General features: G+C 39.3%; 1 protein-coding gene across 1 annotated transcript; it reads left to right on the plus strand.

The window, feature by feature from the left end:
• The first annotated feature begins 52,017 nt into the window (after positions 1–52,017).
• On the plus strand, positions 52,018–110,692 carry LPAR1 (lysophosphatidic acid receptor 1). The gene is made up of 2 exons (XM_040963449.1): positions 52,018–52,759; positions 108,016–110,692. Exons 1-2 carry the CDS (start codon positions 52,021–52,023, stop codon positions 108,315–108,317), a joined length of 1,041 nt encoding a protein of 346 aa, XP_040819383.1. The 5' UTR covers positions 52,018–52,020; the 3' UTR covers positions 108,318–110,692.
• The last annotated feature ends 15,847 nt before the right edge of the window (positions 110,693–126,539 follow it).

A 126,539-nucleotide genomic window follows, 5' to 3' on the forward strand; every position in this document is an offset into this window, starting at 1 on the left:
ACAAAAATGTCACGCTTTTAGTCACTGCTCTGCCCTTTCTTTTTGGAGTAACAACAATAGAGCAGTCTGGAACATAGCCAGTTAACAACCCTGAGTTTTTCTTTTTTAATTGTTTTTCTTGTAATTGTAAATGTTTGACAGAATATAGCCTCTTTAAATGCCTTTGGAGACGCCCTAATGCGTGATTGATAATGTTCACATAGGCAAAAGTGGTACCTAGAGTGGAAAATGCTTTTTGCAGCATAGTGTTTCCATCACAGAGCTGGTTCTGAGGTCTCCACCGGGCAATTAGGGCAGGAAACAGAGGAGTTACTCAAGTGCTTTTTAAGGTAACATTAATGGGATTCATCTTTTACCACATGGCAAGGGTCATGGTTATTACATTCACCATTTTGGGTTTGGTGTTTAACCTCTTTATTGTGGCTTGGTTGGTGTTGGGCATTTTCAGATTCAGTTTTGTGGTAGGATGTTTTGTCTGCAGTTTGCATCTGTTTTTGGAACTGGAATAAAGTGCAGTTTTTAAAACTAGGGCCCCGAAGTGGCCGAAATAGTGGCTGAAGGACATTTTGGGTTCCATGTTAGTGTGTTTTCTTGCTCTATGGGGCAATAAATCTGATGTTCTAATCAGAAATAAAAGAAAATGACGCTTGCTGAAATTATTTTTATTGTGTTTCTCGCAACAAATGTGTGTCAATTTTTTTGAGTTTGCTTGTTGAGAGGAAATGTTCTAAATTATATAAAGCTTACTACTAGCACATGAAAATTTGAAAACTATGCTTGGAAGAATGAAATTCTAAAACATTGACAAAGTTTTTGCCTGAAACCAATTGGTTCTCAGTACAGTCTTTTTTTTTTTTTTTCCTCAGTACATTCTTAATACACTCAGTACAGTCATGGAAATTTCCCTCTGTTTCTGGAGATCTGTTTTCATCTTCTTCTTCGCTGCTTTGCTGTCCTTCCTGTCCTAAACTGTCCTGTGTCTTGGGAGATCTTCCAGGTTGAACTCTTCCTTCCTTCCTTTCTCTCTTTTTTCTTCCTTCTTTTCTCTCTCCCTCTCTCCCTCCCTCCTTTCTTGTCTTTTCTTTCCACCTATCTAAAAGGGACAAGTATGAGGGAATAATTGCCCTAGACTATTTCTTTCCCCTAATTTGGCCTTGTCTAGTACTCTGCCTCTCATATCATCCTCCTACCATGTCCTACGTAGTGTTCTGTTCTTTGGATAAGTGTGGACTGGAACTCAAAGGTCTGATGAACAGAGCCCTGTTCTAATCTCACTTTTACCATGAATTGTAACTAATCAAGATTGTCCTGCACTTGCATTTCTGTTGCTGTGGGCTGTCTGAATATTGAATCTTGGCACACGTATTTATTGAAAGCAGTGACAATTTGGTGAGCATGTTGCCACCTGTTTCTGTGCATCAGAATCACCAGAGATGTGTATTTAAAATGCAGGTTTTTGCTCACTCTTGGTTTCTGATTCATGCAGTCTGGGAAGGATCCAGGATTCTACATTTTAAAAAAAAAAAAAATATATATATATATATTTATTTATTTATTTTTATTGAAAAGGTAGATCAGATTTATGGAGAGAAAGAGAGACAGTGAGAAAGATTTTTCATCTGCTGGTTCACTCCCAAACTGGCCTCAATGGCTAGAGCTGAGCCAATCCGAAGCCAGGAGCCTGGAGCCTCCTCCAGGTCTCCCACATGAGTGCAGGGTCCCAAGGCTTTGGCCCATCCTCTATTGCCTTTCCAGGCCATAAGCAGGGAGCTCGATGGGAAGTGGAGCAGCTGGGTCACGAACTGGCACGCAAATGGCATCTCGGTGCTTGCAAGGTGAGGATTTAGGCATTGAGCCATTACACTGGGTCCATGGAATCTACATTTTTAATAAACTATTGGTGGGCCTTGGTTTTTTTTTTTTTTTGTTAAAGGTGGATTCTGACTTTAATTTTTATTGTTTTCTTTGGCATGGTAGCAATATTTTTCAATGTTGTGTATATTTTAAAAGGTTGTTACGTTAGTTTGTATATAAATAATGTATTTTTTAAAAACAATACCTTGCATCTGAAATTTAAAATGAGATCAAATGAGGCGGAGGGCTGTTGGTCTGAGGGTTAGGTTGCTCAGATCCAACATCAGATTTGGTACCTGGATCCAATATCCCACTGTTAAAGACCCTGGGTGGCAGCAGGTAATGGCTTGAGTTGAGTTTCTAATACAGTCCTGGCTGGTCCTGCTTTGGGCTCTAAGGGCATTTGGAGAATGAGCCAGTGGATGGAAACTCCAAATGTGTTTTTCTTTCTGTCTCTCCATTAACTTACAAACTAACTAGCTAACTAAGTGAAAGTTGGAGCAAGTGAAAACATTGGCTTCTCAATCTGGGCTGTATGGAACTACCCAGTAAGAGTAACTTATTGAGTATTAGGTGCCGTCCTTTAAGGAGAGAATGAATAAGTTGAATGTAATGTGTTCAAAAGACGAGTTTAAAAGGATCTGAGAAATAGAAGTTATAAGAAAGAGGAAGAATGAAAAGGCGATCTGATCCCTATGTCCATTGGTCTGATGAGCCTGAAAGTGTTGGAAAGATTCATTTTTGTTGCAGGAGAACAGGTGCTACCTCTTGGTGGGGTTTTCCGTGAGGAAACAACATTTAAGAGAATTTGTAGGGGGTGACCTGTCCCAGGATTTCCTGGTTGGCCTTGAGAGGTAGTGAGTTGTGTGTTAGTGGAAGTGTCCTAGTGAGGACTTCAGAACATAGCTTTTGAGGGATTAAAATATTGCATCAGGGATAGAACCAGATGACCTCAGAGGTTTTCTTCCAATCATGTGAATACCCATAAACTTTATGAACAGCACACTTAAAAAATGGTTTGAGAGCACTACAAGAATCCAGGGCTGAGAGAAGATGAGTTACAGTTGGTTGGTTGATTATTAAAACCAAACACAGACATACGTCCCCACCCCCCATGCACACGAACTTGCACACAAATGATAAATGCCAGGATAGGTTTGGATTGCTTTTGAAGTTTATTGTTTGCAGGTGTAGCAGCTCTTATGTTTTATTTTGTAATGTTTCTAGAAGCAAAGCACTCTCTTGAACTGTCTTTTGATGACTTGATGTTTATACGTTGTGTCTGCTATGAATTTGGAAAGTAGTGCAGAATCACTGTTAAAGATGAGAGCAACACCGAATAGAATAAATCGAGTTTTCTCTTGATATTTGGTATTCTTGTTCTTCAGCATCTGTTTCTGCAAGGAGAGGCCAAATCATGATGGGTTGGGCAAGCTCATCTAGGCAACATGAAACTTTCCTATCATTAGCAAATAATTTCCTGTCATTAGGTGATATGTGGAAGTATGTTGCCTGTGGCCTACATTTTTATTTCTGAACACATCGAAGTTTAAAAATCTGTGGTTTCTAGTTTAAAGATAATGTGAACCCCCCTCCCCCAAATTGTAAATCTGATGTCGTTAAGAAGGGACATGGCCCCGGCCAGGCATTGTCACCTTTGCCCCCGCCTCTTCAGGCAATTGGGTTCTTTTCCCTTGTCTTGAAAGAACATGGTAAATGTCACTTTCCCTTCTAATTGTCAGTGACTATAAATCTTCATGTGCTTTCATTTGGATGGTTTTAGCTTTTGCCTGCTTTTCCTGGTCCTCTTATTTCCACCACTCTGGTTCCCAACAGAATTGAGGCCAGATGTGTGTCAACATCAAGAAACCCTGACTGATCCTCTTGCTCTTTCTCTTTCCTTGGATATTAATGCAAGAAGGAAAGTGGGGCACCAGGGACAATCGCTGGTAACATTCTGTGATTTTGCTTGCTGTTCCCATGCAGGCTCTATATCAGACCTCTCTCTCTCTCTCTCTCTCTGTCTGTTTCAGTCTTGAAAATTTTAACATTTAAGGCAAAATGCCTTTGCATACCGTTACAAATATCTGAAACCTTGTGTGCTGCTTGTTTGTTTCCAACTTTAATTATTACAAAATGAGGTTTTCTTGCACAATTTTTATTTGGACTGTTTAGTCCCACTGGCTTACTTATCTATCTATCTATCTATCTATCTATCTATCTATCTATCTATCTATCTATCTATCTATCCGTATTTCCTAGTTTTGAAATGACAAGTGAAAAATATAAAATGGAAATCATATACACATTAAAATAATAAATGAAAATTTATGAAATACAAAGTTAAAAATAGTATGAGAGCTTATCATCTGTAATAAATCTACTTTTTATAAAGGTTTTATTTATTTTTATTGGAAAGGCAGAGCTGCAGAGAGAAAAGGAGAAAGAAAGAGAGATAGATCTTCCATCTGCTGGTTCATTCCCAAATTTCTGCAGTGGCTGGAGCTGGGCCAGTCCAAAGCCAGGTGCCAAGATCCTCCTCTGGGTCTCCCCACTTCAGTGTAGTGGCACAAGGTCTTGGGCCAGTCTCTGTTACTTTTCCAGGCATAGTGATGGGGAGCTGGATTGGAAGAAAAACAGCCAGGACTCAAACTGGCACCATATGGGGTGCTGGGACCGCAGGTAATGATTAGCCCCCTCTAATAATAATTTTAAGTACTAATTAGTTTTTCATGTTGCTTCAGAAAGTTCATGCAAAATATGACAAGTTTAATAAAAAAATCCATTAAAATGTTTCCACTTATATATATATTTTAAAAAATGTATATGTAACAACACAATTTTTGAAGATATCTTGTATGATTTACTAGGTAAATGAGAAATAGGTAAAAATCATCCAAATTTTCAAAACTATAAATTTTAGCTATTAACATTTTTGATGTCTATCCCATCATATGTATATATATGTTTCTGACTCTTTCTTCCCAAATTTTTTTTCTGTGCCTCAGCCCTGCTTTTTGTGATTTTTTTCAAATTCTTTCAACTGCTGAATTTAATGAGCTGACCCATTCTTTAAGAATCTAATTTGCAATACTGTGTTTCTCATTGCTAGAAAGTCTAATTGAATCTTTTTCAAATTTACGTGTTATTTTTAATATATCTTTTAACTGTATCCTCTTGTTTTGAAATATGTTAGACAGTTCTACTTATTTTTGGTAATTCCAGTGTCTATAGATCGCACTGTTTATTGTTCTCGATGACAGTGTAAACGATGGCTTGCTCCTGCATTTGTTTTGGGTTGCACATACCAGCTTTCCATAAAAGTGAGCTCATTTTTCCTAGAGAACTTACAGTGAATGCCTCCTGAAAGAAATTGTATTTGCTTCTGCTTGGTGCCATAAAGGCACTATCAGCTCATGTTCATATCAGTTTAAATATCCAACATGATTTTTTTTTCTGGAGGCGGCTACATAAATAGTATGAATTCAGACCATTAATTTAATAAGGGCAAGTGTCTGGGAATAAATTCTCAGGGGAGAATCTTTCCTACACTGATCGAAGCCTGAGCAGGTAAATCAGGTCTTGTAACTCTCTCCCTTATGACATGGGTTAATATTTTCCCCTCCAGTTCACCTGCTGGAGGATTGAATGTCCCAGAATTCTGCTGAGGTCTTTGATCTAATTTCCCTCATCTCTTGATTTATGTCTGCAAAAGCCACATCTCAAAGTTGTCTGAAATTGGGATAATACCAACTGCTGGGTTCAGTGCTATTTTACCACAGTTGATTTCTGAGCATACATTTGCTTCTTGAGATTCATTACTTCTGTGAACTTGGCTGAGCATTTGCTAAATAGGAATATGTGTTGGTGTAGCCATATGCACACCTGGCAGTTTTAGATGCTGTTGTGCTGGGAGGTTTTCCAGGACATTTTGCCCTGAGTATTCCTGGAAAAGGAGTCTTGAGTGTGACTTTTTAAATGGTGGAAATATTTCATTCTTTGAATGCATTTTATTTATTTAAATAGCCCCCTTCTCTAGGACTGCATGGTTGCTTTCAGTTTTATAGCTATAGAGCATTTTGCAATATTGCCCTCATTTAGATAGCATGAATTGCTAGTAACTTCCTCATGATAAATATCATGAAGTGTAATTGCAAGGTCAAGAGGGATGCTTGTCTGGTTTTTCATAGAAATGAACATAGTGAAACATCCACTGTTACTGTTAGAAAGTAAAGGGACTTTATTTATACTGAATATTATGAGATTTTAAAAACTATCAAGTTGTTGAGAGGAGTGGCATTTAAAAAATTTAGATTTCCTTGGTCATTTGAAGACTTTTCAGCATTTTTCTAAAGCTCACTACCATGTTTTTGTATTTTTCACATAAAATTTTCTATTTATGCTTATAATCATGTTTCAGTTGGGATATTCATTTTTGTCTAAATATATATCTAATATGTAACATTCTTACTTTAAAAACTTTTGCAGAATCAAGATGGCAGAATAGGGTAAGGACACATTTAAACAGAGAAAAATTAGCCAGTGTGAAGCAGAGAGGGCACATTCCAGGAAATAGGAGAGGACAGAATGACAGCAGAAGGGCACCTGGAGACTGACAGGCACAGGAAAGCAGCAGACACAACAGTATGGTGTGTCAGTGACTGATACCCCAGTGACATTCAGCAAGTGGCGATCTGAGTTGTACCAGCACCCAGAACTCCATCCGCAACAAGATGGGAAGGGATGTTCACTGGGAACTCAGGAGGTAAACTCAGACAAAGTACTGCTCGTCCTGCTGGTCTGTTGGATTTGACCAGGAGCAGAGACAGAGCAGTAGATTACAGATGGGCAGTATGAGAACACGGATTTCATAGCCCAGTCAGTCCCCTAGAGCTGAATTGGGTGCCATTTTGTTTAAGGAGGCAAAGGCAATGTATAGCGCATGCACTGAGCTGGGAGTGAACTCATTTCTGGCTCACTGAACTGCAACAATGTGGCATCCTACAGGTTCCACCTAAATAGAACTGGGTAGCCCTCAGACCTGATGGTCAGCAGATCAAGAACTCTAGTAGTGGCACATCAGGTCTATTTTGTATAGTGTGGCAAAGGTTTTAGACTGCGGAGACCACAGTGAGCTGTGCGTGCTCTGAGCTGGAAGAGACCTCACTGAGCTCAGGGCATTGCACTGGTCCCACAGGAAAAATAATAGCAACTTTAGCATTGTGCAAGTCAAAATAGTTCTGTGTGACCCTCAGACCTAATGGCCAATAGGTTCTGGAAAGATCAGCACCAACAATCTAGCTATATAGGACACCTAGTGTCTTCCTAATCTTGGGAACTGTTCTAACAGGAAGTGGGAAAAAGGTTGTACAGACAATGGTGTAGCTTCAGCATGATTTCACAGGAGGTGGAGAGTGGTGAGCCAGGAGCTGGGGCTACAGAGACCATGGTGGAAATCAAACATAAGAACCCTGCCTGGGACTCGCTGGAGGGAGTGGCACAAGTGACTGCAAACAAAGAGCCGTGTACAAACTGCAATAAGTAAAATAGAACTGTAGACCTGTGGGTGACAGAGCTTAGAAACCTGCCACAAGGAGGCAAAGAGCAAAAGAAGAGACACAGGTGCAATGAATATTACTGAAGACTCCCCTGCAAAGGATCAAAACCCTTTGCCAACCTCACAGTTAATTGAGGAAGACATTGAGAAAATGGGACACACAGAATTCAAAACACTTGTTATATAGTTTCTTATCAACAACAAGAAGAACGTAAAGCAGGCACTCAATGAATTTAAGGAATATGTCACACTGGAAATGAATCAAATGAAAGCTGATATATCAGAAGTCAAGAATACAGTGGAGCAAATTAATAGTATAGTGGAGAGTCTCCAAAATAGAATGAAGGAGGCAGAAGAAATCTCAAAATTGGAAGATATTTCCAGTCAGTAGGGAGAAACAAAGAAAATGCTGGAAGCAGATCTGGGCGAAGCTAATTAAAGTATTTAAAAATTGAAAGACTCTATTAAAAGGGCAAATGTAAGAGTTATGGGAGTCCCAGAAGGTGCAGAAAGAGGGAAAATTTCCCTAATCTGGAGAAAGAATTGGGAAACAACATCCAGGAGGGGCACAGAACTCCCAACAGGCTTAATCAAAAGCAATCTTCACCATGACACATGATCACCAAGTTCTCTTCAATCAAACATAAGGAAAAGATCCATAAATGTGCACATGAAAAAAAAAAAGACCATCAATTGACAGATAAAGGAATGCCTGCCGATTAAACTCACAGGAGATCTCTCACAGGAAACTCTACAGGCCAGAAGAGAATGGAGCAACATATTCCAGATTCTAAAAGCAAAATTTGTCAGCCCAGGATAACTTACCCAACGAAGTTCTGCTTTGTCTTTGAAAATGAAATTAAACTCTTTCACAATAAAGAAAAGTTAAAAGAATATGCCTCTTCCAAATCTGCCCTACAAATGATACTTAAAGATGTTCTCTTGACAGAGAAGAGGAATAGCACCCACCAAAAACAGGCAAATGTGAAGAACACCCCAGTAAAATAACAACAGAAGACCAAATTGTCATCCATTCATATTAACCCTGAATGTAAATGGCTTAAACTCATCAATCAAATGTCATAGATAAGTAGATTGCATTATAAAAGCCCATCTATCTGTTGCCTATAGGAGACACATTTCACCATCAAAGATCAGTGGAAAGTGTATCTCATGGATTTTGATTTTTTTTTTAGTTTTATCTTTTCAAAACTCTCACTGAATTCTTCACTGACTCCTAGATCATACATTAGCATCATTTTCTTCAAGAAGGTTCTTGATTTTGCTTTTTGTTTCTTCAGTAACACATCAGTCATTCGGTAGCATGTTATTCAACTTCATGTTTTTAATTTCTTTTTTCTTCCTGTTGATTTTGTTTGTGGCTTTTCATTTAAGGCAATGTATAGTAACTGTAATGGACGCTGCCATATCCAGATGTTAGAATACAGTACCGTATCCATCTTCTACTTCCACATCAAAGATGGACTCCTAATGAAACTGTTAACTATATATTGTCGATGGGATGCTCAACTCTCTGCCATTGTCCGTGCCCTCAATGATGGACATATGACTATTTATGAAGAACTATACTATAGTAATAATATAGAGAAGCTCAGTGGTGGGACAAGTGACTTGGGAAGAGGGTAAGGGAAATCCCAGGGCCTATGAAAATATATCATAAAGTAACAATAATAACAAAAGTAAAGTTAAAACCTTTTAAGATAAGGCATTATGTAATATGGAGCATTTTTTTCAGGTTGTACATTTCCTTTTCTTTGAAATTTAAAGAAGCATTAAGTGCTTATGTAGCTACCGTTATCAGTTGTTCTTGCTGTTTGCTTTGGCCTTCAAATATAATATAATCCTCACATTAGAATCATGTAAATACTATATTGAATGTTTTATATTTCTTAAGGCTTTATTTTTTACATTTTTTTCTCATATGTGGGAGATTTCTTTAAGTAATATAGAGACTCATCCCATTCTCATACCACCATGAATTTATTTGAGTTGGCTTTTGTGCTTTAAGGTTCATTTTATTTTTATTTGAAAGGCAGATTTACAAAAACAGAAGGGGATACAGAGAGAGGTCAACTGTCCGCTGATCGCTCCTCAGATGGCTGCAAATGCTATTACTAGGCAAACTGAAGCCAAGATCCAGGAGCTTCTTTGGGTTTCCCACCTGAGTGCAGGGACTCAAGGATTTGAGACATTTTCTCTTGCTTTCCCAGGCCATGAACTAGGAGCTGGATGGGAATAGGAGCAGCTGGAACACAAACTGGAGCTCACGTGGTATGCTGGTGCATGTAGATATAGTATTAGCCCATTATGTCTCCATGCTGACTTCTAAATTTATAAAGCCAGTTTATTTGATATGTTTTGTATATTGAGGCTATACTTTCCTGAAAATGAAGTTTCTTTAGCATAAATCGGTAATATAGATGATTGTACAGTTAATAGTGATCCCCACATTCATGCTGGTAATGCAGATGAGTATGTTAAGGAAGACAGAAAGAATTAAGGCTTGGTAAGCCATAATATTTAGCCATATAGAATGATCTTTCTACAAGGTTTGTTCATTCATTCCTATTTTGTCTCTTTCTCTTCTTAGTGGCTATTGGGGATGGAAAATATGAGATTGACTAGAAACAATCTTACATTGTCACACTTTGCGATGCCCTGAAGGATCTGGGAAGATTCTATTACCAGTGTGTTATGTTTTGTGTGCACTTTTTGCAAGCATGCATAAGTGAAGGGATGTCACTGGTTGTGTTCACATACTTGTGCTTTTAGGTAAACCAATTCTGTAGTTCTTATCTGCTGGCCATAGGTATTTGTTCATTCCTCCTTCTGTTACTCATGAAGATTTTATTGAGCACTGTCCACCTGCCAAGCATGCTATGCAAGAGCATACACAGATAATTTGATATTTACTTTATCTTCAGGAAATTCGAAGCTCAGTATTGATTCATAGATGAATAGAATTTAGTGTACCACATGTGCAGAGATGATAGCATATGGGATGGCACAACCAGCTCACTGCTGATGTGATGTGATGTGATGTGATGTGTGTGTGTGTATGTGTGACACTACCTAAGAAGGTGACTTCTGAGACATCACCTGAACCAGGAAACATTGACAGATAAGGAGGAGTTTATCATATGAATAGGCAGAGGAAAAGAGCATTTCAGTTAGGGAAAATCAAGCATGAGAAGACACAAGATAGCTGATACTGTCTGGGAACTCAATGTATTTGTCTTAAAAAATGTGTATTTATGGGACTGGCATGGTGGTGAAGTATACCAATCTCTACCTGTTGCGCCAACATCCCATTTGGCCGCTGGATCATATCTTGGCTGCTCCACCTCCCACCCTGCTCCCTGCTTATGCACCTGGGAAAACAGTGGAGGATGGCTCAGATCCTTGGGCCCCTGCCCCCATTTGGGAGATCCAGAACAAATTCCTAGCTTCTGGTTTCGGATCGGCTCAGCCCCAGTTGTTGTCATTAGGGGATTGAACTAACAGGTGAAAGCCCTCACTCTCTGTCTCTCCTTCTCTCTGTAAAATCTGCTTTTCAAATAAATAAACAACCAAATGAATAAAAAATAAGTAATTTTTAAAACTGTGCATTCTCTCCTAGACAATACCAAGGGGCTCCATCATTAATACTATTTCTGTTTCTCTCCAACTTAACCTCTCATTATGATCTAAGAGAACTGTAGAAATCCTTCCAAGTATTACGAATTGAGTGAGAAGGTGGCCCAGCGGTGTGGCCTAGCGGCTAAAGTCCTCACCTTGAACGCGCCTGGATCCCATATGGGCGCCGGTTCTAATCTCGGCAATTCCACTTCCCATCCAGCTCCCTGCTTGTGGCCTGGGAAAGCAGTCCAGGACGGCCCAAAGCCATGGGACCCTGCACCCGTGTGGGAGACCTGGAGGAAGTTCCTGGCTCCTGGCTTTGGATTGGTGCAGCACCGGCCATTGTTCTCACTTGGGGACTGAATCTTCGGACAGAAGATCTTTCTATCTATCTCTCCTCCTCTCTGTATATCTGACTTTGTAATAAAAAAAAATAAATCTTAAAAAGAGTGAGAAGGCAAAAATTATGAGCCTCTAAGGTTTAAATACTTTTCTATTGACTCTAGACTACCAAGGGGTTCCATTCCAGATAGATATTCCTGATGATCTGGTTGGATTCCTGAAGTCCCTCATCTGGATATGCAAATTCCAGATATGCAAATTCTGCAACGAAACACACACACATGATTTATTTGAAAGGCAGAGAATGAGATCCATATTCTGTCTGCTGATTCTCCATCAATTGGTTGCAACAGCTGGGGCTAGGCCAGGCAGAAGTCAGGAGCAGGAATTTTTGCATGTTATGTCTGCCATGTGGGTTCCAGGGACTGAAGCAGTTGAGCCATCAGCTGCTGCTTCCCAACTGCATCAGCAAAATGCTGTGCTAGAACCCGAATAGCCAGCTTTCCAGCCAACACTGGAATAGGAGAATTCGAGCATCCCAAACAGCAGTTTAGTCTGTTACAACCCAATACCTGTTCCAACACTTTAGAGAAATCACACCCCATTGTGCTTTAGACTTTGGATGGGCACAGCTTTCTAGAGCCTGACTCTTATAGGCTGTTTTCATTAATAGTTTTGTTACCTTGTTCTGTTAGCTTTAGCAAGGAAAAAATCCTATCACCATTTATGATTTTCGGTTCTCTGATACATTCTAACTTCAAAGAATACCCACCTATATATTATTTTTTCTTTAAAGATTTATTTATTTTTATTGCAAAGTCATCTATACATACAGCAAGATCTTTCAACCACTGATTAATTCTCCAAGTGGCTGCAACCACCAGAACTGTGCCAATCTGAAGCCAGGAGCCAGGAGCTTCTTCTGGGTCACCCATGTGGGTATAGGGTCCCAAGACTTTGGGACATCTTCAGCTGCTTTCCCAGGCCACAAGCAGGGAGCAGAATGGGAAGTGGGGCAGCCAGGATTAGAACCTGCGCCCATGTGGGAGCCTGGTGTGTGCAAGGTGAGGACTTTAGCCATTAGGCTACCACACTGGGACCCCATCTATCTACTTTTGAATTGCAATGGCTATTGAATTTATGTCCACTTTCACTGTTTCCTGTTGTTGGGTTTTGAGGTGTTTCTGCGTTGTTAAAAATCAGTGCTTTCAGAAATATGTATGCACACTGGGTCACATTTCTGATTTGTGGGATTCATTTTGAGAACCTCATAAATGTTGTCTGGTAAGGTGAAATGCTTAATTTATCTCCAGATGGCACTACACATGCATAATATTGTGATGTAGTATTAGAGTACACGTTATGGTGGTTTAGAAGTAAGTTTGAAAGCTGATATCAAAAGAATTTTGTGATGAATGTGTAATAGATGTGTTGTAATTAGAACCTTAAGCCTCTAAAAATGTGAATGGTTTTATTCTAATGCTTTTTATTTATGACCATGTTAACATTATCTCTGAAATGGAGTGTCTCTGAGGCAGTAGTTGTTGATCAACTGAAATAACTTGGTGTGTACATCCGAGGCACCATGTAGGATAAAGAAAGGCCAAAGTCAGAACATCAGAAACCACTATGATTCACAGGTAAATATTTGATTTCCACAACATTTAGCGTGTATTGAGAACTGCACGTTGCTGTGCAGTTGATGATGACCTTGGTAGGTCATTTTTCTGTGAAAGTCTTATCTGGGGTATTCATTAATTATCTGCTTGTATACTCTTTGAGGATCTATGTTATCTTATTTTTAAAACAGAGAAGTCTCAATGGACTTTTTATCTCTCTGGGAAATCAGACACTTTACGTGACTTTCTTTGGAGCCTAAGGAAGTGAGTGGTTAGTTTTAGGTATGAACGAAATCTTCAAGTATGACCAACTTTTTAACTTCCTCTTTGTCCTATAAAGAAATACATGTAGCTTTCCTTATGTGAGATGAACATAAAATGATAGTTGAGGCGTTAAGAAAAGAAGTTAAAAGGGTGTAAGATGCATTATACTTACATGGAGATTTCCTGGGCCAGACAAGTCGCGTCTAGGTTATAATTTGTATAGATGTTATTTTCATGTATGTTGTGAAGTTGATTCTGACAGTGTACATTTCTCTTTTTGCTTTAGGAATGTTTTAATCCAGTGCCTTTATGTCCCCACTCTAATGTCATATCTGTAAGTGTCTGTTCTCCCATATGTCTAGCCTTAGAAACATATTACCTTTATTACAAGGTTTTATTTATCTTCCTATCCAGTGGGTGAATCCTCCTCATCTATTAATTTGTCTTGGCTCATTTGGTCCTTAGCATTTCTGTTTGAAATTTAGTTTCAGATTTTTCATAGTCACCCAGGATTTTACATGCAGGAAATCATTTTGATTGTAAATAAGGACAATTTTAACTGTCTCCACTCCCTACATGTTGCTAGTTGTGGTCTTGAGGTAGTTAGACTTTCCAAGAACTTGGTGAACAGTGGGAATAATAGTGGAATTCTTGTTATTCTTGACATTAAAGAAAATGTTTCTACTGATAATCTTATCCTCTACAATTTTAAAATTTAATTTGTGTTCATTTGAAAGGCAAAGAGACACACAGAGGGAAAGCAAGCGGAGGAGAGAGAGAGATTTCTCATCCACTAGTTCACTCTTTAAATACCTACAGCAGATGGGCCTACCTGTAGTGAAGTGGAGAGCTAGAAAACCAACCCAGGCTTCCCATGTGGATGATAGGGATCCAGCGACTTGAACCTGCTGCCTCCCAGGCTCTGAGTGGAAGAAGCATCTACACTTGTCTTACTTCCGTTTAAGAAATATTATTTTGAACAGCTTAGCCTTTGCGCATGATTTTTAGTACATTAAAAAATAGAAAGGAACTAGTATTGTAAAGGAACTAGTGGGTAAAGCCAGTTTGTGTTTTGCCTGTTGCATTTCTAATCCAGCTCTCTGCTAATGGCCTAGGAAAAGCAGTGAGGGATGATCCAAGTGTTTGGAGCCCTACAAGACATGTGGGAAACCCAGAGGAAGCTCCTGGCTTTAGTCTGACCCAGCCTGGCCATTGTGGCCATGTGGGCTGTGAGCCAGCAGAAGGGAAATTTCTTTTTCTGTCTCTGCTTCTCTCTCTGACTCTTTTATGTAAATAAAAAGAAAACACAATGAACAAAAAAGATTAAATATGAGGTTGTTGTTATACATATGTTTAGTTAAAGTTTGACTTCAAAAGGACACAACTCAGGAGGTTCTATTTTATGGGGAAGAATAGTAAAACCTGTATTTTCACTGAAAAGTAACAAACCTTTTGATATAACTGTTCTGGGCAGTATTTCAGAGCTGCCAATTAAAAATTCTTGTAATGATACAAGTTTCTGTTTTTGAGCTGTCTCTCTAGACGGGTGAATTTTATGCCGGACAGTGCAGGCCTGGACTTTGGAATTACAACTGTTCTACGTTTACCAACTGTATGGATCCCAGCTGATTTCAGAGGCGTATTTGTTTGGGCAAGAACAGCCATACACTTGGGCACACTAACTGTGGAGGGGTACAGTACTTGCTGTCTTACAAGCCTGGCTCTACTGCTTTGCCTTTGTACAGTGAGGTGGTGAGCACTCAGCACCATTAAAAAGATGATTACCTATGACCACCTCTGCAGGCCCTGCACACTGACTGCCAGCATGCCCCATTCGCCTAAGAAGTCATCCAATCAAAGTGGACCTAGGCTATTGCTTTTAAAGTTACAAGACAGTGCTAAGAGATTTGGCTAGTGACAGGAGAAATTTTTACATTAGAATCTTATGAACAAAATCTTTGCAAGTGGATTCTTTAACATTCAGAAACCCATGGGTTATTTACGGTGGTTAATGACTTATGAAAAAATTCAGTTGTAAAGGGCTTCTAAAAGTCAATGGGAGAATAGTGGTGTTATAAACTGAATATTTTTACTCCCTTCCCAAGTCCTCCTCCCATTCATATGGAAGTACAAGGTGATGACATTGGGAGGTGTGGCTTTTGGGAAATCATTACCTCATGAGTCTGGAGCCCTTGCAAAGATGGTTTAGTGTTTTTATAAAAGATAGTCTGGGGATCTCACTGGTCTCTCTACTGGGGATATAAAGAGAAAGGCACCATCCAGCTGCATTCCAGGGCAGGGCCCTGTCAGAACCCACCTGTGCTGGCACCCTGATTTGACACTTGCACTCTTTAGGTCTGTGACAAAGAACTGTTTAAGCTACCAGTATTTTCCAGAATTTTGTCAGAGTAGCTTGAATTGGCTAAAGCAAGTCATGAGCCATACAATGTTGGCTACTTCCTGATGCCATTCTTGGTCCCATTTTCTACATACTGAGGTGAAGTAGAGGTGTAATGTGTAGCTGTTCTTTTTCAGCAATAAAACCATTCATTAGAAACTGATTGCTTTTAATTCAGCTCCATCTACACTGCACTCAGCTAATATTTCTGCCAGGTTCTTACAAATGGCTGGCTGCTATTCTTGGTTTTAGAACTGTTTTGCTTTTTTTTGTTTGTTTGTTTGTTTCTGTTTTTGAAGATTCATCTTATTTTTATTTGAAGATATATTTACAGGAAGAAGGAGAAATACAAGAGAGAAATATCTTCCATCTGTGGGTTCAAGTCCCAAATGGCTGTAATGGCCAGAACTGGGCTGATCTGAAGTCAGGAGCCAGGAGCTTCACCCATGTGGGTGCAGGGTCCTAAGGGACTCTGCTGATTTCCTAGGCCACAAGCTGAGAGCTTGATAAGAGGTAGAACAGCCAGGGCATGAATGGGTGCCCATATGGAATGCTGGCCCTCATAGATGGACGATTAACCTGTTGAGTTTTTGTTTGTCTTTATGTGTATTTTAACTGGAAATTGGGTGGAGACAGATCAGGAAATGTGGGCTGAAGTCATGTTTATTCAGAAGTCAGTTTTTGTGACTATTTGCAAGACTTAATGATTTTACCAGTTTTTGGGCCTGATGACATATCTCTGTTGAACTAATTTCAGAGATTTTAAAAGTCACTATTTCTTGCAAAGATTGGTATAGGAACTCAGAGAATAGTATATAGGAATTATCTTTTGACAGATGAAACTCCGTTTCCAAATGATATAAAACTCACTTGTGTCCACATCTCTCTACTTTCCTTTAGTTTTACAATTTACTGACTCAAAGCTATGCATGAGTTAGTTATTACTTTTCCAATTAAGCTATGCTGTAATCTTATCCTATGAACAGGAAATTAAGAAGACTTAGAACTGTTGGCTATCCCGTTTTTTAAAACAGCCGAGTATTGACTTTGTCAAATCTAAAGTTGGGTTTGGTGACATCCTCCACTATTCAGATCAACAGTATTAAGTAGTTTCTAAGACAGTATTTAGTTTACCGACTAAGTTGTCTGCATCCCATGGCATGTCTGGGATGGATTTCTGTCTCTGGCTCCTAACTTCTCATTCCTGTGAATGTAAACTTTGGGAGGCAGCAGTAATGGTTGAAGTGTTGAGTTCCTGCAAGCTGTGTGGGAGACTAGGATTGAGTTCCCAGTTTTTCTCCCTAGTCCAGTCTTGATTGATCATTGTAGGCATTTGAGAAGTAAATCTCAAATGATAAACCTGTCTGTCCTACTGCTTCTCAATTAAAAACATTAAAAAATTTTTTTGCTAAAACTTCCCTCCATAGATTGAGTCATATAATGATGTGCTGAGTACATTTTGCAGCTCTCATTCTCGTAGACATTTGCTGGGATGAGGTCCTGCTCAAAAACAACATGTCCTTAGAAGCTTCATTAAGTGTGTGCTTTTAATGTCCAAGATTGCTAAATGGTAATGTCTGACCTCAGATCTTTTGTTCCCTGGCTCATGGAATTTCAACAGGAGTCTCTATTGACTAATTCAAAAGCACTCTCCTAAGAAAGCTGCAGTCCTCATAATTGAAAAGGTGAAATGGATTCAGGTTTAATTTATTTTTTAATGCAAAATTTTCCTTTATGCCCAATATCAGAAGCACCTGAAATTGTTTTAAAGCAAAACCACTGATCACTTCAGACACTTCTCAGAGATTTCAGTCTGGAACGGTCTGCTTTTTGATTTAATCAAAGACTTTTTGAGACACTTGTTGCATGAAACAGACAGTGATTCTGTAAGTCTGACCCCAGGTCCAGAAGCATCAGCATCACTTGGGAGCTTGTGAGTAAAAGCAAGTACGTGTCCCTCCACCACCAGACCTACCAAATCAGAAACCCCACAGGGTGAAACCTGGCCCTGTGTGTTTGAACAAAACCTTCCAGTGAATTCTGGTTGCTAATGCATGCTGCATTTTGAGAATGACTGCTCCTGGTTTGTAGTTATTTATCTGGCTTTCAGCCTAAACTCATGGAGGATACTTGTTAAAAAAAAATACAGATTCTTGATTCTTCCCTATACAGAGTTTGATTTGATAGCATGGGCTTGGCCCAAGAATCCATACATATTCTTTGGTAAAGCTTGCTCTGCTATTACTTTGTGATTTGTATTAGGTCATTCAGTAGCTCTAAATGTAGAATGTACTACGTTTGCTTCCAGGCAAGTGCTTTTCCTGACAAGAACCCTGAATTAGAAAATGGCATTTACTCATAGGATTGCTTTGGAATTGCAGAGACTGTAAAAATACAAGTGTCTAAAAAGCTGTGCTTTTTTTTTCCTATTTTAGTTTCATGGGTGATATAGCATCTGAGATTTTTTCCTCTGTAGTATGTATCGAGGGTTCATAGAAGAAGAGATTGCTATGTCAGTAAAAATTTAATCATTTATTTAAGGAGATACAAAGAGAGCTTGATCTTCATCTGTTGGGTCATGCCTCAGATATGCGTACTGGCCAAGGCTGGGCTAAAGCTAGGAGCCAGAAGCTTCATCTAGATCTTCCACGTGAGTGTCAGGGGCCCAAGCAGTTGTGCCCTCGTCAGCAGCTTTCTCAGCAACAGTAGCAGGGAGGTGGATCAGAAGTGGAGCAGCTTGGGCTCGAACCAGCACTCATATGAAATGTTGGTGCAGCTCCAACTTTATATATTCTGTGTCACATGAAAACCATGACTGCAACTTATGTAGATGAAAATAGTGCCCCTCTCTCATTAAGTAAAATACAACTCTTATTTTTCTTTTTTGATTTAGTTACCAGAGAGATCAAAATAAAACTTTGGAATCAATTTGGAAATACCTGTTGCCCTTGTGCACTTTCCTGCGTGACTCTAGTTCCTTTATCACCTTCTATAACTGGTGTGAAACTTGTTTGGAGACAAGAGAGAGTCCGAAAACTACATAACCAATAAAATATCTGTGCTTTGCTTTGGGCTTCTTGTCTGGCAAACTCACCTGTTTCTGGCTTAGTGTCTCTCCATCCACACGTACTACAGTCTTTGGTAGCTTGCATGGGAAATAGTTAATGTTTCCCAGTACCAGGCACTGACATAGGCAATAGGGGAAATCTGGTTCATTTTGTTTCAAAACACACCATACCTCAATTAAGTACAAACAGCTGTGATGTGGGCATGGGGCCAAGGAAATCAGCCTGGCGCTGTGAACTCCAGCTGAGAGCAGTTCATGGAACAAGGAAGGGCCTGAGAGCAGGCTCTACAAGGAAGCCATCAGGCCCCAGGCGGAGCAGGGTCCTTGTAGGTTGCCCTTGTCACCTCCACAACACAGAGAAGCTGAGGTGATCTGTAGAGAGGTGAGAGGTGGTGGCTGTTTTTTTTTTCTTTGAGTCACTTTTTTTGTGGTGGCTTCATCACACCACTTTTTAATCTCTTGCAGCCCAGAACGATAATACTGTAAAATGGGGGAAACCTGGGAACACACAGCCTTTGTACATCTACTCCCTGCTTATTTTATCGACGGAACCTGGCTTAACACAGCAACCACATTGACCCTGTACTTACAGCATTCTGCTTCCTTCTCAAGCCCCAGGATATGCTTGGTCAGGTAAAAACCACAGCTACTGGTTCCATTTGGTTGTTTCTTCTCTTACCAGATACTCCAGTTACTATCAGTTTAGCAGTAAACTTGTTTTTTTCATAGCAGATTTCTCTTGAGCCACAGTTTCTAAAGTTATGTACAAGGCTTTGTCTCCTCGTGGGAGTGGCTGTGACAACCCTTTCCACACTAGCTGACTGGGTGATACTCTTCATCCACAACATATTGAAGTATCCGTTCTGTGTTTTTCTGGATGTGCAAGGCAGCATCTTTCAGGCTAAGGATTAACGGGCTTGAAATCTTGAAAGCAAGGGCATCACAGCTGGTATTAGGTCTCTGGTTGTTTTTTGTAGGTCACGTGTCGCGCAGATAGGGACCGTGTGGCTATTTTGTGGTTTTGCTATCTCTTCACAGAACTTTGTAAAGAAAGCCCCTTTTTTTCTTTCATGTTCTGTTGCTTGCTGGACAAACAGCTTCAGCAGTTTTTGCCAAAGGCTTTTCCTGTGACACTCAAGCCCCTTTCCTAGCAGGAAAACAGAAAACAGGAGTCAGAAGACCATTCATGTAAGTTGGGAAGGGGCTTCCCGGTTTGTTGGTTTTTCTTGGTTAGTAACTACCATTGTCAATAGAGGAAATTCATTTCCTTTTTCTTTTGTCTTTTCTTTCCTCATCTCTTCAACATAGTGGAAATAGGTAGGCTATTACTTACGGAAATGTTATATGAAAGAATTGAGCTCAGCCTGGTGTTCCCGAACCCTCAACTTGGTCATATTTTGCACAGTTGTGAGTTGGAGGAAACTGAAATATTTACCTATCTTCTGGCCAGCTGGGAGTAATTCATCCGCTAGTTTTCTTTAGATTCTTCTCCATACTTACTGTTTTGAAGAGATATTCACTGAGGAACAACTCTGGGTACTGGGAGTAAGATAGGAAATGAAATGCCTCATTTTCCCAGGCTGAAGCCTATATTAGGACTGAATTCAACAAGTGTATATTATTTTTTCCCTCTCAGAATTCTGGGTAGGATGCATAAAATCTAGACTTAAGGTTGTATACTGATTTTTTTTTTTTTCTAAAACAACTATCATCTCCCATTTAATTAGAGGCCAGAGAAGGAAACCAAGTTTCTTATTTGGCTCTTGGACTTTGAAAATAAACAAACCGTTCAGATTTTTGAATAGCACATTGTGAGCCAAAGAGCGTCTGGAAGAGATTCTTGTCACTGGTAGGCAGGAGAAATGTCGTAAGTCACTGCCTTCAAAGAACACAGCGCCTTGTGGCAGTTCGCTGCTGGGCACAGAAGGGCTTGGCATGGTTGGAGCAGAGCTTTCTGCGCTTCGGGCTGAGTGTAAATGCATCGCCGTGGCTCAAGCACTGCAGAAACTGGACTCGTGTGATGCCGCCTGCGTTGTTTACTGTGTTCCAGACTTCTCCTTTTGCAAAAGACCTCTCTGACTTCTGGCACCCTGCCCCTTCGACTTTGCGATTTGTCTGAGACGTCTTTTCCTGTCTAAAAAACCTGTCTCTGAAAGCAGACGCATGTGTGTCTGGGATCATCATCTAATTTAAAACAGCGACTTCCAGCCAGCTTTGAAAAATCTTTTAAAATTAAATTGATTCTTGGCTTGTCTGTGTTAACAGTAAGTAGTGGCACCTGAGAACTTTCTTCCATTTTAAAAAGCATTTTGTTTTAGGTGATCATGTTCTTTGCCCCTGTTCCTTCCCGCTCGTGTTCCCCCACTGCGCCTCTTCTCTGAACTTGGCAGAAAAATTACCAAGACAGTACACAAATGTAAAGACCTCTTATCATCGAGTCAGTTCAGATGCTCTGACCAGCTCAAATACTTCCTCACCTGCTTCTTAAAATATTCTCACATAGCTGTGAAACAACCTCTGAAACCAGTCAATTAATATTACCTTATTATCTGATTTTCAGATTCCACTCAAGTTGGCTCTAATTGCCACACCAGTCTCTTTGCTAGTAAATGATCTTGCAGTGAGCTTAGTTGCCCTGCTTCTTCCTAATCTTTTTTTTTCAGTTGTTTTCCTTTTGTTAGTGCTTGTATGACATTGGCCTTTAAATGAAAAAGAAATGATTAACGAGACAGAGCTATCATCTTCTGCTCACTCCCCAAGTGTCTGCAACAATTACAGTGAGGCCAGACTTGAAGCCAGGGGCTGAGAATTCATCTCGAGTCTCCTGTGTAGGTGGCATGGACCCAACTATTCCAGTCCTTACCGACGCCTGCCGGGGTGCACCTTACCAGGAAGATGGATCAGGAGTGGACCCACAGCACTCTGATATGGATATGGGTGTCTCGAAGCAGTGTCTTAACCCCGATGCCAAATGTTCACCCCTGCCATAAAATGTTGAAGACCATGGCCCAGCTGTTACTATTTTTTTTCTAGAATGTTCTTTACTTTGGGCTTGTTTCACTTTTCTTGATTAAATTTAGATTTTTAAACCTTTGGTAGAAATACCAACAGAAATCCTATTCTCATTGCATCCTCTCAGATGGCGTAAACATTCGGTTTGTTCCCTTACTGGTAATGTTTGATCACTTAATTAAGGTCATATCTCCCAGGCTTCTCTATTATAAAGTTGATTGTTTTCCTCTTAGCATTAAATAACTGTTTTGTAGAGAAGTATTTGAGTCTATGTGAATATTCGATTTTTGTCAAATTTTGTTTATATTTGACCACGATGCACGCTTGCATTTTCTGTGCTCTTATGTAATGGTGTACAAGTAGTGCTGTGTTTTGCATGACTTCATTTATTTGGCTTGATCACTTTGTGGTTGATAACATGCTATTGTGTGAGTCAATGGTTCATTTCTTTATATTGCACAGTAGTATCTCATTGCTTGAGTATGCAGCACTTCATGAAGTGACATCTGAACTATTTCTAGTTTTTGGCCGTTATGGCGAAAAACGACTGTAAGCATCTATGTGAAAGTCTTTGCATAGACTTTTCCTTGGTAAATGTCTAGAATGAAATGTCTGACTTTGAAGATTTTTTTAAAGAATGCGTTTAGTTGTTTGTAAGATAGAGTGACAGAGAGAGACAGATCTGCTATTTCACTCCCTGCAAATGCCAGCAATAGCTTGGGATTGGCCACCAAGAAACTAGGAGCCAGGAACTCCAGATGGGTCTCCCACATGTGTGCAAGGGGCCCAAGCACTTTGGCTGTCATCCTCTTCATTTTTTCTGTTACATTAGCAAAACACAGTATTTGAAACAGAGCAGCTGAGACTGGGACTAGTATGCTGATATGGGATGTATGTAGTCCAAGTGTTGGCTTAACCCACAGCGTCAAGATGACCATTTATTTCATTTGGTGTTATCCTGGTGTATATACATAGAACACTCCGATTTCATGTTTGTGTACCAGTATGTGTTCTGCAATGCTTGTTTTTAAGTTTGTTGTCTTGCTATTTATTTGTCCCATCTGTTTACATTTTGGCACTTGATATATTTTGTCTTGTTGAATATTGGCTGAATTATTCATTGTGCTGTTAGTGGTTGATTCAGTGTCTATAGTAAGATTTAGTTTCTTTTAGCCTATTTTTTTAAAGATTTATTTTTATTATTTTCTTATTGGAAAGGCGGATATACAGAGAGGAGAGACAGAGAGGAAGATCTTCCGTTCGGTGATTCACTCCCCAAGTGAGCGCAATGGCCGATACTATGCCAATCCAAAGCCAGGAGCCTCTTTCGGGTCTCCCACGCGGGTGCAGGGTCCCAAAGTTTTGGGCCGTCCTTGACTGCTTTCCCAGGCCACAGGCAGGGAGCTGGAAGGGAAGCAGGGCTGCCGGGACAGAACCGGTGCCCATATGGGCTCCAGGGCGTGCAAGGCAAGGACCTTAACCACTTGCGCCACCACGCCGGGCCCATCTTTTAGCCTATTTTTAAGTCATGCCGTTAAACGTGTTTAACCTTACAGCTGTGTACCCTAATTTATTCTCTCCTAATAATTTTTACCTATATCTTTGCATTATACCCCATTGTTAATTACTATTCTTTGTGGATTAATTTTTTGTTAAACACCTTTATCAAGCTTTTATCTATGTGTCGTATAATTAAACTGTTTTTTGTGGTTTAGCTCAGACCCCACTTGGGATACTCCACATCTGATGCTGGAGTGCCTGGTGGAAGTTGCGGCTCTCCTTCTAGTCCAGCTTCCTGCTAATGCGCATGCTGGGAGGCAGCAGGTCATGTTAGAGGTACTGGGCCTCTGCCACTCTTTTATTATTATTATTATTTTTTAAGTGGAAGTCAGATATACAGAGAGGAGGAGAGACCGAGAGGAAGGTCTTCTGATGATTCACTCCCCAAATGACCATAATTGCCGGAGCTCAGCCAATCTGAAGCCAGGAGCCTGGAGCTTCTTCAGGTCTCCCACATGAGTGCAGGGTCCCAAGGCTTTGGGCCATCCTGCACTATTTTCCCAGGCTGCAGGCAGGAAGGTAGATGGGAAATGGGGCCCCCAGGACATGCCTGTTTGGGATCCTGACACATGCAAGGTGTCTTATTGGGCACCATTCCTCTAGCTTCAGCCTGGACAACCTTGTCTGTAATAGGCATTTGGGAAGAAAAATCAGTGGATGGAAGAAGACTTCTATTTTCATTGCTTTCTCTTTCTCTATCACTGCCTTTCAAGTGAAGAATAAAAATAAATGAAAGAAAAAAATTAAATGTGCATCTTCTTTTAAAGTTTAAACTTTTGATATATTAAAAGTTGTGCAACTTTCATCAAAATTTAGTTTTGTAAATTTGTGTCATTCTAAAAGAAATTACTTTCTACTTAGAGATGTGCCTATTCTGGATGTGCCAAATAAGCGACTGTTACAACCTGTGGCCTTTTGTGATTGGCTTGTTTCACTTAATGTTTTCAAGATTCATGCATGCTGTCGCATCCCTCATTTCTTCATTTTTGTTGCCCAATAGTGTTCTATTGTGAAATGTCACCTTTAGAAATTCACTCGACATTTAATGGACATTTGAATTATTTCTGTGTTTTTGACATTCTGAATAATACTTCTATGGACTTTCTTGAGCAAATTTTTGTGTACACATATAGTTTCAGTTCTCTTGGGAACAGAGATATGATCAGAATTTCTGGGTGGTGTTATGAAACCTTAATAGCCACTATTTTGAGGAATTGTTAGAAAATTTTTAATAGTAGCCTTATTTTATCTTCCAACCAGCAATGTATGAGGGTTTTAATTTCTGTACATTCTTACCAACACATGATTTTCCTCTGTCTGATAGAGTTTTTAAGATTTCTTGTAGTCCAAGATCTGCTTATAATGAATCTTTTTTGGTTTTTAATGTTTGAAATATTTTTTTGTTTCAGTTTGAACAGTAATTTCCCTGAGTATGGAACTCCAGATTGGTAGTTTTCCTCATGACTGTAACAGTGTTGGTCCTTAGAATAGATACCTGTTCAGAATTGGAAACTTGCTGCCAGGCTTATGCATCTGGTGGCTTCTGAGGCTCGTGTCACAGTAGTATAATAAATTTGTGCTATTTCTTTGGGCATTTGTCTTTCCTTCTCGTGTTTGTGATTCATTGTGTTTATTGAATATGGGTTTATAATTTTCATCATGATTTTACTTCTTAGCGTTTACTTTTAGAATTTTTTTCTGTTCTCTTTGATTTGGGCCGTTGAGTTATATGTATTAATCCACTCACAATGTTCCTCAGCTCTTTTAAATTTAATGTTCTTTTACATTTAATGATTTTTTTCTCACAATGTTTATTTTGGATAGTTGTATTTCTCACTTCACTAATCTTTAGTGTATTTTCTCTTCTATTCAGGGTATTTTTCATTTTATAGACTTTTGTATGTAGATGCTTGATTTGTATCTTTTAAATATCTTTTATGCCTTACTTTTGGGGCCTTGGAATATAGCAGTAGTAACTTTAAGATACTTGTCCATTTTAATAGCTTTGTCAGTTTTGGCTGTTTCAGTTGAATGGTTTTCTCATTATTGTGGGACATATTTTTCTTCTTTGTGTGGCTGGTAATCATTGATTGGATACTAGGCTATGTAATTTTTACCTGGTTGCATACTGATTTTCTTGTGTTTCTATAATATCCTCAAACTTTGTTCTTAGAGTTAATTACTTCAAAACCATTTACTTTTTTTCATGTTTTGCTCATAAGATTTGCTCGACATAATTAGTGTTTATACTGGGGAGAATTATTCCCTTCTACTAAGGCAAGATGCTTCTGAGTATTCTGCCCAAATGTCCTTGAATTTATGAGGTTTTCTGGTCTTGATCATTCCCAGCACTTGATCTCGGATACCATTCCTGTAAAGCTTTCAGGTGGCCTCTAGCACTTTCATTTTTGGATCTGTTTCCACTACTCATTGGAGGACAATTTGTAAATTTCTGAAGTTTTCTGTCCCTCCTTTCTGGTAGAATGTTCTGTGTTTTAGTTGCCTTACATTTCTTGGGCCTGTCTTCAGACCTGTCTTTTGAACTCAATCCATTCTGTGGGTTGCACCCAACTTTCTGCTTACATGGCTGTAACAGCCAGGACTGGGCCTAGCCAAGGCCAAGATCCAGATGTGTAAACCAGGTCTACCACATGGATGAAGGAACTGAAGCAATCATCTGTTGTTTTCTCAGGTATATCTTCAGGGAATTAGATGGAAGATGCTTCAACCAATAGACCTCTTGGCTATTAAAACTCTTCTGGCCTGAATGACTTTTCTTATCGTAGCTACAGTTTTTTACCTTTGCACCAGCAATTCTTGGTAATTTTCTCTTACCTATATTTGATCTCCTTGACTTCTCTTTCCCTTCTCGTTTCTACTGATTGAGTTTAGGAAGGGTTTTCAGAAATTCATAGAAAATATATACTGTGAAAACTGCAAGGCCATCAGTGTTGTGTACCTGTAATTTGTCTTTTTAATTCCAATTGTTCTATGAACTTTTTAAAAGGCAGAGTTTCAGAGAGGAGGAGAAACAGAGATTGAGAGGCCTTCCATCTACTGATTTTCTCCCCAAATGGTCACAATGGCCAGAGGATGAACCAAGCCAAAACCACAAGACTGGAATTCAATCTGAGTTTCCCACTTGGACCATATGGGTACAAGCACCTGAGCCGTCTTCTGCTGAGCTGGGTTGGAAGTGCAGCAGCTGGGATTTGAACTGAAATTCAGATATAGGATGCCTGTGTCACTGGTGGTGGCCTAACCCTCTGGGCCACGATGTCATCCATTCCTGGATATTTTGAAACATTTAAGGGTGGATATTTCTCAACTTCAGGAATACATCTAAAATAAAACTACCTATGTGTTCGGTCTTTGAATTCGAGGTGATGATTTCATGTGATTTTGATATCCAGGTGGAAAGTGGTTCTGCCATGGGCTACCCTTTGTGTCTGTCTTACTTGTCATCATGATCTTCTTTCACATTCATGCCAGGAATTCCTTTGGCTTTTCTTCTGTGTTGGACTCCTGCTTCCTGTTACATGTGCCTTCGTTTCTCCATGTTCCTCCCTATGTCACAGAGTGCCCTTCAACAGAATTCAAGATTGTAAGATGGCTCCATTGTCCTCTAGCCTTCAGGGTTACAAATGAGAAGTCCAAAGACTTTCTGATTCCTAATCCTTTGCCTATGAGTCCCCCTACCTCCCTTCTGATATCTTACAACATTTAAAAAAAAATCTCCATTACCAAAAAAAAAATTGGGATATGCATGATGTGTGTGATATGAACATGTAGATAATCAGACACTTCGTGGACCCTTACTCTCCACATTTATAGCCTACCACGTGAGGAAATATTTTGAGTTATTTATTTGATCCCTCTCCCTTTCGCCTACTTTTTTTGTTTTGGAGCTGCCTTGGTTTTCTTATTTTCCTGCTGGCTTCCTCATTTTTCCTGTTCCATTTCAACTTCCCTCTACATTTTATTCTACATTTTGGGCACGTCTCTTACATTTGTATTTCAGTCTTTCCCCGGGATTTTGCATCATCAATTTTATGCATCTTGTTTTTATTTCAATAAGTTCAGTAATATCTTCTCTATGCTGCAATTGTTAAACCTCTTAATTTGTTTACCATCCAGAGAGGAGAAGAAAAAAAAGTCTAATTTCAAGCCTTAGATTTCGAAGATCAGCTTCAGATGCTGTTTAGCTTAGGTAGAAGGAACAGATACTAAGAAAAACAAGAAGATACAGCTCTTGTCTTCCTCTCTCATCTTTTTCCTCCAAGTTTGGGGTCCAGAGTATTTTCTGATTGGTTTCTGCAGGATTATAGGGCTCTCTGCAGAATGGACGACAGATTTCAAGTCTGAAAAGTTTCACAGTATCATCTGAAACGCTGTGTGCCTGTGTCATGATTTGGACTTTATGTTTTTCTATGTTCAGCATCAAAGATTTCTTTCCTCCTGTGATGCTTCTTATTCATCTATCCTGTTTTGGAATTGGAGGCTTTAGAGTCTTTCCTATGCAGTTTTTTTTTTTCTCCTCTCCTTTCCCATTTCTTATTAGAAGTTTGGATTTGTCTGCTGCATCACTGATTTTTTTTCTGCTTTATTTATGTTTTCTTTCCTAATTCCTAATTCAGATATCCTTTTATTTCCTTTTTGTCCTGAATGCAAAGTCTTTACGTTTTCAACTTTATACTTTATTTCCAGAGACTGTAGTTTTAATTTGCATTATGGTCAAATGTTTAATGGCACTACTAAATAAACAGTTCAACAAATAAAAAGTAGAGAAAGACTACAGTGCAGCAGAAAATAGACAGGGGCTGCAGACAATCACGTGAAGATGTTTAACTTCACTCCTGTAATTTTTCCTGATATCAGGCTTCTTTCTGTGACTGTTCAAAGAAGCTGCTGTGTCCTCGGGAATTTTTTAAGAACATGGACTAGGAATTTTCTCTTTCATGTAGTACGCCTATTTCTTAATTAAATATTTACCTGGCTTCTAGAGTCTTCTCTTATTTTGAAGTATAGTGGGTTTCATTGACTTGGTCGGTTTGACCTTTTCTCTGTTGCTTGTCCTTAGAGCGAAAGCTTGTATATATACAGGGTTGAGTATTGCCCTGTGTTTTTTCAAGAGACTTAAATGAGTCACTGCTTGATTCAAGTCCAGATGAAAGAAAAAGGTTAGATTTGTAGTAAATTAATTTACCAATTAGAAATTCATCTTCCTGGGAGGCCTGGGGAGGGAGCCAGCATCAGCTCTGAGACTAATCAAAGGAAAGTTTGCCTCAAACCTGAAACTTTCTCTTAAGTATTTGATGTGACACTCTAATTAGCTAGGTCATTGTCATGTGGCGTAGGAGCCCTTGTCAGAAGCCAGCTGGGAATGTTTTTTTCTCTCATGTTTTCTGGGCCAGTCATCTTGGCCACATGAAAATCGGCAGTCTTAAATATGGCCAGTGATGGTTTGCTTGCTTGGTCTCTGGAGCGAGCATGCCTTTCTAAGGAGTTCGTGTGTTTTAAATGTATCCAACTCTCTCCTGGCTTAGTTACTTCCAGTCTTCATCTCTTAGTAAGGACATTATGACAAATCTTGGGGTTTTCATTTGTTTATCTTCTCTGCATGCAAATGTAGTTTCACAGACAGGACATTCTGGGCTTTGGTCCTTTGTATGCTTCCCTTGTGGAAGCATACAGCAATAGCTGAGCTCTTCAGGATTCTTTCCTATTCTTAAAATCAGATGTTCATTTCTTAGGTAATGTGGCACATAGGAATTAAGCTATGTAGTTTTCTTCTGTGGAAGTTTCATTTTAAGTATGTAGTTTAAACTGTGTTAACTTACACCCAATAGTCATAGGGGGATGTCTGAGTGTTCCATTCAATAATAGATGAAAAAGCTCATCTTTAAAAAAATTTTTTTTATTGGAAAGTCAGATATACAGAGAGGAGGAGAGACAGAGAGGAAAACATTCTGTTGATTCATTCCCCAAGTGGCCAAGGCAGTCGGAGCTCAGCCGATTTGAACCCAGGAGCTCGGAACCTCTTCCAGGTCTCACACATGGGTGCAGGGTCCCAAAGATTTGGGCCATCTTTGACTGCTTTCCCAGGCTGCAAGCAGGGAACTGGATGGGAAGTGGGGGCTGCTGGGATTAGAACCGGTGTCCATATGGGTTCATGGCGCATTTAAGGTGAGGACTTTAGCCACTAGCCTCCCACGCTGTGCCCAAAAGCTCATCTTTTGCAAGTCATGAGCATTAGAAGTAGTTCTGTAGTTTTCAGAAGAGATGAGAAGAGATAACAAGCAGAATGGGAAATGGAGACAACCTGAAGAGGGTGTTTCGACACAGAAATGGAGGTTTGAAGAACTACAAGATGGGCCAAGTGCTTGGAAGGGTTCAAACAGCGGTCTCTTCCTCTAGAAGTTCTTTTGCAACGCCAAAGCTGGTTCTATGGTAGGGCACAGATGATACTGGCAACTATTGTGTCAGCATCAAGTAGCTTTTTCAACTAGAGACTGAATCACATTATTACTTAGAATATTTTTGTCATTTTGTCAATTCCTCCATGATTTATGCAATTCTGTAACTAAGGAAGTAAGTGGGTCTATAGGTGTAAATTTAGGACATCACTCTCATGAGAGCTAATTTATACTTAAAAAAATTTTAGTGTGAGAGAGAGTATGTGAGCACTCACTCTTTTACTGGTTCACTTTCCAAAAGCCTGTAGTGGCAGCTGGGCTGGGCTGGGGCTGAAACTGGGAACCAGGAATGCAATCTAGGTCTCCTACCGAAGTGGCAAGGACTCTGTTCCTTGGGCCATCATTGTTGCCTCCCAGTGTCAGTGTTGGCAGGAAGCTGGAGTTAGGAGTCAGATGTTGAGTCCAGATAGTCTGATGTGTGGCACAGAGTCTTACCTCCCACTCCTATACTTCTAAAATCATATTGTTTAACCTTTTTTACATGGCAGAGTTAAATACTCATTTTGTAAAGGGTTCATATGATAAACAATAAGATTTAGCAAATGATTCTAAACTAGATTCATCTTCAGTGCTTCTTCCGGAAGACTTATCTATCTTACATGTTGGGCATCTCAAGGATGTGAGACATAAATCAAAAGGAGAGCCACATCATTAAAGCTTCCTATAGGAGAGCAACTCGGGGTTCTCTGTGGTATGGCTACTGTGCAGGCTTTGTGATTCTCATGCTGTTTTCTTCAGGAATGCTGAAATCTTTGCCTAAAAGGACTGCATGCATGTTCTACATTTTCTTTTTGAAGAAAGATTTGCTTAGAGAAGAAGAGATTGAGATCTACCATCTGTTGATTCATTTCCCCAAATGGCTGCAGTGACTGGATTGGGTCAGGCTGAAACCAGTAGGCAAGGTCTTTGTGGAGACCAGGGCTGGTCCAGATCTTCCACACAGGTGGCAGGGGCCAAAATACTGGCTCATCTTCTAATGCTTTCTCAGGCACATTGGCAGGGAGTTGGATTAAAACTGGGGCCGCTGGGAGTTGAACCTGCAGCCGTATGGGATGTTTGCATCACATGGGGTAGCTTTACCTGCTAGGTCTCAATGTTGGTCCCTTCATATCCTTTTCATTTGTTCACCAGAATGCTGGTCCATTTAAGGGCATGGGCCCAGAAGTTGATTCTGCTGTAGTAGTATTAGCTTTCTTTTCCTTGCTGTATGATTGTAAGCAATGATGCGTAGCTTTTCAAACACTCAAGTGTCTCCTTTAAGAGGTGAATTAGCCATATCTGCCCCAACCTTATGCAAAATGACTGCTCCAGAACTAGGTGTGCAGAGGCATTCATTAAAGACAAGACTTCCCCTCTCCCCTGTCAACAGTAATACTATGTGGCATATTGGTTTTGTTCACCCAATCAATTTTTAGATTTTTTTTTTAAGATTTAGTTATTTTTTATTGGAAAGTCAGATTTACAAAGAGAAAGAGAGACAGATCTTCTGTCTGCTGGTTCACTTCCAAAGTGGCTGCAGTGGCTGGAGATGAGCCTGTTTGAAGCCAACAGCCTGGAGCCTGGAGCTTCTTACGGGTCTGCTATGCAGTTGCAGGGTCCAAAGTTTTTGGGTCATCCTTGACTTCTTTCCCAGGCCACAAGCAGGGAGCTAGATGGGAAGTGGAGCAGTTGGGATACAAACCGGTGTCCATATGGGATCCTGGTGCATGGAAGGTGAAGATTTAGCCACTAAGCTTTTGTACCGGGCCCTTTAGATTTGTTTCTTTGCTACAGGCCCATGACTACTTGTTAAGCAACTGCATTTTGAATACTGAAAATCTTTTAGGGCCATCTTGCTTAATGACTTGATGAAAATGAATAGATCTCTAGCATATAGTTTGCATCTTTAAGAATGGAATTTTGCTTGCCTGTTTTATTGTGCTTTGGTTCTCATGCTATCTATTCAATGTCCTCATCATAGGTGAGAGCAAGAAAATGTGAACTGTAAATTTAAAAAGGAGAAGCAAAGACAGGAATGGGTACAAAATAATGCCAAGAATAAATTCAGGAAGAAAAGTGCAGTGAGGAATCCTATGCTTTTCCTAGCACTCTACTAATGATTATAAAAAGGGAAAGACATTCTTATGCACATGTACCTATCTTCTGAGATGTTGATTTTAACCCACAGTGTGGTGCTGGGGTCCATGCAGTGGGTGTGGAGGACATGAAGGTATGAAGAGAATTGTTCCATTCCAGGCAAGGCTGCAAGGAATTTCCCGCTGCATGGCAAGGCTGGGTGGATGTCTCTGCATCCACCTGAAGGCATTTCCACCTCTGTTTGCATTCTCAGACCACTGAGAATTCTATACCCTGTTTAGCCATTGTCTGCCACTGCGGAGTTGGTCTTTACAATCAGGGTGAGCTTGGAAGTTGATGTTGCTGATAACATCTTGCAAAAGGACCTTTTACAATTCATGCTGCCTCTGTGTCTGCCGCCCCCATTTGGCCATCCTTGATCTTTAGTTCCCCCCTTTTTTGTGACTCATTTCTTCCCTTAAGTGATTCAAGATTAAGTTGTACAATGAAGATTGTAGTAGAAATATGTTACTGATTGATATGCATCGTCTATTGAGAACTTCTATTGAGAGCTTTAAGGTGAAACAAGCGTCAGAATTATCCTCGGAAACACCCACCTGACCATGACGTAAAATGTCTGTGCCAGAGCTTGTGACTGCTTCTGTATCAACAAAGGGGACTGTTTTCTTGCATTGTCTATTACGATCCTGAAATTGTAGTGGTCTGTTTCTTTTCTCTATGCCTATTCCGCATATCCTTCTCAAGTTCTGAACTCAGCTGGAGCTGGCCTCCAGCAGTGTGGTAAAGAGCAGTTCTTTTTATCCAGTGAAAACTGAGTCTAAGGAGATTATCAGGAGGGTCTCAGGGAAGCTATGTGATTCTTGAGACTTACCACTTGGATGATAATAAACATAATCACTCTGATAGTAGGGAAGAACATGGGAGAGTTCCACGGTTCTACACAATTAAAACAGTGATTGAAATCCTCATTTGAAAGATAATACAGTGTAGAATTTAAAATTTAAAGTTCTTACAAAAGTTGATGCCAAATCTAGATCTTTTCCTTAAAAATCATGCAAAATACAAAATCAATAGATACACATAGGCAAACGTGTTGCAGGCATTCATCTGGAGGAACTGTATAATGGAGACTCTCAGATCAAGAAGTGAATACACTGAAATAGCAGAAGGATGGGCTTGTGACTGCTGTTGAATTACAGTATTTTATAATAAAGAGGAAATCAGTGGTAAGGGAAGGAGCATGGGAAGGGTTAGAGGGGGAAATCCCTGAGCTTATGGAACTGTATAATAAAAAATTAAAAATGAAAAATCAGCACCCTTCTGAGCTGGTGTCTTGCTCAGCATCACTGACCTAATATAGAGCAATGCCAAAGTATTTTGTGTGAAAGAACTCGGATTGAATTATCAACTCTGCTCTCCATACCACGGAAGACTTGGATCTTGTGATCTCTGGCTCATTACTCTTGCCATAATGGAAAGCCTGATTTTCCAAAAGTTTATAAGTACAAGGTGTCATCTTGCATGTTGGTGAAACTAGCAAGTATGTTACAGACCAATGCATCCTAAGCACAGAGTGACTCAGTTTTCTTCCTTATGCCCCTGGTTCCCTATCCAGGAGTAGGGACCCTTATGTCTTCCAGGGGCCATTTGAATATTTGACATTTGAATAACATCATTCATGGGTTACATGAAATGATCAACATAAAAATTAGCCTGCTGTAGAGTTACTGAATTTCCAATCCCCGCACTCAGTTGCTATGGCATGGAAAGAACCAATGATTTTGTAGGCGTTATTTAGTCCGTGGTCCACGAGTTTACCACCCTGCTATAGATACTCAGCACATGTCAGCAAATGTCTTTAGAATTAAAAATAACACTGAAAACTACCTAAAATGAAAGTTTTTCTTGAAAGACATTTTTTAATTTTTCAAAGTAAAAATATTCTGCCTTCTGGATTAAATTGCAGTAAGGGAATGATCACATCCGACTTCTGACAAAAGTGGCCATGCTGTGATGCTGGAGCAGAGCATCTTTATGAGGCTCACTTGCTTCATTTGTCAAATTTGTTTATTTGAAAATCAGAGTTATCTAAAGAAGGAGAGAGAGGGGGGAAGATTTTTTCATTGCTCAGATACCTGCAATGGCTAGGAGTAGACAAATTGAAGCCAGGTGCCAAGAGCTTGTGGTCTCCCACATGGGTAGCAGGTGCCCAAACACCTGAGCCATTTTCTGTTGCTTTTTCCTCAGACATCAGGAAAAGTCAGATTGGAAATGGAGCAATCAGAACATAAACTAGCACCCAAATTGGAGATCAGGACTTAGGGGTGGTTTTATGTGCTATGCCACAGCGCTCGACTCTTGAGTTTTTTAATGGGCATTTTAATAAGAAAAGATTTGGTTATATTTTGTGCTCATTTAGCATCTTGAGAACTTCAAAGTACAGTCAAAATGTATTTCTCATTACACCTGCTAAGGTCAGATTTCCAAAGCTCCCCTTCCACCTGCTGCCTGAGTACTGATTCATTCTTGGAACTGAGTTTGATCACATGGGGATGTCTTGCCTTACTTTAATCTTGAAATTGGTAGTTAAGTTCCTTGAGCAAACATTAACCTGCCTTGAATTCATTTATGGTTTCATGCTGAGCTAGGAATCAGGGCTATTGTTCTAGTCCAGATTCTACCATTAACTAATGTGTGATTCTGGTCCTTTCTTGCATCCTACTCTCAGTTTTCCTTTTTGAAAATGGTTAGACTTGAACAGGATTTTCTCTTGGCGCTTGATGATGATCTTCTGTCTACCCGTGGCATGTAAAATGTTAATTCTCAAAAGTTAGGTCAATCAGCTCCTTTGCTGCTGACTGAAGGCACTTAGAGCTGTACGCAAACTTGTAAAACCACATCCACATAAAACATTAGGTCATGGCATTTAAATGTTACATCTTCCCTTCTGGGTTCCTGTTTTCATTAAACTAGTATTTGGCTCTTAGTAGAAGAGATTTTGCTTTCTCTAGCCTTTGATTCTTTACTCACATGTACTAACCAGCTGTGCTAAACATGGGCTTTCCTATTCTTTCCAGGTACACAGTCCTTCGTAGCATGAGTGCAGTGTGATAAGAAAGCACGAGGATTTGACATCTGCATCTGGTACTGGAGTGTTGGGGCCGCTTCTTGCCCACTACGGAGCTGTCATGGCTGCCGCTTCTACTTCCACCCCTGTATTTTCACAGCCCCAGGTAAGGATTCAAACATAGGTCTGGGCTAATTATACTTCTGCCAGGTATTTAAGTTGAGTTTCAGAAAGCAAGTGTGTTTGACCCTAGGAATCATGTGTAACTTTCTCATTATCTTCTGGGTGGGTATTTACATAATAGTGCTTTTGTGAGTGAGGTGCCATTTAGTTCAGAAAGCAGCTGGAACAATGAACAATAGATTTTAGTGAGCTGGCCTCTGTTCGCTGGCAGCATGGGTTTTCAGACCTTAGGATTCTTGGCTGTGACCATAGGCATCCAGCTCCAAGTCAAGATAAATCACAAGTAAATCCTGTTGTTTTCCCTCTTTACTTTTTTGGATTTAATGAAATGCTCAAAATGAATATAATCTTCTAGAAATTTTTCTGAACTTGTCCTCTTTCTGTAATCATTATTTTGCTTTGACCTGTTCTAGAAACTTGGACAACAAATGTGATTCCAGAAACTTCTGAATAGTAGTTCTATGAGATAAATCTTCTATTTAGGGAAGAGCAGTAATGTGGCAGGAACATTGTCTGTGTTCAGTTTCTTTTACAACCTGACGCATTTGAGTATTCCCTGGACTCTTGTGATTTTGGCAAGGTAGATTGGTCTAGTGGGTCAGCAGACTTCAACGTCATAAAACTGCAGTTCACACCCATGCTGCTCTGAGGATTGGATAAAGAGCCTACTCAACACCAGTAACCTCTGTCGGTGTCAGTTTCCTGTGAGCCCACCTCACATGGTAGTCCATAGAGGAACTGGTGGAATATGAAGAAAGCATACAGTGGGACTTCAACAAGAATAACCTCCATTTGTTCTTCCTTTATGTTCACTCTATCTCGAAAGTGACCTGTCAACCATGACAACCATTTTTAGGCCAGTGTTAACGAAACAAGTAATAAGGTACTCAAAAAAGCCTGTGAAAAAATGAAATCAAAAGAGAAGCTCACTGGAGCCATCGTTGTGTTGCAGTGAATTTACCCGACACCTGCAGTGCAGTCCTTCCAAATCCAAGCACTAGGTCAAGTTCTGTCTCTGTGTCTGATCCAGATCCCCACTCATGTACCTGGTAAAACAGTAGGAGACGGCTCGAATATTCTGCCATTCATGTGGGAGACCCAGAAGGAATTCCAGACTCCTGGCTTTGATGTGGCCTGAGCCTGAATGTTGTGGCCATTTGGGGAATGGACTAGCAGGTAGAAGATCTTTCTCCATCTCTGCCTCTCTTGCTATCAGTCTGTTTTTCAAAGAAATAAGAGAGAGAGACTTACTTTGGTACCCCCCCCCCAAAAAAAAAACAACTTGCATATTGAAAAAATAGAATATGCATTTTACTTACTTTTTTTGAAGTCCTATACCTTTGAGAAAGTGTAGTAATCACTAATGATAGAGTCTTAATGGTATAGGACAGTGAACCACATTTTGTTTAGTTTTCTAGGTAATAAAAATTTAGTATATGTTTCAGATATTGTTTGTGAGAGAAGCAGGGAAGAAAGAGGGACAAAGAGATATTTAAAATTTATATTTATTTTCATCCACTTGAGAGAGCGGGAAAGAGGTCTTCTATCTATTGATTCACTCCCCAATATTTGCAACAGTCAGGAATGGGCCAGGCCAAACCTAGGGGCCCAGGTCTCCATCTGGGTATCTTACATAGGTGACAGGGACCCAGACTCTTGAGCTAATCCTCCTGGATGCAAATCTGGAAGTGGGTCAAAAGTGGAAGAGTTGGAACTTGAACCAGCACTCAGATTTCAGAGGCTGCACACTTGTTACAGCACAATACCTGCTCCACAAAGGAGTATTTTTGCTCCCTTTGCTGTACGTGAGTACTTTTTCCTGTAGAAAGACAAGGGTGTTCTATCATACAGATAACATTCTTGTGGTTCATTAATTTTCCTGGTCTTCTTTGCCAACATGTTTGGTATTATCTCTATCCTGTCTGTTTCTCTTTTAGCAAAGGAATCATTCCCTTTTTGACACCTCATTACTTTGGTTGTTTAGTTCCCTCAGTCTCAATATTTTTTATTGCTGTTGTTCTTGGCTTTTGCTTCTTCTTTTTTAAATTTGTGTTCCAGAGAAACAAAAACAAAGAGATTTCATGTCTAATACCTGAGGTCACCACTTGAAAGTCGCTATAACTATTTCCATATACTGACTGAGTTAAAGTACCAACTATCTAAATTCCTCAATGAAGTGAGTTAGGCCCCAGGGCAGATTTTGTGTGCATGGCATTTTAGCATCTCAGCGTCACTGCTGCCGCTTACCCTCACGTCCAATAGTATCATCTTATCTTGTAAGCTTCTTTATTATACACATTACTTTCAGCTGGTGAGTAATGGGAATACTTTCGCATGATTCATTACATTAAAATGTTTAACACCACCCAAAGTAGTAAGAGGTCATGCTGACTAGAAACATTGGGAGAAATGTGTACTCCTGTGAGTCTTTTAGGGGTGCTTTGGTAATATTCATGACAATTATGTACCTTCCTACCTTCTCTGCTTCTGTCTTGGTATCTGCTTTAGAAAATCACTCAAACAATTGCCCTAAAGGGGATGTGTAAATATATTTACACAAAACTTTTTGAATATTCAACAATGGAAAACATGTACATTCAGGCATGTGGATTTAATTGAAATACCCGGCAGTAGTTAAACAGTGAGGGTATCAACACAACTCTAATGCTCCGAAGTATCCTATGGATACACAGCAAAGCAGAATGGGGAATAATACTTACAGGAAGATAGTGTTAACTGCAAAGAAAGACCATGTGTTTTTAGAGACAGACATACGGTACATTAATGAAAATGCCTAGTGAACAATCTATAGTACACAGGCTTAATGGAATAATAGTACCTGCAAGAGGGCCAGAGTTGGATATAGGAAAATGAAAAAAAATCCCTCCAAAGCTTAACCATATCAAAAAAAAAATCTTTTGATATATCATTCTTTTCATTAGGGTGAATTTAAATTTAATTAAAAATTTTCTCCTTGAAAAGCATATGGGAAAAAAGTCAAACATTAGTGCAAGATGCATGTGCATGGGCCATGTAGTCACACTGCCTGACTTGAAATCTTGGCTGCAACATTTACTAAGTGGGCTAATGGGGAGGTATTCACTTCTCAGGGCTTCTGGGTCCTCATCTGCAAAATGAGCAGTGGAATATTGAAAGCAACCTCCTAGTCTTGTTTTAAAGATAAAATGAGATGACACATGTAAAACTTTACATTAGTTTACGTTAGCATTGTGGTATAGTGGATCAGACTGCTTCCTGCTAGGCTTATAGCTAATATGAGTGTTAGTTTGATTCCAGGCTGCTCCATGTCTGATCCAATTCCCTGTTAGCGATCATTCAAAAAACAAAAAGATGGCTCAGGTAGCTGGGCTTCTATTACTGATTCCTACTTTGGGTCTGTCCTAAGCCATTATGGCTATCTGGGGAGTACATCAGCAAAATGAAAGATTCACTGTTTCTCATACTCTACTTGTCTCTATAACTTTGACTTTTGAAGGAATAAATCTTAAAGAAAAAAAAAAAAGGAAAACTTAGGTTAGTGGCTGCCCATCCATATTCAGCAAGTACTCTAGCCAGCCCCAGGAAACCAGAATAAATAAGACAGCTAAGGCTTTTTCCTTGGCAGAATTGAGAAGTGGATGGGAGATAGAAAAGGAAGCGTGCAGTTGTAATGCTGTGTCGCAGATCCTGTGATGTAGGATAGATGGGTGTTGTAGCAGGAAAGCTGGAACGCCCAGAAAAAACCTGGAGCATCAGGAAAGGTTCCTGAAGGAACAGCACGAGGCTGGGAGCTGACGAATGAATGCGAGTTACTTAGGGAACAACAAGGGAAGAGCTTTAGTGAATGACAGGTGTCACAAAGGGAGAGAGAACGCAGTGTTGAGGATTGAGTTCATGGTGGTTGCGGTGTGGCAAGGATTGTAGACAGTGATGTCTGCAGAGCTAACTTTGGTTCACAAGGACTAAAGTTTCAGGCATTTTGTGAGTCATCTGACTTTCAAGCTGTTAGCTTGAAATTGGTCACATAGAATATTTATGCTAAAGAATTTGGCAAATGCAAAAACTATTGCAGGACAATCATAAGAGAAGCTCAAGAGGGCCTCATGACCTATGTTATTGAACCTTGGTCAAAGAGAAGCCTGTGTAGTAAACTTAGAGATTACTCACGCTTGGGAGTCTTGAGTTTTGACAGTTATGTTGAGCAAGTTTGTGCACTGTTGTCAGTTGCAGTAGTTGAGTTCCATTAATATCTCTATGTGAGAATGAAGGTGACTTCTGGTAGTTGGGGAACTAATAGCCCAAATACAGAGTGAGCTGAAAGCTGGCACGCTAGAACAAAGGGAGAGGAAATTTATGCTTCTAGAGAGAGTTGATCATCGGATCACTCCCAGGTTCCAGAGGAACCTCCTGATGTTACACCAGCTTGTCACATGTGATTTATTCAGTCAGATTGTAGTCCAAGGCTAACTTGCCCTTGCTGCAAAGCAGGGCTAGTATCTTCTCTACTATTACTAACTTTTCACAGGTTCAGAGACGCAGAAATTATTTAAGTCCAGCATCTCCTTAGGCAAAGTCTAATAAGCTATTCATTCAATCAGCTCAGCGTGGTGCTGTCTGGCAGGAGAATTTACCTTCTTCTGAGTGAATCCAGGGATCTCTGTAAAGATAAACTCACATTTAAGTGTGAAAGCCTGACGATCTTTTTCTAAAACAAACAAAAAACACACAATTTTTTAAGCTGTTGGTTTTGTTTGTTCCTCTATTCACTTGGTAACAAAGACCATATTTTGCCTAATCAAGGCTGCCTAATACTAGATATAAAGTAATTAATATGAAGAAATAGCCAGTGATTGTTTCAAACAGGAATAGGGAAGAAAGCATTCATTGTCACTCCTGCTGGGATCACTGTTTAGTTAGTGAAAGATACGCCTTGTGGTTTGAAGTGGGACAAGTTGGTATGCTCTGCCTTGCTCTTGCCTGCGCTGCAACAGGCACTTTTGTTCTCTCAAGCTGGGAGGACACCTCCTTCTCTCTAAGCTAGGTGAACTCCCAGGCGAAACTGGACCAGCAGCTGCAAGAAAACTCTGTGTTTGGAACCGATTTGCAGCTATGCTAGTCTGGACACTGATAAACAGCTTCCTTGGGATAAGGAAGCTCCAAGGATTTATTCAGAGACAGGAATCTGCTCCTCAGTTAAGGTCATGTGCTTATATTCTGCACAACCTGGAGAGAAGTGAATGGGAGAGGCAAGCAAAAAAACAAAAACAAAAAAACCCACCCAAAACAACAACAACAACAGCCTCAACCTGGCACTCTCAATGGCCACTTTTCTTTTTCTAGAACTGTTCAACTTTAATTATGACTGCTCAGGTTGCTGTGAGCGGAATTTGGAATAAAAGGTTTGCTGTGTTTATTGGAAGGATAAATGACTTGATTACTTTAATGGGTGATGGGGTTTCTCTCAAACCCAGCTGAGAAGGACTAGATACCAGAGTAGGTGCTTGATACTTCTCTGTGATCCCAAATAGAACGGCTCTTCCATCAGAGTTTTACAAGGTGTCTCATTTGCTCTGTCATTTACTAAGTGTTCATTTTAGTTTTAACCCAAGGACATAGATATTTTGATACTTCCAAGTGATTTTCTGCAGCGTCTAATTAAAGGTGAGAATTTGGGTAGATCTTCAATGTGTTAATTAACTATTCCTCTGATTCTTATCCCTAGTAGTCTAATAAAAGGTGGTTGGCCTCTACATGTCTATTGTAAGGCAGATTTTTGGAACATTGTTTCCTATAGATTCTTTCAAAAACTTTGTCATTTTTCCAAAATCTTTGTTTTAGAAAGTTATTTTCTGCTATTAGAGAATAGTTATTTTGGATCAAAGATACTGTTCCTATTTTTGGAGAAAGGAGTATTTTAAATTAAATCCCTAATATCTTGTCATCTCATCTTAACCTTCATAAACAATATTTATCTCTAAATAATCATTTGCTTATGTAATCACGATACCATTATCACATTTAGCAAAATGAAAACATTTAATAATATTTTATGTTCAATTTGGGCATTTCTCCAGTGGCTTTTCTGCAACATGTTTTTGTAGTTAATTTTGTTTCTGCGTTGTCATTTTAAAAAAACCTGTTGATCAGATCAGTGTACTCTTCGGTATAGGTTATTAGAAGCAACCCTGTTCCTCTGCCTTTATACATTATATAAGGAAGTAGGTTGAAATCATAGCCAGACTATTTCACCACTGAAGAACACACACAAAAAAGGGTGTTAAGTGAAGGTTCTGATGTAAAGGAATTAATATTGCAGCTGGGGTTGCAGTAGCAAATGAGTCTTTAAAGATAGGGGTTGTGTATATATAAATATATATATTTGATAGTGCTTTCCAGCTGACATGCGGACAGACATATATTTCCATACAATGAATAATATGTGGTCTGGCTTTCACTAGCATGGAGCTGAGAAAAGAGAATGCACAGTTTAAATCCATGTCCACTGTGGTTCACATTTAGGCTATTGTATACCAAAGCTAGGAGATCTTTCAGTGCAGCATCTGTTGCAGTTCTGTTCTTTAATCTGTAGGATCCAAATCATATGCACTGAGCTCACAAGTTTAAATGGCAAAACACGCGCTAAGTGCTGCGTACAGTATCAACCCTCTAATAGATACCAGGCATACATACATTCCTTCTGCTTACCCTATGCTTACCCTAGGAGTTCTTTATAGGGGAAAGTGCTTATTGCTCCATATGGTCTGTGTATATGATATGCATGTGGTATGCCAGGAGGCCCATCAGAGGAAAGTCAACTTAGATAAACACTTTGTAGAAAACTCCAGTGTCTTGCCAGGAATAAATGCATGTGCAGATAAACACTGAAATGTCTGACTGACTCCATCCTGAACCATGTTTCTATTAGAAATAAGATTTGTTCTCATATTGCAATTTAAATTCATCTATGCTCCTTTTGTGTTTATAAACTCAGACAAAGTTTGAGAGAATATCCTGGTTTGGAATCTGAGAGCACACTTTGAATTTTCTTTTCATAACACAAAATTGTACAGGGGCATCTAGGGTAAGCCACAAATGATACCTTTATGTTTATTTTTTCTTTTTAATGCAGCCTTTTAAATTGGTTTACTCTTTCATGATTAATGGAACTAGTTTTTTTTTTTCTTACCCTTCAGAGTGTGGCCTTCGTCTTACTGCCAGCTCTGGTGCTGCTTCCCCTTTTAACGCTCCTAGTTTCTTCAGCTACTTCCTTTTGAACTTTTGTTCCATCTTTTCTGTGAGAAAGCACCAAGGTGGGACAACGACCAGATTTTTTTTTTTTTAAACATAACCATAGAGGCTATGTGAGTTCTGCCTTTTGAGACCTGTGCCTTGCTATAGTAAGACTGTCATACACACACACACACACACACACACACACACACACACACACACACACACACACACATATGCAAGCCAAACCAATCAAACAAACAATAAGCTGCTTTTGCTGGGGCTTGGTAGTGATACTGCCTTTGGGTGATTGCGTAGCTTCGTTTGCCTTTCAGTTAAACTTGCCCTGTTTCACAAGGGATTGTCTTGAGCAGGCTGGGACTAGGAGAGAAGTGAAAGTGCAGATACCCCCACGGAGAGGAGGGCTATGGAGCAGAGCAGTTTCTGAAAGCTTGAGTTGCCAGTAAAATAACTTTTGAGGATGCAGATGATTGTTAGAAGAAACCGAGTCCTGCAGGAAGGATAGTAGGTAGAGCTGTTGAAGAATTAGGTGACTGCTTCATCCCGAAGTCACAATGCCCAGCAGGTTAGCACTTACAGGAGCTTGCACCAGCCATCAGAGGGAAGTGTTGGAATTTTAATTCCGGCCTGGAAGGAAGAGCTATTCATTTGAAGTAAAGTGTGCATCACAATTACATATTCTCCAACTTGGTTTAATTCCAACTTAACTTCAACTTAATTTAATTCTGTTGCAGTTGATAAGGTTACTGTAGAAAGTGGCAGAAACAGTGAGGGCAGGATGACTCGAGTAGAGAAGAACTTGGGATTCAACAGTCATGTTCAGGTAGATTCCACTTCTGTGAAATATGGCAGGGTGGAGAGACTTAGCTGCTGATTATCTGATTGTCCCAGGCAATGTTGAATCATGTATGTGGCTGTCAACTCTAGGTTAGTGGAGGGGGAGAAGTGAGATGGCAAATGATAGGGAAATCACTGGGTCTGAAGATCACAATTATCAGTCATAACATAACATTTCCCTCTTTCAAATGATTTTACTTAAAATTCTTACAGGTGCTTTCTGCATAAATTATTTCCTAAAATTATTCAAATTGCTCTTGAGGTTAGTAATACTAAATTCTGGTTTTCTTTTTTTTTGTTTTATATTTATTGCTCTCACCAAGCCAGTTACCACAAGCAAAAGTAGGCAATGACTGTAAAAACAAAAAGAAACAGGAATCAGTGGTGTTGCAGTATGATGAGCTGGGCTGCTGCAAGGGCTGCCTCAGTCTCCCAAGAAACGATAATTCAAATCCTGGCTTTTGCTTGTGACCTAGCATCCTGCTAATGCGTCCAAGGAGCCAACAGATCGTGGTTCAAGATTTTGGGCTCCTGCCATCCATATGGAAGAGCTGGTAACGTACAGAGCTCCTGGATTTTGCTTGGCCTTGGTCACTGGGGCACTTTGGGCAAGTGGATTAGTTTCCAGCAGATGAAAAAGAAAATAACTATTCTTCCAAAATGAAGAAAAACAACAAATAAAAAGGGGACACACAATGCTGGCTTGTTATATTTCCAAAGTTATACTAACCTATGCACAGAATGGGCCAGTGCTAAGGAGTTTATTTGTCCGCCCAAGTGAGGCTGCATTTTAGAGATGGAGTTTGCCTCTGAAGGTTGAAGTTCTCTGGGTTGTTGACTGCAGTTTCAGGAGAAAAGACATCAGAACAATAATAGGCTCAATCTTTACAAAAAGGGAGTGTTTTTCTCTCTGCTTTTCAGATGAGGAAACTAACATTTTCCTTCTTTCAAGTTGAATTAGCTTTGTTTTTTTATTTTAGTGAAATATGAGTCTTTCAATCATAATAGTGTGTAGAGGGAATTACAGTTTAGTGTCTGAAATTTTAAGATTTTGATATATTTTTCTCAAATTTTTGCGCTTAATTTGATAATTAATCGCAGATATTATTGAAGCCCAATGTACTTCTTCGTATTTGCGTCTTCCTTTTCTAGACCGTATATTGATAATTATTTTCTTTATTAATGTATTTGGGGACATATATTTAGAAAAATGATAAACAATATACAGTAGATTTTACACATGATAGCATTCATGAGAATGGCATAAAGCATATATACCTGTGCCAATTGCCTTAATTACCAACATCTAAAATTGTAGTTTGTTCATCTCAACTGCTTTTTTTATGCCTTTCTGAGCATATTGTAAGATAGCCACTGTCCAGTTGGTGAATATTTGTTTCTTCTAACATCTTAGGATTATGGAACAGTGGCAATGAAACTGCTTGAGGACCTCCTTTGGCACATGTGGGTTTTTTTTGATTCAGTTAGGATCTTTTAATCTGTTATCTAACTATAGTGGTTTATGCCAAACTTTTTCAAAAATAATAATATTGGAATCATTCAAATATTACTGAACAATCAAAGCATATTATTTACTTTATGACAGTTTCAAGAATAAGTTTAAATATGCTGAAACCAAAACTGTCAAATTGAATAATTAGCTCTCTACAATTAGATGATTACTTTTGCTGTTACTCAGAGTGACAAACAGGAAGAAGGGATAAACATGTATAGAATGACTGTTTTATTTCTCGAGATTGGAATGACTGCTTTGTCAACTATGGATGCAGTAATATTTGTTAATTTTGCCTAAATTACCTCGTGCTGCAGTTTGTACTATCTTTGATTGATTGTAAGGTGTTTGTTTTTCCCCAAGTTGTCCTTTACACTTTTCTTTTCTATGAATTGCTTGAACACAGAGTTTTCACAAAGTTCATGGAAAATTCAATTCAAAGATAAAATTTATTTTTGTATAGAAAGAAGTCTTGACATTCATGTAGTCGTTTTCAAAACACTCCCTTTCCATGAACATATGAATCAATTTCAAACTCTTTTTGCACCAGTAAATTTTTTAGTTAATTATTGCAAAGACTTTTAGAAGGATCCCCGTAATATCCTGCCTTTTCTTCTCTTCTTGCATCTCTGAGACTGGGTGGAGGGGCGGTATCTTACCTCTTTGGCATTTTAAATTTCTTGACTTTTTGTACTTCATTGTATTCCTACTTTTAATTCACAAGTTCTTTTTTTAATTTTTCCTAAGAAACACCATGAGGACTTTTGAATAATTCCAGTATTTAGTCCTTAGGAACTGTGAATCTGCCAGCTTCTAGGGCAGAAGGCGGTCTTCAGATGAGGGTAAGGATTTTGAAATGGAGAAATTATCCTAGCTTGTTCCAGTGGGCTGGATTTCCCAAGGGCACTTTGGAGGTGGATGGGCAAGGACCAGTGTCAGAGTGGTGCAGAAGGAGGAGACTTCACTGCCATAACTGGTTTTTGAATTTGGAAGGAGACCACGAGCCATGAAGTGTGGGCAACCTCTAGACATTAGTGTAAAGAGACTGGCTTTTCCCTGGAGCCTCTGGTAAGGAGCCCAGCTATGTTTGTACCTTGATTGTTCCCAGTGATACGTATTTTTGGATTTGTGACATCCAGGACTGTGAGATAGGATGTTTATGCATTTAAACCACTAAGGTCAGTAACAACTTGTCATAATAGATTTGGTGAAATAATGCAGTTTTCATGTAGCTTTTACATAATGGCTTTTTATCTTTTCCGTGGTTAATACTTTCCCACAGCACACAGGGGACAGAAATTAGAAAATATCTTATCGTTTAATATTTTCCTTTCTTCTTTTGTTTCTCCTCTATTCTCTTCCCAAAATCTGTTCTGGGATGAGATGTCTTTTGCTCTTCAGGGTGGTCCTCTCCTGCATCGCTTCTTCTGGTTGCCTCCTCTTGACAGCCATGGCTATCTTACCGCCTATAATTCAGTTGTGCAGAGAGAGAATCAAATTTAGCTACGTGTTGTGGATTTTGTGCCAGAGCCCCTGGAGTCCTGAGTGAATAAGAAAGATGTTCCTGCTGCCCTTCTGATAACTGCTTCAGTCTTGCCAATTCTGCTCCACTTTGCCTGACCTACTGCTGTTTGCAAATGATACAAGAGATTGGACCCTTTGCTTACTCCTCTTCCACTAAATCTAGCTGAAATCTGCCTTGCTTTTTTCATGTATATTATAACCAACTATTTTAAATCCTAGTGCATTTCCATTCTTTTAACATTTAGCTAGTAGTGTACATAAAGTATAAAATTCCTATCTAGAATGCTCATAATTTTTTTAAAGATTTATTTTATGTTTTTATTGAATAGTCAGATATATAAAGAGGAGGAGGGACAGAGAGGAAGATCTCCTGTTCATTGATTGACTCCCTAATCGGCCGCAAGGTTTGCAGCTGTGCCAATTCGAAGCCAGGAGTCAGGAGCTTCTTCTGGGTCTTCCATGTGGATGCAGGGTCCCAAGGCTTTGGGCCATCCTTGACTGCTTTCCCAGGCCACAAGCAGGGAGCTGGATGGGAAGCGGTAGTTCCAGGATTAGAACCTGCCACCCATATGGGATCCTGGTGCATTCAAGGCGAGGACTTTAGCTGCTAGGCTACCATACCAGCCCCCCTCATAAAATTTTAAATTTGAGATAGATTGTATATAGACAGAGATTCCATAATCTGAAAAATCTGAAATTCTCCAGAAATCTGATTTTTTTGAGTCTGAACTTGATGACACAATGGAAGATTCCACATGATAAAATTTTGTTTCATGCACAAAAGTTCCAGAAACATAGTAAAAGATTACCTTCAGCTAGGTGTGTTAGTTTTTTGTGAGAGATAAGTGGGTTTGCTGTTTAGATTTGGTTTTATCCCAAAAACATCACATTATATTTTTGCAAATGGATGAGATTCAGCCTGCAGCTGCAGTTAGTTCAGTTGTATCATTATACAGATGAGGAAGCTGAAGTTCAAAAAGCCAGTTTGTTATATCATTAAAGAGGATGGTTTTAGAATGTACCAACTTTTTTTGAGTGAAAAGTAATGGCATATTTATTTGACACATATGATGGCATTAGAGAAAAATCTGTCAGCTTTATTCTTCTAAACACTGAAAGAATTTATTTTTTTTTTTTAATTTTGCCACCCTTAATTTGGTGGTTTTTCTGTCTGGGGAGGGCTAAGAAGTTGCAGATATCTAGGCTTAAATTTGCTGATAATTAGGATTCAGAAGTTGAAATATTATGAAACCAGAAAGTTTTACACTTGTATTTATACTGTCTTACAAAAAAGAAACTTGAAAAGTTGAGAATTATCTGTAATATTATAGCCAATATATTTAATAGCTAATCTGTCTTAAAATTGATGTTATACAGCAATGAACAAGAAAGCTAGAATATTGGAGATGTGCAATTTATTTAGCAATCATTATTTAATATATAATATGTGAAGTGTTATTGTAGGAAAACTGTAGGAAACTATGGGAGGAATCATGTTAGCAACATTTGGAGGAATGACTAGAAAGAATAATCCTTCATGTGAAAAATGGAGCTGCTCCTAGAAGCTGAAATTATTGATTCTGGATAAGTCAGAAAACTTACTTGGAGTCCAACCAAATGTACCAAAACAGAAATGATTGGGGCGCAGTCAGCAATCTGTTTTACAAACCCTGAAGGTGATACTGATGCAGGAAATGACTGATTCTCTCCGATACTGGGAAGAGAGGTCAGAGGGAATGTAGCATAGTCCACAGAGCTAAGTCAGAGTTGGGAGTCAGTAGCAGCTTGAGTTGAGGCTAAAGGCATGGGTTAGGGACAGCTAAGATGGTTGAAGTGTTTAGATTTTTATCTCAAACACACTTTAAAAAGTCATTGCAACATTTTCCAATAAGAAAACACTTTAATCAACTTGATCTTATGGAAAACCCACAGAGAAGAGATTGGAGCTGGGTAGAAAGAACACTGAGAAAGCCAATATAGTAATGATGGTTGTGGCCATGAAGGTGCAAAGTAGAGTAGCAGAATAGATGTTTGGAAGGAGAATTTTCACGATTCATTTATTGAGTTAAGTGCTGGGAGTGAGGGGAAAAGGAGAAATTTCTAGAATATTGCTTGGGCAATGGAATATATAGTGGGTTTCTAGCTTAAAGAACATAAAAGGAGCAAGTTGAGAATGTGAAAAGGGTTATAATTTGAGAATGGTCTAGAACTCTGATTGAAGTACTTATGAGATAGTACATGGTGATATCAGCAGGCAATTCACCGGGGCTGAAAAATATATATAGATATATTTATATATATATATATATATATATATAAATTTAAGTAGATAATGCAATGATATTGTTGAATTAATGAGAACATAAATAATACAGAAACATCCATTTTGGACAGAAGGGGAGCCCTCAAAAATGACTGAGAAGGATCAGCCATGAAGAGCAATCAAAACCCAAAAGTGTGTAATGTAATGAAAACTAAGGAAAGAGAATTTGCCATCAAGACTCTCCCAGTTACCTGTCTGTGGTCTCAGGGGAAGTAAAAAGTGGGGAGATGCAGTTTCTATTAGAATAGCTACACAAAGATCAGGACGATCGTGAGAAGTTATGTGAGCTCAAGCATGTGACTGAGCGGGTTCAATGGATAGCTGGGGCCGGAGGCACTCTCTGGGAAGTCAGCACGGTGGGCCACAGACACTTAGGAGGATGCAGCTATGGAGGAGGGAAGAATCGGGGTTGGGAGAGAGTGTAATCCTAGGGGAACACTGCTGTTTCTGCTTTTGAGACAGTGAACTCATGGTAGTGGAGGGATTGGAAGGGAGTGGGGGAAAGAGAAGAGTGACAGAGAGAGAGACGGAATAGAAACAGGGAAAGAAATGATCTCCAAAGGGAAGAGCAGTGAAGCAATTGATAGAATAAGGTTCTCGAATAGTAGGGAGGGATGGGATTAAAAAAGGGCAGGCATGTCTGCTGTAACAGGAGGAAAGAATGGTACTGAAGAAATGATACTGAAAAAGTGAGAGAGTTCCAATTTGAAGACTTCTGTTTTTCTTTGGCAACTGCTGATGGCAGAGAGGGAAGACAGGACTCAAAACTTGGACTGGTGCACAAGTTTAAAATAATAGCTACAGGGCCTGACATGATAGCATAGCAGTTAAGGTCCTTACCTTGAACGCGCTGGGATCCCGTGTGAGCACCAGTTCTAATCCCGGCAGCTCCACTTCCTATCCAGCTCCCTGCTTGTGGCCTGGGAAAGCAGTTGAGGATGGACCAAGGCTTTGGGACCCTGCACCCTCGCAGAAGACCCTGAAGAAGCTCCTGGCTCCTGGCTTCAGATCTTCCTCTTTGTCTCCTCTGTATTTCTGCCTTTCCAATAAAAATAAATCTTTAAAAAAAAAACACTAGCTGCGTAGACTATGTAGGGTAATAAAGAGGGGCAAAAGAGATGTTTAAGTGCTATTTTGAGATAGACGTTAAATTATCGCGATCACCTGCAGATATGTTGACTTTGCTTACATGTATCAGAAGGATTAGTGTGCATGTTGAAGTACCAGTAAATAGGATTTATCCATAATTATTATTATTTACATTGTTTTGGAAATAAAGAGGGGAAAACAAGTGAAAAAAAGAGAAAGGATTCACATCTTTTATCTACGCTTCAAAATTCAAGAAACTAAAAATCGAAGGTTTTTCTTTACTCATTTGGTGGCAAAATTGAATTTTTGTGAGATTGTAGTCTCCACTTATCAAATTTATTCTCTATGCCTGTGTGTTTTGCTTTACAAATTAATATGTGTGATTAGACAGCATTGTCCCATAGTCTGCTGGGGAGTGAGTGACATTTGGAATATGCAGTGTGTAACTGTTCTTAAAACAGAAAGGTTTAAAAGAACATCTGAACCCAGATGTCCTGAATAAGTGTGTTCCTTCAGCTAGCAACTAACAGGCTGGAATGATACACTATGGAGTTTAAGGTGGATGGGGGGAGGGAAGATGGGACGGATAATCTGTTGCAGAAAAGTGTCAAGGACATTGATACACAAACAAACCCTGAAGTTTGGTGTGGGGGAGTCAAATGAGAAAAATTTGCTCAGTGGCATGTTTTAATGAGTCGTTATAATGTCTCATTCCCAAACATAGATGGTTCTGGGTGGTTACAATGTCCAAAATGTGACCACTGGGTGTGGGTAAATGAGTTGTAATGGAATAAAAGGTCATTAGAGATGATGTCAAGAAAATGAAGGGCAAGAAAATTCGGTGAATTACTCACAGTGATGGCGAGATTGGGGTTGGAACAGAGCACTGTGAGTCAAGTTTTCTGATCACTGTGAATAAAAAGCATTCAGAAAGATGCATAAAATGCCAGCATTTCTAAGACCAGATCCTCACTCTGTCTCTACAGCACGATAGAGACATATACAACCTATTAGATGTCATTTTAGAACTCTGCTGTAGAATCTGTTGGAATCTAGAGGAAAGGAAAGAGACTTTAGTGATTGGCCAGGTCAGAAGGCTAAATCACTTATGTGTTTTATTCTGCTCTTAGGATTTTCAGTGATTTTTAAACATTTATGTAAATCTATATTAGGCAGAATATCACATCAAAAATGGCGTCAAAGCTGTCATATTTGCCAGGCAGTCTATCAGAAACAAGCAAAACAAAAAGAAAAAAAAATGTGATCTGTCCTTAAAAAGAATTTAGTTCTAGAAATCTCAGACAAACCTGAGGATTCAGTTTGAAGAATTTCTTCTATGTGATATTTAATTTTCTACTTTCTCCCATGTAACATTTTATTTTCTAATTTTGTTTTAGTTGTTCTGTTTACTACTTATAGCATTATATGTTAAACTGCCTCTAGCCTAAAAGGCTCAAAGAAAAGTGTAAGTAATAGGCAAATATTTTCTAATTGATGATGTTGCAAAATAAATACTTTTACTTATCATATTACTTATACAGTAAGTATATTTTATTTCTTATATAGCAATATCAAAGAATCAAGTGCTCTTTGGACATTATCTTATGTTCTCCCAAAAAAAGCAAAGTCCTGAAATGTGATAGATTGATTGATGAATGCTGCTCTGGGGATAGGGAGTCATGGGGTTAGGCTGTGCTGACCACAGGAATGTAGAGGAGCAGATGCTGGCTCTGGCCAACGGCTCTTCAATGACCTCTTTGAAATGCTGTTGCATTTTGTGGGAACCTGTATTATAAAATGACTGTCACAGATAGAACTTACTGTGTGAGAATGGAAGTATAAAATAATAGGGTGATGATACCCTATCTATAAGCCAACTGTGTTTACACATTCCCTAAATAATAGGACAAAGTGGATTTCACTATGGTGGATATTTCAATTGCAGTGTTCTGCACAATTCTTGTCTGTCTTGTGTATTTTAAGCAAGATTTTTGGGTCATGTGGCTTTTCTAGTAGACGTCAATGACATGCAACCACCGAGAAGGGACCTTGTCATTTGTTTAACTCCAACTGTCTTTAATCTTAAGGACAGTAATAGTGTGAGAAACCCTGGAGTTTGAAAATACAGAGCATTCTACAAGGTCGATTTTCAAATTCTTTTGTGTTTCTGCTGCATATTACCATTAATGTCATATATATACATATAATAATGTCATATATAATGTGTATATAATGTATGTATAATGTCATGTATGATATATGACATATATATGACACACATATGTGTGTGTGTGTTTGAGTTTGGGTACAATGGTACAATGTTTTCTTTTTTCTATCTTTTTATGTGTCTTCCCTTTTAGTTCACAGCCATGAATGAGCCACAGTGCTTCTACAATGAGTCCATCGCCTTCTTTTATAACCGGAGTGGAAAGTATCTTGCCACAGAATGGAATACAGTCAGCAAACTAGTGATGGGACTTGGGATTACGGTCTGTATCTTCATCATGTTGGCCAACCTGCTGGTCATGGTAGCAATCTATGTCAACCGCCGCTTCCATTTTCCTATTTATTACCTAATGGCTAATCTGGCTGCTGCAGACTTCTTTGCTGGGTTGGCCTACTTCTACTTAATGTTCAACACAGGACCCAATACCCGGAGACTGACTGTTAGCACGTGGCTCCTCCGCCAAGGCCTCATTGACACTAGCCTGACAGCATCTGTGGCCAACTTACTGGCTATCGCCATCGAGAGGCACATCACAGTTTTTCGCATGCAGCTCCACACACGGATGAGCAACCGGCGAGTGGTTGTAGTAATTGTGGTGATCTGGACTATGGCCATTGTTATGGGTGCTATACCTAGTGTGGGCTGGAACTGTATCTGTGATATTGAGAATTGCTCCAACATGGCACCCCTATACAGTGACTCTTACTTGGTCTTCTGGGCCATTTTCAACTTGGTGACCTTTGTGGTAATGGTGGTTCTCTATGCTCACATCTTCGGCTATGTTCGTCAGAGGACTATGAGGATGTCCCGACATAGTTCTGGACCCCGGAGAAATCGGGACACCATGATGAGTCTGCTGAAGACGGTGGTCATTGTACTTGGTAAGTTCTGTTGTGACTCCTACTTTATGGGTTCCCGGTATCAATGTGTTTGTTGGTGGTAGTTGTAAACAGCAGTATGAATATTCACCGGAGGGGAGGTGCTTTTTCGTGAAATCCCTGCAACAAAGTCATCCTATCAGTTTTTCTCTGGTTACAGGATTAGCTTTAGGGAACAATGGGCCTCTGTGGTTGGTACAGTATAAATGATGATGACAAGGAAGATGTTCTTGAAAAGTTCAGCTGTCAGGTATTGAATATCTGAAAAACCAATCCAATTCATTCAGTCTTTGAAAGGTTTCCTTATAGTCTGTTACGTGGAATGAGCAGATTCTCAGTGGTTTTATGCAATAAGAATGTTTTCATGTAGTTATTTTTTTTTTTTTTTATTTTTTTTAAAGATTTATTTTTATTATTTTTTCATTGGAAAGGCTGATATACAGAGAGGAGAGACAGAGAGGAAGATCTTCCATCCGATGATTCACTCCCCAAGTGAGCGCAACGGGCCGATACTATGCCGATCCGAAGCCAGGAGCCTCTTCAGGGTCTCCCACGTGGGTGCAGGGTCCCAAAGCTTTGGGCCGTCCTCGACTGCTTTCCCAGGCCACAGGCAGGGAGCTGGAAGGGAAGCAGGGCTGCCGGGATTAGAACCGGCGCCCATATGGGATCCCGGGCGTGCGAGGCGAGGACCTTAACCACTTGCGCCACCGCGCCGGGCCCCATGTAGTTATTTTTAAAAGAGTTATTTATTTGAAAACCAGAGTTAAAGAGGATGGGTGGTGGGAGATGAGGAGGTGAGGAAGAGACAGAATCTTACATTTGGCCAGATGTCCCATCTTTTCACAATACCACGATGGATAGAAATAGGTATGGCTAAAGCTAGGATCCAGGAGCTTCATCTGGGTCTCACATGTGGGTTCTGGGGCCCAAATACTTGGATCATCTTACACTGCTTTCCCAGTATTAATAGGAAGCCGGATTGAAAGTCAAGTGGCCAAGGCATGAATTAGCCCCCATAATGGTGTCTAAGTGGTGACTTTACCTGTTGTGCCACAATGCTGGCCTCCACATGTAGATATTTTTGTTAACTTACTTCTAAGTAAGTAATTTTTCTCATTGTGTATTTGTGATTATGTTATAGGCAAGTATATCAAAAGCTTATGTAGATTTATGGAACTAAACAGATTAGAATGAATGATGATAATCATGAAAAGTTTTTTCATTATTTTCTCTCTGTAGTTATGGTTATTGACTTATATTTTAAAGTGGAGAGCCGATTTGAGTCTTTTCATTGATTCATTACTTTTGCCTTTAAGTAAGTATTTTTCCCAGCTTGGAAAAATTTATGGTGCGGATACAAAGGAATATGTTTGTTTCAACTGTGCGCTTGGAAGATGGTTATGGAGCATCTGTTAAATTCTAGTCCCTGTGGTGGCCTCTGAAAATACATAAATACAGAACATTTCCTATAGAGATGAGAGTATCTGTGTAAAGGTTTAATGAATGAAAATTTGCCTAGACAATTACTCAGTTGAAATATCTAATCTCCATAGACTATATTCAGTTTAGCATTTGATCACATTTTTTTAAATCTTAAAAAAATTCTTTCATCTGTCCCACAGAAATTCACTGGAAAGTTCCTACAATTCTCTTTGTAATACTTTGCTAAGGCAATATTGGGTGAATGTAACCTGGGATTGTGGTGGCTCCTTTGAAACTAAGAAGTGACGTTAATTTAAGTCACTGGTAGGAAACAGAGCTTTAATTATCATTAAATAAATTGCATTCAAATTGGGGCACCAGTCTTGTATATTTTAGAATAGATTCAATGTGTCACAGAATATATTTAATGTGTTGCAGAGATCATTTGAGGATATATTAATTGCAGCCTTCTCCTAGACTTGTAAGAAGGAGAAGTAGGTCCTGGATTTGCTGGCATAACTATATCCCTGCTTAACTACAACACTTGCACAAGATTCTCACTGGTTTCACTATTGCCTCAGATATGAAATTGTGTTATTTCATTCATCGTAATTTAGTAGAGGTAAAGAGATGACTTTCTGATATGCCTAAGTATCAACAAAGACCTTAAGCATGCCTGTTTCCTAAGGACAATTCTACATGATGAGAATGGAATACATCTTTTGCTATGGGTGCCATTTTTGTAAGAAATGAAAAATGAGACATTTTACAATTCTTTGCATTGACCCAAATATTTATTTGCTGGTATCTGTTGGTTAATATTTTTCACATGTATCTACTTTTTTCTATTAAGATATCTGGTGTGATGCACAGGTCATGGAGCCACCGGTAGTAATAGACTACTGTGCGCTATGAACCTGCCACGCTCTTGCCTTGATTTTGACCTTTGTATAATATTTACTACACTCCAGTGCAAAATATACCGAATGATTCAAGTAACATAATTTTTTTTCTTCATTTTCTTATTGTACAGGTTGAAATAATTATTTGAAGGGCTTATAGTGCTATGCTATGTGTTTCTGCCTTGAATGTGCCTTCTGCAATCCCATTTCCATAAACCTGTAATTGGAAAATGCCAGAAAAAAATGTGGCTTTCTGAGGTTTGCACTGGTAGGCTCTACTCATGCAATAAATTGCATTATTTCTGTAAATGAGATGGAGGAAATTTCAGAACATGGGAAAGTACAGTCAGAGAAATAGTAAAGGTGTTTGGTAAGGCAAGGTTGGTGTGTAGTTATTTTAAGTAGGAAGCAGGAATTCATGAAATGGATTGTATCCTTTTAGACAAATGCAACAACAATGAGCAGAATGTGTGTAGGGATATAGAAAGCTTACACAAGTGTATTTAAAAAAATTATTTGAAAGAGATAAAGATAAATAGGAAGACAGGGAGAGAGATCCTCCATTTACTGGTTCACTCCCTAAAAAGGCACAACAGGTAGAGCCTGAAACAATCTGAAGCCAGGAATCAGGAATCTTCTCCAGGTCTCTCACATGGGTGCAAGGAGGGACCCTAGGACTTAAGCCATTTTTTGTTGCCTTCCCACACCATGAGCAGGGAGCTAGATTGGAAGTGGAACAGCTGGGACACAAACTGATGCCCAATGAAGATGCAGGGGAAGCTTAGCCTGGTACACTGTGGTACCTACCCTAGAATTTGCAATCTTATGCAGCCAGTTGTTTGTCAAGGCAAGACCTAATGCCTTTCATGTAACTCATTCCCCCTAGTGCCCATCCATATGTAATCATGAGAGAGATGGGTTAGTTTTGTAGGAATGGTAATTTTGATCTATTCAAATCTCTTCTTGTGTCAAATCAATCTGTTGAGCACATTTTTGTATCCATTCCATTTGATTTTTGCTAGCATATTTCTTTGCCAGATGGTCAGCTTTGTGGAGATAGACACTGCCTTTTTGTTATGTTTCCTCTGCATTGTCTATTGGTGTTCTTGGGCACAAAGTAGAAGCAGTAAAAGCTGTTGAATGAGTGGATGTGATGACAGAACCATGTTTCTGGGTCTTCAAAGAGAATCATGATTTATTGTAATGGTTTTCTGTTTTTTAGCTACATGGGAGCCAAACCTAGCTACACCTCCATCACACTTGTACCTTCTCATTAAGGTACAATAGCTTGGAAAATAAACATATGCAACTTATGCGACAGATAAAATGTTTTGTCTGTCTTTCTGGGAATGATTATAGCTTGATTAACTTTAGAACATTTTTAGTTTCATTTTTCACTTAGTCAGAAATAACCTGGAATAAAAATGTGCATATATATGCATATGTATGCATTATATACATATATTTATACATACATACATATATACATATGTGTGTGTGTGTGTTTAAGAAGGAAGCATATGGAAAAAGATGGCGGGAAGGAAAGATGGACAGAAAGAGCGAGAGAGAGATTGGCAGAGTGGTATCCATTTGTTGGTTCAGTCTCCAAATGCCTGTATTAACCAGGCCTGGGACAAATTGAAGTTAGCAGCTAGGAACTCAGCCCAGGTCTCCCACGTAAGTAAGAAGACATATGGGAGATCTAGAAGAAGCTCATGGCTCTGTTTCTGACCAGCTCAGTTCTGATGATAGTGGCCATTTGGAGAGTGAACCAGTAGGTGGAAGAACTCTGTCTCTGTAATTCTGACTTTTAAGGACGATACATAATCTTTAAGAAAAAAGGCAAAAACTCTGAGATTTATGATGCCTGTGTCGGGTTGTATGGAAGCTGTTTTTGAGTATTACGTCTTATGTAGCATTAATCATGTGCCCTTAGAAGTCACTATTTGCAGATAACAACCTTATGGAGTATGGGTACAGTTACTGATTTCCTATCCTAATTTTCTTTGTGATACCTATAGGGGTTCTGAAATGTTAAAAAGCTTGCCCAAGACCACACAGCTCCTAAGTAAAGGAACTGGGATTCAAACTCAGCCTTTCAAGTTTCAGAGCTCAAATCATTTTCACATCCATGGTATCTTGTTTCTTTGTAATCAAAACAGCTAATAGTGGATGTTGTATTTTGCCTCCGTTTTGATAGCAGGATATTGTTAAACTGAAACTTGGTTTTTGTTGATATTACCTTGAAGCTGCCTGTGCTTTGTTTTTGTGCGCAGTGAAGCTGTAATGAAGAACAATTCCTTTCTTCCTTTTGTTTTGGATGATGACCATGACCCTCATTTCTTCTGTCTTTTCCCAATGTTTGGTGTTGCAGCATCAGGAACTGATGGCCTATGATTGAGGGAGTGTTTTGTACAAGGTGTTGTTCACTTGAGTGTTCATTGTCCCTGGATGAAGTCATGCAGTGTCTCCCCAGGCTTGAGTTCTCTCTGCTTGACATCTTACCAAGAATTCCTTTTGAGTCTGTTCCATGGTTGAATCAGAGTGGCGGTCAAAATGTGCTTCCTTATTTGACCACAATCTGTCTTGAGCTATGAGTCTTTCCCTTTCTGCTTCTGTTCTTCATGATGACACTTCTTTGGGGGTTCACTAGAAGAGAGGGATATCGAAACTTGGAAAGTGAAAATTATAGCACAGAGGTGGAGCTTTTTGTTTTTGGGGTGTGTGTGTGTTTTTAGTGGAGACCTGAAAGGAACATAAAGCAAAATAAATCCAGGTGGGGCGTATGTCTTTGGAGAAGAGGTGAGACATACTGCTTTTCTGGTTTAATCTGTCTGGGTTAGCAAATATCACCACCAAATCTAAGTTAACCCTCTTTGCTTATGTACACTGTGCTGAGGTCACCACTAGACTCTGTTCCTCAATAATTTTTTGTAATCTTTAACAATGAAAATTGCATTTTCCTGTTTTGCATGGAGGGAGGCAAGTTAAAAATGGTTGAGTACCTTGTCTAAGGACATTCCCTCTGTTAATGGAAGAGCTGGGGCACTTGTAGATGGCAGAATAGCAGCTTTCCACATCCCTTTTAAGAGATTATTAATAGTCATGTTGATGGTTGTAGGAGCCAGAGAAATTCAAGGTTGTTGTTTTCTGATTCATGCTGATGAAAGATAATTTGACCAGTGTCCTGCTAGCAGATCTTTATGTATTTCTCCTTTCAGTTTCAGTCCACAAACATATCGCTGAGTGAAAAGATAAGTGAAGAGAATTCTTTAGAGTTTGTGGGATGGGAGAGGAGACTAAGTTGGAGCTGCAAGGCAGTACAAGCCCTGTGCTAGAACAGATATGGCAGTGACCTCGAGTTCAGAGATAGAAGGGACTGTCAACAAAGAACTATGGAGCTAAGCCTCGCTGGATGTGGAGGAGTTTGTCATAGTGTTCTGTGGGATTGGAGAAGGGGAGGAAGAATATGAGCTGTCACTGTTGAGGAACTGCAGGTTTGTGTGATTAGTATGTAGTGGGCATCCCATATAGAGTCTGATTAGAGAGGCAACACCTTAATAAAATATTAAGGAGTTTGGATTTCTGCCTGTAGGTGATGGGAGATGCTACAGGATTCCTCAAGGTAAAGTTAATATCAACTTTTTACAGATAGCATAATTTAGCAATACAGCTGGGATAAAAGATTCCCATGCACATAGCTGGTGTATTGTCCTCTTTGATAATTAACTCTTAGAACCACTGTACCGGAGCCTCTTGTTGTGGCTCAGTGAACTAATAGGCCTCTTGGCCATTTCAATATTTCATATCAAAGCCCCAATTCCTGTTCTACTTGCTCCACTTCTAATCTAGCTCCCTGATAACTCACCTGGGAAAGTGGCAGAGGTTGACACAAATGCTAGAGTACCAACTACTACCCATGTGGAAAACCTGGCAGGAGTTCCTGGCCCTGGCTTCGATCTGGCCTACCCCTGCCTTTTTTTTGTGACCATTTAGGGAATAAACTAGTAGTTGAAGGATATTTCTCTTCTTTTTTTCTCCTTGACTTCAAACAGATCTTAAGTTTTGCTTTGTTTCTGTTTGTTTGTTTGTTTATTTTGAAGGAGAAGCACTATCTTTCTAATAAGGGAATGATGAGTTTAGAAGGGATTCTATCAAAGAAATTAATTTTAGAGCTTTTTATTCCTGTGGAGAGGAAGGAAGGAAAGCCATCCAGTCAGCCCTGTTGCTAGGGGAAGGAAGTAGACACAGATCTGTTATTCCCTGCCACAGATGACCAACTGCATACTCTGTTGCTCCAAAAAAAGGAATTAAAGTTACCTCAGGTCTCCTCAGGTCCAGTAGTGTTTCTGTGAAGGGCTCTTTGAGGAAGAACCTGAGAGAGTGTTCATGAGAGCCTTGATTGTTTGGCCAGCCTCTAGACTGGCTTGGCATCCAATGTGGTGGCCGGAAGAGACACCCTGAAGAAGTCCTGCAGGATTTCCCAGACTCCAAACCCAAGCTCAGGTCAAAAGCAAAGCAACTTCTCAACACCGGCTCTTTGTACCTCTTTGTTGCCCATCTCCATTCAAATATTTTTACTTTGAAGCAACTTTTAAACAGAAACAAAAACCAAAAATACCACATGAAGCTAACAGAGTTCCTTCAGAGGTGTGGGCAGAGACATCAGGACATGAAGGCCTGTCTTATTTTAGGACCGAGTCGGACCTCCTCCTGTGGACACTCCTGTCAGTCTAAATAAGGTTGCAAAGGTGTTTGTCCATGTTGGGAAAGGTAATGAATGAAGACAAGAGTCCTCAGATGAATAGTGGTGACCACTGGGCATCCCTGTGGCCTAGGGGCTGAGAACTTAAATTTAGGGTGAGATAGGCTAGTGTTGTAAGTCTGAATTCTGGCTCCTGTGTAACAAGCTCTAAAACCCAGAATAAATGACTACTTGACTTCTCTGAGCCCTAGTTTTAGAATTAATAAATTAAGTATAGTACGATCTTTCTTGCCAACTTGTTGCAAACAGTAGGTAAATGGATTTGTGTAAACCACTTAGTTCAGTGTCTGGCTTTCAGAAAACAATACATGGTGGCAAGGACTGTCAGAACTGTTAGGTCCTTTTCACGCGAGTATCTTTCTTCCCTCTTCGTTTCTCTTTTTCTGTCATTCATATCCACACTCCTCCCCAACCCCCACACCAAATCACAATAGCGGACTTGCTGTTTGAGATGGTGCTTCATTTCTTTGCCATAGTATAAAAGTATCACAGTGTTTAACAGCTGTTGGTTCTAAGAATAGACTGTACACTTTATCTGTAAGACTTTTGCTTTTCCAAAGATACATCTGTATGGTAGTGTGGCCTGTGTTCCATCTCTACATATGAAAAGTTTTGTTAGGATCAAATGGAAAATTTTCACCTATTGAATCCCCGAAGGGGAATAAGTGGTGTTGACTAATAATTTTGGAATGGAAGAGGCTTCTCTATCTATGAATAGTCATTGGCTCCTTCAAATATATCTGCAACACCTAATCCAGATATCATTTAAAGCACCGTTCTCTGACATTCTGATAAACATGGGAAAAGGAGAAAGGAAGGCTGGGTAGGTCCCACCTCCACAGTGTAACAACAATCTGTGAATCCTACAGTCAACCTCAGCTTTATTCACCCATAAAGGAAAGGTTGTTTGACTCCTTTGAATCTTTCATATGAGCTCCTGTGTCTCTTTGGAAGACCGTTATGCCAGTCTGATAGTTTTGTCTTACTTTCCAGTACCTTGAACAAGTCCCAGCACTTAACAAGCTCTAGATATTTGTTGAGTGACTAAATGAAGTAGTTTGGATTAGAAATGTGGCGGGTTTCCTAAGCTACAGTAGAAATACACTTGTGCTGCCTGAAATTCAGCTTGATTTAATCATGAATTCCATTCTACTTTGTCATACAATTGCTATAGGAAAGTAATTATAACTCACCAGGACCTTTGTAAGTCTTAGTTTCAGTATGACTTGATAATTAATGGCAAATTTTTTCAGCAAATATTTATTGTATTTTGGAACCCTCATCTTAGTAGATAATGAGTGGTAGTTTAAATAAATGCAATCTAACAGTGTAAGTAAACACAACATATTGATCTGATAAAACATATAGGGGGTTATGGGAGTGTTACTTTCTGGTAATGTGTCTGAAAAGTCTTCAATATGAAAGTGATACTGGAATTAATCTAAGTTGATGCTGCTAAATGATCTCGGGTAAAGGGATTATTTTCATTGGATATTATTTATACTCTGAATTGACAGACTATTTAGTTCCTTTCCTGATATTGCACTTATTATGCCACTTAGATGTCACAGTAACCCTTATTAGGCGTGCAGATCTCCAGTAAATTCCCAGAGGTGGCATGGGAAGCTTCTAGAATTGTCTGTTGCATTTGCTTATAAATGCTTCACTGCATCATGTAATGGTATAATACATGCATTATTAAATTGGCTGAAGGAGGCAGATCAATATCATTACACTGGTTATAAAGTACATTTTTTTTGAATGACTGTTTGCATCATAAACTGGCATTCTGTGGAAAGGAACTAGGATTGTATAGTGACATAAATGTGTTCAGGACCTCAAAGTTGATGGCTAGGAAAAGTTGACACCCACACCTATAGCATGCTGGGTTGTATAACTTTCTACAGCGTCCCACAGTCTGCTGGATAGGAAGATTTGAGAATGCCTGCAGTTGATATTTGTTGTTGTTCCAGCAGTAGAATTCAAAGACAGCTGCTACGTTTACAAATGTACAGTGCTATTTTCAGGGTTTGCATTCTTTGAGACTCTGTGCATCGTTTCTGATGCCCTGATACACATGGATTAAGTAAGAATTTACATGGAAAACATTCATGGGCAAACTGCCAGACTTACCAAATAAAAAATAATCATGTAGGACATATTTGTCCTCAACAACGGAATTTTTTGTTTATCTGAAATTCAAGTTTAACTTGAAGTCCTGTGTTTTATCTGGCATCTCTAATAGACACATTTGTACATTGCATTAGCTGGAAAATAAAGCAGTTGAGATGGCAATCAACAGTCTGTTGTGTAGATTTTCTTTATTGTTTCCCTCATTAGGAATTAATTTATAGCATGATTTTATTTAATGTTGAATTTTTGTTTTGCATTCTCTGGAAATAAGGGGTTACATCCAATATATCGATGTTATATTTGATTCTGAACAATTATGTTTGTTTCTAGGCAGGTCATGTTGTTTACTTCCATGTCAAAACTGCAGTATTCTCTTCTTTTTTTTTTAAAAAAAAGTTTATTTATTTTTATTGGAAAGGCAGATATACAGATAGGAGGAGAGATGGGGAGGAAGAATTTTCATCCGTTGATTCACTACCCAAGCGGCTGCAATGGTCGGAGCTGAGCCAATCTGAAGCCAGGAGCCAAGGGCTTCTTCCAGGACTCCCACATGGGTGCAGGATCCCAAGGCTTTGGGCCCTCCTCAACTGCTTTCCCAAGTAGGAAGGTAGTTGGGAAGCTGGGCTACTGGGATTAGAACTGGCACCCATATGGGATCCTGGTGCATTCAAGGAGAGGACTTTATCCACTAGGCCACCACACCAGGCCCCTAAAGTATTCTCTTCTTTTACACATTCTTGATTATACTCTTCAAAAAATATCATTTTGATTTTTTTTTCATGCAAAGGACTTTTTCCTCTGCATGTTTATATTGTTGCTATTTTACTTTGAGGTTTAAACTAAAGACTTGTGCCTCTAAGAAGCTACATTTTATTAATATATTTGAAATGATAGTGTCTAGACTCAACGTTGTCATGGCTTGATTTAAACCCTGGCAGGTCTCCTCCTGCAATAGAGGAGTTATTATAAAGATCCAAAGCAAATATGAAGTTCTTGTAGGGTGACACACCAGTAACAGGGTCTTTTTGAAAAAGTGGGATTGAATTTGGCATTGGGAGACTGGAAAGTCATGGCTGCTTCTATTTATCCTGCCCAAGTAGACTTTTGTTGACACACAGAATACCACATTTTAAGTTGGGTTTTCCATGAGTTCATTCTGCATGAGTATTTCTGCACTTCAGAAAGCTTCTCTTTATGTGGTAGGCATGGATTCATTGGCTTGCGTTCTTTTCCTTTCTCGTGGGAGAGAGAAGGTAGCCACTTAGGAACATAGCCTTAAAGGACCTACTGACGAGGCTAATGAAAAGTGGAGAAACTTTTGCTGTAGTCTGTTCGTGTGTCACCATTTTCTGCTGCTAACCTTTGCTTGCTAACCTCGCTAAGCACTTGGTGCACGGGAATGTTCCTTTGTGTATTGGCCCAATTCCAAAGGAAAAGCCAGCTATAAATCAAGGAGTTGGAATCAGTTTCTGAGCTAAACCGAGAGATTGTACTTAAACATCCTTAAGTTGTGTGTGTGTGTGGTGATTAAATGGTCAAATAAACAAAAAGTTGTAGAGCTTAGAGCACCAGCTTTATTTAAGTTGGCAATTTCTAATATTTTAGGAGAGAAGTGAGATTTTAACTAAAAACTCAATTGCTGTGGCACTCTGCATGTATTCTAAAGTGTGTTTACAACCAACAACACACAAAAATAATTTATCCAGAGTATAAGAAAATGCTGTAGAAAGCAAATTTATTTAGCAAGTCTTCCCTGTAATATTACATCATAGAAGTGAGATAATTCTATAATGGATCTTTCTAATATTTTAGTTCAACATGAATTACTTTTACCACTTTTGAAGCAAGATCTCTGTTCTTTAAATAACACATTGATGTATTTTAAAAAATCAAAATTAGAAATAGGAAGAGACAATATATTCATTTATATATTGATCTCTATCATATCACATATTAAATCATTTGCTGTGGTTCTATTTATATTTAGTGTATTATCCCCCATCAGTTATTGATTTATAATTGTAATATGTTGTGTGTAGCTTTGTTTCTAAGGAGTTCTTTGAGATCATGAGACATTTTGAGCCTGTGTTTTGATTAGATTCTAAACAAGTTGACAGTTAAATTAGAACTATGTTAGTTAGCATCATCAATTTTTGTTGAAGATATTTCCTAGAGCATTGCTATTAATTTATCTTAAGCTCTTCAACAATTTAATGTATTCTATAGTTCAAATATTTCCAGCCTATTAAAATTTTTAGTTGAAATTTTCTTGAAAATCAAATCCTTTTGTATGAATTATAAAATAAAGACCTTACTATTGGTTAATTTGCTGAACATGAATAGCAGGTACACAGATATTATTGTAAATTTTCATTTTTCTTTCATATACTTATGCTTGACCTTATTTTATAGCTACGCTTCATTCAGAAGATTTGGTTCTTCTTTAAATTTTAGTATGAAATAATCATTGTTTTGTGTAATTTGTTTCTATCAACTTTTAATTAACATTTTCTAGGTCAGTATTTTTAGAATTGAGCTTCTTTAAGAAATAATGATAATTATTAATACCACTGAGAGTATATTAATATTCAAGACTGACTAAATTCTACCTTGTTCCAAATTTGTTATGGTTTTGAGCAAGAATCATAATCTCTCTTATCTATCTCTTCATCGGCCAAATACAGAAAATATATTTTTGCAAAGATCATGTTTGATGATGCGTGTGGAAACTCGTGCTTTCAGAGGTGTCACTCAAAGGTAGGCTATAAATGTGTTTGCAGCTGCCAAGTGCAGAGCAGTGATGGAAATTAGAAAGGAGGGCATGTGATGTAGTGTGGTTGCAAAGGCATTCCCTGTATGCTAACTTGAGATTTGCCACTTAGCAGTCGATGTGACTTTGGGCAATCTACTTAAATTTAACAGAAGTTTCCTCGTCTGTACCCAGAATACGTCAGAATCACACTTCTCTAAGTGTGGTCCAATGACCACCTGCATCTGAATCACCTGGGATGCAGTGTTTGGGTCCCAGCCCAGATTTTCTCAAGTTAGAATCTTCGTGTTGGCTCAGGACTTCACACGTACCTCCCAGAGAGCAGTGCTGGAGTTTCTGGTTTAAATTACCTGTCCTGCCTCAATTTTAAACTGTTTACTTTTTTTTCACCTTTACTGGTGAAAATGACTCATTTGTGGTACCATTTAAGCAATAAGTACCTGTGACTGTCCTATGCATATAGATTTATATACCTGCTTTGTAGGGGAAATGATGAGAGTTAAGGAAGAAGCACTAAATCCCTAACATTGGATCTTTGGCTCTTAAAGAGTATACTACCAAAGGAAGCCTCGATTTTTTATACTACTAAAGGGTGTTTCCTGTCAAAATATTTGAAATACTCATGCTAGTTATATGGAACCCTAGGAAAATGTCATCTTTTACATTGAAATTTAATCTCAACTACATTGGAAATATAATTGTAACTTCAGTTAGATTGAGAATATAATAAACATTTTAAAATGTATTATCTATCAAGAAATTATAGCTTTTCAAAGAATGCTTGAGCAGACGTGTAATTTTATGTTATTTTTCAGGATTTGGCACCTAGGATGCTTGCATCCCTGGTCACAGTGCCTGGATTTGGTTTAGGCTGTGACTCTAGCTTCAGGTTATTGCATATGCTAAGAGGTAGCAGGTTGTAACTCCTGTATCTGGATACCTGCCAAACACATCAGAGACCAGGATTGGGTTGCAGGTTCACATGTTTGAAAAGCAAAGGGGAAGACACAGAAACAGAGACCCAGAGAAAAGAAGCTCTTGGATTCATTATTTCATTATTTCACTCCACAAAGACACATAATAACCGATGCTGAACCAGACCCAGGATATCATTAGGAGCTTGGAACTCATTCCAGGCCTCCCGTGTGGTTGGCTGAGACCCGGATATGTGAGGCATCACTTGTGCATTATCAGCTAGGTAGAATTGGGAGAGGAACTGGAATTTGGTACTGGGATGAGACAATTAGATCCTGGCATTTATGAAACCTTCTATAGCCAGGCTTGAATGGTGTGAACAGTGGCGGTGACATGGGTTGTCATTGTTCAAAACTTTTGCGTATCAAGGACAAAAGTATCTCTCCAGAGAACAGATTATTTTTAGATGTCACCTTGTGGATCTAGTTTTTACTCTTGGTGGCAACAAGAAAACTGCAATTATGTGTAAACTAATTGAGTTTAAGTGACATTCTTATATATATTGCCTATTGTGTGTTTGTAAAACAAATGCCATAATGTATAATCCCTGACCAGTTACAAATATGATGGAAACTATATGCAATGGGAGTAAGTCTATAGTACATATAAGTATAAAGTAAATATGGCAGTCTCATCCCAGTATCCGTAGGCTGTGAGAAAGATTCTATATGCATATAGGTCATTCTTAGGAAAGGCAAGAAATGAGTAGTCCAGTAGTAGAATCAAGAAAACTTTATATACATGTGATTTTGACTTGGGTGTTGAAGTATAGATGATATATAGGTTTGAAGATGAAGTATTTAAAAAATGAAGTGTTATGTTAGACTAAATTTACTCTTTACTAAATAATATTTTTTGACTACCAGGAAATGTATCACCTTTGAGAAATAAGGGGAAAAAAGTTAGAGGCTTGACATAGTAATTTGGGTTTCTTCCTGCGATCTAGTCATATCCTATCAGGCCACCAGATCTAGTGCTGGCTACTCTATTTCCAGTCTGACATCCTGTTAATGTACCTAGGAATTTAAATTCTCTTGTGTTCTGTCTCTACCACAAACAACATTGACATAAATATTATCTAATACAAAATTATACTCTCCTCACTGAAACTAAGAATTGTTGTCATTTATTGCTTAATGTCCTTCAGAAATTTTGTACCAGTGGCTGTTGTTGCAACAAGTACATGAGAGCATTTTGTCACATACGTGGAAATATATAGGATGACTTTTTTTCTTCATGTGCTTCATCATAGCCATTGAAATTATTTTTATTCATGAGCGTAAACATTATCAAGTCTAAGAAAGTGGTCCTTCAATACGTTGTGGGAAAGGGTTGCCTAAGAAGAGTTAAAACCCATGTCACTTCTGGGACTCAGTGGTACAAGTCCCACTTGGATTGGACAGTGCTGCCATGTCAAAGGGTTCTGGAAGATTGAAAGCAGACAGGCTGACTTACTCCTTGAGCAGCTTACTCATGTCCTCCGTTCTGTGGCTTCCCTAAAAATTGTGATTCCTAGTCAACGCTCCTTTAATTGCTCAGTTCACTCTTACTGCCGTCTGAGTAATTTTTTTCATAGTACCTCTAGGCCAAAAGAGATACTCAATGATTCTATTTATTTAAGCAGATAAATTCATTTAATGAGTATGTCATTCCCATGGATTGGCAGCCATTTTGCAAGACAAAGCAAAATAACTGCATAAAGTAAAATGAAGATTGGTTTTTATCCAGTCTGTGAATGACTAAGATGTGTGTCTTCTCAGAGCTTGACCTTGGGTAGGACGCTGCCATACTCATTCCCTGTTGCATGCCAAGTTTGTTGCAATACCGTGTTTTCATTCCCATAGATATCATAGTGTAAAGGAATGATGTGATACGAGGAAATGCAATGCCATCTAATGCTGAATCTGTAAAGTGCCTTAAGATTAAAGAGTATCTGACAGATGTCATATGTCACTGTTTCCCTCAAATTGAAGTCCCCTGTAGCACCCCAAGGTGCCTGTGATCACAATTTGGGAACCAGGACCGTACTAGGTATTCCTGGTTCCTGGCTTTACATGGATTTCATTCTCTTTTGACTTGCTGACTCCTCCTAGTTCCTATTTTGCCTTTTTGAAAGTTATACCTGTATGTGTTAGTTTGCACAAGGCTGTTTGGTCACTATCAAACAATTTCAGTAACAATTTCTGCCTCTCTACCTCCTACAATCTTTCCTTCTTTCCTTCCCTTCCATCCTTCCTTCCTCCCTTCCTTTCCTCCCACTCTTCCTCCCTCCCTCCCTCTCTCCTTTTCTTCCTTCCTTCCTCTTTCCCTTCGCGCCTCTCTTCCTCCCTTCCTTCCTTTCTTAAAGATTTATTTGAAGATCAGAGTTCCAGAGAAAGAGAGAGAAAGAGAGAGAGAAAAATCTTTTTTCCACTGCTTAACTCCTCAAATGACAGGGTCTGGAGCATGTTGAAGCCAGGGACTAGGAACTCTGGCCAAATATCCCATGTGCATACCCAGGCTGCTTGGACAACCCTCCACTGTCTGCCACGGGTCATTAGGCAGTAGCAGTTTCTGAAGTTACTCTGTACCCTTACAGTCCCACAGGCAGCCCTGCCACCCTGGTGGTATGGCTTGATAGTTGGCTGGAGGTCAGCGGATAGGTCTTCAATCCTATAGGATCTGTTGAGTTCACAGCTCCAGGGAGTATGGATCCCGTGAGAGGCTGTCTCAGCGACATGTCTGCGATGTGGCTTGCCTTCAGCTCTCCAACTGTGGTGGGCTGTCTGTGATGTGGGTGGGCATGCCCTCCACACTAGGCCTCCTGGCTCGCCAGGGTCACTGTTTGCCAAGGTCACATCTCACATGTTCTTGGAGTGTCAGCTCAAATAATGTGCTTGAAAACAGCTGAGCAGTTGATGGTGCTCTGGATTAGATTGCCTGATTTCTCTCCTGGCTTTTCTGTTTCTTCATTTCCTGAAACCTCCCATTTCTCATCTGGGTAATGGTGAGAATAACTGGCTTTCCTTCATGTGAGTGCCAAGTGCAATAGCAGGAATGGTGTCACTGAGCCCTGTGCCCGCCCAGGAGTAAGCACTTAGTAAATATTAAATGTTACTGTTACTTTATCCCGACAGTAACTTTGAAATTTACTTCTTAAATAGTCTTACTGGAAATAAAATTACCAACTATTCTCTTAAAAAATTCAGTATTTATCTTTGCTAGTTTATGAGAGAAACCATTAACTTTAAAATGAAGACATATCACATTTGGCTGGTACTAAAAAATCCTCGTGGATTTAAATAATCCCATGACTCTCATGTCAATGTAGATGTTATAGAGCAGATATTATTTTGTGCATTTTTTCAGATCATAAAACAGGCTCAGAGAGACCATGAATTGCTGACAGTAATTCACTATTTGCAGGACCCACATCTTAACACAGTATCTGTAACTTTAGCGGTAAATACCACGACTTACTTACTTGCTCTGTGGTTGCTTTCCACATTTCAAAAGTTTAAAAAAAAAAAGATGAAAAAAGGAAGGCAAAGAAAAATGATTCCTCTCTTCTTTGATTTTTCTGAGAGGAAAAAATGGTTGTTTCTGCTCTCTCCTGCGCATGTCAGTGTTGCAGTGGTTTTAACTAGTACGTAAGAATCACACCAATTGAATGAAAATTGCCAGTGATTTGTTGTTAGACATAATTTCAAAAGAAAAAAAATTGTTGGCCTTAGTTCAACTACATATCTCATGCACTGCATTCATTGCTCAAACAAGTGTAATTAAAGAACTTGTGAGTTCCAATTCATAGGAAAATATTTCAGAAAAAAATGTGTTTCCCTTCCCTCTTCTCTTTCTCCCCCATGTTCACAAGCCTAACTCTTTTCATCCATGCTAGAACAGCTGCCCCCTAACCCTCTCTGGTCACAGTGGTGTGGAAATACATCATCAGGGTATAATTTTATGCAGAGCAGAGAGAACATGCTATTATGGAATGGAGCCTCCACTGACGAGTGTGGCTAACATCTGTGTTTGGATCTCAAAGTTGAAATGGAAATAAGACTTGGTCTCTTCCTCAGAGGATTAGGGTGTTTGCTGCTTCTGGGCTTGTTTGGTGTTTTTCATGCCCAGATAATAGGTGAGGGGAGAACAGTCACGTAGCTTTGGGGTAGAATGTCCTGTCAAGAGTCACTGTAACAATGATTTGAGTTTGTCCCAGTGCTGAGTCACTGGAACATTCTAAAAGTGGTGTTTGACTTTCTGGTGACTGACTAGGAAATTGTGAAAGGCACAGGCTGGCCAGGTTAAACATTCCCTGGCCTATTCAAGGCAGGTTTCCTTGAGCAATCCAGTACCAAATCCCCAGGGATGACACTACGTGCCAAGTGTTCAGCATCATGCTCAAGGTGGTAGCAGCTTTAATCTAATGGGGGAGAGCTTGACCAAGTGTGATGCAGGAAGTTAAGAAAGGGGTCTGAAGTTTCCATTACATTGTTTTTCCGTTTGGTTGATATTGTAAGTCAGTTCTCATATAAATTGGTTTCTCTCTTCAGATGATGCGTGGGTTTTCTGTTTTATGTCCGAATTGTCAAAAGTTTAGTGATTCTAAAAACATCCATTTGTTTTCTCATGGCTTTTGAGAGCTAGAAGTCCAGTCATTTGGGGCAGGCATTTGGCCAGGTGGTTAAGCTATTGCATCCCTGACTGAAGTTTCCGAATCATTCAGACTCTGGGAATCAGGGGAGATGGTAAGGAATTGAGTTTCCACCATCTACAAGGGAGACCTGGACTGAGTTCCTTGCTTTCAAAACAGCTGGACCTGTGCCATTATGGGTATCTGGGTTGTGATTCAGCTGATGGGAGCTCTTTTCTCACTTTCTTTCCTCTCCCAACTGAAATAGATCAGGTAGAATTCCTACCGTGTCTTAGGTGAGTTGATTGGAGCAATTAAAAAATGAACCAAAGAGATGGGGGAAGGAGGAAGGAAGGGAAGAAAAAGAGGAAAGAGGAGAGAGAGGAGGAGAGAACCAGAGAGAGTGAGTGAGCGAGTCCAGGCACACCTTAGTTCAGTGCTCAATGTCTTACAGCTTGAAATGAATGTGTTGTCTGGGCTGCACTCTCTGTAGCCATGACCGGGAAGGATCTGCTTCCAAGTGCATAGAGGTTGTTGGCAGAATTCATTTCCTTTTTGCTATAGAATTTATAGTAGGTTGCTTCTTCAAAGTCAACAATAGAAATCAAAGAAAGAGGGGTGGTAAGAAGCATAGAAAAGAAACGATGGGAGGAGATTGATACTTCACTATTGGAAACAAGCTACAAGTTCTGCTGGCAAATGGCACAGGGTACGACTCCTTGTGGGGTCACCTTAGTTATGTCCACCACAAATGGCCTGTGTGTTTTGAGTACAGGTGAAGGAAACAGTTGCTTTTTAGAGGAATTAATGCTGTTAGGTTGAAGATTAAAAGATGGAATGGTATGTATTTAAATCTGTTTTTAAAAGATATATTAGCACCAGAAATATTTGTCTTCATTTTTTTTTAAAAAAATATGTGTCCTATAACTCATCCTCCTTGAATGTTTGTATTTTGTTGGCTGGGGAAGATATTGCTGTTTTTTGATCCTCTTATCTCTTGACCCTTTGCCTCATTTCACTTCGCTGATCCCCTGTGGTTTTTCACATACCACATTTAGCCTCATGGTTCTTTTTGTCCACTCCCCTCCAGGATGGCTGCAAGTCTTATTCCAGACCACAGAGGCCTGGACACATGTAATCCTGCTGTAATTGTGACCCCGCAGATAAGTGTCTGAGTGTCTGTAGAATGGCTTGTGGGGTGATAGATCTTAAGACTGTTTGTATGTCCCTGTTGAAACAGAGATGAAACTTTGTTTTCTTCTTTTTGGTCTATAGGAGACATGCTGTTCTGATTCATGTGGGGTGATTTTTATGTCCAAACAGTGTCACATAAATAGTCTTACAGACATGAGCAGGATACATGCCTGTGTTTATTTATCCCTAACCTTGTGTAATACACAGATTTAAGGCAGCTTAAAAAGATGCATAGAGTTCAGAGGACAAAGTTGAATGAAAAGTAAGGAAAAAAGAAGGGAAAGGGAAAAAAATAGCTGCAAAAAAATGTAATATAGAATAAGGAAAAGGGATCTTTTTTTTTTGTAGAAATTACTGCACAACTGAGTTCATGTTTTAGTGGCTATAAGGTAAGTTGAGGAGAAAGAGCCCTCCTAAGTACTGAGGCCAAAAGATATTTTTTTGGTGGGTCTTCATCTGTGTTAGACGCATTGGCCATCATATGATATACCGGAGAGGTCAACATTCTTTACAGTATGAGCATCCCAGTAACCCCAATAGCCATTTCTTATTCCTCAGTGAAAGCTGACAACTATGATCATACACTTTAGAAAGAGCATTTTTGTGGGGTTTAAAAAATGAAAGTCCACTCACTTACTTGTCTACTAGAATACTTGAAAAACTTGACATCTGTTCTTAAAAGAATTTATATTTACATTTATTATGGTCTGATTGAATAATGCCTTTGGTGCCAGGCACCTTCAACATCTTGGTTGCATGAATGTAGATAGATACATGGATAGATATCAGTGGAAATAGATTGTATATAAAGTGTAATCGGTGGCAGATATACAAATGTGTTGCATGGATTGGATAAAAAAGAGGATGGACATGGATATTTAGATTGGACATGTAAATGGATACATAGATATATAAATAGATGACACCTGTTTTTAACCGAATTTCTCGATCCAGGAATATACTGGGAGACCAGTGTGAACAAACCTGGATTTTAATGATAGCTTGGCAAGTCAATTGATTTCGACTCTAGTTTCTTGGTCTGGGAAAAAAAGCACAGAGGAACCTACTTTGTAAGCTATGCAGAAGAGAAAATGCCAAGCATCTGCCTTGGTGTTCTCACTCAGTGCCTCTTAGCTTCCTTGCCTTGTTCCTCTGCCAGGGCTTCCTGAGGCTGCATCTCTGACCTTCCTCAGCTTGACCTGTTGCTGGGTCCAGCTGGAGTCAGAGCTTCTGCTCACTGAGACAGTTCCTGCAGAGGCAAGATGAGTATCCTGTGAAGCGAAAGGGGTTCTTTTCACCTGTTGGGTGCAGAAGGAAGAGCAGAGTGGCTGGGGATGTTCAGAATGGTCCCTCTCTCTAGCCTGGCTTCCTGGACACTTTGAGTAAAATGACTCCACTGACGTTGAGATGCTAATCTTCAGCAAGAGACTTCAGGGTGCATTTTAACACTTGATTTGAATTTAGATCATAGCAGCTTCTGTTGTTGCTAAAAGTATAAAAATCCAAACCTGGGTTCCCTTAATAAACTTACAAAACTATAAACAACTTTTTTTCTGAAGATGAGTTTTACTATGAAAGGAGAAACCTATTTAATTTTTCCTCATATCTGTCTTTGCTTCTAGAGGTAAGAACAGTTCGATGAGAACTCTGTCCAGCAAAAAGCTCTTTGCCCCCCAATTCCTCCTGTATGTCTCTCCAAACCTCCAAGCTGCCATTCAGGGGCAAGAGATTTCCTTTGCAGTTTTCGTCATCTCTGGGTCAGAACTGCTTTTGCTGGCTGGAGATTCCTGGCAGTGTTCAAGTTTCCAAGTTACAGGCTTCTGTGGTGTGAAATCATCAGTCACCTTTGTTGGGGAAGGGTCACGGCCCAAATACCTGGCTTTAGGGGTGCTCAAAAATAGGGATGTTGGAAAGAAGCTGTGTTTTTTTGTTGTTGTTGTTCTGCTGTGAGGTACCCAGAGTTGTGCTGTATCCCTCTGCTGCCACCCGGCTCCTGTGCCTTCCTGGCTCTCTTCCCTAGTCTTCTGTGACCTGCTTCACTGCTTTCCACTCCTCTGTCTGCATAGAAGACAGTGGAAGACAGTGGGCCAGTAGACAACAGTACCGTCTTCTAGCCCCTCTACTACCTGAATCCTGAAAACAAGTATCCGACTCTGTGTGTGTATGTTGTACTTGTTTAATCCAGATCTCAACTGAAAAGCACAAGCTGATGGCAATATGGGAATAATTTGGGAAGGAATCCAAGTTATACAAAGTTTACTTGTGCTGATGGAAGCAGTTTTCTTGTCCTTTCTGAAACGCAGACTGGAGATTCCTTGAACTTTTCTGAGTGGGTGAATACACCAACTCTGAAAAGATGGGGTCACACCTGTCCCCTCTTTCAACACGATGCTTCCCAATACTCCTGGGGGGAGCTGTCACTTTGGATTTATAAGGATTTGGGGAAATTGTGTTCATGTCAGGGAGCTTTTGATCCACAGCAGAAAAAGCACATTTAACCCCATTGCCTAATGAACCTGTCTCTGGGAGAGTAATGATTCATTCAATGTGGTTATCAAAATGTGTTTAGTCTTTGACATGACTATTCTACTTTGCATTTCCCTTTGCGCTTATTTCAAAGTTGTGATAAGGCACTAATTTTAATAGTATTTATATTTTAATATAGCAATCCAGACAATAATTTATTATATTTGATTAAGCATTAAAAATATTTTAAAGTCCTTTAAGTGTCTTAAAATTCTTAAAAAGCACAAATGACTTAAAATACATTAAGAAGTATTTCTAAATGTTTAGGTATTTAAAGTGAAGGCAAATTTATTCTTTTCTTTAAAGGGTAATTATCCCTAAAATATGCTTAAGGAAGAAAAAGAAGAAAACAAGAAAAATGCACTGCTTAGGTATTTCTCAAGAATAAAGAAACAATTGATAAGGAACTGATCTATTTGGAATAGAAAGGTTCCTTAGCCTCTATTTTCTGTAGTATTTTTTTAAAAATATATATATGTGTGTATATGTATATATGTGTGAATATATATATATGTGTGTGTGTATGTGTGAATACATATATATATAGCTTATGTGAATAGCAGACTGGCAGAGAAAGAGAGCTAGAAAAACATCTGGAGATCTTCCATCCACTGATTCACTCCCCAAGCAGCTACAGTAGTAGAATTGGGATGGCTTAAAAGCAGGAGCCAGAACCTCCATCTGAGTCTCACAGGTGGCTGGAGGCACACATGTGACTGGACCATCCTCCCCTTCCTTCCCAGCTGGGTTAGCAGGGAGCTGGCAGGGAAGCTCAGCAGCAGGAATTCAAACTTGCTGTTATAGGAGATGCTTGCCTTGTAGGTGGCAGCTTAAATCATTGTGCCACAACACCAGCCACTATTCTCAATTCTGGCCTTCTGAAAATTACAAAGGTAAAACAGTCTGAATTCATTCTTCATCAGTGAAGGAATTCTTGTGTCATGATTTTTAAGCTTTTTTTTTTTTTGGAGGGGGTACTATGTTGCCCCTTAAGTTACCTGTAATATTACCACAGAAATATCACATAAAATATACACTTTGTATGCAATACAGGATATGTTTCTCATGTTTTGTTTTGCTGAATATGTTTTCACACTTCATGTTACAGAGCATTTTAACTTAAAATTTTTTCTCATAAAGGAGACCTAGAAAAAAAACTAGGTGTTTTTAAAGTACTTTGATTACTAGTTATCAACTTTAATAGTTGCGTTGCTGAGAGACATTTTATTTTCCTGGCTTAAAGGGTCAAACTCAATTTAAATATGAAAAAAATGCAACATGGAACGATTGGAATGTGTACTTTCATTAGATTAGTTTTTAGATGACCATTCTGGCCTATGTTGGGTTGATACTAATAAGCCAAAAAAGATAAGGTTGTATTTCTAGCACAAGTTAAAATAGTAGAGATGGTATTCTTAATGAATACATATCTTCGCTCATAAATTTTCTACTAATGAAAAAAAAATTGGCTTAAATGAGGTTTTTTTTTTTTAAGGAAATCATTAGAGTTTTAGTATACAGAGCAGAAAGATTTTATTGTTTCATAGAATACATAGTGTGTGGACAAGGTTAACACTCTCCTAGCAAAGAAGACAGAAAGTAGAACATTCATTGAAACATTAGTTGATCATGTGCTAGATTGCCATGTCCCAATTCTAAACACAAAATTGTTCCACAGGTAGCATTTCTCATGTCTATCAAATTTTTCTTCCATAACCTCGCTTATCTGATTTCTTGAAATGCTTCATTTTGTTTCACAAACTATTGCTATTTGTGATAACAAAGTTTATGACAAAAAACAAGCAAGCCCTTGGATTATAATAGCCAATATGGTGCTTTTGCATGTCAAGCAATGATGTATTAATTTCCTTTGGTCATTACAAGTAATTTTACAAAGTAGTTATTACCATATCACTTTTACAAATAAGGAAACTGAGGCCCAACTTACTGTGCCAGGACACTCAGCCAGTAGGTTACAGGAACTGAAACTTGATAGAGCCCAGGTATGTCTGACACCAATGCTCATGCTTTTAACTGCTCCTTTCCACATGATGCTGTATGCTTTCATCCAGGAAAAATAATTATTTTCTTGCTATGAAACACAGGTTGTTGAAGGAAACAAAATATTCTCAACCCCTGTGTTGAATCTGATAAAAAAAATTGAGACCATTTAATAATGTTTGTGGTAAAATGAAGACGTTCATATTTATTTATAAAACATAATGCATCTGTACATTCCGTAGGGAAATTATCATTGGACCACTTATGCAGACTTGGAGTAGGGTATCATGGTAAGCTCATGAGCAGCCCACTTTCATATAGCTTCTTTAGTCCCAGAAATCTGGTGTAGATTGATCTAAGGTAAGGCTAAATGAGTAGTAGTAAGTAGTTGATGCTATCTTGCTTACTTAATCAGGCTTTGAAAGTGCTTCCAATTTGTGCGTTTATATTTTGTGCCATATTGGAAAATATCAAACTATAGTTTTTCCTAATACTATTTCAAATCCACTCTTTTTTTCTCTTCTAAACTCCAGAGATATGAACGTTGGATATTTTGTTCTTGTGTCACAAGTACCTGAGGCTTTGTTTTTTGTTGTAACCTGTCTACTTTTTGTTGGGCTGTCTGAGTAAATGCTGTAATGCTGTTGATCCATCCTTAGGTTCACCAATTCTCTGTCATCTTCACCTCAGGTTTGAACTTACCAAACATTATTATTTTTTTTTTACTTTATTAATTTCTATTTTTTTGTTTCATAATATCTAGCTCTTTGAGATTTTCTGGTTCTTCTTGACTGTTTCTGAAGATTTTTTAATGACTTTGCACTATCAACTTAAAAATCCTTGTCAATAATTCTATCATTAGTATGTGAGTATCATTTGGTTATCATTTCTTAATCAAGTTGTGATTTTTCCTGGGTCTTTTGATATAATGGATGGTTTTTTGTTTTATTCTGAGTACTTAACTAATATGTTAGCAGAATCAGAATCCTATTTAGTCTTTTTCATTTTAGTAGGCAGATATTCCAGTTGAGTTTATGAGTAAGGTCCTAGCGTTATTTGAGGGTTGTGTTTCTGATGACAAGTGTATTCTCAGAGACTGTGGTACTCTTGAGCTGCTTGGCTTTTTGGGGGCCCTTCTGGGATCCTGCTGGTGTTGCCTGGGAGTCTGAGTCTCTGGGTAGCACATCCGGATGCCCTTGTGGAGGCAGCCACGAGAACCCCTTTCAGGTGGAGCCTTGAGGTGGCAAGACCCTTGGGTTGGGGTGGCCTACTGGCCTCATGCTATCTCTCATTGGAAGAAGGGAATCTTAGGCCTGGTAAATAAGGAGTGTACTTTCCAGAGTCACTGATTTACAGCCGCTTCTTAGCCAGGCTCAGAAGGCAGACACCCTTGCTAGCACTGCTGACAGCCTGGTTGTGTTGATGGGACTTCTGTGAGACCTAAGGGAAATGAGCCCACCTGGGCTACCTTAGATGCCAGACCAGAGATCTGGAAACACAGGGCCTTCATAGCCTTCATCTGTGGCTGTGATCAGCGGCTGAAAGGCACCCTGTCACTGGGATGTTCCTGTGGTTCTGTTGTCTCTAACCAGCTCATCTTCCTCTTTTTGCCATCCAGTGTCCTCTGAATCCTCTTGGGTGTGTCTACACCTCACCCACAAGGATTTGTGTTTAGACTTTGCTGCGAGGAGCAGGAAAGTAGTATCTACACATCTTGTCTGGACCTGCAGGGGCATTTTGGAAAGCATGGGAACCCTTAAGACTACCACAATAGAAGACATCAATTTGATTCATGGTAGTTTTTCTTCAGAAACCACTGTTTCCTTACATGGCTACCTGCACAGTTTCTGTGCATGTAACCGAAGCCAATCTCCCCTTAGGCTCTCTCTTCCCTGCTCCTCCCTCCTGCTCTGTAATCATGCTGTCCGGCTTCCACAAGGGGAAGCCTTTGTATCTTAAGAAAATGAATTAAAGCTTCCATTTTGGTTTGCAGTTCTTGCTGCAGTGGGCAAGTGAGTCAGCAGCTGCTCTGTCCTTAGGCCCCCACTTCTTCTTCCTCCTGGTTGCCTCCTGCCAACCTCACCAAGCCTAAGGCTCCAAGGCTAGGAAAGAGGGCTTATACAGACAGGTGGGTCTTAAATATCAGATTCAAACAGAGAGAAAAAAAAAAAAACCCAAGATTCAGTGCCACCAGGGGTTGCTTGCTCATTTTCTTTCATAACTTTTAGAAACACTGGAGCAGATACAGGCTTTTACTCTAAAGAGCAGTTTATGGGAACAGATTAAAGAAAGAACTTGCTTTCAACATTTGAGGACTATAATTAGATTCAATTAACTTTGTCACCAAGTATACTGTAACTTAAGATATCCCAGCCTTTGGCACATTGTAAAATAAAGTCTAAAAACTATATGATAGGTACTGATGAAGGTTTTAAATTAAATATCTCATTTGGCTTTAAAGAGAAATGACAGAAAATGTGCAGGAAAACATTTAAAACAGTAAATAGAATGATATAAAAACAAAATTCTTAAGTTCTGGTAAATATCCAAAGATTCAGAAATGAGTGGTTTTTCCTGGTTTTTTTTTTTCTGGTATTAAAATGTAGTTTTTGAGGGCATATCAAAAAGTTCATGGAAAATGTAATTTAAAGAGGAGTATTATGAAGCAAAAAGCCTTTAAAATGTGCATGGTATATATTTATTTATTTATTTTATACTGTGCATTTTCCATGAACATGTGGTGGATTCCTAGTGATCTCTGCAGGATTGGAGAAGCAGGACCGGGCCTAACAATTTAACAGTCCAAATATCAACGTAGTCTAAAGTGTTTTCAGGTAGGCAAGTACTTGCTGCATAGAAGAAAATTGAAGTTTTCTAGCACTTTGGAGATTTTTTTTTATAAAAATTATTTCAATTATGAAACTGTTCACTACCCTGAAATTTTTTTTCACACACACACAGGAGAGAGAGAGAAGGAAAGAAGGAAGAAAGGAGAGAAATTGATAAAACTGGTATTCCAACTGGTGGTTTACCACCCAAATAACCACAATAGCCAGGGCCAGTTCAGGCTGAAGTCTAAATCCAGGAACTGTGTTCAGGCCTCTATGTAGGTTACAGGAAGTTAAGTACTTGAGCAATTGCTCCTGACCCTTCTTGTACATTAGCAAGAATTGGGAATAGAGCTGAGACCTGAGCCTAGCACAGTGATACAGGATGTGGATGTAGCACTCTTCATACTGGCTTCCATTGTGGTTGTATTAACCTGCCCTCCCACCAACAGTGAGGGAGGGTACCATTCTCCCCACATCCAGGCCAGCCGGTGTTGTTATAGAGTTCTGAATGTACCCAAATCTCACTGCAGTTAGATGGAACCTCAGTATGGAGGAATCAGAATGCCAGACCTGAAGACACACTACAGAGCAGTGGTCAACAAAAGTCTAGTACTGATACAGAAACAGAGAACACCAATGGAATAGAATAGAAACTCCAGAAGGGAGTCTGTACGTGTACAGCCAACTGCTCTTTGACAAGAGATCTGAAAATAATCAAGGGATACGTTTGGTCTCTTCAGCAAATGTTTTTGAGATAATTGGATAGCAGCCTGCAAAAGTAAGAAGCAAGACCCCTACCTGTCACCTTATACAAAAATCAACTCTAAATGTATTAAGGGCCCAAACCTGCACCCAGGCACCACCAACCTATTAGAGGAAGACATAGGAAGCACTCTCCAAGATATGGGCATTAAGGAAAGATTTCTTAGAAAAGTCACCAAAACCATAGGCAGACAAAGCCAAAATAAAGAAATGATGATACATCAAACTACAAAGTTACTGTATAGCAAAGAAAGTAATCAACAAAGTGAAGATGTAACCAACAGAATTGGAGAAAATCTTCCCACACTACACACCAATAGAGGACTAATATCCAGGATTTATAAAGAGCTTCAGAAACTCAGCAACAGAAAAAACAACCTACCCTGTGAAGAAATGGGTGAAAGAAATGAACAGGCATTTTTCAAAAGAACAAATTCAAATCACTAATAAACATGAAAAAATGTTCAGGCTCCCTAGCTGTCAGGGAAATACAAATGAAACCACATTGAGGTTCCACATAATCTCATATTTTTAAAGCAGCTGGGCAAAGTCAAACATTTTTCTAAAATGTCTCTGAAATTACATCTGCCACTGGAGAAAATAATTTGGCCCAGAAATAGAATTATAAGGAAAATATTGTTTCATGACTCCTACCTCCACTCAGAGTAGCGCCTTGGTTTTTGGTGGACTCTTAGCAGGGCCAGCATCATAGAAATGATTAAATCAGTACCATTTTCAATCCCTGACATTTATCTGAAGTCCAATGAAAATGTGATTGGTCAAATCTGATTAATAGTCTCGTGAGTCCACTGTTTCCTTCCTTCCAAAAATTCTCAATTTAAAACTTGTCTATTCCTGGGCCCGGCACGGTGGCGCAAGTGGTTAAAGGTCCTCGCCTTGCATGACCGAGATCCCATATGGGCGCCGGTTCTAATCCCGGCAGCCCTGCTTCCCTTCCAGCTCCCTGCTTGTGGCCTGGGAAAGCAGTCGAGGATGGCCCAAAGCTTTGGGAACCTGCACCCGCGTGGGAGACCCGAAAGAGGCTCCTGGCTTCGGATCAGCATAGTATCGACCCGTTGCGCTCACTTGGGGAGTGATTCATGGGATGGAAGATCTTCCTCTCTGTCTCTCCTCTCTGTATATCCGCCTTTCCAATGAAAAAATAATAAAAATAAATCTTTAAAAAAAAAACTTGTCTATTCCTTGTGAAATAACACACGACAATGAACAGTGATAGTAGACACAGCAGTCGTTGAGCTGTATCACTTCTCTAAGAGGAGCATGGGGCAATGCCTGGTTTAAAAATATCCACAGGATTCATTTTGGTCAATTCCCAATTCTTTTTCTCTCTACACATCTCAGTGTGTTTCCTCATCTGGAGAATCAGTTGTTTTGAAATTTTTTTTTCCTCTTGTCTTCAAAGACAGTGTGATGGACAGTAGTGAGGAAGGGAAGGATCTACTCATTTGAAAACATTTGGGGCTAATGCTGTGGCAAAATAGGTAAAGCTGATGTGTGTGGAGCTAGCACCCAATAAAGACGTAGGTTCAAATCTTGACTGCTTCATTTCAATGCAGTTCTCTAGTAATACAGCTAGGAAAGCAAGAGTATGTTCTAAGTGCTTGGACCCCCGCATCCATATGCGAGACTTTTAGGAAGAAGCTCCTAGTTCTAGGCTACATACTGGCCCAGCTCCAGTCATTTCAGCCGTTTGGGGAGTAAATTAGCAGTAGAAAATGCTCTCTTTCTCTCTCAACTCTGCATTTTAAGTAAATAAATAAATCCTTGTAAAGGAGAATACAGGTGCGTGTAACTTATGCAAGAGGAAGCTAAATGATATTCCATTTTCACATAGATGATATGGATACGAATGTTTCTCCTTGTATCAGCCCTTTGGACTTCTGATTCACAGATGTTTTGCGAGTATGCTAAGGTAGTTAGTAGGTGAGAAGGCGAGATGCAGGAAATAAATTTCTCTGTTCAATGAAAATATGCATTAAGAAACTACATGTTAAAGTAGCTACATGTAAAAGTCACTCAGCACCTCCTCCCCCTTTTAAGCCATATTCAGGGACTTCAAAAAGTTTATGTAAGATGCATGTTATGGGTCTTGAGTGTTTGGCTTAGTGGTTAAGTTGTTCATGTCCTGGGTTCCATACCCAGTTCTGGCTCCTGACTATAGCTTCCTGCTTAATGCAGCTGCTAAGGGGCAGTAGTGATGACTCAAGTGATTGAGTCCTTGTCACCCTGCTGGAGACCTAGATCATGTACCCTACTCTCAGTTTTGACCTGGTCAGTCCTAACCATTTTGGCATTTGGTGAATGAACTAGTAGGTGATAATTTTCTTTGTCTTTTATCTCTCTTCTTTTCAATAAATAAAAGCTTAAAAGAGAATGAAGATTGTGAAAAGTTATGATTGGATTTCACAACAACTATTTAATCACCAGAATAAACCAATCTTTTGATTCCTTTTTCCATGAACTTTTTTTGACATGCTTCTATTTAAATATATTATGTGTTAACTTTTCATGTAGTGTTTGACTCTGGAAGTCGTTAAAGCAAAAAGCTCCCTCTGGTTTTCTTGTTGCAGTTAGTTTTATTCCCCCATTTTATTTGAAAGGCAGAGAGAGAGACAGGGAGAGAGAGATACTTTCCATCGACTGGTTTAATCCCCAGAGCTCTGAAACATTCACATGTGGGTTGGATTAAGCCAGGAGACTGGAACTCGATCCAGCTCTCCCATGTGCATTACAGAGACAAAAAGTGCTTAAGTATCTCATGCTCTCAGGGTTTGCATTCTCAGGAAGCTGATTCAGCAGTGGAGCCAGAACTTGAATTCAAATGGTGACATTAGCCACTGAGCCAACCCCTGCCTCCGGTTCCAATCTTACTGATCCTTTGGTTTGTAATCTTAATTATTTCTTAGATTGTCCCATGGAACACATTGCAGAATGAAAAAAAAAAAAGAAAAATCAAATACTTAGGTGCAAAATACGAAATAAGTTATACATGACCAATCTATCAGACCAAGCAACTGGATTTTATATCCTGAGAAATCTTTTATTATTATTATTATTATTATTGGGTTTTTTTGCTGGTCCACATGTGACTTGCTTTCTGATAAATTCAGCTTGGCATTATTAAATGTAATGTATAAGGCCAAAAAAAAAAAAAGGCACTTCAAAGATACAATTATATCTCGGAACTTTAAATGGCCCACAGAGAATGTGGAGAAGTAAAAGAGCATTTTAAACATCCTTTAGTTTTCAGATACCAGGAGGAACATAGACTCTATCAGTAGTTTAAACTCACCATCATATGACTGGATTAAATATAGAAAACCCACCTCACTCCAGTCTATATTGAAAGCAATTTTTAAAAATTTATTTATTTGAAAGGCAGAGCTACATAGAGGGCGAGGTTAGGTAAGAGATGAACACAGGCAGACAGACCTGGCCTTGCTGGTAATTCCCCGAATGGCCAAGATGGCCAGCTTGTCCGTGGCCAAAATCGGGAGCCAGGAGCTTCATCTAGATTTCCCATGTGGGTGCTGAGGCCCATGCACTTGGACCATCTCCTGCTGCTCTTCCAGGTGTATTAGCCAGGAGCTGGATCGGAAATGGAGCAGCCAAGGCTTAAAATGTTGCACTTTGGGGATGCCAGCATCACAGGTTACAGATTATCTTGTTATTCTACAGCTCTAGCCCTCAAAAGCGAATGTTTTACTTACAGTCTCCAGTGAAAGTTAGGTAAAATAATCAATTCAGTTAAGATCTTTTCTAATAAATTTTTCTCTCTGTAGAGGGTAGGCGTTTAGCCTATTAGTTAAGATGCCCATGTCCCACCACATCGCACCTGGGTTCTGTACTTAGCTCCAGCTCCATATCCCAACTTCTTGTTAATGCAGATCTTAGCAAGCTGTGGTGCTGACTCAGGCAGCTGGATGTCTGCCTTCCACAGACTAGACCTGCATTGTATTACCAGTTCCTGGCTTCGGCCTGGCCCAGGCCCAACTGTTGTGGCCATCTGGAAAATGAGCATTCTGTCTGCTCTGCCTCCATCTCTCAAGTACATTTTAAAGATAAAAAATAAAAGATAAATTTGGATCTGTGTAACACAGAGAGATGTGTAAGGAATTCCAAGGTAGCCCTTCTTACTCATCACAGGAAAATATGAAGCCCCTCAGGAATTCGTTTGGTCCTATATTGCTGCTACTCTGTTTCTTAGGAAATTTGCTCTTGTTTTTCCTTTATTCCAAATTATTGTGCAGTGAAATTCTCTGACTAATGGCCTATTCCCAGTAGCCCATCGATTCTGGAGGGTGGGGCTCAGTCTAAGCCTCTGGCAGGTGTGTGTCCAGTTCTGCACATGTTCCAACAGCATCTGTGCAAAGTTCAAGACCACCCTTGGCATCTCTGTCCCAAGCTGTGATCTGTGAAGAAACAGAAATGAGAGGCCTCTGCACTCCCTGAAAAAGTTCCCTCTGTTCCTCGTCTGTTTTTCCCAAATACCTCAGCTGCAGCAGATCTTTACCTATTTACCTATTAAGGAATAGGTAAATTTCAGCCAGTTTCCTGGCAAAGAAATGTGACCCAGTCTTGGACCCCAATCGGAGGACCCAGTTCTTCTTTCCTGCTTGTGGGGCTAGGTTCCTACTGCCTGCCCAGGGGAGGCTAGCTTGCCACAGCTGCCCAGAAACATCTGGGGCTGCAGTAGAGTGACCCCTGTACCCTGTTTTCCTGATCTCTCCTAAGCCACAGGAATTTCATCCTTTTCCAGAAGGCTGGAAAGGCTCTGCGGGCTGCAGTTGCCATCAATCCCTTTGCTTAAAGTATCATCAGAGATAGCACTCTTTGAACTTCATATTAACTTGACTTAGTTTGAATGCAATAGGTCTAAAAGGAAAATTGAAAGAAAACACTCCATTTGAGCTTCCAGTTTAGAGAGGTGGGATCCTAAAATGGGAAAATGCTAAAATGAGGAAATGCTGGGTTGGGTTACATTCAGACTGAAGGAAGGCCAGCCTTGTTGTTTCACTGTGATGAGAGTGACAACACAGTAGGAAATGCAGCTCCTTTAGTTCCTGTATCTAGGTGGAAAGAAATAGTAATAGTTCATCTCAAGTAGCTGTGTATCTTCCAGGCTTATTCCTTGGATAGTCCCAATAAAAGGCAAGAAAATAAAGGGAACCAATTAGATGCTCTGAACATGACATTTTCCTCAAGCAAAGCCTCACACTGATGCTCTGAAGTTGGATGTCCACACAGCAAGCAGTGGCATGACCTGATACACCACAACACCAGCCCTATGTATTACCTGAATTATTAAAAAGAAATGTATTCCTTCTCATAACATTTACCAAGATATTAACACTAAATTCAGAGCTCACAAAAACTGCTCTAAGACCCTGGAGGCAACCAGTATTAGCAGTGTGATGTGTATCCTTTAATACTTTTTTTCTAATGCACATAAAGTATGAATGCAAATAAGTCACTTGTATGAGTCACTTTTTCCTTTTCCCTGCTATAATGAAAGAGCTGAGACAAGCTACTTACAAGGAAAGAGAGGTGTACTTAGCTCACAGTTTTAGCAGATGAAAGTCTGAATGGCATTGTGTAAGCTCAGATGAAGGCTCCATGGCAGGTCTTAGAACACTTATGGAGAACTGTATCACAAACCAGGGAGCAGGTACGGACTAGGTGGCTCCAGGCTTGGGCTTCTGTAACAGCCCTCTCATTAGAATTGCCTCAGTGACCTAAAGACCTTCCCCACGGCTGCCCTTTATGATTCCACCATCTCCCCAGAGTGCCACCCTAGGAACGAGTCAGTTAACACATGACTCCTGTAAGGCATTCAACATCCAAACCATAGAATGCCTATAGCAATTTCACAACAAATCTGGTGCTGTGTATGCTGTAAATTTATAGGCTTATGATAACTTGGAACTTCCATGTGAGTAAATATGGTAAAACAATGGTGTCTGTGATGGCTACCTATTGCTCCTCTTCTTTATATTATCAACGAACACTTGGATCATTTATCATTGTCCTTCATTATAAATACTGCATTGACCATTATGTTCTTTTTATGTGCTTCAAGTATTTCTGAATGGTCCATTTCTAAAGGTAAAATTGTTGGATAGAAAAGGCATTTAGAATTTTGTCAGATTGCCTCCCACAAAAGCTGATAAAAGGCTTCTTTATGAGTGTGCCCATTTACTTACTACTTATTGTGTCTTTAATAGGACCACTTTAAATCTTTAATCTGCTGACTATTCTTATTAAGATCAGAATGGCGCATTCAGTACCAATGAATTTTAGTGCTAAAGCCAAAAGCACTTGCAAACATTTCATCCCTGGATCAATGGACATAAACACTCAGCCACAAATACTGCAGGACAACTGTGGACTTCCTGAACAAGGGCACAGTGTGTGCCACTATGCTTATTTCATGGCTGGGGAACTTTCTCCCAGGAGATCAGAAAGAGAGGTTAAGATAGCTGATGCTGGACCTTCTGGTTTTGGTCATTCTGTTGCTCAACATTAATGTCTCTGTCTTTCCCTACTTGACTGATCTTTAACTGACATACAACAAAATGTACACAAATGAAGCTTTGATATATGTACATACATGTAAAGTAATTAGACAACTATGATTTGCGTCCCTTCAGAAAAGTTTCCTGCTGTCTCTTTGTAATTGGCTACTCTTCAACTTCTGTCCTGGCAGATACTTTTTGCATTCCCTAAAAATGCCAAAATTGCATACTATTTTTTTGGTGGTCTTTGGCACCGTTTCATGAAACAGTACTTTTAAGTTATTGCTCGAACAGTTGTTATAGATTGAACAGATTTGGTTTCCTCAAAACATATCGATGTTTAAATCTCCAAATTTTACGTTAATGGATTAATGCTGATGGCTGGTGGATGAGGATGAAGGTTTGATACCATTGGCATCTGGAAGTGGGGCTTTTCAGAAGTGATTGGATTATATTAGGTTGTTAGGATGGAGCCCATGATCGAATCATGATGCCTTCATATGAAAACACCCTTGAGTAATGGAAGAGCAGGCTGCTGTGTGACCCCCTCATGTGTTCCATTGTCAGATATCAGATCATTAAGGTCTCCTGATCTTGGAAATAAACCTTCCTTCCTAAGAAGCTCCTCGAGGCATTTTGGTCAAAGTAATATAAATACCACGTGCAGTGTAAATGCTACTGCATATCCAACTGTCCACTGCTAATGGACGTGTGGTTTGCTTCCAGTTTTTTTTTTCTGTTACAGATAACATTGCTCTGAACATTCACCTGCATGTCCAGATGTGAAGCTAAGCTTTCCTTTTCCTTGGCTCATTGAGGGTGGAGTGGCTGAGTTGTATGGCATCAAAAAGCTCAGCTTTATAAGAAACTGCACCCAAGTGCTTTCTAAAGCATTCCAGCCCTTTCCGTTCCTTCCAACAGTGATGGAAGGTTCCATCCCCTGTGTCTTAGCCAACACTTGCAAGGCCAGTCTTTTGTATTGGAGTTATTTTAGAGGGTGTGTCATATATCTTATTGTGGTCTTAATTGCAGTTCTCTGCTGACTAATGAATCTGAGCATTCTTTCACCCACTTCATGAGCTATTCTTATATTTCCTTTTGAGAAGCATCTATTCAACTCTTTTTCCCTTTTAATTGGATTACTCATTTTATTTGCATCAATGTATAATAGAAATATAATTTTGATTTCCCCTTCCCCACAAAAGCATCAATTATGCCAAGATAATTTCCTTTCTTCTGCTTTTAAAATGTATACCAGATTTTGTTACATGTAGAAATCTGTTTCTAGACTACAGTATACATTTGATCTCTTATCTCCCTGTGAATACCAAAGTAATTATGATTTGATTGCATGTTTAATACTAGGCAATCTTTTGTCATTAACTTATTTCTATCCATTTAATATAAAAATCAAATTAGGAGGAATTTCTGTTTTAAAAATGGAGAATCTTCCCATGTAAGAACATTATATATGACATGCCAATTTCAGCCGAACAAGTTACAAAATGTTCCTTATGGAATTACAGCACATTTTTGCTATATCGTCATTTTGCAAATGAGGCCTTGGCTGTTTAGTTTTGTATTTTCACTTACATATACCCTCCTAATTGATATAAAAGCTACTTTCCAGTTGTTGGTTACAGACTTAGCTTTTCTCTTAATAAGTACACAGCACAAAATAACTTTTTCCACAATACTTTAGCTGATAGGCTACTACACTGGGCCCATTTCTCTCTCTCTCTCTCTTTCTCTGTTTCTTTCTTTCCTTTTTTTAATTTTTTTTTTCATAAAGTTTGGGCCCGACACGATAGTATAGTGGTTAAAGATCCCTTGCATGTGCTGGGATCCCATATGGTCACTGGTTCTAATCCCAGTGGCCCTGCTTCCCATCCAGCTCCCTGCTTGTGGCTTGGGAACGCAGTTGAGGACGACCCAAAGCCTTGGGACCCTGCACCCGTGTGGGAGATCCAGAAGAGCTCCTGCTCCTGGTTTCGGATCGGCGCAGCACCAGCCGTTGCACTCACTTGGGGAGTGAATCATCGGATGGAAGATCTTCCTCTCTGTCTCTCCTCCTCTCTGTATATCTGACTTTCCAATAAAAATAAAATAAATCTTAAGTCAGATTTACAGAGAGAATGAGAGGCAGGCAAAAAGCGCTGAGCTGATCTGAAGCCAGGAACTTCTGGGTTGCCCGTGCAAGTGCAGGGTTCCAAAACTTTGGGTCATTCTCCACTGCTTTCCCAGGTCACAGGCAGAGGGCTGAATGGGTAATGGGGCAGCCAGAAGTGAATTGGCCTCCATATGCTGGCAAGTGCAAGGCGAGGATTTTAGCCACTAGGCTACCATGCCGGGCTCATATGTGCTTTTCTTATCTTTTCTAGCACATCAATTTTATATCAAAATATTTCTTATGTTTTCTAATACATTTTCTATAATTTTTCTTCCCAGTCCACTGTGTGTTGTACTTTTAATAGTATTGTTTTGTTTTATCTTCATTATGAGTTTATGTGCAATTGCACCAAGTGATTTATGGTGCTAATATTTTTTTACGGTGGCATAATATGTAGTAAATTGCATTTAGAGATTGCCTGATGGTAAACCCTTTTTGGTTGCACTGTAGCATCTTGTTAATACACAGTTGGATACAGTTGTGTCTGTATTCAGTTTTCTTGAGGAGGCAGGATACCTCTTCATATTCACCCTCTGGGAATGTTTTAGCATTCGTGGGAGTATTTTTGCAGACCACAATGGATCGGAATATAGATGAGGAGGAAGAAGGTGGTAAAGGCTCTGTTCTTCATGGAACAATTGCATCCGGCGAAGTGTTTTTCAATCCCTAAAACCACCCTGATCTAATTAAGAGAAACTAATCCAGGGAGATTTGCAGGGTTTTTTTTTCCCTCACTTATTTTAGTAGTGTAGTTTCTTAAGATGAGATTGGAAACTTGAAAAATTTTTTCTAATACGTGTGAACAATGTGCCTTCTGAAAGAAGTAATGTTTCTTAATCATTCATTTTCATTCAACAATTAATCCAATTAACAATTAATTTGAAACAGTTGTTTCAAATCTCATTTCTGCTTCCTCAGAAAATCATCAACTTTAGCCATATTTTCCAATTTATCAGCAAAGGATTTCCACCAGTTTGTGCCAATTCCTTCATTATCTGTACTTATGCTTTCTTCCCAACTTCTGTTTTTATTTTCAATCATGACTGTAAGAATTTTTTTTCTTTTTTCAAATACTAGGTTTATAGTCTTAAGTAAATAATTTCTCTATTACTGTAATATTTACATTTTAATTTCCTTTTTCTTCCTTGTAGGGAAGGAAATTTTCCACCAAATTTCTTGAGTGGAATGTACTCATTTATTTTTGATCATTTTTATTCATTTAAAAAATACTTCAGCCTCTGGTTGCAAGACTGTGATTAATGTTGTGGAGTTAATTGAAAGGATTTCAGCAGTTCTCCACTGATTGGGTTTTTATAATTTTTGAGTTTTATAATTTGGATGGAATGCAATTATTTAATTCAAGTATATGTTTGTTGTTGACTTTTCATAATCATAATGTACTGTTTGTGCAGCAAATCAATTTAGGACAGCTGTGAATTTCTGGCAGCTCAGTTTAATGCTTTTAGGTTTAATGCTGAGAGTAATGATTTTTGCATGGTGATTTGTACTAAGAATAAATTATAACCGGGAAAAGTAATGTGACAAATTATCTGTCACCCCAATGCTCAGCCATAGCATAGACCAATTTCTAAGGTAGGACACTAAAAATATTTCCACATATGAATACAAATGGGGATGTGGGGGCTGCTGTGTCGTCATATATACACACTGAGTTGCCGCCTACGCATAGCCCGCTTCTCCCGCTCGATGTGCCTACTGGGGCTTGTAAGACAGTAATTGCCACTCACAGACACTGTGCCATTCTTTGAACAGCAACATTCTGCAATGAGTGTGTCTGCTGGTGGTCCCTGGTTTTGTTCCTGTTCTCTTTAAGCCTCTGTTTTCATGACTCCGCTGAGCTGTCATGGAGGACCTCCTTGTCACTAAATCTGGGGTTTTTTTTTTTTCTGTTCCTTCCAAATATCGTTGGCTCTGTCCCGTCTCATCATCCAACCTTTTAGAAAGTCTTACCAACTTCGCTGTTTCAATGTTTCCATGCTTACTAGCATTTTCTATTTGGAGATGATGCCACCTCCTGGCTAGATTACTGTGGGAGCCCCTTTGTGCTTTCTGCCCATCGTTCTCTCCCGAGGTCTGTAAGTACCACCACCCTGTACAAGGTCGTTTCCATGTTTTTCTTAGTTGTCTTTCGTTTTTGAAAGACAATTCATCTATATATTTATCTATGTATCTATCTATCTGAAAGCCAGGGTTACAGAAGTGAGAGGGAAGTGCGTGTGGTTAGAGAGAGAGAGAGAGAGAGAGTGCTTCGCTCTGCTGCTTCACTCAATAGATGGCTGGAACTGAGCTAGAACTGGCCCAGACCAAACCCTGATTGAACTCCCTCTGGGTCTTTCTTGTGGGTGACAGGGACCAATAACATGTACTTTCTTCAGCTGCTTTCTCAGGAGCATTAGCAGGCAGCAGGATCAGAACCAGTGCTTGAATGGGATGCCTATATTGCAGATGGTGGTGGCTTCTTTCTTTTCCTTGCCAGAATCTAAACTCAATGAGGGAAGAGAGATTTCTTTTTTTCTATTTGATTTTCTTGTATATCTCTAGTACCTGGAACAGTATCTGGTATGTCCTAGATGCTCATATGCTTCGATGAATCTTAAGAGTAATAAGTCAACTTGTGAGAGGTATCAAGAATCAATTGTGTTGTTCTTAAGGCTGATTATGCCTGGTTTTATAATTATATAGCTAGTTAAATATTTCATTATCTGAAAACGGCTATAAAAAGAAAACATTGTTTCTATAAAAATTGGATAAAAATTCAACGAAAAGCAAGTTGTTTTAAAATAACTAGATAAAATAACTGCTAAAAGTTTCGATAAACCATAAAGAAATCCACAGTGTTTTTGTACTCAAACTCCTGTGCAAGAATCTCAAGTTCTGACTGCAGTTTGAAGGAGCCAAATTGGAAGTGGTATGTGATGGTTAATTGGTGTGGCTTTTGCTGGGAAAATGACAGGGCTTTGGGCAGCACACCCACAGCCAAATAAAAAAGGCCTTGGCTCTCAATCAGAGGACTGGCAAATGAAAACAAATTTATAATTTTACTCTAATAATGTGTTTAAGATATTGTATGATGTCTTGTTCTAAATGCGTTTTTATTAATGTCTTAAATTCATATTTTATTTGAAAGAAAAAGAGTGAGCTTCAATTCACTGGTTTATTCCCCAGTTTCTTGCAATAGCCACAGCTGCACCAGGCCAGAGCTGGGAGGCCTGAACTCACTCCTGGCATCCCACATGAGTGGCAGGGAGCCGTGTACTGCTCTCCCCAGGGTATGCAGAAAGAGAAAGCAGAGGAGCTGGTTCTTAAAACAGGCAGTTTGATATGGGAGGTGGATGTCTCTGGTGGTCTTAACTGTTGTGCCAAACACCCACCTCTAAATGTTAAAAAGAAAAAAAAAATCCTCTGGGCCCGGTGCAGTGGTGCAAGTGGTTAAGGTCCTCACCTTGCACGCCCAGGATCCCATATGGTCGCCGGTTCTAATCCCGGCAGCCCTGCTTCCCATCCAGCTCCCTGCCTGTGGCCCGGGAAAGCAGTCAAGGACGGCCCAAAGCTTTGGGACCCTGTACCTGCATGGGAGACCCGGAAGAGGCTCCTGGCTTCGGATCGGCATAGCATCGGCAGTTGCGCTCACTTGGGGAGTGAATCATGGGACGGAAGATCTTCCTCTCTGTCTCTCCTCTCTGTATATCTGCCTTTCCAATAAAAAATAAAATAAATCCTTAAAAAAAAATCCTCTGTTTGGGATTTAGAGGTATGTTGTTTGTGTGTGGATTTTTGTTATTGTTGTGTTGTTCTTAAAGCAGTGGTCTTTTTGGTTGTTATTAAAGCACAACATAGTTATATTATGTATTTTATGTCTTACTCTTTTTACCAAATAATATGTGGTGCTTGAATAAGATTCAGCTTTAGGAATGCAGTGAATTTAATCAATTGCTCCATATAATTATCCAAGTTGTTTCCATATTAAAAAAAAATACTGCAAAAATGCTATAAATAATCGCTTGTATGTGTTGTATGCGAATATAGGATAAATTCCTGGAAGAGATACTGTTACATTTTGTGTTGAAGGCTTGGAACAGATTGTCTTTTGCTTAGAGTTTCTGTTCGTGTCAGGATTTGGTTTGTGATATTTAATCTTGATTTTCATCATAGGTACTTTTCTCCATACCATGTAGAAAAAAAGATGTCCAATCGTGAATGTGACATTTCTTTGTCTTAAACATTGATATCCCAAATTGTTTTATAAGCTTTCTTTAAATGAAAAAATTATAAAAGTTTGTAACGATGGGAGATGTCTTAGGCACAAAGCTATCATTTTAGAGTAGAACACACTGTACCTCCCTCCTGCTCTGCCAAGAATCTGAGCTTTGTCAAGATCAATCCAGGTCATTTGGCAGCTGTAGGAGACATAACCAATTGCAGAAAGAATGACCACATTTACAATTTTTGCCAGTCTTTTTTTTTTAATGTCTTTTGGCCAGTAAAATAAACATGTTTTATGCATTTAATATTTTTATGTTCTTAAAAATCTCACAAAATTTTCCAAGTTTGCTTTTGGGTTTTTAATTTTTTTCCTCTATGATTGTAAGAAAATGAACTGGAAATGACACTTTCATTGCATTTCTCTATCCTTGGAATTCATGTCCTGAGTAATACATCTCTTTTTGCTTCATGCCAGTGTTCATGAACTGTGAAACGTGGAACTCACAGGATTTTGTCATTAGGTATATCCTATGAACGTACATCCTTTAGCAAGATGTCAGTAATTGTTTTGACATTTTATTTTGGAAAAAAAAATTAATTAATAGTTAAAAAAATAAAATGTGTTGCAAAATCAATTATAAACTTCCTGTTAGTGTTGAGCTTTTGCTTGGGAAGGATTTCTTTTATCCTTTCAGAGGGTAAATATTATTCAAGTCCCCTTGGTAACAGCTAGACCGCAGTCATGCAATACGTGTAGTATCACTTTCTAAGTTATATGGTATTGTTCTGGAGTTGACAACATTGATTTTCTGTGAGGTGTAAGGCTTATTATTTTTGAGATAAATGGGGAAAATTTTTAAAAATTACAATTTATTACTTAGACTAGGAGGCAAAAGAGACCTAGGTTCTTAAGAATGGTGAACTCTTTATATGTAAATATATTAATACAATTTACTTGGCTCCCTTGTGTATTGTGTATAAAAAACGGGAACCATTGCAGGTATGTATGCAAAATATTCTTTAAAAGTTACAAAATTAGTTTAGGTGAAAAAAATTAGTGCAAATATCTTATTTCAAAATACAAGAAAAATGCATATAAAACATGAGTTATATATGTGTATATATAAATAAAATATATTTAAAATACTTAATCATAAGAAAGATTTATTTTTGTGTGAAGTGTGGAATTGCAGAGAGTAGGAAGAAGAGAAGAAGATAAGGCAGGAGAAAGAGAAACAGGGAGAGAGGAAGGGCAGGAAGGTGGGAGAAAGAGAGAGAGAGAGAGATTTCCATCTGCTGGTTAGCTTCCCAAATGGCCACAGTGGCCAGAACTGAGCCAAGTCAAAGTTTGGAGCCAGGATCTTCCTCCAGGTCTTCCACATGGGTGCAGGAGCCCAGTGTGTTTGCCCATCTTGCACTGCTTTCCCAGGCCATAAGCAGGAAATTGCATCCAAATTGGAACAGCTGGGACTTGAGCCAGAACCCAAATGGGTTGCCAGTGCTGCAGGTGGAAGCTTAGCCTTCTACGTCATAGTGCTGGTCCTTGCTCAGTCATTCTTAAGCTCATTTACTACACCCCAAAACAGAGCTGGGGTAAAAATACTAAGTCATGTGTAGGGGAGAATGGGAGAACCACTGACCCATTGTCCCATGATATAAGACTGTACTGATTTTTTGGAGAGTAAATTAAAGATTTTTCTATTTTGTATTTTTACAGAGATCTTAGGTTCCATGTTCTGTTCCTTGGAATGTTAGCTACCATTGGAAATTGTGTGTGTGTGTGTGTGTGTGTGTGTGTGTGTGTGTGTGTGTGTGTGTGTGTGTGCTTGAGAGAACTATGTCAGTGTCCCGTTTCCATGCTCTGTGAGCATTGTTGTGACTTTGCTTGTTCGCTTTGTGGATAAGAGCATTCAGCAGATTACTTTCTCTGCATGATTGATTTGCCATCTTGCCTATTCACTTGCTAACATCTCTGGATACTTTAGGTATTGGAAAAGCTGCTTTTGGTGACATTGTAATGTCTTTCCAAATTAAGAGAATCCCTCAATCTGGATATTTTCCTCCAGAAGGGACAGACATTCCATGGAACAGTGGACTCCCCAGCTCCTTGGGTGGTAGAGCAGTGTTGTCATTGAAAAACGGGATGGTAAAGAAAACACAAAATAGGCTGAAGTTCTAGCTGACAGCTTCTCAGATTCGATATTAAATTGGCTAAATTACTTTAATTACTATATATAAGTATCACTAGAACAAGAAAGTAATCTTGAAAACTCACAATTACCTGATTGTTGTACCTTTTTTTCCCACATGACTAGTGAACAGTGAACAAACACATAACGTATAGCAAATAGACATGACTAAAAATCAAACATTGATCTGAAAATCAAGCACAAAAATCTCACAGGATACCAGATTAAAAACAAACAAACATGGAAATTAAAAAACAGTAAGAATAAACAGGCATGGAGACAAAAACACTAAGAAATGGTAAGAGACTTTGGGATTAACTTTAAAATGTAGATTCTGGAAAACAGATGCTATATGTATTATAATAAATGAAGTCCCAGGGACTGTGTTGTTGTGAGTGTGTTAAGCTGCTGCCTACAGCACCTGCATCCCATGCTGTAGCACTGAAGGCTGCATCCTGGAATCTCACTTCCTGTCCAGCTCCCTGCTAATGTGCATGAGAAAGCAGCAGAGTAAGACCCTCGTACTTAGACCCCTGCCACCTGCCTGGGAGACCCAGCTAGGAGTTTCTGGTTCTTGATTTTGGGCTGGCCCACACCAAGTCCTTGCAGCCATTTGGGGAGTGGGCTAGCAGATGGAAGCTCTCTGTCTCTGACTCGCTGTCTCTATGTACAAACTCTTTCTTTTTAAAAATAATTTTTATTTATTTTTAAATTTTCATTTTGAATGATACAGTTCCATAGGCTCAGGGATTTCCCCCTTCTGTTCACACCAACCGTGCCTTTCAAACAGATAAAATCTTTAAAGTTCCCAAAAGAAATGAACAAAAGAGTAAATAGAAAAGGACTCCATGAAATAAACATTTTTTTATTAACCTAAAGTACATGAGATTTTAGGTAATATTACCTTCATGGGTTGAATGAAGACAGTATAGCAAGATAGATATATTCCAGTAATGCTTCTGATCTCCTAAATCTTAAATAAAATTATGATGTTGTCTGTAGCGGGTGAGAAAAATGGTTAATGATCTTAATCATTACCTAGCCAGATTTTAATTTTTTATATTCATTTAACAAATATTTATATGCTTCTTGATATATTCTGCATATTTCAGTGCTTTATAGGCCCAGTGATAGGCAAAATAGTATCAATAAGCACACCATAAACAAAAACAAATCACAGCTTTGGCTTCTAGAGAGTGTTGTGAATAAAGTGCTAAGATATGTAACAGTCTGAATTAATTGGAGAAAGCTTTGCAGTAGTAATAGGTACAGAGTGAGTAGGAATGGGATTGGGGAGAGGGTACAAGATCATATTATTAGAAGGGTTATGACAGATTGAAAGGAGCAGAAAAATTACTACTTTCAGAAGTAGTAAGTCAGTTTAAGTTGAATTTTGGAAATGTCAGTTGCACAGTTCTTTGTCACAAAAACCAGTGGAATCATGACACCACCAGACTTTTCATGGGCAGTGCTGAAACTAGAAGACAGTGTCCTAAGAGGAAATAACTTTGCCATCAGGCAAGCATTCTAGTGAGGATGTTCATGGTTGCCTTCCAGAAAATAGGATGAGAAAGAGAGCGTATAACACCTAGATACATCCAGAGAAGCAATCGCCAATGAGAGCTGAGCAACGGGCCTAGAAATTAGTGGTATGAGCTGGGATAAGTGAGCCAGAGCACTTTGTAATTAAAAACTGGGAATTACATCTGCGGCATGCTTGTGCTGAAGGAAACTATGCATGTCTTCTGCTAGAGAAGGAAAAAAAAGCAAAACACAGAAGTTTGAGGAGAGAAAAGAAGTGCAGGAGTCATGTTGCTGCATTTTAGCCCAAGATTCTGTTTTATAATGTTTTTGTAACGTTTTCTGACTTGCTCTTGATATTCTATTCTAAATATTAGCATGTGTATGTTGTCTTGTTTTATGTTTTATCTTTTCCTTTCCTGTCCTTTGATAAACTGAGTTTTCTTTTTCCTGTTTGATCCTTCCTTCTTCCTTTTTTATGTCTTTATGTCTGCAGCTGTTTGAGTTGTACCTCCAAGATCTGTTTTTAGTAGTGACTAACGGTAAATTTTGAAATTCTTTTTTAACAATTTGAGATGCTAATCACATCTGCTATCATTTGTCTACTATTCTACCTACTCTCATCTCTTAAAAAAAAGATTGAACATTCAACTTTAATTTCTTTAGATTTATAAATATCTGAATAGGAAATATTTAAACACATAAAATGACAAACATCTGACTTCCTAAAAATAAAATCAAACAGATTGTAACATTTTCTGTTTCTTTCAGATCTCTTAAAAGAATTATAGATACAAGGATACTTTAAAAAGTCCTTGGATAATGGAATTAAAAGGCAACTTTATTGTGGTACAAAACTTTTTAAATGGTGACAGTGCAGTGGTATAGCACACTTAAACCTCTGCCAGTGGTGTCAGCATCCCAGCTAGGCACCTGTTTGCGTCCTGGCTGCTCCACTTCTGATCCAGCTCCTTGCCTATGCCCTGGGAAAGCAGCATAAGATGTCTCAAGGTCTCAAGTCCTGCCTCCACAAGGGAGACCCAGAGGAAGCTCCTGGCACTGGATCAGCTCCAGCCATTGCAGTCATTTGGAAGGGAGTCAGTGGATTGAAGACCTCTCTCTCTGTCTCTCCTTTTCTCTCTGTAAAAAATAAAAATGAATATTTTTTAAGTTTAAATTTTATAAATAAGGAGTCTTTGAAAAGTTTTTAAAAAGTACATAATATGAAACAAAATGATCATTGGACTGTAAAACCTTTAGCACAAAATAAACATCTTTAAATTCCATTCTCATGAACTTTTTGAAGTGCGCTCATGTGATTGAGGTTCTCCACTATTCCTTCCTCTTCCCTGTCTTCGCAGAAGATGTCCTGAAATAACTTTATCATTTCTATATGTGTCTTTCCATTTTGTTCATCTGAACTCATGAAATAACCTCATACTGTAAAGCAGTTTGGCTAGGCATTGTTTGTTAAAAGTATGGGCTACAAGTCTTTAACCTTCAAAATCTTGGAGAGGGCCCAGCACGGTGCCGAAACAGCTAAAGTCCTCTCCTTGAATGTGCCAGGAAACCATATGGGCGCCAGTTCTAATCCCAGCAGCTCCACTTTCCATCCAGCTCCCTGCTTGTGTCCTGGGAAAGCAGTCAAGGATGGCCCAAAGCCTTGGGACCCTGCACCCATGTGGGAGACCTGGAGGAAGTTCCTGGCTCCTGGCTTCAGAGCACAGGTCTGGCCATTGCAGTCATTGGATGGAAGATCTTCCTCTCTGTCTCTCCTCCTCTCTGTATTTCTGACTTGGCAATACAAATTTTAAAAAAATCTTTAAAAAAATGAAATAAATTAAAAAAAAAATCTTGAAGAAACTGTTCTTCCATTGCTTTAGAATTGACTGCAGAGGTAAGTTGTGGTAGTTATTAAGTAATTGATTACCTTGCCTCTATTTCTCTCTTAATACTTATTGAAGATATTTCAGCAAAATATATAAGAGTATCCTTGTTTATTTTGCCTTGTCAGTGCTAAGTGAGCTTCTTTAACGTGAGCACTTCGGTGTTCAGCTCGAGAAGTGTTTCTTCTTTTACTTCTTTGCTCATGTTTCTTACATATTTTCTTTGTAGAACTCTAGGTGAAGATGGTGGTGCCTTTTGTTTATCGCTGCTGATAAAGTGTCGCAAGGTAGATGGAACACTGGTGTGTAGTGCGCATACATGCTTATTATGCAGAGCATGCATGTGTGTGATAGTGCTTAAAAGCTAAGGAGAATGAGTGAAAAATGCCACAGGGAAGGGGACTTTAGCCCTCCCTCGAGTATAGGAAAGGTAGAATTGCATTGCTCAGGGTGGTATGCGGGGCAGGCTGCATTTTCATCCAGTTCAAGAGAACATAATGAATGTTGCACCCATCTTAGACGTCTGTGCTGTGTTCATGCCCTTCCCTGAAAAATCAGTGTTGCTCAGTGATAACCCTTGCTTCTATTCCCTCTGAACGATGCCCTTTGTGCTTTTATTTCTTGAACTCTGTATTTTGAATGCAACAAGCCTTTGAATATGATGTGTATTACAAATGTTTTTGCAAATTAAAAAAAGAATGAGTGAAGGCAACTGTAGAGTCTGTCACACAATGAATGAAATCATGGAACTTTGTGTATATTATTCACAGTAACCATGAAGAAGCAGAAAGTGTTGGGCACTAAAAATTAGGGAGGAAAACTGATTTCAAAATAGAAATAATATTTTGTGGGGATAACAATTTTTTTTTTAAAGATTTATTTTTATTATTTTCTATTGGAAAGGCGGATATACAGAGAGGAGAGACAGAGAGGAAGATCTTCCATCCGATGATTCACTCCCCAAGTGAGCGCAACGGGCCGATACTATGCCGATCCGAAGCCAGGAGCCTCTTCCGGGTCTCCCACGCGGGTGCAGGGTCCCAAAGCCTTGGGCCGTCCTCGACTGCCTTCCCGGGCCACAAGCAGGGAGCTGGAAGGGAAGCTGGGCTGCCGGGATTAGAACCGGCGCCCATATGGGATCCCGGGCGTGCAAGGCGAGGACTTAACCACTTGCGCCACTGCGCCGGGCCCGGGATAACAATTTTAACTATATTTCCAGTGATTGGAAAAGATATTTTGTTACCTAAGTCATTCTTTCAGATTAAACTTTAATTTCAAAAAGCCATCCACCCACATTTGTTGTAACAACTCCTTACCTGCTAGATCAAGGAATCAATTTAGATCTATTTTCTGACATTGCCTTATATGTAACATGGAATTCCTAGTAACCAAGTTATATGTTAACAGTTCAATAGCCAAAATCATAATATGGTTTATTGAGATGAACTAAAATTGGATTGGATTGGATTCTGGAAAGCAAGATGCCTTCCATGAGGTGGTACACCACTTAGGCATTGGGAAACGTAGCTTATGTGCTCAAAGACTTTTCTCATTTGATCCCCTCTGTGAATCTCTGACCCAGGGAGAACTGATTCCGAGACCCTCATTTGAGAGACAGAAAGAGTGAGCCAATGAGAGGTCAGCTGGGTAGAGTGTCAGTGTAGAATTGATTTACTTTGACTTGTTTTAGATCTGTGGGATATCTGATTTTTTTTTTTGTAAAAACACAATTTTGCCAGCCAGGTTGAAAATGCTTTCTGCCTTTTTAATCAAAAATCCTGCACACTTTCCCTAGAGGTCTTCTCTGGCAGGGACTTTTTTTCTCCTTAACTTTGATTCTTGCATTCCATATGTAAGCAAAGTTCAACTGGTTAGGAAAAAACCATCCTAGCAGAGACTTTAATTGTGAGACCAGATGGAAAGCATTATTCAGCTGATGGGCTTGTGTAGATTGGAGGGAAGGTGTGGTAACTTGATCTGGGTCTGCAGCTGTGACCTGGTGTTCCAAAACAACCTCTTTCCTCCCTGCCTTTTGCACCTCCATTCCAGCACTGCTCACTCCATTTTTGTGAGTATCCTAGGGCCTCCCAGATTGCTTTGGCAGATGTATAAGAAAGGTATGAAGGTTGCTCAAGGAAAAGGGACACACAGATACGTTTTGAATATCTTCTCCTGTGTTATATGTGACACTGGAAGATCAAGTGGCATGTAAGCACTTTTGTTCGAAGCCTGGAGAGACTGCTTGCTAGAGCTCCAGCTGCTGTGTGCCTGGGATGATGTCTTTCAAGATCTCATCAGCTGAGATCTGCCAGCTACCTTCAACGAAATCTGTACAAAACCAGGGTTGTCAACTCCTTCACTTTCCCTGAGATTACCGGTTAGCATGGTCTCCTCTTCCCTTCTCAGCAGAAAGGGGCTTCAGCCTTCCCTCAGACAAACTGAAAACCTACAGTCCATCCTAGACCATGTCAGATTTCTCACCTTCTCCCAGAGGTCATCTCCTAAACACGTTTGCATTCCTCCTTTTTTCTTTCCACATGCTGCCACTGTAATCCAGACTGTGGAAAACCCTATATATTTTTTGCATTTATTTTGATTATTTTATCTTTCCATTCTGTCTCTGATGTTGTATTTTAAGTGAAAATCTGGCTGCTGAGGCCACCTAAGTTAGTACAGTGTTTCCTCAGACATCTAAAAATAGATCTACTACATGATCCCGCCATCCCACTCCAGGAAGCATACCCAAATGAGATGGAATCAGCACCTGGGAGAGTCAGCTGCAACTCTCTGTTAATAACAGCACGGTTGGCAAAAGCTGAGACATGGAAACAACCCAGACAGCTGAATGGGTAAGGAAAATTGTGATATGTTTACTCCATGGAATACTACTCAGCAAGAAAAAAAGAATGAAATCATCTATTGCAATGCAACGGTCCTAGCTGGGATCCATTAAATTTAATGAAATAAGATTAATTGTGGAACAGTTTAAGTTAAACAATAGTTAATGTTATTTCCAACTCAGCCTTTACACAGACACACACACATGCACACACTATCTTTACAGGCTCATCTGTGGAAGAAATGGTGGCTAATCATGAACAAAGTGAACATGAAGCATATATCATTAAATTCAAATCACCTTGCTTGGGCGATTTTAAATTGTAACAGATTTTTTTTGTCACTTGACCTCTTTTCATTGTTTTTGTTAAAGTATAATATGTATGTCACTTTTTAATTTTTTTTTATCATTTTTATTCTTTTCCATGATATGGTGTTGTAGGTATAGGGATTAACTCTTTCATGTCCCCTTTTAACCTTCCCCATTTTCCCACCACACCATTTCCCCCCATGTTATTACAATAGCATCGTCCTTCAGCAGCAGTCACATGTCCTCATTCTGCTATTCAAGTGAATGTTGGCATTGTAGGTGTTAGCAGTGATGAAAAATTCAGTATCATTTGTGAAGATGTGTTTAACAGTTCCATCGAGAGTCTTCTTTTTATTCATAAGTACAGATGCATATTGCAACATAGCTTCACTTCATGCTATGCTTGTCTCCATTATAGAATTCATCTATGAGAATATTTCTGTCTTGCATTTTGCATGAAGGTTGCCTTATAAAGAGACAATATTACTGTTTCTTTGAGAAAATCAACAGAATAGATTTCCCACCAGCCCAACCTACCAGAAAACACGAATCAATAGAATCAGACGAAAAAGGAAATAAAACAATGGAGACCTCAGGCCTGCATAGAATAAATAACCTGGAACTATCGCAAGCAACTATACACCGACAAATCAGAAGAGATAGAAGAAATGAATAGGTTTTTGGACACATACATTCTGTCAAAATTAGATCATGAGGTAATGAGAAATTTTGTTAGACCTATAACAAGGAAAGGGATGGAATCCGTAATTAAATCCCTCCCAAGAAAAGCTCAGGACCGCATGTCTTTCCTGCTGAGTTCTGCCAAATGTTTCAGGAAGGACTTACTGCAATATACCAATCCACCACAAGCTATTCAAAATCTTAGACAGGGAGGTAATACTTCCAAACTTGTTCTATGAAGCCAGCATCACCTGAATACCAAAGCCAGACAGAGGAGAGAGAGAAAGAGAGAGAAAGAAAGAAAGAGAGAGAGAGAAACAGAAAGAGAGAGAGAAAGAGAAAGAGAGAAAGAAACTACAGGCCAGTATCATTGATGAACAAAGAAGCAAAAATTCTTTGAAAACTACTGGCCAACATCAGACAGATTATTCACCCAAACCAGGTGGGATTTATCCCTGACATGCAGGAATGGTTCAACATATACAAATCAATAAATGTGATGTTCCACATCAGCAAATTGAAGAATAAAAACCAGATAATCATCTGAATAGATGCAGAGAAGGCATTTGATAAAATCCAACCACTTCATGCTAAAAACCCTAAGCAAGATAGACATAGAAGGAATATTCTATAACACTAGCAAAACAATATATGAACAAAACCCAATGCCAGCACCAGACTGAATGGAGAAAGACTGGAAGCATCTTCACTAAGACAAGGATGTTCACTTTCACCACTGCTATTCAAACTAGTATTGGGAGTCTTCACTAGAGATATTAGGCAAGAAAAATAAATTGAAGGAATACAAATTGAAAACAAAAAGTTAGACTTTTCCTGTTTGTGGATAACATTCTATACAGAGGAGAGTAAAGAATAAATCAAGAGACTATTAGAACTCATATAAGAGTTTGTCGGAGTAGCACGGCACCAAAAAAAAAAAAATGAGTGCAAATTAATGGCCCTAGTATACACAAACCATTTAATGGCTGAGAAAAAAACTTGCAAGTACAATTCACTTTAAAAGAGCAGAAAAAACCTTGGAATAAACCTAACCAACAAGTGTAGAAGACCTCAGTAATGAAAATTACAGAACACTAAAAGCAGAAAGACATCAAAAGATGTGTTGGTAGAATCAACATTATCAAAATGTCCTTATCACCAAATGTAACAGTACGTATTCGGTGCAATCCCAAACAAAAATCCCAACAACATTCTTCTCAGAAATAGAAAAAAGTGATGCAAAAATTCATCTCGAAACATAAGAGACCACAAATAAGCAAAGCTATGGTGAAGAATAAAAATAAAGTTGGAGGAATCACAGTTCCCAGACCTTAGGACATACTAAAAGGCCGTAGTTATTGAAACAGCCTGGTACTGATGCAGAAACAGAGATTAGTGGAATAGCATAGAAACCCCCAAAAGGGAGCCCATACGTGTATCCCCAGCTGATCTTTGAGAAGAAAATTGAAAATAATCTAGGGAAAAATTTGGTCTTTTCAACAAAGGCTTTTGAGATAATTGGATACCGTTAAGAAGCAAGACTCCCACCTGTCACCTTGTATAAAAAAATGAGCTCTAAATATATCAGGGACCCAGAAACCATCAAACTATTATAGGAAAACATAGGAAGTGCTCTCCAAGATAAAAGAATTGGGAAAGACTTTTTAGAAAGGTCACCAAAAGCACAGGCAGTCAATCAAAATAAACAAATTGGACTACAACAAAGATTTAGCAAAGCAAGAGAAATAAACAACAAAGTGAAGAAGCCACCAACAGAATGGGAAAAAATATTTACACACTACAGAACCAATAAGGGATTAATATTCATGATTTACAAAGGATTCAGAAACTCAATGACAGCAAAATAAACAGCCCTGAGAATAAATGGGCAATGGAAGTTAGCAAGTTTTGTTTTTTTTTTTTAAAGAACACATTCAAATGGCTAATAGATATATAAAAATGATCAGGCTCCCTAGTTGTCAGGGAAATACAAGTAAACACCACACTGAGGTTATACTTTATGTAATTGGCCTACATTCGGGAATCTACTGACAATATCTGCTGTCATGGGTGTGGGGGGAAAGTGTCCTACTCCACTGCTGGTAGGATTTTAAGTTGGTGCAACCACTAGGGAAGTCAGTATGGAGAGTGCTAAGACAACTAAAACTTGATCTGCCTTATGACCCATCTATTCCACCTCTGGGAATATATCTAAAGGAAGCAAACTCTGCAGTGGCAGAAAGTGACCTGCAACTCTATACTTACAAGTAGTACAATCCACAAGTGGCAAGACATGGTTACAACCCAGCCCATCAAAAGAGGAGTGGTAAAGAACGGTAATGCATCTACTCTATGGAATACTACTCAGCCACTAAAAAGAATGAAATTTTACCATTTGCAACACTGTATGTTCTACCTTTCCCTGTATTTACTATGCCATGGTACTCTGTATTTCAGAAATTTAAGTTTGAAATGCTGAACTGAGTGATTGTGTTTTTGCGATATCTTAGGTAAAAATAATGTGAGGTGATTGTGGGGATGGAGGCAGGAAAGGAGGAGAGAAGAACTCTTACGATGACAAAACTTTATCATAGAAAATAAAGGGCCTGAATGTGTTAGCTTACTGGCTAAATCCCTGCCTTGCATGGGCTGGGATCCCGTGAGGGTGGTGGTTCATGTCCTGTGTGCTCCACTTCCCACTCAGTGGCTTGGGAAAGGAGGATAGGCAGAATCCCTGGGACCCTGCATCTGTGTGGGAGGTTTAGAAGAAGCTCCTGGCTCCTGGCTTTGGATCGGCTTAGCTCCAGCTGTTGTAGCCATATGGGGAAGATCTTTGTATATCTGCCTTTCGAATAGAAATAAACAAAACTTAAAAAAAATACTGTTTTTCTTTAATGTCTTAGAAGTTGCAGCTGAAAACTGAGACTTCTCATAACTTCTGAGTCTATTGTATAGCTGGGATCAAGAACCAATGCTATGTTGGAATCTTTTGGTATGGCATAACTGCACACAGTCTTCGTGATCTTTGATGATTTAATCTTCTGCCACTTATGTTTGCAACTTTACAAATAACAGCCATAATTTACTAGTGTTTCTTTTCCTTGTATTGTTACAGGTGACCTAAGTGGCATCTATTGTACTGCACCAAATGCTCATCCCATACACCAGCCTTGTGAGTCAGTGCTGCTGTCATTAGCAGTAGGCAGTGGCTTGTGGAAGGGCTTTTACAGGCTGTGGCCCAGCATGATGCTTGTCATGGCCTGTGAGGTAGGCAAGGAGCCACAGCCTTCCCATTGTTCAGATGCTGAAATGGAGGTTTGGCTTTCCACCCTAATGAGTGACAGAGTGTAAGAGAAAATGATCAAAGACACACATGTACATCAGCTCTCAGCAGATTCTGTCTTGATAAGGTCCATACTATACTTTTTTAGTCTCACAACACCACTGAATTATCTCAGGTTTCTTTTGAGTTTAGAAGCTCACAGGGGATTTGATCATTTGAGGAAACTTGCTTTCAGAATATTTATTTTTCTACTTGGGAACATAATTGCAATGGAATTTTCTTGGTTCCAGTATTCTTTATGTAGAGTATCCTCACGATGCAGTCAGTTTCATCGATGCCTGTCTGATAGAGAAAGGAGGGGGAAGTTCCATATGATTGGTTGAAGTATTCATTCCTGAGACCCATAAAGTGAGTCACTGAAATTATTCCATCAAGCCTGTAGATCCGGACACGGTGTTTAAGGGCTGTGCGGTTGGGCCCAAATGTGCTACTAAACACAGAGCTTTCTGTAACGGAGAAGGGAGAGGACCTTGAGTTCCTCAATGAAGCTTCCCCATGTGCTTGTTACTGTGTTAGGTTTGTGGTGTTTACCACTTCCTGTCTGCAATCTAAGAAGCCTCCTGGCCTTTCCTGGTCTGAATGTGAGGCCCATAGGGTAGTTTGTAAGCTCATAACTCACTGGAAAGCTCAACCCCTTTTTGAATTTTAATATTGGAAGAAATCATAAACAAGTCACTTTGAATTCTCTCCCTTTTGCACAAAGTCAAGCAGCTTGAGCAAGTATGTGAGGATAAGAGTATTCATTCTAGAAAAAGATGGTTTTATTTAGGATACATCTGTTGAGATGCTTACTGTGGGTATCTAATCAAGCCCTGAGTTTCAACTCAATTAGAGCTTTGATAAAAGAGGAAAAGCAACTTGAAAGAATGGTCTTCCATTCATGAAGGGCCTGTGTGTTTTAGTTTCCAAGTAAAATGAAATAATGGGACCATGCATTTTCCATCCAAGCATTTTCTACCCTGAGAATAATTCCCTTCCTGGCTTCTCGATGAATAATGCATTATTTCTGAAACCCAAGAGACATTCCTTTGATTTTACTTTATGTTTAGCTTTCTGAATGAGTTTTCAAGCAGAGAAATTCAAGGACTTGGTCTAAATGCTTTATTAACATTTTTATTGAATTTCAGAAAGCTGCCGGACTATTATCTCCTGATACTTGAAATATTTTTTTCTCTCTGTGAAAAATCTATGGTATTGTATTTATTAGAAAATGAAGCACCTTGGACAGTCTTCAAAGTGAACAGCGGTTTAAAACCAATACGCATTTCTGTTGTAGAACAAAGAGTTTTATGGGGGTACTTTTCTCTTTGCTTTATTTTCATTTCCCTGCTGAAAAGTTTCAAAAAAGAAAGCTCACATTGAAAACTGGGCTGTTTGGATACTCAGTCTCGTTTGTTTGTATTTTGTGGAGTTCATTGCTTGAGGCTCATCCAAATCCCCTGTCCCAATCCACATCTCCATTCACAAGGCCAATACATTTGAATCTAACAGTTTAAATAAACTTCGGGGAGTAACACTAGACCCCTTCTCGTCAAGCCTGAGGATCCTTAGGTGAGGCAGAAAGGGACATGGTGAAACTCCCTGGCCCTTGCCCTGGTGGCCAGTCCTGTTCTTTTTATAGAGAAAACTGATGAAGGATTGCAAGAATCAAATAAGAAAAAAATGAAGAATATAATCTATATTTCTATTCCTAAAATTGTAGCAAAATTAGAATAGTTCAGAATAGTTGATGAAGGAAAAAAATTGATCTAAATATAAAATTTGGTTTAATATATTTTCTACTAGTGGCAATTTAGTGTAGGGTTTCTGGACTATGGACTGTGAAGCTAGATGCTATGAGCAGAACTTCATAGAGGATTGGGCCCTGGTTGATAAGAGGCCATGGCCTTGAGCAAGTCATCGAAGCATTCTGGGTCTGTTTCTTCATCGGTACAATGGGACGGCTCCTTATGTGTCATGTAGCTATCGGGAGGATTGAGCTGTTATTTATAAAGCATATGGACCAACATCATTTAAGAAATTGTCAAATAAGAGCAAAATACCCACCTGGTTCATGCTACTGAGGTTTTAATGACAATACAAGTATTGATACTGTTAAAACACATTAAGTAATTTTTTTTAAGTCTTCTAAACAAACGTCAGAAAGTATGTATGATCATCTCAGCTTTTCTGATGTGCAAGCTGAAGTAGGAAAATCATTTGACCAAGTTCATTTGATTCATAAAAGGCATAGCAAGGATTGAAGTCCAAGCCACCTGAATCCAGAGCTGGAACCCAAATGAAACGTTAAAGCGTGGTTATCATTAGTGCTTATCCTGCCTGACAACAGCCACTTGGTGTTAAAAGTCATGTCTTTTAAGAGGGGAAATGTGTCCCTGAATGGAGTTTTCACATCTTAATTGCTTATCAAGCTTTCTGTGTTTTGCTGAAAAGAATCATCCTTAGTGTGTCCTGAGTCATTTTAGTAGGAACTGAATAAATGAGCTCTTATTATTTTATAACTGGAGGGTTTTTCTTCTTTCAGAAAATGAATATTCCATTTGCAGTGATGGTTTGTGCCTCGGGTCTCACTGTTGTATTAGAATGGAATCGTTTTACGTGATGGTGGCCACTTTTGTAACGTGCTTTCCGTTCTCTCTTTTGAATCCTCCTCCTCTATCCTATGTAGGAGCCTTTATCATCTGCTGGACCCCCGGATTGGTCTTGCTACTGCTCGACGTGTGCTGCCCCCAGTGTGATGTTCTGGCCTATGAGAAATTTTTTCTTCTCCTTGCTGAGTTCAACTCTGCTATGAACCCCATCATCTACTCCTACCGCGACAAAGAGATGAGCGCCACCTTCAGACAGATCCTCTGTTGCCAGCGCAGCGAGAACAGCAGCGGCCCAGCGGAAGGCTCAGACCGCTCGGCCTCCTCCCTCAACCATACCATCCTGGCCGGGGTCCACAGCGACGACCACTCTGTGGTTTAGGAAGCGGACTGAGGTGGAAAGCCAGCCGTCCTTAAAGGAGGGAAAAACAGCTTCTCCCACTCCAGGCGAGGTGGGAGAGGAGAAGAGTGGAAGAAACTCAGTGAACTTATAACACTAACCAATGGCAGTATTTGTCCCTAGTCCTCACAAGACTTGATGTTTGAAAACTAGCTTCTGTGACAACCTTTGTCCCAGTGCCCATTCCTTCTAAAAATAGAAAGTGGAGTTGGTGCGATGGATTCAAGAGTAGATTCTGGAGTTTCTATCTAGACATCAACTACACTTTAAATGATTTTGTGTGTTTTTGGTGCAAGTTGGAAGAAATTCTGACAGATTAAATCCACAAATTCAAATTACATACAAACTTCCTTTTTTATTTTTTTGAGGATACATTTCACTTAATAAACATGTTTATGCCTATCAGCATGTTTGTGATGCTATAGACGATAGACTGTTGTTAAGCTACCATAATTTCATTTTTTCCTTATGTAGGAAAATTGTAAGTTACAATTATGTTTTTTAGAAAGCATACATGTAATGTGTATATATACAGTATGCTTTACTCAAAAAGATAATGGAATACTGATTTTTAAATCTTCTAAGAAATAGAAGAACCTAGATGTCAAAGGCAGTGTTTGTATAGGTTATAAAACAAATAATGCTCTAATTACAATGTTACCTTTTAGTAAAGTGTTGTAACAAGTATAAAATAAGCAGGGGATGTAATTTGTTACCGAAAGAATTTGTATGCCTGAAAATGTAGCAGAAGCTGGAGCATAGTAATATTGTTCCCATCTATTTAAAATACACAAATACATGCTAATTAAAACACTTCTGGAGCTTAATAGCCCAGAAAATGACAGGACATCAAAAGAAGTTATTAGCATAGTGTTTCTGAGTTACAAAATGATACTTGGCAAAAAACATGAATATTACAAATGCATAAAATTGCTTACCAAATAATATCACAACCAAATAGTAACCCCCTTTAACATTTTCTCTGTCTGTGTGAATATCATATACATTTTTGGTGTAAGTGGGATCATACCATAAATGGTTTTTAAACTAGTTTTATTTTTTTTTTCACTGTAGAATTGCCACATTTTTCTCATGGCACTAAAATTTTTCTGAAAACATAGTTTTAAGGGCTGCATGATATTCCGTTTAATGAATGCAATTTATTTAACCATTCCCATTTATTATTGACTATTTAGGTTATTTCTAATTTTTAATACTCTTAAGCTCCAAAAAGTTTATGTACATAAAACTTTGTCCATATAATTGATTATTTACGTAGGTCATATTCCCATGAAGGATTTTTTTTTTTAATGTGAAATGCCTTCTTAAGCTTTTACCTTTTATCAAAAGGGATTTCCTGCTTTTGAACTGCATAGTTGGCAGTTGTCAGGAAAGCCAGTTAGTTACTTTACATTTTAACAAAGGAAACACGGTGATTGTTTTAGTTGAAAGAGACTCTTCAATAAAATAAGGTGAACTAGAATTGGTCAACTGTCACAATAACCAATACACCCTCATACAACTAGCAATTCCAAATTCATTTAAGGGACTGTTCTCCAGCTCTAGGTTACCATAAACGTACTCTAGAATTGAAGGAGATGAAGAGCAATTGCGCATGTCAAGTGACAAAAAGGATTGGTAAAATACATGGCTTGGGTCTTTCTAAAGCAGGGTGGTTGAGTAGGTCTGTATGTGCCTGGCTACCATGTGTTCTGCAGGAGCACCCACAAGAGACTGTTGCAATGACAGGTGATCCTGTTCAGTGCCTTGTCCAGGTAGACCAGTGGTTGCATTCACTTGTTGTAGCAAGCATCCAGAAAGGGAAAGTCTTTGAAGCAGATCTGGGGAGGGTGGGAGAGTGTCAAAGAGAAAGAAACTTGGAAGAAGGGCTGTTTAGGATGGAGGAAGTCAGTGCATGGTTGGCAGTTGAGAAGAGCAGATGGTGGAGAGAATGAGAAACTGGAGAGCAGAAAGCTATTTGCTCATGCTTCATACAAAGCACAGAATACTTGGTGTGCAAGTGAAAGAAATGAACTTGGACTCTTACTGATTTGCATAGTTTCTGGAGGTGATATGAACTATTTCAAATTAAGAGCATACCGAATGGACCTTAAATAAATCATTGTCAATCAGTGTTTGATAATGTGTGGTTCTGGTTAATTTAAAAATTTTCTGACTTGCATTGCGTGGCGTCTGTCCTCTGTCACCTCCTTTATTTTCCTGCCCAAACAGCTACTGAACTCTGATGTGTTACACAACTGTATGCTTCCCCCATCCCAGACCTGCTTGCTCCAGCCTAACAAGTCTCTGATATCTAAGGTTTGATGATTTATGTTCCATTAAAGGTGGCACAGTGTGTTAGGACAGTCCTTGATCTCAACAGGATAATCGTTGGAGTGAGTTTGTTTTTTGAGAAATTGGTTTTATATAAAACTTGAACAACTTTGTCACAAGCTCTTCCTAGAGTGAGTAAAGTTGCAGTGGTCCTTCTGCTAACCAACAAGATAAATGGGAGCTGTATTTTCTAGTTATATGTTGGGAACAGGCATGTTTACTCAGTGTTTATTCAAGAGAATATCCCAGTAAGTCCATGGAAAAAGAACCCCAAATTGTAGAAAGATTTGATATCTTAGAAATCAGTTGATATTCACCTAACATTTGTCATGCAATTAATGTATCTTTTTGGCGTTCTCTTTCTCTTCACCAGTTAACTATAGTTTAAGATTCCCCATTGTTAATTTTCCTTCTAATATATTACAATATTCTTTTAGAAATATCGTGATTTTTATAAATATTGCTCTTAGCCTCTCACTTTAAGCCCAGACTATGTAGTGTGTAAGAATGAGTTTGTTCCGAGCCTTTCATTAGGCAAGATAAAGGAAATATTTTTTATTGAAAAAACCTTTTGAGCAAATTACAGTTTTCTTTAATATCAAGTGAGCATTGCCTAATCCCAAATCCTCATGAGGATTAGTGCTTATGTGTGAGTTAAGATTGTATAACTTCTAAGGAAGACTGGATTTAGGCACCATTTGACAGAAGAAACAGGGGCAGCTGGAGCCAGAATGTGTCATGAATCTGCTAAGCAGGATCAATTCTTATTCTAGTGATCATTATCTTTAAAGTCTACGTAGGAAATTTTCCTGTTCTCCTAAAGCTTGTTGATCAAATCCATCTATTTTATTTTTTAACATGAACTGTGAGCTAAATGAGTCTTGCATTTTAAAATGACTGGGAAAATGTTTTATGACTCATGAAAATTAACTGAAATTCTAATTCTAGTGTCTGCTATAATAGGCATAGTAGTTTATTGAAATATTGTCACACTTACTAGCTTATATGCCAGTTATAAGTAAAGGCATTCTTAGGCAAGAATTGCTACTTAATTCCAAGTCACTCATTAAGGATTTACTTTTTGCTTAAAATATTATAGCCATAAGTAAGTCGGGATAACAAAAGCCAACATCAAGTTCTTTAGTATGTTTTTATCAATAAACCAGTTTATATTTTCTAAATTGATTCAAACATTTATTTACTTGAAATTCAGAGTTACAGAGAAAAAGAGAGGAAGGTATATAGAGAGGGGTCTTACATCTGCTGAGTCATTCCTCACATGGTTGCAACAGCTGGATTTGGGCCTGTGCAAAGCCATCATTCAGGAGCTGCTTCTAGGTCTCCAGCATGTGCAGGGTACCAAGAACTGGGTCCACCATCTGCTTTCCCAGGTGTGTTAGGAGAGAGCTGAATGGGAAGTGGAGTACTCGGGACTCCACCCAGTGTATCACGCGGTCATGCTTGGGAAGGTTGCAATAGCACCACTTTGTTGTGTTGATTCTGTTATACAGCTTACAGAAAACATATTTGTATTTTGATCCTGGGGACTATGATGTGACACTGCCTGTTAAGCCTCTACTTGTGGTGTGGACATAGCATACTGGCACTGCCGTGTTGAGTCCTGGTGGCTGTACCTCCCGTTTAGTTCCCTATTTCTGTGCTTGTGAAAGGAGCCGAAGATGAGCTCAGTGCGTGGGTCCCTGCAGATCATGTCTGAGACTTGAATGGGATTCCTGGCTCTTGGCTTGGGAGTGGCTCCAGTTATCTTTTGCTGGCCTTTAGAGAATGAATCAGCAGACAGGATCTCAAATTTTCTCTCCCCTTTCTCAAATAAGTTTTGTTGTTTGCATTTTGATCCTCGTGATCATCATGTTATTCATGAAGAAATTCAATTCAGGAAATATTGCAGATCTGATCTTGGTAGTCTTTCATTTTATGTCTGACATCACATCCAGTAATTTCTTATATGTATTTTTGCCTGGGTTCCTGAAACAAATCATGAAGTGCATTAAAAGGTACAATATGGGCCCAGTGTGATAGCCTACTGGCTAAATTCTCACCTTGAATGTGCTGGGATGCCATATCGATGCTGGTTCATATCCTGGCTGCTCCACTTCCCATCCTGCTCCCTGCTTGAGGCTTGGGAAAGCTGTTGAGGTTGGCTCAAAGCCTTGGGACCCTGCACGCATGTGGCAGATCCAGAAGAAGCTTCTGGCTCCTGGCTTCAGATTGGCTCAGTTCCAGCCATTGTAGCCACTTAGGGAGGGAAACAGCAGATGGAAGATCTTTCTCTCTGTAAAATCTGACTTTCCAATAAAACATTTTTTAAAAAGAGGTACAATCTGTGTATTTGATTTTTACTTTGAAAGAGGGAGTGAGAGCCTTCTCAACTACCTGTTCACTTCAAACGTGCCTGCAGAGGCCAGGGATGGGCCAGGCTGAAGCCAAGCATCTTCCATGAACCCAATTGCTTGAGCTGTTATATTGCTGTTTGGCTTCTGCACTGACAAGAAGCTGAAGTCATGAGCCAGAGCCAGGTATTAAACCCTACATGGAAAGAAGGCGTCTTAACTGGCAATGTTAATTGCTTACTAAATGCGTATTGTATATATTGTTTTGATCCTGTAGGGAACTTAGCGCAGTTAAAATTATGGACAATAATTTGATATAAAAAATGGGAGCATTAACTTTTGTGTTGTCTACTGGATACATGTATACCCATATCCAAAACTGGACACACATATCCAAACCTGAGTTCTTTGAGAACAAGATAACCTTGCGCTTTTCCTGTTTATGATCCAAACCACTGGAACAAAATGAGAAATACAGTATCATCTGTAGAATGGTTTCTAATTGAGAATTATGAGATTATAATTAGATGTAATATTTGTTATCCTTACAATTCATTTATTCACAATTTTTTTTAAAACATGATTTTCTTATTTTATCTGGGAGAGAAACCAAGGGAGTGTTCCTATCTGCTGGTTCACTTCCCAAATACCCACCATGGAAGGTTGGGGCAGAGCTGGACCTGGAAACCAGAAACAGACCAGGTCTGCCACATGGAGGAAGGGGCAGTTACCTGAGCCTCACCTGCTGCCGCCTTGGGTGTGCAGTAGCAGAGAATTGGAGTCAGGAACTGGAGCCTGGGATTGAACCAGAGTGTCCCATTGTGGGACATGGGTGTCCTCATGGCTAAGCTAATTTCCTACTCTCACAAGCATGTTCCGAGAGCCTTCTACACATCAGGCTTTTATGGTATCACTGAGTATGACATTCAAGGGGTTTAGAACCTAGTATAGGAGAAAAAAGTTGGAAGAGTTGTGAGGGAAACCATGGAATGACAGAAATATGAAAACAAAAAAAGATGGGGGAAGGTGGAGAGATGAACTGCCTTTGATGCTACATTTGATCTTAGCCAAAAGGCCGAGAAGTGATTGAACTGCCTTTGAAAGGGTAGATGAGAAAGGTGGTGTCTTATAGTAAGAACTGCCCTTCTAGAGCCCTTTGTCTTGAAACAGAACTTCTACAGAGAGGTGGTTCTTTCATTTTAAAATATTTTAAAATTTATTTCAAAGGCAGAGTTACAGTAAGAAGGAGAAACAATTTCCAGCAGCTGATTTCACTCCCCAAATGGTTGCAATGGCTGGGACTGGACCAGACTAAAACCAGGAACCAGGAGCTTCTTTGGGGGGTCTCATGTGAGTGCAGGAAAGCACTTTTTGATGCTTTCCCAGGTGCATTAGCAGGAAACTATGCAGGAAGTGGAGTAGCTGAAACTCCAATGTGTGCCCAAATGGGATGCTAGTGTCTCAGGAAATGGCTTTACTCTCCATGTCCCAATGCCAGATACAAAGCAGTTCTGTTAAGCACTTGACCTTGTACCCACTTTGCTAATCAATGCATCTCAACCCTGCAGAAAAGCAGCTATGCAGGAAGTATGAACTGTGTGCAGATTGACATTTCTGGCAAGAGATTTAAATGGCTGGAAATGAAAGGTGGTTCTGGGGAAGAAGAGCAAATGCTGAGTACGAGAACGGGTTGGAAAAGTAGGCAGGCTTCACGATCAGAAGGATTTAGGGAAGTGATTTTGTCCTTGAAAATTGTGAAGAACAAATTATTTTGAAAATATGACCAAGTATATACATCAGAATAAATTGAAAAGCAGTAAGTCTAGAGGTGTAAGAGGATCAGACACTGTCACATTAAATGAAGGTGGCAGTAGAGATGCAGCAAAGATGATAGATGAATTTACAGCAGGTTTATGATACACTGAGTGACAAGGTTTATTTATCTTGTCATCTTTACGACTAGATGTGTGGGGACATGGGCTGCGGTGATGTGGGCCCTAGGGTGTGGGGTAAGTTTACAGAAAGAAGGGGAGTAATGTTGGAGAAATCTGTCATCAAAGGAGAATTTTGCAAGAGGGGCATGACTATGCAAAACGTGAGGCTCAGAATACGTCTATAGACTGAAGGACTTGATTCTAGGGTCTGTTTTATTTCTCTGCCACCTTGCTACTGTCTTCCCTGAAGTGAGAAGCAGACTCTCTTGTCGACTTGATTTTTTGAAAAGAATGAGATTTTAAAAGAGATATTCAGACATTACATTTGGTTCTTTTATGTTATCCAAATATATGTCAAAATGTTTCTTTTCAACAAGGTTATATGTAGGTATACATTTAATGTTTTGAATTAATGATATAGTGATAAATATACAAGTTTGACAAATGGGTTTATTGTGAAGTTGAGGTAGAGATTATGCAAGCATGAAATAGTTTATTTAGTGTTTCCAGAATGCTTAGGAAACTACACTTCTGTCAGGCAGGTTTATCTAGCTGATTGTGGCCAGTACCCTGTGAATGGATGTGACTTATATTGTATCCAGACTAACAAACTGAAGGACAACCCATGCTACTTTACAGATCTTCTTTCTCTCTCTCTTTTTTAAATCCCTAACAACAAACAATAGAGTTGGCAGAATCATATTAGGGTGTTGTCCCATCAGCCTGGGACCTTGAGCCAATAAGCAGAACAAAGCCTGCTACTTCGTACTGAATGGATCGGATGAGCAATAATAAGCATATACTGTATTTCGGATAGGATTTTGTGGCAGATTGGTTGCTGAAACATTTAGTCAATAGTATTTAATTTAGATAGGTGTTAGCTAAATTTTTGTTTTGCTTTTCTAGGTCACAAAAATGTACGTCTAAATATACATTTAAGAATAACAAAATATATTTCAAAAATATTGGACCAGTTAATGAAACTGGTGGTACTCTCTGAGGTTATTTTTAATCCATCTGTTCCTTAGTATTGAATACTGCTAGTCTTTGAATTTTTTAAATTAAAATATATTTTGACTGGAAGATCCCCAAATACTTGTCAAGTAAACAACACACTTCTAAATCGCACTTGGTCAAAGAAAATATATCACAAGAAATTGCTGATACAATCGAGAATGGCCCAAAGCCTTGGGACCCTGCACTCCAATGGAAGACCTGGAAGAAGCTCCTGCCTCTTGACTTCGCATTGGCTCATCTCTGACTGTTGGCAGCCATTGGGGGAGTCAATCAGTGGATGGAGGATCTTTTTCTTTCCTTCTCTCTGTAAATCGGCCTTTCCAATAAAAATACTTTTTTTAAAAAAATGTGTGAATAACTTTTAGATTTTACAAATTGGACCATCTTGATTAAGTGGACAAATTTCTTTAAAGACACAACATGCTAGTATTTACATGAGAGAATGAATATGATATGAGTAAACCTATGGCTATTAAAGGCGTTGAACCAACAATCAGTTTCTCAAAAGTGCCAGGCATCCATGGGCTCATTGGTCAATTCTACCAAACATTTAGGGAAGAAATTGCAACAATTTTATACAACATTACAAAAAAAAAAAAAAAGATAAAGAAAAAAGAAAAGAAATGAGGCTAGCATTAACCTATCCCCAAATCAGACACTTAAAAACAGAAAACTGCAATATCTCCCATGAATATTGATGAAAATTGCTCCACGAAATAGTGGCAAATTGAATCCAACAGTTTTTTTTTTTTTTTAATTATAGACTAAGGACCAAACAGATTCTGTTTTAGGCATGTACGGCAGTTATTACTTTCGAAGATCAATTAATATAACCCATTACATCAACAAGTTGAAGGAAAAATCACATGAATATATCAATTGATGAAGAAAAAAATTTGACAAAATTGAATTCATGATTAAAAAACCTATTAACAAATTGGGAATAGAGCGGAAATTCCTTGGCTTGATAAAGAACATTCACAAGAATCCTACAGCCAACACCATACCCTTTCCTTTCAACTTCATCCTGAAATCCTAACTAATAAAATATGACAAGAAGAGGAAATGAAAGACACATTTTGGGAAGGAAGAGATATAGCTGTTTTGCAAATGGCATCATTGTCTGCATATAAAATCTAAATTCGCGAACTCCTGAAGCTAATAAATGGATATAATTATAACATAATTATAACATAATAGAAAATGGCAAATATCCAAAATATTGACAACAGTAAGTTCTATTAAGTATATGGAGCAATTGGAAATCCTTGATTCTGGAAATACAAAATGGCATAAACATGTTGGATGACAAGTTGGCAGTTTCTTGTAAAACTAAACTGCCACACAATCCAGCAATCATGCTCTTCAGCATTTAATTTGAATGCTGGATTTTACAAAACCTACATATGAATGTCTATAGTACCTTTATTCATAATTGCTGAAACGTGAAAGCTACCAAGATGTCCTTCAGTAGAACAGCAGATAAATGGTAGTTTTTACGACCATAGCATATGACACAGCACTTTAAAGACACAAGATATCAAGCCACATGCAGACATACAGAAATGTAGAATATGTTACTAAGTGAAAAAATTCAAACTGAAAAGACAAAACATTATGCAACTCATTTTTTGTCTTCTCATGTTTCTGCCGTGAGCTCCCTGCACACATAAAGGCCGTGTGTGTCAGCGTTTCCCTGACCCCAGGAGAGCAGCCTGGTATGGATATCCTCTGCTTCATGGCAACATTATTCTTCTCTGTATTCTTCACCTGCCTTTTGTTGGTTATACATTTTTTTTCTTACAGTACTTCTGGTAATATTTTTTGCTGATTCATTGTACAATACAAGCATCTCATGAATCTTGACTTAGCTCTTGATGGAAGGATAAGATAATGGAAAAGCCAGAGTACTTTGGGTAACAAGAGGTTTGCCTGGGGTTCTAGCTTCATGTTCCAGGTGCTTCTCTCACTCTTACTCTTGCTCTTTATCTCTCCATCCACTCCTCACACCCTCATGTTTCTATCGGTGTGTTCCCTGTATGTTACGTTTCCTCTCTCTCTCTCTCTCTCTGTGTGTGTGTGTGTGTAGACATGGTACCTGTGCCACCTGTGCCATGGAGCTTACAGTCTAGGAAGACAGCCACTAGGACAGTCGTTATTACAAATGAGGTAGTCTTGCCTGTGGGGGTGAGGCTACATGGCTTCCATGAGAAGGGGACTTTATACTATGAACTATGTAGCAGTTATCCAGGGGAAAGAGGATGCAGAAAAGCTGATGGGATGTTACATTTACTTAAGAACCTGAAATATAACATGGATGGAGCATGAAAAATGGGGACTGGGACTGGAATGATTATCAGGAACTATATCAGGTTAAATCATATATTTAATTTTTGAGCTCCCCACCCCCTTTGTTCTAAGTTCACATGTCAAGAGAGGGAAGGGGATGAGGAGATAGGCAGTTTTTTTCCTTTAATTTTATTTTTGATGATGTTTTTATAGTTGATTATGATAGGAAGGGTCAAGGATTAGGGGAAAGCCGTAAGGCCATTGTTTCCAAATTCTCTTCTTCTTCCTGTATGTGGGGGAAGAGGGGAGTCAAGGGGGGAAGCCACATCCAGACTCCCAAATACCTCAGTATGGGGAACAGCCACCCAATGTCCTCCCAGGGTTCCTAATGTGAAACATACTCCAAGGGTTCTGTTCAAGTGGTTTTGCTAGTTCTGAAGTGCTGTTGATTTCATTGCTCCAAGGATGAGGAAATTCTTCCAAGGTCCATTAGCTGACACAGTCCACTCTAGAATCTCCATTTGCCCACGTATTTGCTGTCAATACTTTGCAATGGTAGTCGACCTGTTTGTTCTGCCCTCTCTCCTCTGCTGTTGGTGTCAGATGTCCTCTGCAGGCCCCAATGGACTGCCATATCCCCCATGTGCATCTGGGTATGCGATCCACTGTTCCGTCTAAGCCACTGAGGAGGCCCATTTCCAACACCTACACTAAATGGTCAGATCACAGATCCTGCAATTCTTCCCATGGTTGGAGTTCTGAGCCTAGTGGTTCAGTTGGCCCAGTCCACACCTATGCAAGGGACACTGCAGCCATGTCCAGCCCAGATCACCACCCCATTCCAGATCTCACGCTCACCAGTGGGAACTGCAGCACTGCCAGGGCATCCTCTTAGCTCCCCAGTGAGGCCTGTTCCTGGCCACAGATCTTGCACATGCCAATAGCTGCTCTGAGGCACTGTTTTGGCCTTTGCCATCAAATGCTGCTGCCTGGACTGTCCCAACCTGCTCCCAGTCTCTGTTTTTGCTGGCAGGTGCTGCAGCCCAGTCCAGCCCAGGCCATTCTGCTTCCATTCCCATCTCAGGCAAACCAGTAGGTGCGATAGCCTAGCCTGGCATGACCCACACTCAAGCATGGCTCCTGAACAAGCCAGTTGCATAAGGTTGGCCCAGTCCTGCCTGGTACACCCATCTCCAAAACCAACCCACACACTTGCCAAGAGTTGGGGCTATTTTGCCCAGCCAACACTCAGGCCTAAATCATAAGCTCACCAGCGGGAATCACATCCTACCAGGAGAGTTTCCCAAGTTCCTTCACCAGGCCCTCTTCTAGACCCAGATCTCACATGTGCCAGCAGGTGCTAGGCTCCCACCCGGTGTAGTCTGCCCCTCTGGTCCAGCATATGTATGAGTTGATGGATGTTGTAGCCCCACCTGCCCCACACCCTAGTCTTGAGTGCGTCTGTGGATGCTGCAGTCTGGACCAGTCCAGTCTGTTCCCCAACCCAGTGCCCATAAGTGTCAGAGGGTTCCTCGGTTATGCGTAGCTCAGCTGCCCCAGCTCTAAAGCAAAAAAAAAAAACCAATGGAAATTGCAGTTCCACAGGGCCTACATATCTCCTTTAGAATCTGTCCCCAGAGCTGGTTTTTGCACATGCTAGTTAGTGTCATGGCCCAGCCTGACATTCCCCATCCCTGTTATGACTCTCACTAGCAGATACTGTGATCTAGTCTTGCCAGGTAGGCACCCAGTCCTAGCTTTAGTATGCACTGGAGTGTGGTGGTCTGCAGTGATCTATGCAAACTAGCCCAGCTCAGGTTTGCCCCATGGGCTGGTGCATTGGTGTGACCCAGAAAGATCCTGCAGCTTCCCTCCTCCAAACTGCTAGGTCTCAGCCCCCTTACTTAGCTGCAAGTACAGTACCTTGACAATGGAAGTCCCTCAGAAGTCAGTTCTCACCTGTAACATACTCCCTTGGCTCCTCTCTCCGATACATCCCCCTGGCCCTTTCCTTGATCAATCCACAATCCCTGCACCCGAAAGTCCATGGTTTCCCAGCCATCCAAAGGCCAGTCTTCTGGTGAGGTGGGGTGCTGGGCTGTAGCGCTACCTGCCCACTAGCATCCCAAGCTCCTGGCATGTGTGCTGGCCTAGGACCTTACCCCTCCACACACCCAAGATCCAGGTCCATTTAAATTTCTCCAAGCCCAGTACACCAGTACTGCAGGCCAGCTTGCTAACCTAGGGCTTTCCCCTCCTCTCCTCCCATTCTGCCTAGGATCAAGCACATGGGAAAATCTCCAGGCTGGCTCTGCCTGCCTGGATGTGAGCTCCCAAGTCCCCCATATTTCCCCACTGGCACCATCCCTCAGGCTTCCTACAAGCTGTACCACTGGCCCCCATATGCCTGCTGCCTGCCATTCCCAGGCATGCCCAGTGCAAATGGCCAAGGCATTTTCAAAATGTACTAATTAAACAATTGTTTAGAGGTGGGCATGACTTGATGAAATGAAAAAAAAAATGAGGTGCTAGTAATATTTAAGCTGAAAATGAAGTCAGCCTGGACTAGAGTCCTGGCAGTGTGACTGGAAAGAAGTGGGGCTCTTTTAGCAATACTAATAGTTAAGAGAAGGCTAGCCAATGTACATGATTGGTGGAATGTGGATTATAAGGAAAATGAGACCATGAACAAAATTCTGTTGCCTCTGGCTTGAACAGCTATATGAATGGGAAAATATAAAATGGGGGATTTTAGAGAAAGAACAGATTTGGGTTAAAGGTAAGAGAGAGGCTCATTTATACATACAGGTAGTGACTGCTTCTGAGACTCCAGGAAGAGAGAATGTGTAGCAAATTGTACTTGCTTAGGAAAACATGTGGCTTCGAGAAAACTCGAAATTCATTGGCATAGAAGGCCTTGGAAACAGAAACATGTTTGAAATTTCTCAGGAAATGCATGCGCAAGGAAAAAGCTGAAGCCAAGAACAAACTTGGAGAAGGGTTAGCACTTACAGCCTGAAAAGAGTCACTGTGCAGTGCTTCTAGGAATTGCATTTGTAGTAGGATAATGTGAAGAGAATTGACGTCCAAATATTTAATATGTTTCTCTAATCACAAAATTTAGGTTTTTAAGCTTATACTTTATTTTTCTTTCTGATGATTTTGTAAGTGGCTACTGATGTATTTTAGCTAGTGTTTTCAATGGAATATTTTCCATTTGATAATCTTTAACTCATTATTGTTATATAGCAAGAAATTAACTTTCTGTATATCTGTTTGAATTTGGCTACCACACAAAACACTTCTCTTTATTTTGACAAAAATAAAATTGTTGACCCTGGGGGCGTAAGTTAGGGATTTTTGCTGCATTAGTAAAAATTACCCTGGACAATTTTAAAAAATAATTGAAAAGAAATTTTGGAGATTACCAAATAAACTAGATTAAAAATTGGTCTTGGAAACACACAGGAACGGGGCTGGGATGCAAGAATTCCAAAAATTCTTCCTATTAGAGCAATGTGGTCAGAATGTCTCTGTTCCTGAAACAGATGGACTCTAACAATTTTTAGCCATGTGGATTTTTTTGTTCACTATTTGGATTCTGTTAAAATCAACGTGGTTTCATCACAATGACTGGACTAGAAGGGGACAGGGCAGGGCAGAGCTGATGTCCATAGCATCTGTCCACAAAGGAAAGAGTAATTGTTTGCTTGATGGTTGGGATACTTTCAAGGAGCGAGAGGGTTGGGCAGTAACAACAACCATTGTCCACTACATTTAGGCTTTTGATGCTAGTGACCACATTGCTTGCAAATGTTGGTGATTTGTTGCTTCTTCCTCTGAATGTATTTGGTTTCGTTTCTCCACACTAAGTTGTGTGAATAAATTAAATTTAGCTTTTGGAAAATAATACTCATTAAGAACTATTCTAATTGTTCACTGCTTTCATGTATACAAGTATATTGGTGCAAAAGTGGTATGACAACCTTCAAGTATTATTTATATAATCAGGTAAGGCCCCAGTTAGGCCATTCTAAAGGAATCGTTTCAGGGTTTACCGCTACAGGAAAGCCAAGCCTAACGAAAGTGTGATGTCATTGACTCTACTGGAAAGTCTTCCAGACAGTGAGTCTATGAGATCTTCGGGGGGTTGCTTTGGTGGCTGAAAACCACCTCTTCCCAACTGTTGTTGAGAGCCTCCTGGTGGCAGTTGCCCTGCTGGGGCTTCAGATTGATGAAAAAAAAAAAAGTCCAGGTCCTGTATTTTCAATTCTTATTTAACTTGAATTAATTCACATCTTACTGGTTTCCTCGTAAAGTGGTGAGATAAAGGAACTTGTTGGTAATCATTCATTTTCTTTATCTATGAGAGTCAAGAGTTTTTTTTCTGAAAAAGTGCTCATTTAGTACTTCCATATCCCCCTAAAATCGATTGTGTTGAACAAATGCTGAGAGATCTGGTGGGCAGCAAGGAGCTGGAGGGCAGGAGGGAGTGGAATTTACAGGCACTCAGAGCTTAAGAAACGGTGCAGAGCTACAGCGAGCTGCAGTGTGTACTCCCAAACACCTGGAAAGAAGACAGAAGCTGCTGCACCTGCAGAAGCTAGTGTCCCGTGCTTGGAAACCAAGTGGGGCTGGCAGGGAGACGCCTCTTTCCAACGCCATAACATCTGCGTGCTGCCCTCTTCCAGCAGGAAGTCCCTAAGGTAACAGGGGAAGATAGCAGGGGGAGCGAAAGTTCTCAGAGGAAATTGGACTAGCCTTTAATCCCCTAAATTGTAAACTAATTTTTGAAGTTACTCTGCAAGATTGAGATTGATTTTTCTACTACTGAACAGAAATAGGGCTTCACAAGAATGTTGAATTTGATAATAATAATAAATACTTACTACTTGTGAGATTCTTCATTTAATGGGGGGGGGGAATCAAGTAAACTGAGTATGTCACTACAAAATTTAAGAGGAAGGGTAGAGTAGGAGGAATCAGTATCTTAATTCAGTTTATGAGATGAATGGAATTACCCACTTCATTCCCCTCCTCTCCATTTTATAATTTCCTCTTCTTGTAAAAAATGCTTTAGAAGCCATTGTTGTGGCATAGGTAGGTAAACCTACAATCTGGGATACCAGCATTCCGTCTGGGCTCAAGTTCATGTCCCAAGCTGCTCCAGTTCCAATCCAGCTCCTTGCTAACAGCCTGGGTAAAGCAGTGGAAAATGGCCCAACTCTTTGGACCTCTTTTCTTTTTTTTTTTTTTTTAGTTTTTTTTTTTTATTTTTTTTTTGTAGTACAATTTTTTTTTAATTATTATTATTTTTTTTTATTGTTGCTTACATTATATTATGTAGTACAGTTTTATAGGCGCTGGGGATCCCCCCCACCCCTCCCATACCCCTCCCCCCATGGTGGATTCCTCCACCTTGTTGCATAACCATAGTTCAAGTTCAGTTGAGATTCATTGCTTGCAAACACATGCCTAGCATAAAGTTCAGCGTCTTATGGACCTCTTTTCATCCTCACGAGCAACCCAAGTGAAACACTTGGCTCCTGGTTTCTGCCTATCTTAGCTCTGTCTTTTGAGATCCAATAGGGAGTGAGCCAGCAGATGTAAGAATCAGAAGAGTGCCTCCCTCCCCCTCTCTCTCTCTTTCTCTCTGTAACCCTGACTTCAAATCTAAAAATGTTGCAATGAGGATCATATCTTCCTGTGCTCTTCTAATTATTTCCCTGAGATGCATTTCAAAAAATGTAATTGCTGATACAAATATGTGCATTTGGGTTTTTTGTTACTACTGTTGGATGTGCTTCAAGATTCCCATTTAGTAATTGATTTCTCCATAGCTTCATCAGTACTGGTTATGAGTAGTTTTTGATTGTTAGTCAGGTTGACATATGTTTATTTCTTCACTTTCAATTGTCATTGTTTATTGCTGAGATTGAGTTTTTTAAAAAGTAATTCTATTCTTCCATCTATTTCGTTTATGCTATTTTTAGTGACTAAACATTGAATTTATTTATCTGTGTGGTAAGGAGTAGTGTCGTGTCTTTTTTCCCCAACCACAATTTTTTCCAATACAAGTTGTTGAATTTATCTAGAAATTTATTTTAGAGAAGTACGGCACATATGTATAGTGTGGATGTTAATGAACATGGGGAGGAAGGAAAAGAGAAAAGGCAGCCTTTTGATTTCAATTCTTTTAAATTTATGTATTACACTTGACTATTCATTTTGATAATCTATTATCAAAATTATTTTAATGGTTGCAATGTTAAATGTTTTGTCGATATTGAAAGGCAATTTTGCCTTTATTATTACCCCGCCAACATTTATGTAGATAGTTTCATACAGGTATCCTACTTACAATTTAGAATTAATGTGAATTAGATTAAATTAAGATTAAATTAGATTAAATTAGAATTAACTTAGAATTAATGTGCCGAATCACTAAAAACTTAGAAGGATGTGATTTTTTTGGTGTGGGTATTTAGACCTATATGCAGATCTGTACATCTTACAAATTTGGCATTGGTTTCTCTAACTTAAAATAATAATTCATTGTCATATATATTAAGTATCAAAATAATAATACACTAGTGTTTCCAGTTGGGGTGATAATGTTGGCCAAAAAAAATCGCTTGAGAGTTTGTTTGACACTGTTGAATTTTTCTTGTGTTCAGCTTCAGATGTTTTTGAATATTAGTTCTTCTAAGACTTTATTCATTTCCAACTTTATGCTATTGATGCATGTACTTTATAAAAAGCAAAAATCTTGCTTTTGCTATTCACTTTCTGAGGCTTTACTATATAATAAGGTTATCCAGGGGATTCTCTTTGTGTCTCTCTTCTATGCTTTTGTACATCTTGCTTTTCATTACGCTGGTTTGTTACCTTGAAATTATGTCTCTAATTTTTTTACAGTTATAAATTTTAAAATATCTTAAAAATCATTTGACCTCTATCAATAACAACAATTTGTGTGTTTCCCAGTTTCAAGTTCAGAAACGTGCTCCAGATTTCCATGCTTCCTACTCTTTTTTCCAAAATGCCTCATGTAGTACAAACACATATATTCATTTTCAGATCCTTTTTTTCATAATGCAGTTTCTCTTAGAAGGACGTTCACTAACAGCTGTCAACAAGTGCTTAGATAACTTTACTGGATATGTTTGTCTTTTATAATTTTTAAGATATCATGTTGCCAACTTTTTATGTCTTTTTACTGAATCATTTTTCTTTTTGGTTTACAAGCATGGTTATTTCCCCCTAGAAAGCATGCTTTATGATTGTGTGTATGTTTGAGCACGTGTTTGATTTTCCTCCTGCATGAATGTTTCTTGGCTGAGTTTATAGCTCTTAAGTAATAATATTTTTCTTAAGAGATGCTAGAAACATTGGCCAATTGTCTCTAGAATTGTTTAGGAATGTAAACAGTATCACTTTGGCATATATTCATAACATAGGGCAGGAATTCAGAATGAAGAATTTCTATCTTGGAACTGGTGTTGTGGTCCAGTAGGCCAAGTCCCAGCTTGAGACACCAGCACCCCAAGTGGGGACCAGTTTGAATCCTGGCTGCTCCACTTCTGATCCAGCTCTGTGCAAATGTTCTCAGGAAAGCAGCGAAGATGGCCACGTGTTGGACACCTGCTCTTCATGTGGGGAGACCTGGATGCAGTCCCAGGATTTTAGCTTCCATCTGGCCCAGCCCTATCTGCCATTATGACCATTTGGGGAGTGAACCAGCAGATGGAAATTTCTCTTCCTCTCTCTATCTGTGTGTGAGCATGTGTGTGTGTGCCTCCACTGCTCTGTAATTCTGCCTTTCAAATAATCAAACAAAAAAAAAGGATTTGTAAGAGCAATCCATGTATTGAAATTTACCTTTAAGTTTTTTTTTACACACTTACAAAGTAACATAATTCAATAGTTTGATTCAAAGTTCCATGTTTTTATTTGATTAAATATACTGATTATGTTTTAAATATTGTAGCTGTTTGCCCCCTTTTTGCTTCTCCTATTGAAAATTGTGAAAGACTTACTGAGATGGTCAACTTTGATGTTGCACTTGCCATTTTTTTTCTTGGGGGTAGGAGAGGAGGGTCATCTTGGTTGATATGAAAAAAGCCTTTCACAAATTAGGTACAAAAGAACACACCTCAAAATTATATGATGAACCAGCTCAATATCACACTAAATGGAGACATGCAGAAATCATATCTCAGATCTGGAAGAAGACAAGGAGGTCCACATTCACCACTCTTTTGCTTTAAAAATTTTTT

Source organism: Ochotona curzoniae, unplaced genomic scaffold (assembly GCF_017591425.1).
Source record: "Ochotona curzoniae isolate NIBS_2020 unplaced genomic scaffold, NIBS_Ocur_1.0 scaffold_3208, whole genome shotgun sequence".
Taxonomy (NCBI): Eukaryota; Metazoa; Chordata; class Mammalia; order Lagomorpha; family Ochotonidae; genus Ochotona; species Ochotona curzoniae.

Coding starts and splice junctions, on each gene's coding strand:
- LPAR1 (XM_040963449.1), top strand. CDS start 52,021: ATGAATGAGCCACAGTGCTTCTACAATGAGTCCATCGCCTTCTTTTAT. Junction 52,760..108,015: donor GACGGTGGTCATTGTACTTG/GTAAGTTCTGTT, acceptor TATCCTATGTAG/GAGCCTTTATCATCTGCTGG.